This window comes from Musca vetustissima, unplaced genomic scaffold (assembly GCF_032173495.1).
Source record: "Musca vetustissima isolate MV318-11 ecotype Yass unplaced genomic scaffold, APGP_CSIRO_Mvet_v1 utg20051, whole genome shotgun sequence".
In the NCBI taxonomy this organism is placed as follows: Eukaryota; Metazoa; Arthropoda; class Insecta; order Diptera; family Muscidae; genus Musca; species Musca vetustissima.
In genome coordinates, this window is record NW_026879680.1 from 54306 (window position 1) to 189033 (window position 134728).

Sequence of the window (134728 nt, forward strand, 5' to 3'; positions counted from 1 at the left end):
GTTTTTTAAATTCCTTCAATTAAAATAGGGGTTTAGTATGGAGTGCAGTCGAGTTCAGCGTTGATTTTTGTTTTATTTTTCTTGTGTGTCTGTCTAGAACATCATACTAAATTTTTTCCTGCGACTTCCTGCGATTCTCGGATTTATGGCAATTTTTTGAAAAAATGTCAATTTGGTGTAGGAACCTTTTTTAAGGTTTTGTTCAAATAAAATTAAAAATTTGTGAATTTTTTTGATATAATTCATCAAATATGACTTGGAATAGATCACAGCATAGCAGATAAGAAAAAAACAAGTTCAAAATGTCCATCCTAAGGTTCCAGAGTACTGGGTGTGAGTATGAAAATGAGGGTATTTAAGTAAGCTGCTCCAAACGTTGATTTTAAACTCATGCACTGAATATACATTTATTCCAAATGTATTTCTAAATAAAAATTTAAATTACAACGAAATCGGTTGTAAGAGTCTTCTAAAATACCGCAGGTAAAGGGTCCACTTTATGAACCCTGAAAAAATATCATCTACCCAATCATGTGGAATTTGCGGTGCAAGACCAAAAGTAATAAATGATTACAACAAAATTTCGTCATTAACACCAAACATCAACTTATACGAATACGGTCTGTCTACATTACATGCAAGGATTCGATGTTTAGAATGTACATTGCACATTTCATACCGACTGGTTTTGAAAAAGTGGAAAATTAATAGCTCCGATCGACCACTTTTCGAAGAAAGGAAGGCGCGTATCATTAACGATTTGAAGGAAGAAATGCACATTATTGTTGACACACCTAAGTCAGTATCCGGAACAACAAACGATGACAATACTGCTAGGCGTTTTTTAGCCAACCTGGCTTGGCATCGTCGATAACTGGTGTTGATGAAAAATTAAATAAAAATTTTAGTATCATCCTTTCAAGCATGGCCTGTGGATATGCTATTAGCGCAGAGTCTTTTAAAAAACTTACTGAGGAAACATTTATTCTTTTCGTGGAATTATATTCTTGGTTCTATATGTCTTCAAGCATACACAAAATATTAGTGCATGCAGCTGATATTATTAAATGTGCAGCTTTGCCCATAGGAATGTTGTCTGAAGATGCCATGGAATCCAGAAATAAGGACTTTCGGAACTACAGGGAACTGTACACCAGAAAAATTAATCGTGAGGAAACAATGAGGGATCTTTTCAATACGTTGCTATTTTCTTCTGATCCAAAAATATCAAGTTTGTCTCGTAGTACATCTCTTAACCATCGATATAGTGAGCCACTGTCTGAAGAAGTCCTTAAACTACTGGAGGATCCAATGCTACCAACTAATTCAGATCAAAACTCGGATTCTGAATGTGATTATGTAATATTAACAATGTGTGATATGTAATATTAACAATACTAAAGATATATATATAATAACAATAGTGTTTGCCATTAACCCACTTTTTACCCTCCAAATGTTTCGGAATTTTTAAAAGAAGCTCCCATTTCAGGAATACTATTAGTCATAACGAAAAATGTTGCTTATTATAAAATATTTGAAATGCTTCAAAATAGTAATTTTCACCTAAAAATATAAGTTTTTTCTAAAAAAAATTGGCGCTTAATGGGTTAATAAAAAAATTGTCAAATTGTCCATCTAAATCTATTCTTATCCAAAATATCGATAAACATACAGTAAAACATCTACTTTTATTTTCTGCGCGCTAGATCTGCATTTTTTCCCACTGTGCACAGGAGCGTTATGGTCATATGATACCGACATTTCTGCCTGTTATTGAAGAACACGACTTGGAGAATATGTGTTTTCGACAAGATGATGCCACATGTCACACAGCTCGAGCGAATATGGCTTTATCGCAAGAGACGTTTCCTGGCCGCGTAATTTCTCGTCTTGGCGATGTCAAGTGGCCACCAAGATAATGTAATTTGCCACCATTAGGCTTTTTTACGGGACTCCACGAAATAGCGTGCTTATTCAGATAAACGTTCTATTCTTGATCACATAAACACTAATATTCGTGAAGTTATGGCTGAGATAGCGCCCAGTATGTGCCAAAGAGTCGAAAATTAGCTCTAACGAATCAATGCTTGCAACAGTTTGCATGGAGGTCATTTAAATGATATTGTGCTTCCCACATAAAGTCAAAGTTCAAATTTTATAATAAAAATATATATCATGAAAAAAATTGTTATATTTATTTTAATTCGCCCCATTTAGTAAGATATGTGTTGTCTAGACTCAATTTTGGTTTCAAAAACAGCCTACAGTAAAAGTGAGACCTCAGAATATTAAACCTTAGGAAATCGTAATTCATTTTTTGGAAAAATATACTGAATATACAAATATGTTAATGGTAAATATTTAAAATACAATTCCATTAATTATTTGAGTAACGCCTACGGAAATGAATCATTTTTCATTTGTTTATTTATTTGTTTTTTCTCTTAGCATTTATTACAAGTAACAACATTTTGACAATTGAATGGGGACATCATAGTTGGATTTTTAAACTAAAACATTTATATAAAAATTATGGGTTTATTAACATTAAAATGCTCAAAATATAAAACATAAAATATTTTATTGTATTCTGAAAAAATGCCAACAAAAGTTTACAAAAAATAAATTTTGAATTTATTTTTTCATCAAATTCTATTTATCACAATATTACGCTTGGCCAGTGAACAATAATGGTGGACAAAATGAAATTCTGCAAATTATTTATGTTGGAACGAACACACACACACACATATGTACATAAATACGTTCATGTCTCTTTTGTAGTGGTATTTGTGCACTGATCATCATAAAATACGCAAATTCATATCATTTACTGATGATCTAATTTAAACACGCAATGAAAATTATTTGTAATTTTCATGGAAATCTCATATCATCGTCAGGCATAATCATTGTTGGCCATGGAACAAAATAACAACAGAATATAAAATATGAAAAGGGATCAATGAACTTTTGGACTTCTAATGCTATTTTATGCGATCATAACCATATCCCAGTTGAATGGTAAGTAATGATAGAGGTCGTGTTCGGGAGTTCATCGACGTTTATTTACTGGAATGTCAAAGTTCAAACTTCAAAAAATTTTATTTATTTTCGATTGGTCCAATTATGAATACCAATCCAGTAAGGAATTTCTTTCACCTATCATAAATGAAAAATCCGCACGGAATGCCATTTTTAAGGCTATCCATAGACAACCTGAGACTTATATTATCAGCTGCTTTCCGTTGTCAAGTCCACATTAGAAACCCTGATATTTCAGACTAATTAAATTTCCCTTACGTTAAGCTTTCTGCATAATGTGTTTAGGTTTCCTTCGTTTGCATAGGAGTTCGTTTTAACATCCTCTTTGAAATTCTTTTGAAATGAAAATACCCTAGAAATAATTAAATACCAGGCAATTCGGATTCCCACCTTATATTATCTAAATAGATTATTTCCATTGCTCTAGGAAATAAGAATACATCCTCATCTTAATCCCAATTAAATGACACAATGTTCACAAAGGCTGGCCAATTCAAATACCCACTCTGTACTTCGAAAAAAATGCAAGAAAAAAAGAATCAAATGTATTTAAGCTATACAAGTTCAAGATTCCACTCCACAAGACACCATGTTACTTGAACTGATTTAAGACCAGCCACAACAACAACAACAGCAGCTGAATCAAACCAACAAAAAATCGCTTCACATACCGGTGCGTTTCTTCTCAATCCCATTTTGTTTGCCATACAAAGCAATTGAACTTGGTTAAGCAGCAACATTTTTTTCTGCCTTTGTTCTTCTTCAAATACTTCTAAGCATCGAAGGCTTACCTTTATTTTCAAATTGCCATGTTACCGCTCGCTGCTGATTGCCGATCGCATATATTTGATATGCAACCAATAGTCGTGTGTACTCTGGTGAGTTGGTGTTGTTTTGCTGGCTTTGTCGGCTGGCTGATCGCTGTCGTCCTCCTCATCATCATCATCGCCGTTGTCGGATTCGGACAACAACTAGGCGAATTAGATAATGCCAAAGATATGTACATTACATCAATGATGTTGTGGCATTCTTACTGATACACAAACACATATATACAGACACACACTATGATTGTGCATTACAAACGCATATTCGTAACCATGAGGAAGATCAAGGTTACGTTGGAACGAACGTCTTTCTGCTTCCGCCATATATATTTTTAGTTAGCCAGCTACAGTTCTTCCCTACAACTGCCCCAAAGAATTTTTGTCTGTTTGTTTGGTTGCTTCGATGGTTTTATAATTGGTTTTATAGTCATCAACACTTGTTGCCATTAGCCATAATGGGTGTTAACTTAAATTCCTTAAAAAAGTGGCAGGAAAAAAAGGTTTAATTAAAAAAGCGATCGAAGTAACATTTTTTAATTGGAAATTGGTTTAATTGAAGAATCTGCAGAATTCAGAGAAATGTTGAGGGTATCGGGCAATAAATATAAATTTCTATCAGAGCATTTAATAAAGGAGTTTCCAATATGGATTTGACAACTGAAATTCTACATAACAAGTTCGGCTCTCTAGAACGCCGAACAATTGACTATTTTTGGTCATTTGGCAAATATCCCAATTAAATCGTATTATATCTTGTGGCACCCTGTATCAGAACAATGTAATGTTTTCACTTTATTTATTGTGTGTTTGTTTGTGGTTTTTAATGGAGCCTCTATTCCCATGTCTGGTAATTATTCACTTAATAAAAGATTTATTGCTGCTTAGACAAAAAACAACAACAACACTACCGAACAGCAGAACAACAAAAGAAAATCAAATGAAATGCATTCTCAAGTACCATCGCATAAGAGGCAAATGAACGTGAACACACAAGGCATGCTTTTGTATGCCACAGCTATTCTCTAGTCAGCCATCCAGAGCAGCTATATTCACTGGGCATTGCAATTCCAGCAAGGAAGTGTAATTTCAACACAGTGGTTAAGGTTAAATAAAACTATAGAGACTCTGGGTCTTTATAAATACCAATTGGTCTCTATAGAGACCACCGGTCTTTATAAATACCAATTGGTCTGTATGGAGACCACAGGACTTTATATACACCAATTGGTCTGTATAATAATCACATGTCTTCATATAGACCAATTGGTCTGTATAATAATCACATGTCTTCATATAGACCAATTGGTCTGTATAGAGACCACAGGTCTTTACAAAGACCAATTGGTCTGCATATAAAGACCCGGGGTCTCTATACAGACCAATTGGTCTATATAAATGCCTGTTGTCTCTGTACAGACCATTTGGTCTATATATAGACCTGTTGTCTCTATACAGATAAAGACCTGTGGTCTCTGTACAGACCAATTGGTCTATATAAAGACCTGTTGTCTCTATACAGACCAATTGGTCTATATAAAGACCTGTTGTCTCTATACAGACCAATTGGTCTATATAAAGACCTATGGTCTCTATACAGACCTATGGTCTCTATACAGACCAATTGGTCTATATAAAGACCTATGGTCTCTATACAGACCAATTGGTCTATATAAAGACCTATGGTCTCTATACAGACCAATTGGTCTATATAAAGACCTATGGTCTCTATACAGACCAATTGGTCTATATAAAGACCTATGGTCTCTATACAGACCAATTGGTCTATATAAAGACCGATGGTCTCTATACAGACCAATTGGTCTATATAAAGACCTATGGTCTCTATACAGACCAATTGGTCTATATAAAGACCTATGGTCTCTATACAGACCAATTGGTCTATATAAAGACCTATGGTCTCTATACAGACCAATTGGTCTATATAAAGACCTATGGTCTCTATACAGACCAATTGGTCTATATAAAGACCTGTGGTCTCTATACAGACCAATTAGTCTATATAAAGACATGTGGTCTCTATACAGACCAATTGGTCTATATAAAGACCTGTGGTCTCTATACAGACCAATTGTATCTATATAAAGACCTGTGGTCTCTATACAGACCAATTGTGTCTATATAAAGACCTGTGGTCTCTATACAGACCAATTGTGTCTATATAAAGACCTGTGGTCTCTATACAGACCAATTGTGTCTATATAAAGGCCTGTGGTCTCTGTACAGACCAATTGTGTCTATATAAAGACCTGTGGTCTCTATACAGACCAATTGTGTCTATATAAAGACCTGTCTATATAAAGACCTGTGGTTTCTATACAGACCAATTGTATCTATATAAAGACCTGTGGTCTCTATACAGACCAATTGTGTCTATATAAAGACCTGTGGTCTCTATACAGACCAATTGTGTCTATATAAAGACCTGTGGTCTCTATACAGACCAATTGTGTCTATATAAAGACCTGTGGTCTATATACAGACCAATTGGTCTATATAAAGACCTGTGGTCTATATACAGACCAATTGGTCTATATAAAGACCTGTGGTCTATATACAGACCAATTGGTCTATATAAAGACCTGTGGTCTCTATACAGACCAATTGGTCTATATAAAGACCTGTGGTCTCTATACAGACCAATTGGTCTATATAAAGACCTGTGGTCTCTATACAGACCAATTGGTCTATATAAAGACCTGTGGTCTCCTCTATATAAAGACCTGTGGTCTCTATACAGACCAATTGGTCTATATAAATACCTGTGGTCTCTATTTATCACCAATTTTTTTAGTTTAAAAAAACAATCACAAAAGAACTCATAATTTCCGGAAATTTATTACAATATGTTTTATGGTCTCAAGGTCAAATTCGTAATTACATGTTTTCTTATCTCCGTTACACTGTGATTCTAAGTGAAACAAAGGAAAAAAATCATTTGCTAATTTTTTTACAATTTTTTTCAGTTCATATTCTCTTATTCTTTAAATTGGCTTTTATGAACGATGTCAAAATTCATGATGATGACAGATGACAAAAGGTGACAACATGGTCCGACAGCATGCAAAATAATAAATAAACACAAAAGATGCCGGCAGAACCTAAAAATAATAATAATAACAACAATAATAAACTATAAAACAAATGCGACAATTGTTACACAAAACTTAAATTGTTCCGCAAAACGAGTACACACCAATCTGCCTACATATTGCCTTACATACCGTGGACAAAATTCTCAAATGGAAAACCACAAAATTTAAGGCGGATGAACAGAATGGTCAAGGTTTTGTTAAGTCAAGCGATAATTTATTAAAAAACTATTTTTTTTCTGTTGTAGTTTGACAATAAAAATGCGTACAATCGTTAAAACATTAATTTATAATAATAATTCATGCACAAAGAACGACGACAACAACAATGGAGATAATTGGCCAAAAATCAAATACCAAAAAATAAATAAATATCATTTGAAATGTAATGCTCTAAAAATGCAAATAATATCTGTAATCAAATTAAATTACAATAAAATCTACCACCGGCATAGAAATTAGATTTATAGAATATCATTAAAAAACTATAATTTTTTGTTTTGCACTCTTTTTTAAGTCATAAACTATTTTTGTATTCGTTGTTAATTATGGTCATTAAAATGACGTTTCAGTGTTTTGGTTTTTCGAAACAAATCCCTTATTCAAATAAAAACCAAATTAGGTTAAAGATTTTAACAATAATGTATTGCATTTTTTGGAACTAATAGAATAAAGTTAACCGTTTGAGCTCCGAACTTTCTTCCTTGTCAATACAACTATTTATAATATAAAGAATTGTTCCAATCTTATGAATAGGTTATAAAAAGTTGAAAGTTGGTTTTTAATTTGGCACAGGTTACATAATAACCTTCAGATATCTAATCAACGAAGTACATAATACGAAGATGTGCTATGGATATAAGCTTCCAAAACATTTGGTTGGCCGTGGCAACATTGGTGCTAAACGGGTTAAAGTCAAGTAAAAAATGTCCATATGGATTATTAAAATAAAGAGACCACAGGTCTTTATAAAGACCAATTGGACTGTATAGAGACCACAGGTCTTTATAAAAACCCATATCTCTGTATAGAGACTCTGAATCTTTATAAAGACAAATTTGTTTGTATAGAAGCCACAGTTATTTATAAAGATCAATTGATCTGTATAGAGGCCACAGGTCTGTATAGAGACCACAGGACTTTATAAAAAGCCAAAGGTTTATAGTCATGTAAAAACCAGTAAGGAAAGTAGTAAAGTCGGACGGGGCCGACTATATGATACCCTTCACCACTTTTGGTATATTCAACAGATGAATATTAACAGACGTCGCATTTTTGAAGGATCAGTAAAATGAAATTGGACCAATAAACATGTCATTCTGCAACCAAACTAAATTTTTCATTTGGTCAGATATAGAGTAGCTTCTTACAATGGGACAAAACAAACCCGTTGATTATTTGGATACATATCTGAAAAAAAATATTTATAAAAGCTATATCGAAATCTAAGAAATCAAGAAGTTACGCAAAATTTTGTGCCAATCGGACCCACGTATCTAATTCGGTGCAGCATTTATATCTAATTTCTAGATTATACTAAGTTCAGTACGAAAGATATATGTGGACTTTGGTGCACCATTTACATTAAATCGAACAAAATGTATATGGGAACTATATCCAAACCTGGACCGATTTTGAGGAAACTTAACACACATCATTCTAAACCCAATTCATTACGCTATGCCAAATTTCGTATAAATCAGAAAAGATATATTGGTGCACCATTTACATTAAGGGGACCCCCCCCCATTCTCGGGGTCAAAATCTTTGTTGATATAATTTGAATCTACACTGATTAAAGAATGTCTCTACAAAATTTCAAGTGAAAATCTCAAGAACTCTTGAAGATATATCCGATTTATTGTGTCAGCATCAAGTGACGGCTGAAGGGCTTCTCAAACTTTAAACGCGTTGTTCTCTAAACATTTTTTTGCTAATGGCGGGCACTATAACTCAAAAACTAATAATCCAATCAGTTTCAAATTTTGCAACGTTTCTCTGGGAGTGTATAGCTCTCGTATGAACTAGGATAAAGCCAATCGGTGAAGATCTTCCTTATTTTTTAACTTGGTTTTTGGTAAAAAATCGGTGATTTCCACAAATATTTTTTCAAAGGTCCACAATTTTGTTAATTTTAGAGCGAATCCTAGTTCATACGATAATCCTAGTTCATACGAGAGCCAGACATGTACTCTTTCTAACACCGTTGGAATTTTCGGATTCCGATGTTCCAGTGAGGAGTTATCATGCCCGCCATCAAAAATAAGGACTTTTCTTTAATTACAAAAAACAACAACAAAACAATAACAAAAATTTTTTGTAAATTATTTTTCTTCTTTTTTAAATCTTCAATTATATATGTGCAAAGTTGCAAACCTTAACAAGCATCGGTATTGATTTACCAGCCCATTGAAAATCTTGAAAAATTAAAATCGAGGGTTCGTCCTTGGGCCAAATAAGTGAACTGTGCCAAATTTCATCCAAATCGGATCATAAATACGACCTGTACTTTGTTAACAAAAATACATGGACGGACGGACAGACGGACATGCATAAATCGACTTAAAAAGTGATTCTATGCGTATTCTCAAAAGGAACCATGTGTCTATCTCGTTTCCTTTTGCCTGTTACAAACATATGCACAAAGACATAATACCCTGTACCACAGTGTGTTGAAGGTTATAAATAGTCAACAATGTCCGACAAGGTTTAAAATTTGCAGCACCGTTTTCAGTAATTTTTTTACAAACTAGGACTTTGAAATACCAATAAGTCAACTCGATTTGAAAATGTACCTGAAATCGCTAACACTGTTTTCATTTTGTGTCGGAAAGTTTTGCCCTATAGAGTCCATCTCCAGATCTGATTTAGGCTCCTTAATATTACACCTATGAATTTTTGTATTTTGCAGAATGCTGACTGGAATTTGGTATATCAGTTTCAGGCTTTGGTGGTGGTAACACCTTTAATTTGAATTTTGAAATTTGCGTAGTAAAACTTGGGTTGTGATAATAGATAATGAGAGCATATACACGATGATACGACGAATATTTGCCTCATCGAAATAAATTACTTGAAAAAAATCGTTTTTTGTTGAGCCATGAGTTAGGTAAGGAAACGATTGTTTTCGAAATATATTATCCAGCATAAATTAACCAGTAACAAGTTTGGAAAATATAAATCCTTTCTGGTTATATTCAACAGGTACATCCTAACAGCGTCGAACCATTAACATGAAATTGGATGAACTAAAATATGTGATCATCATCTAAATGTGAACCGACATAGATGAATCCATAAACATGTTATTCTCCCACCTATACTAAATAAGTCCGAAAGGCTTCGGTTCAGGCACATCTTCCTGAAGAAGGAAACCTGGTAACAGATACAGACAGTGTGTTGAGGATTTGGAAGGATCATTTAGAAAACCTTCTGGTATCAAATAGTATCGGCGAAGAAGATACCCCAAAACCAATAAGGGATAGAGAGTATACCACCTAGCCAAGATGAGGTCAGAATAGCAATCAAACAGCTGAATAGTATTAAAGCAGCAGGAGCCGATGGATTACCAGCCGAATTTTTCAAGACCGGTTGTCAGGAGCATGCACCAACTGATTAAAGGAATGCATGCCCAATGTTTGGAACTTTAGCATACTGTGTCCCGTGCGCAAAAAGGAGGCAAGACGATATGTGCCAACTATAAAGAAATTGAGCTTCTCCCCAGCGCATATAAAGTGCTATCCAGTTTGCTGTGTAAACGACTGAAGCCAAACGATCTGGCAAATCCACCATTGACCGATGTTTCATTCTGCGCCTAATCCTGGAAAAGAGCCACGAAAAACATTTCGACACATTCCACTTATTCGTCGACTATAAAGCGGCATTGAACAGCTTTATCCGTTCAGAGGTATTTAAAGCCATGTCTGCGTTCGGCATTCCTGCAAAATTAATACGGCTATTAACTTGCACAAGGTCAGCAGTTAAAGTCGGAAAGGACCTATCGGTCCGGATCCGGAACAAGGATTCGGTCCTTTCCGAACAAGGATTCAGATTCAGGTGACTGTTTGTCGTGTGATCTTTTCAACATCCTGCTGGAAGAGATCATACGAGACGCAAAGGTGAACAGAAATGGCACTCTGTACACCAAACAACACATGTTACCCGTCTACGCCGATGACATTGCGAGCGATACCAGCCACATTTGAACAAATTGAGAAGTAGTCTGTAAAAGTGGGTCTGGCAGTAAATGGCGAGAAGACTAAGCTGATGGTATCAGCGCGCAAGACGTCCAATAGACTCGGACCAACTGTGGATCTTGAGAAGTACAGCTTCGAGGTAGATACCGTCATAAATAAAACTAATGGCATCAGTTTTGAAATTCAGAGAAGGATAGTGCTGTTTAACAGATGCTACTATGGTCTAAGATGTACGGGTCGACCTGCGTCGAATTAACCACGATTTTTACAATTTATACATATTCAGTCGTATCGAGCTTCTACGACTACGGTGGCCATGTTGTGCGAATGGATGTTAATGCCCTAGCTCAAAAGGCATATAAAATCGAACATACTGATGGTTCACGCATAAGGAAAAGGCCACGAATTAGATGGAAAGATCAAGTCGAAGACAATATCTCGGAACATGGTCTTTCAAAATGGATGAGATTCCCACAAGACCGACGCGCTTGGAAATCTTTTTTACAGGATGTTTCAAAGGAAGTTTCTTCATTTACATTCTGTCATACGATGTGTTATGCAACTATGGCTATAAACCATATAATGAGGTTAAGGGGTCTATGGGGCTAATTAAACCTCTGATCTATATAGCAATTTTTCCACAAAAAACTAAGTTTTACCCGCCAACATTCCGAATTACCGCCTGTACAATGGGAAAATGCGGCTATGTGGGTCTATGTCAAAACATGGACCCATATTGAATGTGCGTTAAGTTTTCAATTTTATTCAGAATGAAACGTGAAATTAGTATGGGTGCTATTCGATATCGTGTAATATATATATATATATATATATATATTTTATTTGTATAATGATTATGAAAAACCAGAACTGATTTTGTAGCACAAAGCCGAACATTAAGGCTACGGCATCGATTGCACTGTCCCTAAAAATCAGAGTGTTTCAGCAGGTATGTTTAGCATTGAATTTCGATGACACTCACCAGATCTACACACCCCACCAATTAATCCCACACCTTCGGACAACTCTTGGCAACTGCCCATTCATTGGCGATGGCAAACCAAATGTCAATCCTCATAACTGATTACTGAATGGCATGACAGACGCAGTGCATCCCAATTGTCATTTTTATATGTCAAACAAAGCGGAACTAGACAACAAATAATGTTAATAGATAATGGCTAATATATGGAAGCAACAACAACAACGACAAGAACAACATTAAATGACGTGAATTATTTGTAAAGAATGCCGAAGAGAATTAAATGCAGGTAATTTTATTATTAACTAATTGACTGATGGCTGAATGGATGCTAAAGACTTACCTTCCATTTTGTTGTTGTTATTTGTTTTTGTAGTTTCAATAATACCGTTTATTTTGATATCGTGTTGGAACTGCTGTTATTGGGAGGTCTATGGATGCGGAAGTACATTTAACTTGGGTTGGGTCAATTACCGTAATGTATCACGTTGGAATAGCATAGGTTGTTGCAACATACCAACAAATGTGTCCATCGAGCACATAAAAGAAAATGTCCACTGAACAAATTATTCCGATTTATTGTGAGAAAAAAAATGTTTTGAAAATCAAAACAAATTAGGGAAGTTGAGTCCTACTGATTTCTGTTTTATACAAATGGGACTTCAGTGAATTAAGGTCTTCTTCCTTTTTAAACAACACGATATATACCCCGGAGACACGGTATCTATATGCTTAATCCGAATAAAATTCTATGTCGATTCAGCAATATCCTGTCTGTTGAAATCACAGTAGAGCTCACAATATTTAAGATAGAACATAGGATTTAACGGTACCGTGCCAATTTCAGTATTTTGTGGTCTTACTAACATTTTCTAAGCGAAGTGACTTGGAGTGTGAAAAATATATTCGCAGAAACTTGTCCATAGACCATATTTTGAAATAGACCCCGCTTTGGTGTTTGTCGAATATTCCTGACGAAGTGGCTGTAATGTTGAAAGTTTCAACCACATTTTCCCAGCGAAGTGGCTGTATTATGGCATTCCGTGTTTTCATATAAAGGTCGTGTCCCTTTTTCAGTCAGTCAGTTTCAGTCGCATTTTCTTATTAGATATGAAAAAAGGACAAGAGAAAAAGCGTTAAGCTCGGCCGGGCCGAACTTTGGATACCCTCCACCATAGATATACTGACAGGTACTAGAAATGAAAATATAGGGAATATACAAAAAAGTGGACCTATACCGACATTTATAAAAAACCGATTATGTAAACCATAATACAAATTTCAGAAAATTTTAATGGATAATTATACCCGCAGCCTTATGGCTAATGAAATATTGATTCTAGACCCCATGTTTCTTTGGACCAAATACGTTTCAGGAAATTTAGATTTCATCCAAATTTTGCCCATCTTATTATTTCTTCCAAACTTAGTTCAAATTCGAAGATGTGGAGGGTATAAAAAAATATTCGATATAGATCAATTTTTACATATAAGACCCGCCCCATTTTTGGTAATTTGAAGGTTGAGAATGCAACTATCCTATAAGTTTTACCCTCTAAAAAATTTCAGAGAAATTTCTATTTAGAACCATTTTTTAGTCAAGTCCCCTTTAAATGTCCCGCTCAATATTTGAAACTGAGTCTGTGAGATTAATTTCTATAGGAAACAATGTTTTCACCAAAAAGGAAATCTTCCAGATTCCAAGGTTTTTCTTTAGAACAAAAGCCCTAAGATGAACTGGTGGTCTCAGATCAGTTCAGAAATCGGACGCCTACGATCAACTGAGGACATTTTTTATAGGAAAAATCTTCAGTTGATCTTTTTTATAGAAAAAATTCGGAGAAATAAGGACATTTTTCTCCCTATTCGGAACTGAGGTTTTCGAGATTTTTTCCTATAGAAAATAAATACCTTCAATTGAACTGAGATCTTCGATTTTTTTCCTATAGAAAAAATTACCTCTGTTGTATTGAGGTCTTCGAGTTTTTTTCCTATAGGAAAAAAATGTCTTCAGTTTAGTTAAGGCACTCGGAATTTTTTCTTATAGAAAAAATGTCTCAATTTAACTGAGGTCTTCGAGATTTTTTCCTACAGAAACAATGCCTCAGATACACGAGATCTTCCAGATTCTTTCCTATAGACAAAATGCCCTCTATAAAAAATATTATGCCTGCAAAGATATTTTCCTATTAAAAATGTCTTCTAAGTTTATCGGAGAATATATAGGGAAAATGTACTCACTTCGATTTTAGTTCCAATCTTCGTAATTATTTTTATAGACAAAAAAATAAAATAAAAATCTCTTTGCAACAGGAAAAATGTCCATACATTAACTGTGTTCTTTCTCAGTAATACTGATTTTCTCTGTTGAAGTTAAGTGTCCAATTTTGAGTTTGAATACAACCCAAAAACCAGCACTCCCTCAAAAAACAATTCAGAAGATCGACCCCAACGGTATCCATTCTCCGACGACAGCACTTGTCCATGAATAATTTTAACAAAACATTTGCTTCAAACTTTTTAACAACAATAAAAACATACAAGCAACAACAACAATGCCGAACAATAAACACAAAATATAAATTCATTCAAATGTAACCAACTTTAACTTTAGCCACAATTCAATGATTATTTTGTTCTTGTTGTTGTTCTTTTTTTATAGTTTTATGCTCGGCATTTATTAAGGCTAGTAACTACTCTCTCCACCGTCCCATTAGCTACCGTATACAGCGAGAGATAAAAATATCTAATAAAAGCGCACGCCAAGCATAAATGATCAACGCTAACAGCGACTGCCACCGACAAACGCATGATAGTGGCGCTGCGTCATTTCACATGGCCTGATCAGGTGCCAAATGGGGGGACGTTTTATATTGACAATTATTCAACGGCAAACGGCGGCAGTTAGCCAATTCTATGCGAACAATAATCAGAGCGACCACCACCGACGCAATTAAAAAGATTACACATACACACACAGACATATCGTACGATTTGTTGTTCTGCGTCTGTAAGCAGTGTTGTTGGAATTTCTAAAGTAATCGGGTCTGATATGGAATAAAACAATTATAATAGTAATATACAAAATTACTTCGAATACCACAAACATCCGATATGACGTCTAACATGATATTTGGGATTGACTCATTCTTTATGAACCTATTTATTTCTTCATAGATCCCGCACAATTTGACAATCACTCAAGGTCAAATTTATCTCTTCACGATTTTTCATATATATATTAGCACTCATACATCGAGATAGCTTTTTCAAATACAGTTTTCGCTAATATTGATAGGGATTTTTCCACTTGAAAAACTGCCAATTCGACCTTATGACATGTGAGGGAATATACACTTTGATATAGCAACAAATATGCCAAATCAAAATATTGCCATAAGACCCCATGTTTCTTTGGACAAAATCCATTTCAGATAATTTGGAGTCGACTTACAAGTCTGGCTGACTGGTTCGCATGTACCTCTCGAAGGAAGTAACAGATTTCATTCCAACCTTGCACATCATAATATTTCTTCTAAACTTAAATGAAATTTTTTTTCTGAAAATTATTTTTATTATATCATACAAACGGACTATCCGATTTGAATCAAACTCTGGAAAACCTATTATTTTTATCAAGCCTAGATCCTGCCCCAAGATTTTAAATTTTATATGTAAAGAACGGATTATCCAAACTTTGCTCATTGTAATATTTTTACCTACCCTCTATCGAAATCGAAGATGAGAGCCATCGGACTTATGGGTCTACTCCTTCTAGTACCTCTCCCCCAAAGGGTTGAAAACTAGTTAATCGCATATGGAGCTAGCGGCATATCCAATTACATCCAAAATTTGCACATGGTAATATAGTTACCGTAATTATACCAATTCAATATTAACATAATAGAGTGTCGATTTTGATCCGCATGACGTCCCCGTGAGTACTAGAAACGAGTGCATAGGCATTTGCTCCCGCCACCTACTCTATCATACAATTCTCATTTACGTTGTGACTCCGCAAACTGAAGTATTTCACTTTCATATACTGAGGACGGCTTGTCATTGCATAGGCTTGCTATTTTGTGTTGTGGATGTTCATTGCACTTACGATCATTCACAATTCTTTTGGGTGGCGGCTACATAAATACATCCACACAGAGGCTTCGGCTTACTGTTCCACACAGAGACTTCGGTCTACTGTTCCACACAGAGGCTTCGGCTTACTGTTCCACACAGAGACTTCGGCTTACTGTTCCACATAGAGACTTCGGTCTAGTGTTCCACACAGAGGTTCGGCTTACTGTTCCACACAGAGACTTCGGTCTACTGTTCGTAGTTAGATATAGTAGATTGTACGAGAATGTAGTCAGTAAGGAACTACTAACATCGTTCCCGACCACCGTTAAATCATCGTTGCCGATCATCGTGCTGATACCCGACCACCGTTAACTCGTCGTTGCCGATCATCGTACTGACACCCGACTGTGATCATTCCCGATCACCGTCAAGTCGTCGTTGCCGATCCTCGTACTGACACCCGAAAACCATCATTCTCGACCACCGTTTAATCATGGTGTTGATACCCGACCACCGTTAACTCGTCGTTGCCGATCATCGTACTGACACCCGAAAACCATCATTCCCGACCACCGTTAAATCATCGTGTTGATATCCGACCACCGTTAACTCGTCGTTGCCGCTTCCGACATTCACCACTCCTGACCACCGGTGAATCATCATTGCCGATCATCGATTCCGACTCCCGACAACCATCATTCCAAATCACCATTAAATCGTCGTAGTCGCTCCCGATAATCGCCGGCATATTAAACCACCCGAAATCAATCATTTGTATCGCATTTATATATAAACACACTAGTATTAAAATCAATAAACATCAGATTTTAACCCCAAAAGGGAGACACTAGTCTTTTCAATCAGTAAGGTTTTGTGCCGACGAGAAAATCACGTTACAAGCGCCCATTCCACACATTTATGACGTTGAGAATGCTCAACTGGTATCAGTTTTTGCGTGAGCTGCACTTTATATGATGTTTATTATTGGCCTGAAGAGCTAGTAACAAACAATTGGATATATCGGATCAAGATTTGGTTCACCTCCCATATACAATAAAATCCCGTTAATTCGTAACCCCGCAAATTTGTAAACCCCGCTTATTCGTACCAAAACCTCAGTCCCTTGAAAATATGGGATAATCGTAGTAAGCAGTGGCGAAAAAATTGTTATGACAAATTGCTATCAAATCGATCCATCTGCCCTCACATATATTCTTCAAAAGAGGGTGGTCATCATGAGAATTCCCCGCCGCAGTACTGCAAAGAAGTAAAAAACGGAGTTAAATTCAAGGAGCTTGAGCAATCACTTATCGCACGGTTTCACCAAAGTCAAATGATTGTGCCAATTGGAGGACGGACAAACGTATATATTGTAAACGTATATATTCGGATCATAAATGCCACCTGTACTTTGTTCACAATTTAAAATGGACAGACAGACAGACGGACGGACGTTTCCATTGGCCTGTTACAAACATATGCACAAAGACATAATACCCCGTACCACAGTGTGGTGAAGGGTATACAAATAAATACCGAGGAAAAGGAAACAGGTTATCTAAATTTTTGAATCGGATTTTCAGATAATAAAACCGGTAATAGTCCGGATCAATAAATTTAGAACGGTAGTTCTGGTTTATCTGGTTTATTTATTATGTGTATTACTTTGATAAACCAGAACTACATGGTTGCAAACATAATCGCTTCTGATTTACGTTACCTTTTGTGGAATGTATAATACAAATCCCATAGACAGGTCTTTCATATAATCAAAGTGGGTCTTGATAGCACTGGCGAAGACCATGCAAGGAACGATGAAATAATATGCAAAAAATTATCCTTCACCAATAGTGTCATGTATTCCTTCGTACAAATAATTATGTAGCAAAAGTGACCTTCATTCTATAGACTATAGGGTTCATTTAAAATGATGTGGTTTTAACTATAACGTCACAAAAAATATTCGAACTTTTTACAAAAACTCTCCGCATGTTAAGCTCTTCTTAGCGAGAGAAAAAACCTCCCTCAATTTATGCGCACAATACCATTCATGTCTATTACCATTACTGACTGACCGACCACTTTTTTGTTACCATTGTTACGACGCATTGTATTTACGAACATGCTCGGCTCTGCTGTTACGATCAATTGCCACTTTACATAGTAAATGGGAGAAGCTTTGACGATGGGTGGATGGGTGGGTGCTGCCTGGGGTGGAGGTGACAATGACAAAATATCTATTGGAGTTGAAAGGGCTTTTGATTAAATTCTAGTTGAGCAGCAGCACATGCCACAAAGAGTGAGTATGAGTGCGTGTGTGTGTGTATGTGTGTGGTGTTCCACCATAGATTATGGTTGTCATGGAGTGACAGAGCGCTTGTTCGTTGGTCATATCAGTTGTGATCGCCAATTGTTTATGTGAATGGATACTGTCGTCCATGGTTTGGGATGGATGTTGAGCACTTGCAAGCATGCATGAGGTTTGTTGTTGTTCGGTTGGACTGATGGTGATGCCAATGCTGTGCTGATGTTCTTCTATACAATTCTTTTGTTGTTTTTTTTCGTTGTTACTGTCGCCGTTATTGTTATTGTTGTCGCACCATATGTTCTGCTGTGCTGTAGGTTATTCTGTAGTTTACCTGGAAATGGTAATGGAAGTTGAGTTGGAGTTGATGTTCTCTTGATGATGATGGCGATGGCGGTAGTATTAGTGCAGCTTATTGCCATTGTTAGTTGCTGTTTTGTTTTTGTAATTTTTTTGTTTAGTTGGCGGCAATAATTTTGATTATGGATTTTTCCTCCATTATGTAGATTGGTTCCATTGGAGTTTATTAACATTGTTGATGGACAATAATTTCAGTTCAACGCGAAATTCCCTAACGATCAGTCGAGTTTTACTCCGCCAAAAGTTCGGGCTTTTCAGACAGTTGGGAAAATTAACAAAAAAACTTTTTTTTTATAAATTAATTTTTAAATCAGTGAAAGGATATTCGATATATCCTTGGTAAACATATAAAATACTATTAATTTATATACGTAATAATATAATAGAAATAGAATAAAGATATCGCAACATAATAGTAAACCAAAATTACAAAAACAAACCAAGTGAAAATTATAAAAAAGTTATACAAAATACATATCTGTGTAAGTGCTCACAATTTATTGAATAAATCCAACAGGATTTACAAATGTAAAAAAAAACGAAATATAAACGTGATTGATTTATGTACAACTAGTTACAAATTTATATGTACAAATTTGCATATTAAACAATTATAATAAAAAATCTATTTTTCTGAATCGTATAACCTGAGCTGAGAATACAATTTTGAAAATAAATAAAAATATTATTGAAGCAAGAAACAATATCATAAACTTACATTTAAAAATACTGGGTAAGTATGTACGTGCCTATGTGAAGTGTACAGGCAAAATAAAGCAACAACAACAAAGTTCAATGTTCGAGCCTGTCTTGTATTTCGTATGTTCGTTTACTATGTCGACACATATCTAACGAAATCTTATGCAACAGATTTAATACAGGATTATATCAAAAAGTTTACCCACGACATTTTATCAAACTTGTTAAAGAATAACTGAGAGAAATCAATAGAACGGCTTCTATATAATCAGTAATTATAACTCCAACATTGTATGAAATACTGATACCAGATAGACCATAGTGTATTGGCGAAAACCTAGCATAAATATCACCAAAACCTAGCATAAAATGTTACATTGAGAGATCGATGTAAATAGGGAAAATGCGTCATTTTACAGCGTCTATCAATTTAAAAGAAACCAGTAAGGAAAGTAGTGAAGTCGGACGGGGCAGACTATATGATACCCTTCAACACTTTGGATGGCGTCCTAACAGACGTCGCATTTTTGAAGAACCATTAACATGAAATTGGATCCATAAACATGTCAATCTGCAAACCATACAAAATTTTCATTTTGTCAGATATAGAGTTGCTTCCTTCAATGGGACAAAATTATGTAAATCAATGTAAAGCAAATATCATTCGGACACCCGTTGATTTTTTTGATAAAAATCTTAAAACATGAGGAGTTTGGTGCACCATTTACTTAAAATCGGACGAAAATATATAAAAAAGCTATATCGAAATCTAAACCGATTTTATGGAAATTTGTCACAGGTTAGGTTAGTATGTTTTGTGCATATCGGTCACATTTTGTGTTATTTGTGCAACATTTACTTAAAATTGGTGTATCATTTACTTAAAATTGGTTCGAAGTCTAAACCAATTTCCAAAAAAAAAATTCCACACGCTAGGTTATTTTAACTTCAGTACGTTGTGTAAAATTTTGTGTTAATCGTCCTAAATTTGGTTCTTTCGTGCACCACTTATTAAAAATCGGACGAAATTATATATTGAACGAAAATATGTATGGGAGCTATATCTAAATCTGAACCGATTTTCATGAAACTTAAAACACATCTTTCTAGGCTTAATTCAGTACGCCGTGCCAAATTTAGTGCAAATCGAAAGATATTGGTGCACCATTTATATTAAATCGGACGAAAATATATATGGGAGCTATATCTAAATCTGAACCGATTTTCACAAAACTTAGCACACATCATTCTAGGCTTAATCCAGTACCCTGTGCCAAATTTCGGGTAAATCGAAAAATATATAGGGACTTTGGTGCACAATTTACCTTAAATCGGACGAAAATATATATGGGAGCTATATCTAAATTGGAGCCGATTTTCCGGAAATTTGACACACATCATTTTATCCCTAATTCAGTACGCTGTGCCAAATTTCGTGCACTTTGGTGCACCAAGTAAATATATATGGGAGCTATATCTAAATCTCAACCGAATTTTCACAGAACTTGGCATACGTCATTCAAGACTCAATTTAGTACGCTATGCTAAATTTCGTGCAAATCCAAGGATATATAGGGACTACGGTGCACAATTTACATTAAATCGGACGAAAATATATATGGGAGATATATATAAATCTAAACCGATTTTCAGGAAACTTAGCCCACATCATTCTGTACGCTGTGCCAAATTTCGTGCAAATCGAAAGACATTTATAGACTTTGCTGCACCATTTACCATAAATGCTAAATTTTTTGGATTATCAAGGTTTTAAATTTGTATTGATTTAGTGATATTTTAAAAAATTGTATGTTTTTATTAACACAAAATAAAGTTAACTATTGTTAAATTTCTTCCAATTCGGATCATAATTTGACTTTACCTGTACTTTGTTTACAATTTAACATGGACAGACAGATAGACGGACATGCCTAAATCACATAGAATTTTATTCTGATGAAGAATATGTATACTTTGTGGGGTCTGCGGTCAATAGTTTGACGTGTTGCAATCGGAATGCCAAATTTGTGGTGGAGGGTATAAAATAGACAATATTTAAGAGAAAGCTCTGAAATTTTGCAGAGACATTGATATTACTCCTAGGATGGTTGGTATTTCAAATGGCATATATAGGTCCACGTTTAGGTGTAGTCCCCACATAACAGTACCTCCCAATAGTCGGTATTTTACAGATTTTGGAAACGTTTGGAGGATATAAAAATTTTGGCCGGGCCTAATAGTGCATTTACATTATACCGGATTTCATTAACCCAGTGGGTTTAAATTATAAACTCCATTGTATATATGTCAAATATATGAGGGCTATAACAGCCAAAATATCATATCAAAATTTTCATTATAGGTTCGGTATGAGGTATACGTTGTTAAGTTCGGCCTGGCCGAATTTTTTATTCTCTCGCAATGAGGTAATTGGTTTGGACCTTGATAAATTAAGAGTACATTTTTTTGTAGAAAGATTTGCCTGCCAATGAGAACCAAATTTCCAAAAATTCCAAAAATACAAAATATTTGAGTGTACTACTATATGGGCGCTATCGTAAAAAAGTAGGGCAATATTGATACTTTTGGTTTTGCGGATTTTAGTTTCGTTTTAATTGTTGTCATTTGGTACTTTGGAATCTTATTTGCTTGCAAATCTACCACAAATTATTACGATTTGCCCATTTTCGGGTGTGGGCCCAATATAACCCCTTTTGAAACCCTCTGCCTTATGGCTAATGAGAATTGAAAATGTATTTGATCGAAATACTGGTTATAGACCCAATGTTTCATTGGACCAATTTCTTTGCCTGCAATTAGGAATCGATTTACAAATCTTCGTCCAGCTGAATGTTGCACACGATAAACTCTCTTATTCAAATTTTGCACATCGTAATATCTCTTCCAAACTTAGATCATGTTCGAAGATGGTAGATATCAACCTACTACTTTTGGTATCTCACCCACAAAATGGTCAAAAGTTTGCTGAAACATTATTAGGCGAACGAACTATCCGATTTGAACCAATCTTTTGTAACATAATATTTTAACCATGCCTTTGTGATGTTGGGAGATGGAACTTATCGATCCAATCCTTCTTGTGCATCTCCCCTACAAAGGTCAAAATTTTGAAAATTTTTAACATATCATATGAAGCGAACGGAAAATTTGATTCTATCGTATTATTTTTGCCTTACCTTAATTAATTAAGTTTGAAGATGGGTCCGTCGGTCCACCTCTTCTGCAAACTCACCACAAATTGTCAAAATTTTGAAAATTTATTAATTCAATACAAAGCGAATAGAATGTCCTCCTTCTTGTATCTCCCCCCACAAAATGGTCAATGGAAATTAATTTTATAATATGCGAACAAACATTGCACAACATAACCATGCCTATATAATGTTCAATGATGAGATTTATCGACCCACTCCTTCTAGAACCCCTGCAAAGAGTCAAAATGTTGTATATTTGTAAATGCCATATGAAGAGGACTGAATATCCAAATTTCATTTAAACTTTGCGCATCTTAAAATATGTCTAATAAGTCAAGATCAAGTCTACATCAAGCCTAGATCATGAGAACCATCGGTCCACACGGTAATGGATCAAATTAAAATGTTGACCATTTACCGTTATATTTTACAAAACCGACATTAAATCCAAACATTGAATTTAAAGGCTACCTCATCTGGTACCTTCTCTCAGATAGTGAACTCTTTGAAAAAACATATACCTTATACAAATGGAATAATATAATGTTTATGTAATTTCGTATTCCCCATAGGCTGAGGGTATATGAGTCGTTTATTTTAAAAGTGTTTTAAGTCCATTTTTTCTTATGTTGAAATATTTAAAGGACTGGCTTTGATTTGTTTCCAATATATTTGTTAAGAGGTATTAATTGGGTTTGTGGCTTTGTGCCCTTAAACGTTGCCTCTTTATATCCTACAAGGTACGCAATTCTAAAGCGATGTAGGCATGTCCATCGGTCTGTACATCTGTTTTACATTCAGTACAGTCCGTCTGCATTTAGGCCCATATAATCATATTATAATATGGTTTGAAATATAAAGATGTATGATTAATCTTCATATTTCAAATCGAACCATTATTCTACCACCTTCAGGTATAACCTCATATAACTCTGCCCTCTTAATTGCGGTACTCTGCGAGTTTTAGACCTATGTTCCACCCCACCAAGATTTATTAATATCAGTCCACATTTTGGGATTATGAGATTTTAATAAACATTCTATTAAAAATTTATGATATATAGATTTTTTGCTCCGGTGGATTACAAAATCCGCTTAGAACAAAATTTACTTTTTGGTATATCCCCTACGTAATGATCTCGCCCATTATTCATAACATCGGAAGTTGCGGTATTCTAATGTAGTGGGGTCGAAATTTCATTACAAACACAAGTCAATATTTTTTGGTGGAAATTACAAAAAAAAAAATCACCATCAAATATGAGTTCCAAGATATCTTTGGAAAGCTTTGTAGGCATAAGTGACAGTATTTGTAATACCTACCTCCACACCACATTGAAAATAGTATCTAGTAATCATTACTCACTAGCACATTTTTTCGTACATACTATGTTAGCTTTCCAAAAATTGTAAATTTGTCTGGAATTTCTACCTCATTCAGTGAAGTCCATTGAATATTTATACCCCTCGCCACGCTGTGGTACAGGGTATTATGTCTTTGTGATATTTTTAGCAGGTAAATGGAATCGACATAGACCCATGGTCTTTTTGAGAATATGCATAGAATCACTTTCTGAGTCCGTCCACCCGCCTGTACGTCTGTTGATGTTAAATTGTAAGTAAAGTACAGGTCGAATTTATAATCCTATTTGAATAACATTTGGTACAGCTCATTTATTTGGCCAAAGGACTAACTGAAATTGCTAAAAATCGGTTCAGATATATATATATATATATATATTATATATAGCTCCCATATATTTTCGTCCGATTTTATATAAATAGTGCACCAAGGTTCCATATATCTTTGGATTTGCACAAAATTTGGCACAACGCATACAATTTGGTTCAAAAGTTTCGTTCAGATTTAGATATAGATCCCGTATATATTATCGTCCGATTTTGTGTTAATGGAGCACCAAAGCCCCTATATTTCTTTCGATTTGCAAGAATTTCAATATAACCTACTGAATGAAGTCAATAATGATGTGTGCTAAGTTTCGTGAAAATCGGTTCAGATTTACATATAGCTCCCATATATATTTTCGTCCGATTTAGTGTAAATAGTGCACCAAAGTCCCAATATATCTTTCGATTTCCACGAATTTTGGGCATAGATTACTCAATTGTATCTGAACTGATGTGTGTTTAGTTTCATGAAAAGTCCCTATATACCTCTAATTTTGCACGAAATTTGGCATAGGGTAATGAATTGGGTCTAAGCTTCGTGAAACTCTGTTTTAGATACAGCTCCGATATGTAATTTCTACCGATTTAATGTAAATTGTGCATTAAAGACCGAAGCTTTGGCCGATTGGCACAACATACTGAAGTTAATATAAATTAATCTATAGCAAGTTTCCTTGAAATCGGTTCAGATTTAGATATACCATATATAATTTCGACCAATTCATGTTGATTGTACACCAAACAATCTATGGGTGTGAAATTGAGATTAAATTTAAAACAGTGTAGCATATCGAATAGCGCGTGTCAAGTTTGCTTTAAATCGATTTAAACATATTTTAGTTCGTTCAATTTCATGTCAATATTCCTTTGAAAAGGCGACGTCTGTTTGGATACATATGTAGAATATACACAAAGTGGTGAAGGGTGTCATATAGTCGTCTTTTCGACTTTACTTCTTTCTTTACTGGTTTTATTTGAATTTACCAATTGGATATTCTTAAAAATAAAATAAACAACAAATAAAATCTAAAACTAATAACAGTGTAGGATTCTATATTTCCGAAACACGAAAATCCATCGAAGGACGAAGTATGTACCTAGACAACCAACCACGTTTCTAATATTCAAATTGATTTTATGAAAATTTAGCAGCAACAAAATCGGTTTTCCCAAACTATTCTATTATAACGTAAACTAGGTTTACTGAATTACCCGAAACGTTAATTATATGCACCCTAATATATTTTTGAAAATTGTTAAAATCTTCCGCCGTAATGTGTCCAGAATTTAGTCACCACATGCAAACTGAAAACCGCAATAAAACAAAAATAACAAAAACAACAAACTTGGAAAAAAAACAAATAAATAATTTTAATAACAATTAAAACGAATACTTAATGAGATACAAAAACAACAATAACAACCACAACAGCAACAATAAAAAAATTAAGCAGAGAGAAAAGAGAATAGTTTTAATTATTTGTTAAATGGAAATCGAAATGAAACGAATGCCAATGCCAGCCAGACTTCAAAACTACAAAAATTTTCTGAAAATAAAAAAAATGCAAAACAGATTGAAATTAGTTTTAGTTACTGGGATTTAGAACAGTTTAGAACACAAGTCTGGAGGAAAGTTTAGTGGTGGCGATTAAATTTGAAAATAGAAAAAACAGAAATTAATGTTTTAAAAACAAACACAACAACTAAAAAACATTTTGGTCAAAACCATAAAAACTTCGACAAAACTACCAACCAGTGACAACGGGTGACAAAGAACCGGAAATAACATCCGGTGTTGAAATCAGATTTTGCGTTAATAATTTGCCACCCCCACCCTCTTCTAGCACTCAACAACAGGTGTGTATGTCTATATGTGTGCGTGCAGAGTGTTGTGGTAAAATCATATGTAAATTAAGACCAACAACAACAACTCCAGCCAGTGGCAGGCTTTTGTTTTTGGTCCAACAAGTAACATTTGAAGGTGGTAGTGGCTTATCTGAATGTGTTGCCTTAATCAAACTCCCAATAACTAACCGAAAAACTACAACAACAACAAAATAATAGTTTGTCACAATTCAACGACCGACCGCACTTTACGCATCGCCACATTTTATGAACTTCATTTCAAATTCCAATTTGAATTTGAAAAAAAAAATAGCCAACGTTAGAATTATTTTTTCGGCGGAGTTGTGGGGTAAAACCCCCCCAAACCTCAAATATTAAGGTCAATGGAATTGAAGCGTTATAGTATAGCTTTGACGAACAAAAAAAATCACAATCAAATAACATCAATTATTTCTGCCGAATTGACATGGAATTATGGCTGATGGTTTTAATCATATCTTTGAAAAATCCCTAATTAATGGTGAAATACCAAAATTATATATATATATTTTTTTTTTTGTACAGATTGGCTTGAATTGAAAATAAGTGGAAATTATTGTGGTTTGTGAGCACATCTACAATTCAGGATTCGTTTGAATTTGTCTCCACCTAAAATGTTTGAGATAGAAAGCCGAAGGTCATATTCGCCCAGTTTTGATATTTTAAGTTTCTACTAATGTTCCTGTATTTCAAATAGCAAATAAAATAAACTGAGTACCTGAACTAAAAAATACGTGGTGGTTTATAATCCACTACGTATCAGTTGAGAGGACACCTTGGCTAGTAGATTAAGAAAGCGATATTTTCCCATTTTCGTAACCCCGTTAATTCGTAAACCCCGCTTATTCGTAAAAAATGCCGGTTTCTGGTAAAACCGCCATAATTCGTAAAAATCCCATACATTTCGGTCCCCTCGATAATTCGTAATTATACCCTTCACCACACTGTGGTACAGGGTATTATGTCTTTGTGCATATGTTTGTAACAGGCAAAAGGAATCAAGATAGACCCATGGTTCCTTTTGAGAATATGCATATAATCACTTTTTAAGTCGATTTATGCATGTCCGTCCGTCCGTCTGTCTGTCCATGTTAAATTGTAAACAAAGTACAGGTCGCATTTATTATCCGAATTGGAAGAAATTTGGCATACTTCACTTATTTGGCCCAAGGACGAACCCTACCCTATTATCGGCCCCGTCCGACTTTACCACTTTCCTTACTGGTTTTTTTTCCAACGAAATGCCTAAATACCTGTTATAATTCGTAATTTGTTTCGTAAACCTCGATAATTCGTAAACTTAAAATGGTTTATTTATCTCTTTCTCTTCGTTCGTGCATTTTAAAGTATCCGGTGCCGCATTCTTTGTAGGAACCCCAGTTTTTTGAGCTCATCGTGCGACATTAACGGGAAACCATTGACTAGTGATTCTCTGCTCTGAAGTGACAATACATTTGTTTTTGCGTGTGCCTTTCTCTAACTTTTATTATTTTAATTTTTCTGCAGCTCAGTTAATTTAATTCAAATGTCACAAAACGATAACAGTACTAAGCGCTATCTATTCGCACAATCCTCGAATCCTTAATGAGTGAAAAAATGTATGTAGAGAGTCGCTACCACATTTCGCAAAAAAGGAGGCGAATTCGTGGAGCTTAAGGATTGACTTCTCGTATGGTTTACGTACCTAAATACGTATGTATACTCACGATCGAATAAAAACCTCGTTAATTCGTATTTTTTCTTGCTTCCTACCGCTAATTCGAAAACCTCGTTAATTCGTATAAAACCGTCGGTCCCTTGACATTACGAATTATCGGGATTTTACTGTATATATACAAGTTCGTTTAAATGAGCACCACCATGTGTAGTAGTAATCGAAACATCAACCGGGAAATACTCTGCCAATATATGTTTAAGCTCCACGAGTCCGGAATGCCAGATTGCAGTCACACTAAAATCGTAAATGTGCATAAAATGGGGTGGAACCGTTCTATGGAGACTATGTCACAACATGGACCCACATTGAAAATTGTCTGAAAATATGTTTTTCATCATCCAAGAACTAGAAATAATTAAGTATAGTCACTTCGGAACCAAAATGTGGCTAAAAGTCTTAAACATCTTAAACATTTCGAAAAAGAGACGGTTCATGGACCTATATTGAAACACTAGCATATTTCCGCTACTTCGTTAGTAAATGCGGGAAATATTTAAATATTTTTTAACATACTATGTTGATTTCATAGAAGAGCTAATTAACCCACACACCAATATCGAACATAATTAAAATTTGAGTACCATTTAATACCATTTTTCCCTTATAGTAGATATCTCTACACTGACCACAATAGAAATGTAGCTCTATGCTGCAATTTTCAGGTTTCCAGCTCAATCGGTTCACCAAAAATTCAAATTATAAAAAATTGTTGTACCCTTTAGCACACATAAGTCCGAACATCCAAAACTACTCCCATACCTCAATACTACACTCCAACAGTAATCTTAATTCCAAATTTCAGGATTCCAGCTCTGTAGGTTCACCCAAATCCAAATTGTACCAAATATAGTACCATATAGTACTTTTCGTACACATAAGTACAAATTTCGAAAAGTTCCGACATATTCCAATCATACACTCAGGATTCCAGCTCCATCCGTTCCTTCAAACTCAAGTTGTACCAAAATTACACTAAATACACACTTTCAAAACCACCAAGGCTTCCCAGCTTTGGGATTGAATGTCACAGTTAGCTCTCTCCGCACATTTGATTATTAAAACCTGATCCAGAAGCTCCATCTGGTCCAGAAGTTTTATAGGATTGAAAATTGTTAATCGCCCATACCAGTTTGGGATAAATTATTAGGTCTTCTATCAGAGGATCATGTGCCTAGGTAAAGTAACATATGTTCATCCGTACCCAAGCTTCTACTCTCTGGAAAATGGATGTCGGATAAAAGGTCTAGGGTCTCTATACAAGAGTTAGACAACGTTCCATTTTTTCTTTTAATACTACCGCACGGATTAAAAAAATCTAGGGTCTCTAAACCACATTAGTCAAGGTTCCATCATTTTTTTAAATAATACCTCACTGATTTAGGGTCCTTCGATATTATTCACCGATGTATTGTAGCTTCATTAACTCCTTTTATGGACTCAATAAAGCTTAATATCATTTTTTAACCTATTGAAATGCTTCTTACTGGCCTTGTGTTGGTTCATAGAGACGCAAGGTCCATCGTCAACCAATCTGGCTGTTACTTTTTTTCTCGGGGTAGGTGATTGGGCAAGACCCATAGCATCTTAGAAGAGTGTTGATGACATCATTCATTATTATTCCCGCTACTGTTTTAGCATTGATTTTGTTCCAATTCATCGTCCTAGGATTCCTATAAGACTTATTTTTCACTCCGAAATTGGAAATTTGGAAAAATGTCCGAGAAGGAGCATCTGAAGAGTGATACATTTTTCAGTTAACAAATTTACTAACTTACTTAGCTGGCGTATGATAGAACATTTTTTTCCATAAGCTGAGCTTAAAAAGGTTTACAGCGCGTCGGACTTTTGCACAGCTCTTCCAATTTGAAGGACCATGTTCCTTCAAATGTTGTCTTCCACTTGATCTTTCCATCGAATTCGTGGCCTTCCCCTTTGCTTTTATATGCCTTTTGAGCTGTGGCATCCTCATCCCAGCCAACGTAGTCGCTACGTCTAACTATGTCGATGTGCGAGAATAAATGGTTCATTAGACGGCGATATTCACCGTCAACGCAGATCGGCCCATAGATCTTCCAGAGAATTTTTCTCTCAAACACTCCAAGAGCTGCATGGCATGAGGTGGCCTTGCTTTTGAGTTGTTCACTCAGATCATAGTAGCATCTGTTGGCCAACACTGTTCTCCTCCGAATTCCATAGCTGATGTTATTAGTTTTGAGCTCAGAGAGGTCCTTTCCGACTTTAATTGTTGATATTTTGCCAGTTAAAGTTATCCTGCATAGCCGTATCATATTACAGAAATCAGAGAGTGTCAATGTGTTTCTCGTGGGTCTTTTCCAGGATTTGGCGCAATATGAATATCTGGTCTGTGATAGATTTACCAGGATCTGAAGCTGGATAGCAACTCGACAATTCTATTTTTTTTTTTTTTAATTTCTAGTCCCTCTGGAGGCCACAATTATATCCCGAGCATCAAGAAATTTTATGTGGAGAAGGGAAGTCGGCAACAAGAAAGCTAGGCTTTTAATGGCGGACTAATGGACTAAGACTTTTGTATGTAGTACTTGAGTAGGGTATGATATGATCAGCATTGTCCATACATATACCTTCTTTTGCTAAACAAATACAATGTTTTATTGAACTTAATCGAATAACATCTAATACAAATTTTGCGGTGATCCAATTTCCCTACTATCGGCAGCAATCAAAATTGGAACAACTGGAAAAAAAGCCACAAAAATTCGTTCGAAAATTTGCTGCAATTGCATGAATATTGTTTTTCCTTGGCACACAATTTTTCCATCTATAATTTGATAACCTACAAAAGGAAATGCAATTATTTATTTATCAAAAATTGATTTCATTGCAGCGGAGGCAGCAGCGGTAGCAACTGATCAGACCAGATTGCTGGAAAAAAAGGCAACGTAACTGCGATTACCAAAAAAACAAATCATGTTTTTGCGATAACAACCCGCAGACATACAGATCGAGCAGAAATTCCTATCCAGCAGATACATCGAAAGGCTGGATCAAAAGTAAGGCACAACGACAATACGACTCATTTGAAATTCAATAATCTCCCTCTCCATCCATCCCGCTTTACATTAGGAATTCAAGATAAGGAGTAACAGCAACAACAATCCGAATACGAGAATAGCCACATTATCCGACACAATGTTGATGATGACGCTAACACTGACCATGAAACCAAAAACGAAACCCAGCATAATTCTATTAGTTGTAGCCATATTTAGTTTAAGCTTCCAAGAGATTTATGGTGAGTAATGGCAGCCAGGCATTTATCATCGCCACCAAGAGCATACCCCCCTTCTCGCGATTCACAAAAAATGATGATGTATTAATAATAATGTTGTTGTGGCTTTTGTTATTGCAGCACAAACCACTTGCAAGAATGGCCTGGGACGTGTTCTCTACGAACGCCTGCCAAATCAACAGCTACAAGGCTACGATGATGATGTGGTACGCGACACGGCTCCACCTTTTCGCGTTCTAGAGAAATGTCAGGATTTATGTTTGCGTGATCGTACTGGCACCAATAATTTGGTGCGTACCTGCACCAGTTTCGATTTTCAACCGGGCAGTCGGATAACAGCATTTGGCGGCAACATGGAATACGAAGAGTCACTCTGTTATTTGACATCCGAACAGGCTGGGCCAGAAGGTATTGGCAGCTTGATGCTGGTGCCGAACAGTGTACACTTCAATGAGATTTGTTTGACATGTAAGTCGGAATGGAGCAGTTTAATTTCTAGTGGTGAATCGCCAGCTGGAATGCTATGGATTTAAGTGTTGTTTGTTTTTGTAATTTCTATATTTATACATTTTTTCTTTATTTTTTGCTTCATTTCAAATACAGCTAGCCGTCCCGAGCGTGAATGTCCCAGTCGCCGTTATGTTTTTGAGCGTCATCCTCGCAAAAAACTTAAATTGCCTATATCGGACATTAAAGAGGTTGGTATTGTGGTATTTGTTGTTATTATTATACATTGGCAATGACGTTGGAGCGACCAGCAGCTTCGTCTTGGGAAATTATCTTTGATGCTTAATCTACACCTATGATGAATGTTTTGATAATGTTGATTTCTTTCCACATTTTTGGAATTGATAATGGGTTTGGGTTTCTGATTTAAGTTCTTGACTTTAGATTGATTTATAACATGGTGCTGTGGGACAGGCGTAGATAATCGTACACAATAATCATCTAAAAATTTATGTAATTTTTTGTTTTGTATGGAATAGATCTTTGTGATTTATATTATATTTCGATTTAATGAGGGTATTGGGTTCCGTGTTGCCATACATATGGCATAAACACAAATAGAGAGACGCCAATCACGTCAAAAACTAGATTGGCAATACTACTCTCAACGCCAACCACTAAACATTTGCTCTGTTGCAGAACCTGCAAGAATCTTCTATTAAGGGGACCCCCATTCTCGGGGTCAGAAATTTTTTTGTTTTAATTCGAATCTACACTAATTCAAGAATGCCCCTACAAAATTTCAAGTGAAAATCTCAAGAACTCTTGAAGATATAGCTGATTTATTGTGTCAGCATCAAGTGACGGCTAAAGGGCTTCTCAAGCTTTAAACGCGTTTTTCTCTTTTGCGATGGCGGGCACGATAACTCAAAAACTAATAACCCAAATTTTTACACGTTTCTCTGTGAGCGAATAGCTATCGTATGAACTAAGATAAAGCCAATCGGTGAAGATGTTCCTTATTTTTTAACTTGGTTTTTGGTCAAAATTCGGCGATTTTCCAAAAATATTTTTTCAAAGGTTCGCCATTTTGTTAATTTTGGAGCTAAGTCAATAATCCTAGTTCATACGAGAGCCAGACAATCGTGAATGGGGGGGGGGGGGGTCCCTTAATCGATTTTCTTTCATTTAACCTTCACAACCTTCACATATGTTTGTAACAGGCAAAAGGAAACGAGATAGACACAAGGTTCCTTTTGAGAATATGCATAGAATCACTTTTTAAATCGATTTATGCATGTCCGTCCGTCTGTCTGTCCATGTTAAATTGTAAACCAGTAAGGAAAGCAGTAAATTCGGACGGGGCCGACTATATGATACCCTTCACCACTATGAGTATATTAAACAGGACCATAAGCATGAAACTGGATGAAATGAAATATGTGATATTTATCTAAATGTGAATCTATCTAGATCTATCCATAAAGTATGTAAATCGACTTCAAACAAATATAAATAGGTCATCCGTTGGGCTATGTCTGTACTTCTAGAAAACGCAACTATATGAAATTTGGCAGACATCATTCTAGGCTCAATTCAGTACGTTATGCCAAATTTCGTGCAAATCGAAAGATATATAGGGACTTTGGGGCACTATATACATGAAATCGGACGAAATTATATATGGGAGCTATATCTAAATCTGGACCGATTTTCTCGAAACTTGGCACACATCACTCTAGGCTTAATTCAGTACGTTATGCCAAATTTCGTGCAAATCAAAAGATATATAGGGACTTTGGGGCACCATTTACATGAAATCGGACGAAACTATATATGGGAGCTATATCTAAACCTGAACCGATTTTCTCGAAACTTGGCAGACATCATTCTAGGCCCAATTAAGTAAGTTATGCCAAATTTGGTGCAAATCGAAAGATATATAGGGACTTTGGGGCACCATTTACATGAAATCGGACGAAACTATATATGGAAGCTATATCTAAATCTGAACCGATTTTCTCGAAACTTGGCAGATATCACTCTAGGCTTAATTCAGTACGTTATGCCAAATTTCGTGCAAATCAAAAGATATATAGGGACTTTGGGGCACCATTTACATGAAATCGGACGAAACTATATATGGGAGCTATATCTAAATCTGGACCGATTTTCTCGAAAGTTGGCAAACATCATTCTAGGCTCAATTCAGTACGTTATGCCAAATTCCGTGCAAATCGAAAGATATATAGGGACTTTGGGGCACCATTTAAATGAAATCGGACGAAACTATATATGGGAGCTATATATAAATCTGGACCGATTTTCTCGAAACTTGGCAGGCATCATTCTAGACCTAAATGATTAGGCTGTACCAAATTTCGTGCAAATCGAAAGATATATAGGGATCGTTTACATAAAATCGGTTAAATATATATATGGGAGCTATATCTAAATCTGAACCGATTTTTCCCAATTTCAATAGGGTTTGTCCTTGGGCCGAATAAGTGAACTATGCCAAATTTCATCCAATTCGGATCATAAATGCGACCTGTACTTTGTTTACAATTTAACATGGACAGACAGACGGACGGACATGCATAAATCGACGTAGAAAGTGATTCTATGCATATTCTCAAAAGGAACCATGGGTCCATCTCGATTATATTTGCCTGTTACAAACATATGCACAAAGACATAATACCCTGTACCACAGTGTGGTGAAGGGTATAACAAAGTACAGGTCGCATTTATGATCCGAATTGCATGAAATTTGGCATAGGTCACTTATTTGGCCCATGGACGAATCCTATTGAAATTGGGAAAAATCGGTTCAGATTTAGATATAGCTCCCATATACATTTACGTCCGATTTAATGTAAATGGTGTACCAAAATCCCTATACATCTTTCGATTTGCACGAAATTTTGCACAGCGTACTGAATTAGGTCTAGAGTGATGTGTGCAAAGTTTCGTGAAAATCGGTTTCGATTTAGATATAGCTCCCATATATATTTTCGTCCGATTTAAGGTGAATGGTGTACCAAAGTCGATATATATCTTTCGATTTGGACGAAATTTGGCATAGCGTATATATATATAATTCGATTTGCACGAAATTTGACACAGCGTAAAGAATTAGGTCTAGAATGATGTGTGTTAGGTTTCCAGGAAATCAGTCCAGATTTAGATATAGCTCCTATATATATTTTGTCCGATTTAATGTAAATGGTGTACCAAAGTCCCTATATATAATTCGACTTGCACAAAATTTGGCATAGCGTAATGAATTATGTCTAGAATGATGTGTGAAAAGTTTCCTGAAAATCGGTCCAGATTTAGATATAGCTCTCATATATATTTTCGTCGGATTTTATGTAAATGTTTTACCAAAGTCCCTATATATCTTTCGATTTGCACGAAATTTGACACAGCGTAATGAATTAGGTCTAGAATGAGGTGTGTTAAGTTTCCTGAAAATCGGTCCAGATATAGATATAGCTCACATATATATTTTCGTCCGATAGATAAATGGTTCATCCAAGACCCCAAGGTAGGCCGATTGACAAAAAATTTGGCACAACGTACTGAAGTTAATATAACCTAGCTTGAAGCAACCCTGTATCTGACCAAATGAAAAATTTATTATACGTTGCAGGATGACATGTTAATGGATCCACTTTCATGTTAATGGTCCTTCAAAAATTCGACGTCTGTTAGGATTCATATGTTGAATATACCCACAGTGGTGAAGGGTATCATATAGACGGCCCGTCCGACTTTACTACTTTCCTTACTGGTTTAAAGTTGTCCTCGGAATTACAGGTTTCACATATTGCTGATGGAGCCGCTTTCTTTCTCTCCAGTGTAGCTTTACAAAAAGCTTGATTTGTCAGGATTCTATTGATTTGTTTTATTTCGCTTGGGTTGGCTGAGGATTTATGGAACCATGGCCGCTTACGGCGTCAGGAAAGATCGCAAAGAAGTGAGAGGAACTGGACATGCCACGATCTTTATATTCTAAAGAACACGCAGACCAGAGAGCCTGTGAAATCTGGGCAACTTCGTCGGAAATAGTGTTCCAAGTTCTTCGGATCTTTTTGGCGCTTGGTCTGTTATTTAATTTAAAGCTATACCCGCATGACCCGGTATATTGTGCAGTTCAACCTCATCATTCAAATCATTAGACAACCGTATTAATTTTTCAATCAAAAAATTACCTTTTACATTATATTTTATTGCTAGAAATCCGCTTAGACTATCTGTTAGCATTGAAATTTTCGAGATATTATTATTATGTTTGTAGTCTTTGTTAAGTTTTGTTTTGCCAAGTTCTATTAATAAGGTCATCCAGCAAGAGAGAGTCAGCTGTTTTTTCTCAAGCCTAAATTCAAGTGAATGGGTAGTCCATTTAGCGCAGCTGATGTCTTGATTAACTGTCAAAGTGGGTAATTTCTACTTGAATTCGATGTGCAGTGTTGCCAACCATTTGAAATATTATTTGACAGATAATCGAGACAAACCAAAGGTTTTTGTTTTTATATATCACCTTATTATTGCATCATGTACCCGACTATCTGTCAAATTTTATCTTCAAATATTGCACATGGTTGGCAACATTACACATCGAATTCAAGTAGAAACTATGCACTTTGACAGTTAATCGAATCGTCAGCTACGCAAAATGGACTACCTATATTTTGTGCCATTCTCTGTTCCAGAACCTATAAGAATATTCTATTTATCGAAATTGTTATCGATTTCCCTATATAATTTTGAAATGTTTCAACACTTTTCGAGTACCGGAAAAGACCACAAATGAACACGGTGAAAGTGATGCCAGCCATTTCGAAAGTTAAGCTTTTTGAAGAACCTGTAAAAATATTCTATTAATCGAAATTGTTATCGATTTCCCTATATAATTTAGAAATGTTTCAACACTTTTCGAGTACCGGAAAAGACCATAAATAAACACGGTGAAAGTGATGCCAGCCATTTCGAAAGTTAAGCTTTTTGAAGAACCTGTAAAAATATTCTATTAATCGAAATTGTTATCGATTTCCCTATATAATTTAGAAATGTTTCAACACTTTTCGAGTACCGGAAAAGACCACAAATAAACACGGTGAAAGTGATGCCAGCCATTTCGAAAGTTAAGCTTTTTGCCAACACAAAACTTAGAACCAACATGGAATTATATTTGTCCTTACGGAAATACATCTTTGATTCAAAAGACTTGCTGAATAGATAATAAAAGCGGAAAAGGATTACATTATTTAACCCAAAAAGGGTAAGCCAAGCCTATCCTTCCACTGAAGAAAACAATCTCTTTTTAAATCCAATTACTTCAATTCTTTTTATTTGAACATTTCCCTAGAGTTACGTAGTTGCGGGAAAAACTACTTGACATGGACAATTCCGCAAAAGGAACGATCGGTACTAGGCCCGGTTATTTCATTCATCTAGTTCTACCTAGTTATTTTCAATCCCATGCCAATCCATCCATCACTGAAAAAAATCATTCTTATCGGTTTCATATGCAACTCTTTTTAAATCTAGTGAAATCCCTAGTGTTACTTCGGTCCGGAAAGAATTATTTCGCAAAAGCAACGATCGATACTAGATCTGGTTATTTCGTTCATTTATATCTTCTTGTTCATTGAACGATTTCACTGACATGCACTAATAAACGATTGAACTAAATTAATGATCTAGTTCCTTTTGTAAAATGAACCGAAAAAGGTCGAACCGCTTCAGGAACGAAATTGAGAATGAAGAAATGTTGAACTCAAGAAATCCCTGCTCCAACTCTTCATCCTTCAACTGAAGAATTAACTAATGAATGATCTAGTTCCTTTTGTGAAAGGAACCGAAGAAGATCTAACCACTTCAGGAACGAGATTGAGAATGCAGAAATACTTCCTCTTCTGTTGACGAAAATCGTTGACCACTTTTATAATAAAAATAAGTCATCGGGAGTCAGGTATAATTGGTTAATGTAGTTCACGAAGAGGATCAATCTTTCTCGTTCATTTTTTAAAAGGAACTAGTTCCTTAATATAGTTTGGACGAATGAACAAATAAAGAATATGGGAATAAAGGAACGAGATCAGTAAAAGGACCGGAATGAAATAAAGCAACGAGATCAGAAAAAGGAACTAAAGAGCTGGATCTTTGACAAAATAGTTCCAATGAACTCGTTCATTCCGGAACTACCCAATCTAATATAATCGAGTCCAGTTCGTCTTCGGACGGCTCACAAGAAAGACGCATTTAATGAGTTAATCACGCCATAAAAAATTACAAAATGACGCTGTGTTAAGTGTTCGCTTAAGGGAACCCCCCTTAAGCCCTTTAAATGGGCTGGTAAATGAAAACCAATGCTTGTTAAGGTTTGTAACTTGGCACATATATATTTGAAGATTTAAAAAGGAAGAAAAATAATTTACCAAAATTTGTTGTCGTTGTTGTTTTTTGTGTTCAAAGATAAGTCCATATTTTCGATGGCGGCCATTATAACTTCTTACGGGAACATCGGAATCCGAAAATTCAAACGGCGTTAGAAAGAGGACATGCCTGGCTCTCGTATGAGCTAGGATTATTGACTTCGCACAACAATTAACAAAATGGCGGAACTTTGAATTTTTTTTGGAAAATCGCCTATTTTTTACCACAAACTATGTTAAAAAATAAGGAAGATCTTCACCGACTGGCTTTATCCTAGTTCATACGAGAGCTACACACTCCCAGAGAAACGTGTCAAAATTTGAAACCGATTGGATTATTAGTTTTTGAGTTATCGTGCCCGCCATTCGTTTTGAGAAAAACGCGTTTAAAGTTTGAGAAGCCCTTTAGCCGTCATTTGATGCTGGCACAATAAATCGGCTATATCTTCAAGAGTTCTTGAGATTTTCACTTGAAATTTTGTGGGAACATTCTAGAATTAGAGTAGATTCGAATTAAATCAAAAATTTTTTTGACACCGAGAAGTGTTCGCCTAACTTGCCACGTGTTTTATCGAACTAAACGAAAAATATTAAGAAAATCTCGTTCATATGGTGTATGGTCCTATACCTTCTATTCTAATAGAAAGTGGACTAGCTGGAGGATGGCCTGTCTCCAGTTTTTAAAGAACCAATAATATATCGAGTTCCTAATCTCATCGTTCACTGGTCGATTTCGTTGGACTAAAAGGAACTTTGGAACTAATTGAATGATCTGGAAGAGAACCGAACAAGATTGAAACGCGTTATTGACAGGATTGTTTAACTCTACAAATCCCCTCTCCATCTCTCCCTCTTAAGATTTGGATTTTTGAAATATACTACAGATATTATATATCAATCCAATAATGAAAATGCGAATGGTTTCATTAATTTCCGAAGTATTCTCTACCATGATTTATAAATTGTTTTATGAGTTTAAATCAATTGTGAAAGAATTTTTCCACTCCGATTGTTCGTTTTTCGAATTTCCCCTATGATTTAAGGCAAAAGACCTCGAAAGGCACTTCTTTCGTAAACAAAAGACACTTGAAGGCTTTTATCGTCGAAAAAAGGCCTGTAATGGCCTCTAAAGTATTCAGTGTGAATGCTTTCAAGATATTTCCTTAAAAATAACATTTATTTTATCCTATTTAGATAACCGCTGCGAATCGTTCCGATTGTGAAGATAAATGTCTCAATGAATTCTCCTTCGTTTGTCGTTCGGCAAATTTTGATTCCACCATGAGGTCATGTACACTCAGTAGGTAAGTTATTATCAAAAGACCCCTTTGCATTTTTTTTATTTAAAATCCGATCATTTTCTTTTTAGATTCACCCGTCGCACCCATCCCGAACTATTGGAAGATGATCCCAATTCAGATTATTTGGAAAATACATGCCTCAACGCCGAACGTCGTTGTGATGGCTTGGCTGTATTCGTCAAGGAGGAAAATAAACGTTTGGGTGGACCATTCGAAGTGGATATTTTTAATAATATGACCTTGGAGGAGTGTCAAACTATGTGTTTGAGAGCTGAAAAGTAAGTCAAAGGAGAATGTACAATTTAAGGAGAAAAATATTTTTTAATTATTATATTTATTTTTTTTTAATTGCAGATACTTTTGCCGTTCCGTGGAATTTGATGATCAAACCAAACAATGTATTCTATCGGAAGAGGATTCCATATCGCAAAAAGATGACATCAGCATAAGTTCAAGTCCCACACATCATTTTTATGATTTAGTTTGTCTGGATAATCGTAAGTAAAGAAATGCAAACTCCCTTTAATATTTATATAAAAGGTATACAGAAGAACTTGTATAAAGTCTAGTGGATCCTTAACTAATTTTTACAAAGTAATGTGACCTAAACCTATTCAAAAAAGTTATATTCATTTGCCTTTGCCTAAAAATTTGATTTTTTGTATGAGTTGTTTTTGGGCAATTTGGGTTTTGTGATAATATACCAAGTATTTATGAAGAAATAAACAAAAGTACTTCGACTTTTTGAAGAAAATACAAAAAGTCGATTAAAAGTGGCTTAACGATTTCCTCAAAAAAAGTCGACCACAGCTTCAATCGAAAAGATACTTAAATTTGTTAAAGGTGTAGTCGAGGAATTAACGTTGATCCATCGTCAAAAGACGGTTTAAAGGCTCATATCGTCGAAGAGAGGCTTTGATGATGTGACTCCTGATCTCATCACGAAGTGTGACGGGAGAAACTATGGGGAAATACGAACGTTGTTGATGCTTCCGTGTTTCGAGGTGAACTCATTTTATTCAAAATATCTTCTTAACTCTAAACCTACATATTAATACATAAAACTAAACATGCATTTGAAATACATACATTGGACATGGAAATAGATTTGGCTTAGGACACATTAGTGATCTTTATTTATGACAAGGAATAGTCTAAAATGTATACTTATGATTTCCTTAATTGACACGCAGTGTTTGCGGCAACACAACGCACTGCTTAACTAAAGCGCGCACACACTGTGTGAAGATCATAAATCACATATTTTATAATCCACATTAAAATATAAATTTTTAGAACACAAATATTTTCATTACCCTACTTGACTTCAAAGAATACCTTTAAAGACTTCTGTCATCGATAAAAGGCCTTTAGAGACTTCTATCGTCGGAAAAACGCATCTATAGTCGAAAGAGACCTTGAGAAGTTTCTGTCGTCGAAAGAAGACATATAAAGGCTTCTACCGTCGATTCAATCGTCAAAAAAGGCTTCTATCATCGAAAAAAAACCTATGGAGGGTATAGTAAAAAACACAAAAAATGATTTTAAAGGCTTCTGTCACCGAAAAATGCCTTAAAAGTATTCTACCGTCGAAAAAAAACGATCATTAAAGGCTTCTATCATCGAAAAAGGCCTTTAAAGATTTCTATCGTCAAAAAGGGCCTTAAAAAGCGTCTATCGTTGATGAAAAGCATTGAGGCTTCTATCGTCGCAAAAAAGGCCTTGAAAGGCTTCTATCGTGGAAAAAAGACATCTATCGTCGAATACAGGCTATTCTTCTATCATCGGAAAAAGGCCTTTAGAAACTTCTATCGTGGAAAAAAAGACTTATGTCCTCAAAAAATGCTTTTAAAGGCTTCTATCGTCGGAAAAAAATCTTTTAAAAGCTTCTATAGTCCAAAAAACGAAAAACTTATTAGCCTCGCAGATTTCAAAAAGTTACCGTTAGCATTCAGTGGTACTCCCCTAGGCAGGCAAATACAATGGAGGCATTTGCCTGTCCCTTCTTCAGTTTTGCGTGGTTTCCGATATATCATTGGACAATGCGAACCAAAAAAAGCCTCAATTCCAAAATGTTTGAAGATGTGGAGAAGGTCACCTTCAGATCGCCACTCATATGTGGAATTTAGAAAGAAGAGGTCGCAACTAAATCTATATCCACACTTTTCACCTCATCGACATCTGGAAATAAGCTTCTATTACGAATACTGGTCCTAGATTTCAAATTCCGACACCCTAAGATATTTAGATGTAAGTCATTTCTGGCAACGATTTACGATGAAATGTAGAAACTTATTCAAGTCAATTGTTGTAGCGGTAGAGAGCATAAAATCCGTTCATTCTGATATGTTTTCGATACGTATACTGGTCCTAGATTTGAAATGTAGAAACAAGATGTCAGAAATTGGTAGAAACAAGATTCAGAAATTGTTGGTTAAGCGGTAGAGAGACCATAAAATACGTTCATTCGTACAACAATATGTTTTCGGTACTGAACCTGGTTGAATGCTATCGTGCGTTTCCAGGTCTATGTAATATAGGAAGAGACAGGAACAAGTGTCAGGCCTTTCATATGTTGAAAATTCTACTTTCTGGCACTAAATCTACAGCCCTGTTCACATGAACGGTTAAAATAAGGCTCTGGATCATAGAGATCAAATTCGGACCATCCTAGAAATTTCAAGTTATCTGAGCACGTTACGGATATCTGTCATAAGTTTAGAAGTATGATACAGGGAGCAGAGAGAACATGTTGAGTTTTAGATATCAATTCCGACCGTCCTATGATTTTCAAGTTATCTGAGCACGTCACTGATATCTGCCATAAGTTTAGAAGCATGAATCAGGTAGCAGAGAGAAGATCTTGACCTCTTATAGGCCGATTAATGGTATGATATGTGAGGTCAGTCAAAAAGCGAATGTAAATAATACCCAGTGAAGGAATATTCAGACCTTTTAAAATACTGTCCCGGGTGTGCCTTTATGATACCAGTGGACCATTTAATGAGAAGGTGAATATAGTAACCGTACATCAACACAACAAAAAGTTTTCGGTGCAGGACTTGAAAATTCATAAACATTTTTTCTGTGTCTGTCTGTGCCCTTAGAATGCGTACATGTCAGCAGAATAACACCAGATATAAAAGTATTGCCCACATAAAATCAGGATAGTTACCTCAATTATTACTGTTTACGAATTTATGGCACGACACATAAAGCATTTCATCATGACACGACTGTGTTTTGTTTTGCTATCGTCCTCCGTATCTTCCCTCATTCGTTGGCTGTTAGTTTTGCAACCGATTATTTGTCTGCTGTTTATCTTGTTTACAACCGTCGTCTCTCCACTCACACGATTGTGGCTAGTTTTGCAATCCATTGTTTGACACTGTTACCAACCTCTGCATTAGTGTTATAAAATTCGCATGTGTATTTTCCAAATTATTTCGATATACTAAATGCCAAAACGATATAATAAATAAGTGTTAAGACGAGCAACAAACCCAACCGAAAGATTAACATTGTATAGAATGAAGTAAGTTAGAAAAATTGAGACAAAATAGAAAACATTATATGTCAAATAGTTCTATGCCACCAAACACAAGTCCAAAGTTGTTTTTTCGCTCTCTTTCTCTCCCTCTCTCTGATAACTGCATTCAAAAAATCCAGAAATCCGAATATTGGAAACACTTTCTTTTCTGTCTACCATTTTGTTACATCGACAATGCTTTTAGTTTTATTTAAAGAATTTTGAAATTAAAGATCATAAAAAAGATCATAACCTCAATTATCCAATCTTAAAATTTTGTATTGCCTTGTCTTACCTTATTTTCCATATTTAGAACGCGCCACCGATTACCCCGACAATTCCGTGACATCACATCTCTTTTCGGGTGGACGACGACCGGATACAGCTTTTCAACGTTATCGCAATTCACGTCTGGGTGGAGAATTTCATTCGGAGATAACTGGTAGATCGTTGAGTGAATGTCTGGATGAGTGTCTAAGACAAACAAGTTTCCAATGCAGGTGAGACACTTTGCTTATTATTAGCATTTAATGGAAGCCAAATTATTACTATTGTGGCCTGGTTTGTTTGGTTTTTTAGATCTGCCGTCTACAGTGATCGTTTTCGTACATGTCGCCTAAGTCGTTACAATCAAAAGGATGGCATGCGAATTATTTATGATGCCGATTATGATTATTATGAGAATTTAATGCGTAAGTTGTTGTTGGTGATGAGGTCCGGACCATTAAATATTTCTATTTCAAACTCTTTCCGTGTCTTTTCTAATTTTTAGTTAATGTGGTTGGTGGTAGTGGTGATAGTGATGGCCATTCAGGTGCTGGTGGCTCAGGGGCTGGAAGCCACAGACCGTCAGATCGACCTGGAGTTGATAACCCCTGGCGCAATCCCAGCAAAGATGATGACCGTTATGGCAGTGGTAATCGTTATGGACAGGGCAGTGGTACAGGTGTTGGCGGTGGCAGTAGATTGCCTGGAGATTCAGCTGGTGGGGATTATGGCCGTCCACCCTATGATCGTTATCCTGGAGAACCAGGCGGCCTAGATTATGGTAATTATTGTTGTTCGTTGTTATTTCGATTTCGTTTTGCTAATACAACTAATTTTTTTCAAAACACCGAATTTGAAACCAAAAAATGATTTCTCACAATAAAAATGCAACCTAACCTCACTAAAATAAAATAATAACAAAACAATGTTAACTCACTAACCCTGCAGACCGTTATCCGGGTTCAAGACCTGGTGCTAGTGGTCCAGGTGGAGTTAGACCTGGTGGTGCAGGGGGCCGTTTCCCCGATGATTATGATGATCGCGATCGCCACAGAGATCGCGACCGTTATCCAAGTGGTGGTCCTGCCAGTGGTTATTACGACGATGATCGTTATCCCTTGGATGCTGATCGTAATCGTTTGCCTGGAGATCGTGATCGTTTGCCAGGAGATCGGGATCGTATACCACCTTTGGATCGAGATCGTTTGCCAGGAGATCGGGATCGTATACCACCTCTGGATCGGGATCGTTTGCCTGGAGATAGGGATCGTATACCACCGCTGGATCGTGATCGCTTACCGCTAGATCGTGATCGCAATCGTTTGCCAGGTGATCGTTATCCAGATGATCCCGAACGTTACCCCGAAGATCGTGATCGTGGTCGAGATCCCTATGCCCCTGCCAATCGTGACCGTTATCCTGGTGATCGTGATCGGTATCCCCTAACCGACCGAGATAGACCCTATATGAATCGTTATCCCGGCCCACCTGGACGTTATCCTTATGATGAACAGTTGCCACCACCCAAGGACAGATATGCTGGCCGTTACCCAGAATCAGATCGTTATGGTGATCGTTATCCCGATTCGGATAGATATATACCCAGAGATCGTTATACACCCATACGCCGGCCATTGGGTGGACGTTATCCACTGATCGAGGATAATACCCTGCCACCAGATATGCCACATACCCGACCATATCCACCCGATGATGATGTACCCTATAGACCCTATTTACCAGGACATCGTTATCCTGAAGATCGTTATGCTGGTCGGTATCCTTCACGGTATCCCAATATGAGAGAACCCATTGGTGGCTATACCGGACGTGATGATCCTGAAGGTATTTTCCCTGATCGTCGTTTTAGACCTTCATCATATGATTCACGTTATCCTGATGATTTGCGTCCTGGCTCGGGAGGCAGGTATGGACCAGATGCCCGTTATCCTGGAGATGATATAGTACATGGAGCTCGTCGACCCGAACCTGATTCAGCAAAACGTTATCCACCAGCACCAATAGTACCTCCCGTGGGAGGTGGTAAATATCCACCTCCTCCTACCTCACCCAATCGTTTTCCGGTAGGTAATGACCGTTATCCCATAGATATTTACAAATATGGCAATCGTTATGAAGGCAGTGCGGCGGCGGGAGGCTTTAGAGCAGGTAAGGCGGGGGGTAGTGTTATACTAAACCATTAATAAACTAATATAACTCATCTCCGATCATGAAGAGGGGGTAGATTTCACGAAATTAAATTTTGTACGATTTTTAATAGGTTACAATCGCCCACCTCCTCCTCCACCATATTACGATATGGACTATGAGGAACGTTATGGTGATCGCTTTGGTCCCTATGATCGCGATTTTGATAGACCAGCTGGCCGTCGTCCCATAGCAAATTCTGGAGGTTATACCTATGATATGCCCTATAATCGCCCCTACCATGGACCCGGTGGAGCTGGAGGTCCTGGTAGTGGTTCGCTGACACCTTTACCCAATGATCATCCAATACCGGGAGCTTTGCCACCACCCTTGGCACCAGCATCATATGGTGGTGGTGGACCGGGAGGTCCTGGCGGTCCGGCCGGCATTCCCAGACCACCAATAACACGCTGTGAGGAAAGTGATAATTTTAAGCAAGTAGCAGCACGCCACAAAATGAGAAGACATTTCATACGTCGCGCAATAATTGTACCCTCGCTGATACAGTGTGAGCGGGAATGTGTGGAGACTAGGGATTTCATATGTCGTAGTTTCAATTATCGGTGAGTAGGGATGGAATTTCGGGGGGATTTTTAAAACTGGAATTGAATATTTTTGTTGTAGCGACACCGCGGTAAGCAATTACGATGAGCGTGACATACCCAATTGCGAGCTGAGTGATCGTGATTCTCGTGAGTTGGATGTACACGATCCCAGCTTATTCGATGCAGCCAATTACGATTTCTATGAGAGAAGCAGTGCCGGCAGAAGTGATGGAGAGTGTATGGACGGTAGGTCAACTCAGGTTGTCTGATATAAACATTTTATTTGAGTTATGAATTTCCTCTTGTAGTTACCCAAACATGCAATGAAGAGGGCATGGAATTCACCATTCGAACACCTGAAGGTTTTGTGGGACGCATTTATACCTATGGCTATTATGATCGGTAGGCTCAATGGGGATTTTCCATTTGATTTGATAACTAATACTTTCCATCACTTTTTTTTCCTATTATCATTTTCCTTTTTGTCATTACAGCTGCTTCTTCCGTGGCAATGGTGGCACAGTGAATGTCCTACGCATCAGCGGTCCTCAGGGTTATCCCGACTGTGGCACCCAACGTTATGGTGACACTCTAACCAACATCGTTGTTGTCCAATTCTCCGATAATGTCCAGACCAGTCGTGACAAACGTTATAATTTAACTTGTGTCTTCCGTGGTCCTGGTGAGGCTGTTGTCACCTCAGGTTATATTGGAGCTGGGTATGTTAATGGTTTGGCAAAATGTGTAGAACTTTGTTGAAGAAGAAGAATTTGTTTTTGGTTATATATTTTTGCATGAAAATAAAATAGTATTTTTGTGTTGTTATTATGAGAGAAAGGTATATCTAGGAAAAGAGGAAGAAGAAGCATGAAATCCTGCGTTGATCAATACAAACAGCTTAATAACTTACAAGCGTGGGAAGTTCTACCTATCCTCAAATACAAATACTGCCCCATTTAAGTGATTCAGCCGAATATTCCAATCTAAAAGGCTGTAATACGGCATTCCTGATTTTTAGAGGGTAAAAACATCTCTAGAGAACATTTTTAATATAGGCACATTTTTTACATTGCCCGAAGATCCTGTCCAATTTTAGGGCAAAATAATTACAATCTGGTATTCCGAGTTCCATGTACATACACCTTTATAGCCTCCATATAAAGGTGTATAGAAAACTCCAAGCAGATAAAAAACTAATAAACGGTTCCTGGTCGATTTGACGTATTTTGTAAATCCATATCATGTCAAAGTGAAACGCCACACAATAGATATGGTAATTTTTGGTCGGAATTCTACTCTATATCGAATTAATCAAATCTGTATGTCCGTCTGTTGGTCTTTGAAATCCGAGTACCAATATTTGAAGATAGAGCTATGAAAGCTTGTGCTTTCTTTCATACTACTCCTAGTATATTTGATATTGAAATCCGTTATAACCGGTCCTTATTTCGGTCTAGCCCCCAATGGTCAATGACATTATTGTAGCATACCAATCCGGCATCAGACCTGGCAAATCCACCATAGACCAGATTTTCACTCTGCGCCAATTACTGAAAAAGAACCATGAAAAACACATCGACATATTCCACTTATTCGTCGACTATAAGGTCGTATACGGCTATGCAGGATAACTTCAATTGGCACAAGGTCAGTAGTCGGAAAGGATATCTCGGAGCCCTTCAATACCGAGGATACAGACAAGGTGACAGTTTGTCGTGTGACCTGTTTAACATTCTGCTATAAAAGGTCATACTAGATGCAAATGTGAAAAGAAATGGCGAATGGACAAGGGTGTCCCAGCTCAAAAGGATGTTCCAGCTTAAAAGTGGAAGGCCTTGAATTCGATGAAAAAAATCAAGTGGAGGATGACATATCAAAGCATGGTATTTGAAATTAGAAAACTATCCACGAGACCAACGCGATTGGAACAAATGTATGGATCAAATGTTCTGTCTCGAGCCAGTTAAGGAAGTTCTGTTCGAATTATTTCAAACGATTTGGCTATAATTCGCCATTCCAAGTTGCTGGAGGATAAAAAACATGCACGGGGTTGCATAATCCTTTGCGCTATCCCAGTAAATATGATGACTGTAATGGCAGTGCCAACCTTTATGGATCGGACTGGGGCACAATTTTTCGCGGTGGTAGATTGCCTATTGATTCAATGTTGAGGATTATGGACATCCACCCCATGATCGCTATCCAGGTGAACCAGAATTTTTTTATTCGCATTTTGCAAGCGAATGGATTGACATTTAACATGCCGGTTTATTAAAGAGGTGAAGAATATATTTGCAATATCCAGAGGCTGTATTTGGATACTCCAGGGACTTAAATTGTGAAATTTTCCGCAAAAGTTTAGTGTAGGTCCATGTTGTCTTTTTGGCGTGAACTTACAAGTGTTCTGCCCCATTTTCTATTTTTTTAAGGTTCTAAATGATTTTTCAAACAAATAAATTAGCATTCCGCTTTTTTGCTGGGTACAAAAATACTTCCCACATTATCGATATGTTGAAGATCCTAGCCGAATTTCTCAACCTAAGTATCCTTCATTTACTTGCATCTCTATGGAGGTCCTAATCGATTTTATATGTTTTAAATTGCCATGTCATTGTGGAGAAAAATTCTCATATCCATATATGGATATAGGCCCCATGCCCCGTCCCATTTTTGATATTTTGGTGGTAATATTATCGAAATTTCCATACCTGATTGTCTATAATTTTGTTGCATCCATAAGAGGTCCCAAACGATTATGTATGTTTTGAATGACCACCTCATTTTGGAGGATTTAACAATTTCGGCAGAACTTATCGATGTTTTCCTTTGAAATCCAAGAAAAGGAAAGGGACCCTGATCAGCAGAATACGGTTATTGCGGAAACAGTTCAAAGCCCCATTTATTGATTTTCTCTATCGTTTCCCCTGCCATTGCAATGTCATGGTGAAGCAACGAAAAATTTCTACAAAAAAATTATGAAAGCCATGGGGCTCATATTTTTTCTATAGAAATAGGACCCTATAGAATAGGACCCTGATCATCAGAATACGGTTATTGCGGAAACAGTTCAAAGCCCCATTTATTGATTGAGCACGCCACAAAATGAGAAGAAATTTCATACGTCGCGCAATAATTGTACCCTCACTGATACAGTGTGAGCGGGAATGTGGGGAGACTAGGGATTTCATATGTCGTAGTTTCAATTATCGGTGAGTAGGGATGGAATTTCGGTGGGTTTTTTTAAACTGGTATTGAATATCTTTGTTGTAGCGACACCGCGGTAAGCAATTACGATGAGCGTGACATACCCAACTGCGAGCTGAGTGATCGTTATTCTCGTGAGTTGGATGTTCACGATCCCATTTATTGATTTTCTCTATCGTTTCCCCTGCCATTGCAATATCATGGGACTCAGGTTTTTTCAGTAGGAAAAATTGTCAGACCCTTGGGTCTCATATTTTTCCTATAGAAAAAATTGTGAGACCTCGGTAACTTACAGCCCATTTCGGCTGTTCCGTCCTTCAATAGGGCTATAGTCTTTATTTTTTAAAGGCACTCAATGAATGCATTTTCAGGCGCATTCAAAATACTCACTAAAGATGACCGTCTGGATTTCCATGCTAAATTAAGGAGCCATGTTCAATCCATTATCACACAAAGTCGTAAATAAATAATGGTCTGTGTTTTCAAGAAGTCTAGAGTTGCCACCAAAAAACCATCACGCCATAATTCTAAAACTTGGTCTATGTAGAATTTGTCCTTCTGGTTTCTTAATATACTCACCAATGGCTTTTATGCCCTTTAAGAATTTTCCACCCTCATTTGTATCACCCCTAGATTTTGTAACATAAAGAAAGTGGATTTCTGAAAAAACTTGTTTTAGTTATAATCTGATTATTATTCCAAACCATAGATCCTACCCCCCGAGACTCTGACTTATCAATATCCAACAAATATTTTCCTAAAATAACTAAAAAATTTTCCATTTATCGCAATTAAATGGACAAAACAAAAGCATTTAACAACCCTTCTCTCTGTGTAGCTGCAATGCCTTATTCTAAAGCATACTTTTTGGCGCTATGTACTAAATCAATTGCTTCCATTCTAGTTGAGCCAGCAACCTAGGCTTTAGCAAGTAGTTCTCTTTTCAAACGCTTTAAGTAGTCATTGTGTATTTTTAGAGTTGCCAACCTCTTTAATTTGAGTAAAAATATTTAAATTAATTTTGTAATTGAAATGAAATAATGCATGACAATTTTGAAAATCTGTTGATCTATTAAAAAACTAGAGAATTAATTTTAAGTAGATTATTAACTAATCCCCACGTATTTAGCTACCAGCAAAAGCAAACAAAATGCATTTTGAAATCATTTTTGTATCTTCGAGTGAAAACGATTTCAAAACGAAAACATTTTGTTGCAATTCCAAACAATACGATGTTGTATAAAGTCTTTCTGATCCCAACAGTTCCGGCAGTCCAATACCCATTGAATATTTACCAGCCGAAAATACGCTCAGTTCAAAGGTACGTTTGAGTATTTTGTATCAGGGTAGGCCGACAACAACAATAGCTGTGGGCGATCCGCTGACATTCCGTTTAGAGGCCTTGGATGGTTATAATCATGCCACAGATATATTTGCCACAAATGTTGTGGCTCGTGATCCATACTCGGGCAGGAGTATACAACTGATTGATCGATTTGGGTAAGTTTTACGATTGCTGAATTCTTTTTCGATGGAAATTCGAATATCGAATGACGCATTTTCATGGAACAAGAATTGATCCATAGGACGGGAATACAATTTAATATTTAAAACTTTAATTTCTGTGCTTCTCTTTAGCTGTCCTGTGGATCCTTATGTCTTCCCCGAATTGGATAAATTACGTGATGGCGACACCTTGGAAGCTCGCTTTAATGCCTTCAAAATTCCCGAATCAAATTTCTTGGTATTTGAGGCAACTGTACGTACTTGTCGTGATGGTTGTCAGCCGGCTTATTGTCCAGGACCAGCGGGTAGGCAAGAGCCATCATTTGGACGGAGGCGTAGATCTTTAAATGACACCGAAACATTAAGCGAGGAAATTGTCACAAGTACAGAAGATTCGTTGGAACCGGTGGCAGAACGTTTGGTTGATGAGCTAACGGAAGTGAATAGTACCACTGTGACCAGTACCCTGGGTGAGGGTAATAAAAGTGAGCTAAATCTTAACAGAGAAGAAAAGAAAATATAATTTTTCAATATTTTTCTAGATAATACGACAGAGGCAGAAAATGAAGAACCCGAACAAGTTAGGGAAATGATAGAGGTATATCCTACTCCTTCACTTTATCGATTATTTTTTTTATAATCTCTCCAATATTTATCTTATTTATTACCCTTGCAGGTCTTCGAAAGTCGTGAAGAAATCGAAAATGAATCTTACCCCCGAAAATTGGTGGCACCAGTGGAAACGGTTTGCCTTACACCATCCGAATATCACGGGTTAATTACGGCGATTATTTTACTCATGATTTTACTGTTGAGCATAACCCTAGTTTCCGGTCTGGCTTATCGTCGCTATTGGAAGACAATGTCAAAAAATCGTATTGCCGATCGTCATTCACCCATTCATTCGTTGGGCCACTCTTCATCGATACGCACTCATGAACGTTTCAGTGAAATCGGTCATATGCCAAATGGTTCGAGTAGTGGTGGCGGTTCGAATGTCACCACCGCCAATCGTTCTGCAAATGCCTTCCGTTCGAATGTCTCGATGTTTGGCGGTTCCCTGCACAAGACATTTGCCACTGGGTGGGTAATTATGGTTTGATATTATTTTATTAATATAAATTATTTGGGTATTAATACTTTGGGTATATTCAACAGATGAATCTTAACAGACGTCACATTTTTGAAGGATCAGTAAAATGAAATTGGACCCATAAACATATCTTCCTGCAACCTATACTAAATTTTTCATTTGGTCAGATATAGAGTTGCTTCTTACAATGGGACAAAACTATGTAAATCAATTTAAAACATATATCAGTCGGATACCCGTTGATTTTTTAGATACATATCTTATAAACATGAGGAGTTTGGTGCACCATTTACTTCAAATCGGACAAAATATTTATAAAAGCTATATCGAAATCTAAGCCGATTTCATCGAAACTTGTCACAGAATATCGGCCACATTTTGAGTTATTGATGCATCATTTAGATAAAATCGGGAAAAAATGTGGTAGCTCTATCCAAATTTCAACCGATTACTTAAAATCTGACGAAACTATATATAGGAACTATATCTAAATCTGAACTAAATTCAACAAAACTTGCCACACGTTATCTCATAATAACTTCTATAAGTGGTGCAAAATTCTGTGCCAATCGGACGCACCTGGGGAATTCGGTGCATCATTTATATATCTAACTTATAGGTTATACCAAGTTCATTACGAAAGATATATAGGGACTCTGGTGCACCAGTTACCTAAAATCGGACGAAAATATATATTGGATCTAAATCTTAACCGATTTTCACGAAACTTAACACACATTATTGTAGACTTTATTCAGTACGCTGTACTAAATTTCATGGAAATCGAAAGATATATAGGGACTTTGGTACACAATTTTCATTAAATCGGACGAAAATATATATATATATATATCTAAAACCGATTTTCAGGAAACTAAACACACGTCATTCTAGACCCAATTCATTATGCTGTGCCAAATTTCGTACAAATCAAAAGATATATAGGGACTCTGGTGCACCATTTACCTAAAATCGGAGGAAAATATATATGGGAGCTATATCTAAATCAGAACCGATTTTGACGAAACTTAACACACATCATTCTAAACTATGTTCAGTACGCTACACCAAATGCCAAATTTCGTACAAATCGAAAGATATTTAGGGACATTGGTGCACCATTTATCGGACGAAAATATATATGGGAGCTATATATAAATCTGAACCGATTTTCATGAAACTTAGCACACACCACACACCTTAATTCAATACTTTGTGCCAAATTTCGTGCAAATCGAAAGATATTTAGGGACTTTGGTGCACCATTTACCTTAAATCGGACGAAAATTTATATGGGAAAATATATCTGAACCGATTTTTCCCTTAAAAAGTGATTCTATGCATATTCTCAAAAGGAACCATGTGTCTATCTCGTTTCCTTTTGCATGTTACAAACATATGCACAAAGGCATAATACCCTGTACCACAGTGTGGTGAAGGGAATAATAATGACCACAGATGCTCCCCTCGTAGTGATAAACATTTTAAATTTCAGCAATTTTTTATTAGATACTCATTAACATATTTTGTTTTTTTTTCTCCTTTCAGAAATTTAGCACGAATGTGTCAGCTGCCCGTAATAAATCCAATGCGTAATGCCAATTTAGGACCCAATCAATTCGAGGATCCCAGTGAACCCATTTATACCGATCCATCGCTATTCGAACGTTCCAGGTTTGTATTCCATAGCACAGCAGCAACAACAACAGCGGCACAAATCAATGCAACAAATACACAACAACAACAACAACAAGAAAATGCTCAGCTAAATAAGCGAATAGATTTAGCTTAGAAAATATAAACGATAGGACAAACGAAGTAAGCCAAACCAAAAATAAAAATCGGAGAGAGGAGTAAAAACCACAAAGAAAAAAACACAAAACCAAAACAATACAAAAATATGTATGAATGAAAGAAAGTGAACACCAAAGAAAAAAGGTCAGATTTCACAAAAAAAAAAATTAATTATTTATTTATTTTGAAATTAATAACAATAACAAAACACACATATACATATACATATAGATTGATACACTGACAAATATACTAACACCAGACAATGAGTAGTGCATATAACATTACGCTTCTAATTTAATCGCCTTGGCATGCAGGTTTTTATTTTCTTTCTGAATGACTGACTGACTGTCTGTCTGTCATTCCTATAATGGACGACAATTGCACATTCTCCTTTTGTCACAGCGACCATCACGTCCACCCAATAGTTGACATTCAAGCGTACACCAATCTGCGCCTTTTTGTTCGCATAAATTGGGCAATACCAGTTGTGTCATAACTATGTGAAACATTTTGCAGAGTCAGGCCCAAGGTGAGGTCGGGTGCAGAGAAAAAAAGAAGGAAAAAAAGCATACGTCAATTATAACCTTGAAAATACATTTTATTGTTGTTTTTGTTTTTTTTAAGAAATTCCAAAATTATGAAATAATGCCATGGAAATTTCTGTTATTTTCTTTGTTTTCCATTTCAACTCACCCCCACCATAACCATCACGAGCCGGACCGGCGATATTGTGCAATTGAAAATTAGCTAACAAACTAATTATGATCAGTAGCTTGGTGAATAATTGCATGATTTTTTTTTAGTTTTTTTTTTTATTATTATTTTTTTTTTTTCTTTTTGGAATTTGTTGTATAAAATAACGTATGGAATTCAAAGAACCAAATCGAACGCGTTGTGGTATTGAAATAAATATAATCGTACATTTCTCAGCTCAATTTGTTCATCTTCGTCGTTATCTGTATTGATTATGACTAATGTGAGAATATCAAATGCATGGCACAGTGGGGGACTTTTATTTACAAGAAAGTCGTAATGTTTTTCAACCAAATGAACTGGAATTTTATATTTCGGATTCTCATTGATAAAATATTTTTTTTGACAATTTAAATCAGATTGTTTTTATACCCTCCACCATAGTATGGAGGGTGTATATTAGTTTTGTCATTCCGTTTGTAACTCATCGAAATATTCATTTCCGACACTATATAAAAAAAAATATATATATATATATATATATATATTCTTGATTAGGGTAAAATTCTAAGACGATCTAGCCATGTCCGTCTGTCTGTCCGTCAGTCTGTTGTAATCACGCTTTCTTCTGCAGGAATTGAGATAGATCGCCACAATGTTGCACAGAGTCGTTTTTTGTCTGCAGGCAGGTAAAGTTCGAAGATGGGCCATATCGGTCCACGGTTAGGCATAGCCTCCATATAAGGGTACCGCCCAATTTTCGATACTTTTTGGTTCTTGAGCGCGCTTTTCAACCGAATTCGCTGAAATCTGGTACATTGGGTTATTTTGGGGCATCAAATGTCTCCACTAGAAATTATAAATATCGGTCCATTTTTGGTTAGCCCTAATTTTCGATATTTTTGGATTCCTTAGTGTCTTCCGTCTTTTGTCTGAAGGCAGGTAAAGTTCGAAGATGGGCTATATCGGTCCACGGTTAGGCATAGCCCCCATATAAGAGTACCGCCCAATTTTCGATCCTTTTTGGTTCTTGAGCGCGCTTTTCAACCGAGTTTGCTGAAATTTGGTACATTGGGTTCTTTTTGGGCCTCAAATGTCTCCACTAGAAATTATAAATATCGGTCCATTATTGGGTAGCCCCAATTTTCGGTATTTTTGGATTCATTAGCGCGTTTTTTCAACCAAATTCTCTGAAATTTGGTACATTAGGTTGTTTATGGGTGCCAAATGTATCCATTACAAATTATAAATATCGGTGCACTTTTTCTGGTAGCCTCCATATAACGGTACCCCCCGCCCCAATTTACGGTATTCTGTGGGGTTTAAGCGTATTTTTAAACCGAATTCGCTGAAATTTGGTGCAATGGGTTCTTATTGGGTACCAAATTTCTTCAGTAAAAATTATAAATATTGGCCCATTTTTTCGGGTAGCCAACATATAAGACACCCTCAATTTTCGGTATTTTAGGGTTCTTGAGCCAATTCGCTGTAATTTGGTATTTTGTAGTCGCATATGGTAACCAAATCTTCCTACCAAAAATTATTAATATTCGCCACCTTTTAGGGGTAGTTCCCCTTCTTATATTAAAATAGTTAGCTGATTAGTTCCGTGTGTAGAGGTTATCTTACACATACTTTACATACTTTAATCGTTACTCGAAATAGTGAGTTTTACCCTACAAATTATGGAATTCTAAGACAATTTAGCTATTGGTTGTAGTCGTTCCGCTTTCTAAGGAAATCTTGATAAAGAAAACTCGAACCTGACGATAATGAAATATATATATATATATCTAAATCATTACGCTATGCCACATTTCGTGCAAATCGAAGCGACTTAGTTGCACCATTTACATAAACACGGACGAAAATATATGTGGGAGCTATATCTAAATCTGAACCAATTTTTCTCAATTTCAATAGGGTTCGTCCTTGGACCAAATATGTGATCTATGCCAAATGTCATCCAATTCGGATCATAAATGCGACCTGTACTTTGTTTACAATTTAACATGGACAGACGGACGGACATGCGTAAATCGACTTAGAAGGTGATTCTATGCATATTCTAAAAATGAACCATGTGTCTATCTCGTTTCCTTTTGCTGTTACAAACATATGCACAAAGACATAATGCACTGTACCACAGGTGATGGAACTTTTAAAAAATGTCTTTTCACAGATGTTAATTAGGCGTGGATTATTTAAAAATGTTTTTTTATACCCTCCACCATAGTATAGAGGGTATACTACTTTTGTTTTTCCGTTTGTAACGCATCGAAATAATCATTTCCGACCCTATAAAGTATATATATATATATATATATATTCTTGATCAGCGTAAAATTCTATGACGATCTAAGCATGTCCGTCTTTTCGTCTGTCTGTTGTAATCACTCTAGCGTCTAAACGAATTGAGATAGAGCGTCAAAATTTTGCATAGAGTCGTCTTTTGTCTGCAGGCAGGTCAAGTTCGAAGATGGACTTTATCGGTCCACGTTTAGGCATAGCTCTCAAGAACCCCAAAATAACTCAATTTTCGGTATTTTGGGGTTCTTGAGCGCGTTTTTCAGTCAGATTCGCTGAAATTTGGTAAAATGGGTTCTTTTCGGATACCCAATTTCTCCACCAAAAATTATAAATATAGGTCCACTTTTTCTGGTAGCCCCCATATAACGGTACCTCCCAATTTTCAGTTTTTGGGGGATTTTGACCGGATTTTTCACCGAATTGGATGTAATTTAGTACTTTGAGTTCTTATTGGGTATCAAATATCTCCACAAAAAATTATAAATATAGGTCCATTTTTTCGGGTAGCACTCATATATGGGTACCCCAATTTTCGGTATTATGGGGTTCTTGAGCCCGTTTATCAACCGAATTCGCTGAAATATGGAAATTTGAGTTCTTATTGCGTAGCAAATCTCTCCACTAAAAATTATAAATATAGGTCATTTTTTCGGGTAGCACTCATATAAGGGTACCCCCAATTTTCGGTATTTTGGGGTTCTTGAGCCCGTTTATCAACCGAAGTCGCTGAAATTTGGAAATTTGAGTTCTTATTGCGTAGCAAATCTCTCCACTAAAAATTATAAATATAGGTCAATTTTTTTCGGGTAGCCCCCATATAAGAGTACCCTCCAATTTTCGGTATTTTGGGGTTCTTGAGCCAATTTGCTGTAAGTTGGTATTTTGTTGTTGTTAACCCCCTTTATAACCCCCTTTTTTATTTTAAAATAGTTTTTTCCCTGTGTTGGGGTTATCCCATGTAGCTGTATTCCACCATAGTAGGGGGGTTATTCGGTAGACGAATTTTTCAGTTCATACCCCACATAGTATGGAATTCTAAATCGATTTAGTCGATTTAGCCATATGTTGTAATCATTTTTCTCTCGGAGCATATCGACATGAAAACTAAAACGTGAGGTTTGAGAATGAACTGTATCGACCCGCATTTGGGACCAGGTCCTATTAAAACATCGTACCTATTTAATATTTAGCGTGGAACTTGAGTTACATCGGCCCTTAATTAGGCCTATCCCCTTATATAATGAAAACACCAAGTAGTTCCCAATGTTGTCAATATTGGTCCCGCTTTAGTATGCCTCATATATAATATTGCCCTTTCAATTGGAGTATTTTCAGGATTTTATACACATGTTTTACCGTACCATGCGTAAATAATATATGTCAAAATTTTAAGGTTTTGAGATTTTTAGAAAACCCCAATTAAAATTGCTCAATTTTACAATTACCGTTATATGTATCTTCCCTATGTTTTCATTTCAAAAAATTGTCAGTATTTCTATGGTGGAGGGTATCCAAAGTTCGGCCCGGCCGAACTTAACGCATTTTTACTTGTTAGAAACTACAATCAGGCGTGATTTTTTAGATTTATTTATGGACTATAATCAGGCGTGCATAAGTATTTTATGTATAGAAGAAATCTCCTTTTTACAAAACAGATCTTCTATCTGATCTAATAGAAGATCTATTCCATATTTTTTTTTAACAAACTTAAATACAAACCGTATAGGTAAACGTAACGACATCTTTATTTAGTAGAGTATGGAAAATGGATTACACGCTCTCAGTCGAAAATGTCACAACAACAACCATCGACAATTGCAATTTGATACGGCTTTACTTATGTATTTTCATTCATTCATAACAAAAAGTGATATACGATAAAAGCATCATGGGAAACCCTATATCTCCCCCTGTACGTCATTCGCTTATCAATTAATTTTAAATAAATCGTGTTTTTTGCTTAAAATGGCAAAAAATGCAATCAAAATTCTGAAAACTAGACCAAAAAGTGTTGGTCAAAAATTAAAAGAAAAAAGTTGAGATATTTACATGCAAATTTGCTAACCATCATCATTTCGTAATATCATCATAATTCACACAGCCATGAACGTGACCCATATCGTGATAGGTGGCTTCTAATATTTACGGAAATTATTGTCTAACGACATTCGACATTGTCATTCATTAGAAAATTCTGTTTTCCCTTTTACCTAATTCTTATAAATGAAAATAACAGAAAAAAAATTATCAAATGTAAAAAAACATGAGGTTCTAAGACATTTTTAATAATAAAATTAAAACCAGTAAGGAAAGTAGTAAAGTCGGACGGGGCCGACTATATGATACCCTTCACCACTATGGGTATATTAAACAGGACTATTAAAATGAAATTGGATGAAATAAAATATGTGATATTTATCTAAATGTGAAACGACCTAGATCTATCCATAAACATGTCATTCGTTTCTTACAATGGGACAAAAGTATGTAAATCGACTTCAAAAAATATCAATAGTTAATCCATTGGGCTATGTCTGTACTTCTAGAAAACCCAACTACGTTATTCTATGCTCAATTTTGTACGTTGTGCAAAATTTGATGTCAATCTAACAAATATGAGGAGTTTGATGCACAATTTACTTATATATGGATGCTAAAATGAACCTATTTCAACGAAACTTGGTACAGGTTAGGTTATACTAATTTCAGTACGTTTTGTTCCTATCAGCCATATATTGGTTCCTTGGTGCGTCAATTACTTAAAATCAATCTATAATATAAGGGAGCTATATATAAATCTATACCGATTTCCTCGAAACTTGGCAGACATAATTCTAGGCTTAATTCAGTACGTAATGCCAAATTTAGTGCAAATCGAAAGATATGTAGGGACTTTGGTGCACCATTTACAAGAAATCGGACGAAACTATAAATGGGAGCTATATCTTAATCTGGACCGATTTTCATAAAACTTGGCAGAACTCACTCTAGGCTCAATTCAGTACGTTATGCCAAATTTCGTGCAAATCGAAAGATATATAGGGACTTTGGTGCACAATTTACATAAAATCGGACGAAACTATATATGGGAGCTATATCTAAATCTGGACCGATTTTCACAAAACATACCAGACATAATTTTATGCTCAATTCAGCACGTTATGCCAAATTTCGTGCAAATCGAAAGATATATAGGGACATTGGTGCACCATTTACATGAAATCGGACGGAACTATATATGGAGCTATATCTAAATCTGGACCGATTTTCACGAAACATACCAGACATAATTTTATGCTCAATTCAGTACGTTATGCCAAATTTCGTGCAAATCGAAAGATATATAGGGACATTGGTGCACCTATATATCTAAATCTTGACCGATTTTATCGAAACTTGGCAGACATCACTCTAGGCCCAATTCAGTACGTTATACCAAATTTCGTGCAGATCGCAAGATATATAGGGACTTTGGTACATCATTTATATTAAATCGGACGAAAATATATATGGGAGCTATATCTACATCTGTACCGATTTCCTCGAAACTTGGCAGACATCATTCTAGACTCAAGTCAGTACGTTATGCCGAATTTCGTGCTAATCGAAAGATATATAGGGATTTTGGTGCACCATTTACATAAAATCGAACGAATCTATATATGGGAGCTATATCTAAATTAGGACCGATTTTCTCGAAACTTGGCAGACATCACTCTAGGCTCAATTCAGTACGTTATGCCAAATTTCGTGCAAATCGAAGGATATATAGTGACTTTGATGCACCATTTATATGAAATCGGGCGAAACTATATATGGGAGCTATATCTAAATCTGGACCGATATTCTCGAAACTTGGCAGACATCACTCTAGGCTTAATTCAATACGTTATGCCAAATTTCGTGCAAATCGAAAGATATATAGGGACCGTTTACATTAAATCGGTTAAATATATATATGGGAGCTATATCTAAATCTGAACCGATTTTTTCCAATTTCAATAGGGTTCGTCCTTGGGCCAAACAAATGAGCTGTGCCAAATTTCATCCAATTCGGATCATAAATGCGACCTGTACTTTGCTCACAAAAATACATGGACAGACAGACGGACGGACGGACATGCATAAATCGACTTAGAAAGTGATTCTATGCATATTCTCAAAAGGAACCATGTGTCTATCTCGTTTCCTTTTGCCTGTTACAAACATATGCACAAAGACATAATACCCTGTACCACAGTGTGGTGAAGGGTATAATAAAACCAGTAAGGAAAGTAGTAAAGTCGGACGGGGCCGACTATATGATACCCTTCACCACTTGGGTATATTCAACCGATGAATCATAACAGACGTCGAATTTTTGAAGGACCACTAACATGAAAATCGATCCATAAATATGCCATTCTGCAATCTATACTAAATTTTTCATTTGGTCAGATATAGAAGCTATATCTAAATCTGAACCGATTTCAGGAAACTTAACACACATCTAGACCTAATTCATTACGCTGTGCCAAATTTAGTGCAAACCGAAAGATATTAAGGGACTTTGGTGCACCATTTACATTAAATCGGACGAAAATATATATGGGAGCTATATATAAATCTGAACCGATTTTCAGGAAACTTAACACACACCATTCTAGACCTTATTTTGTTACGCTGTGCCAAACTATGGGTCTATCTCGTTTCCTTTTGCCTGTTACAAACATATGCACTACGACATAATACCCTGTACCACAGTGTGGTGAATGGTATAAAAAGACTTTGGTTGAAGAACCTCAAAATACCGAAAATTGGGGGGTACCCTTATATGAGGGCTACCAGAAAAAATTGACCAATATTTATAATTTATAGTGGAGAGATTTGCTACCTAATAAGAACTCGACGTACTAAATTACAGTCTATTCGGTCGAAAAATAAGATCAGAACCCCCAAAATACCAAAAATTTTGGGGTACCGTTATATGGGGACTACCAGTAAAACTGGACCTATATTTATAATTTTTAGTGGAGTAATTTGGTACCCTATAAGAACCCAATGTACAAAATTTCAGAGAATTCAGTTATAAAACAAGCCCATGAACCCGAAAATACCGAAAATTGAGGGTACCCTTATATGGGGGCTCTCCGAAAAAATGGACCTATATTTATAATTTTTGGTAAGGAGATTTGCTACCCAATAAGAACTCAAAGTACAAAATTTCAGCGAAATCGGTTAACAAACGCGCTCAGGAACCTCAAAATACGGAAAATTTGGGGGTACCCTTATATGGGAGCTATGCCTATACGTGGACCGATCAATAGGTTCGTCCTTGGGCCAATTAAGTGACCTGTGCCAAATTTCATCCAATTCGGATCATAAATGCGACCTGTACTTTGTTTACAATTTAACATGGACAGACGGACGGACGGACGGACAGACGGACATGCGTAAATCGACTCAGAAAGTGATTCTATGCATATTCTCAAAAGGAACCATGGGTCTATCTCGATTATTTTTGCCTGTTACAAACATATGAACAAAGACATAATACCCTGTACCACAGTGTGGTGAAGGGTATAAATATGAGTTAATATGTAAATATGTATTACCTAGCAAAGTGTCCACTACTTCGTATGCGGAAAGGGAAAAAATTAAATGGAAATCGTAAATACTGTATAATTTGTTGTACTATAGTTCAACCTCTTTTCCTACATCTAATATCAAGTTTATTACAATTAAGTACTCTTCATACACATCAGCACTATTTTCCGAAATGTCTTTCTTATTTCCATTACATAGATTAAAAAAAAAATAGATCAGAATTTCAATGAAATACTTTTGCAGAAACGTACAGGTTCCACATTCAGTTCCATTTAGACCTTTTCGAACATATAAGTACACATTTTCATGACAACCTCCATGCCATCACTACCACTAAATTTAGTACCACTTAGTACCTAAACCCCTTTGGCCCTTCTTTCTAACTCTCTGTCACTGACATGCCAAATTTTAGGTTTCCAGCCTCTATAGATCAATAGTAATCTGAATTCTAAATCTCAAGGATTATACAAACCCAAATCGTTTCCAATTTAGTACCATTTAGTACTTTTGTCAGAATTCAGAATTTCAGACTTTCAGAAGAAATTCAGAATTTGTAAAACTAAAACATCGATCCTACACTCTAACAGTAATCTTAATTCCACCAAATTAATTCCACCAAATGCAAATTTAAGAATTTCATCTCTGTCTGTTCATTAAAGACCAAATTATACCATACCATTTGATACCATTCTCTACTTTTCGTATTCATATTCCAAACATATCTCAATATTTCAAACCTGCTTTCATATAGTAATCGTAAGTCCAAATTTAAGAATTCCTGCTCTATCTGTTCACTAAATTGTATCAGATTTGGTACCATTCTGTATTTTTCCTACACTCCCACAGTAACCTAAGTTGCAACTTTCAGGATTCAAGTTCTACCCGTTCACCAAAGTCCAAATTGTACCAAATTTTGTGCTTTTCGTACCCAAAGTACGAATTTCCAAAACTACCTCAGTCATGCACTCCAATAATAACCTTAACCATTTAAAGATCCCAGCTCTATCCGTTCACCAAAATCCAAGTTGTACCAAATTTAGTAACCTTTTGTTTCTATAATTAAGAATTTCCAAAACTACCTCAATCCTACACTCCAACAGGAATTTTAATTTCAAAATTCTGGAGTCCAGCTCTATCCGTTCTCAAATACTCAAGTTGTACCAAATATAGGACCATTTAGTACACATAAGTACTATGGTTCCATATCTCAATTCTATATTCCAACAGCAACCATTATTCCAAATTTTAGGTTTCCAGCTCTCTCCGCTCACCCAAATCCTAATTGCACCAAATCTAGTGCCGTTTAGTACTTTTCTTACACATAAATACGAATTTGCAAAGATGTCTCTATAGCTCAATCTTCCACAGTAATCCTAATTTCAAATTTCAGGATTTCAGCTCAAATTCCAAATTGTACTAAATTTGGTACCATATAGTACTTTTCGTACCAATAAGTAACTACTTCAATCCTACACTCCAACAGTCATTTTTTTCACAATTTGAAGACTCCAGCTCTATCTGTTCACCTAAATCCAACTTACACCAATTTTAGTACTATTTAGTACATTTCGTACACATAAGTACGATTTTTTAAAGCTACTTCAATCTTGTGCTCCAATAGTAGTCCTGATTCCGATTTTCCGGATTCCATCTCTATACACTCAACTTAATTCAAATAGTACAAAATTTAGTACCATTTTGTACTTTTTATACACATAAGTACGAATTTCTTAAAGCATTTCCATACATCAACACCCCTTCCCAACCTGTACTCCATATAAAATTTCAATATACTAGCTATATATGTTCAAATGTTCAATATATATACAATTAGAACTAAATTTAGTAATTTTTAGTACTTTTAGTACACTTATCCAAAAACCCTTTTGTACATCTTTCTAACTTTCCATCAGTGACCCACATTCCAAATTTATAATTCTAATTCTAGCTCTTCGCGTTCGCCTAATACAAAGGCTACCATACGTTTCGTATCCTTCTAGTTCGAATTTCCAAAAACCCAGCCTTATCTCACGCCTACACACCAACTCCGAACTCCGATATGGGACTTTATTATGGTGCATTATTTCCTTTGGGTCTTCTACAGCTGATTTCAAAACCGTCCCCAACACGAGACTAATGCCGTCATTCGAATTACAATCGATATTAACGTTTCTTTTCCGCCATATTCTTCATCGTCATGTTTTCTATGAAGAATATCTGGCTAACAAAATCAACACTTGTTTGTATCAGAAAAAAAACTCTGCACACTTTATGCACCTGATTTTACTGTTGTTGCTAATCGTCAAAGTTAATGTTAGTTAAAAATATATAAATTTCCGCATTCACGACTCAATGCCTTGTTTTATTATTTGATAGTAATTTTCTCTATTATCGAAACTAAGTTTTCTGAACCAAAGAAGAAATGAGTCAAAGATTTCTCTGCATAGAAGATTTATTCTGTAAAAAAAATATTTTTATGGGCTTTAATAAAGTATGGATTTTTTTTAAATATTTTATCACAAACTATAAACTTCAGTAGTGTTGGCGGGTTATTTGGGATACCAGTTTGTTGTTTTATAAAAAAACAACCATTTATTAGTGGGGGATGTATGACATTATTCACCGAGGGGTAAGGCAGGGAAGACTATAGTTTCGGATCTCGCCACTGACTGTAAACAAATATGATTTTGTTTTAAATATTTCTTTCTTTGATTATAAAAACGCGTGATTTTTTTTAAACAATGTTTTTTTATTTGTTGTGTATTTTTTTAAATGTTAGGGTAGATTTTCTAAAAAAAACCCAGTAAGGAAAGTAGTAAAGTCGGACGGGCCGACTATATGATACCATTCACCACTATGGGTATATTATACAGGGCTATCATCATAAAATTGTATGAAATAAAATATGTGATATTTATCTAAATGTGAAACGACTTAGATCTATCCATAAAAATGCCATTCGTTTGTTACAATGGGGCAAAGTATGTAAATCGAAAGATAAATACGGACTTTGGTGTACCATTTACATGAAATCGGACGAAACTATATATGGGAGCTATATCTGAATCTGAACAGATTTTCACGAAACTTAACACACATCATTCTAGATTAATTCAGTACACTATACAAAATTTCGTGCAGATGGAAAGATATATAGGGACTTTGGTACACCAATTACATGAAATCGGACGAAACTATATATGGGAGCTATATAAATATGAACCGATTTTCACGAAATTTAACACACATCGTTCTTGACTTAATTCAGTACGCTATGCCAAATTTCATGCAAATCGAAGGATATATAGGGACTTTGGTGCACTATTTACCTTATATAGGACGAAAATATATATGGGAGCTATATCTAAATCTGGACCGATTTTCTCGAAACTTGGCAGACATCACTCTCGGCTCAATTCAGTACGTTATGCCAAATTTCATGCAAATCGAAGGATATATAGGGACTTTGGTGCACCATTTACATGAAATCGGTCGAAACTATATAAACTATAAATCTGGACCGATTTTCTCGAAACTTGGCAGACATTACTTTCGGCTCAACTCAGTACGTTATGCCAAATTTCATGCAAATTGAAGGCTATATAGGGACTTTGGTGCACCATTTACATGAAATCGGTCGAAACTATATAAACTATAAATCTGGACCGATTTTCTCGAAACTTGGCAGACATCACTTTCGGCTCAACTCAGTACGTTATGCCAAATTTCATGCAAATTGAAGGCTATATAGGGACTTTGGTGCACCATTTACATGAAATCGGTCGAAACTATATATGGGAGCTATATATAAATATGAACTGATTTTCTCGAAATTTGGCAGACATCACTTTCGGCTCAACTCAGTACGTTATGCCAAATTTCATGCAAATTGAAGGCTATATGGGGACTTTGGTGCACCATTTACCTGAAATCGGTCGAAACTATATATGGGAGCTAAATATAAATATGAACTGATTTTCACGAAATTTGACACACATCGTTCTAGACTTAATTCAGTATACTATGACAAATTTCGTGCAAATCGAAGGATATATAGGGACTTTAGTGCACTATTTTCCATAATCTTAATCTGGACCGATTTTCACTAAACTTTTCAGACATCATTCTAGGATTTAGATATAGCTCCCATATATTTTCGTACGATTTAATGTAAATGGTACACCAAAGTCTCTATTTATTATTAGTCTTTATTTATATTTATCTATTCGGATGTGGGGGTTACACATAAATATATACAGGTGCTTACGTATTCAGATATTATTTAGTAACCCATTGCCACATTAGAGGGCGGAAATATAGCGCTGATCGCTTTGAAATTTTCCATGAGGTTCAAGTTATGGTCACCGACAACGCCTATAATTTTGGTGATGATCAGAATAAAATTTTGGGATGAAGTGGACTGAAAACTTAATTTCTTTGTGTATTTTCTAGTCGAATACAAGCCTAACATCACATCATGAAGGAAATCTGGACAAGTAAGTAAAAGGGCTGTACTAAATATTTGTAAAATTCGGAACATGTAAGGAAGATTTGCTGTTAACCTCTAATCGGGCAAGTCGGTGCAAATATCACGAAATATTGCCCAGGCTCGGAATAAACATCCGAGTTCCGTGGTAGTTGTGAAGGGTATCGTATGGTGGGCCCTTTCCAACTATACTGCTCCGCTCACTGGTTTTTTAATATTTTTCATGGATCTGAATAATAGTGATTGTTTAAAAAATATGTGATTATGGACCTGAATAAGCGTGGATTATTTTAAATAGTTTTAGTAAGCCTAATAAACGAGGATTTTTTCAACAAAAAAATCTTACTTACTTAGCTGGCTTGTGACAGAACTTTCGTTTCATAAGCCGAGCTTAAAAAAGATTTCTAGTTGTGTCGGTCTTGTGCGCACCTCATCCAATTTGAAAGGGCATATTCCGTGATGTTGTCTTTTCGAATCAGCTAATGGCTCTGCGTGAGCCATCAGCTAATTCGCTTTTATATGCCTTTTGAGCTGGGACATCTTCATCCATTCTCACAACATGATTTGGCCAACGTAGCCGCTGCAGCTCGATGCGTCTAACAATGCCGATGCCCGAGAATATTTGGTACAACTCATGGTTCATTCGACGGCGATATTCACCGTTAACGCAGATCGGCCCATAGATCTTTCGGAAAATATTTTCTCTCAAAGACTTCAAGAGCTTCATCATCTGCTTGCGTAAGTACCCATGCTTCCGATCCATATAACAGCACGTTATCAAGGTATATAAAATCATTGACTACATCGAAGCTGTAGTTCTCAAGTTTCACAGTTGGTCGGAGTCTACTGGACGTCTTGCGCATTGATATCATCAGTTTGGTCTTCTCGCCGTTTACTGCCAGACCCCCTTCTGCAGATTCCTTCCTTCCTTCTCAATTTGTTCAAACGTAACTGTTACCGCTCTCAATTTTCGACCCATTATGTCGATGTCATTGGCGTAGGCGAGTAACATGTGTTGTTTGGTATACAGAGTGTCATTTTTGCCTCTCGTATGACCTTTCCCAACAGGATGTTAAAAAGGTCACACGACAATACATAAATATATAAATAAAACCCTCGCCTTGTCTGAATCCTCGTTCGGTATTAAAGTACTCCGAGCTCCTGTGCCAGTTAAAGTTATTCTGCATAGCCGTATTAATTTTGCAGGAATGTCAAAAGCAGACATGGCTTTACACACCACTGAATGGATAGGGCTGTTGAATGCGGCTTTGTAGTCGACGAATAGGTAGAATGTGTCGATGTGTTTTTTGAGAGTCTTTCCAGGATTTGGCGCTGTGTGAAAATCAGGTCAATGGTGGATTTGCGGGTTTGAAGCCGCTTTGGTATGGTCCAATAATGTCATTGACCATTGGCTTCAGTCGTTCGCACAGCACGCTGGATAGCACTTTATATGGGATGGGAAGGAGATTTATTCCTCTATAGTTGGCACGTATCGTCTTGTCTTCTTTTTGTACATGGGACACAGCATGCTGAGGTTCCTATCATTGGACATATTATTAGCCAAATTGTACTAATCTGGTGCATGTCTTCTTCAGCATGCTACTATTTTTGATACCAGAAGCTGCTTTACTAAGACGATTGCTATTCTGATCCATCAGTAGGTGGCTCTACCGTCATCTGTTATTGGTTTTTGTCTTCTTCATCTCTACATTTGATACCTGCACCAAAGCCTTCGGTTTGGTGTTTTACTCGTTGGTAAAATTTCCGGACTTCGTTCTGACACCTGTACATCTCGAGTTGCTCCCGTTTTTCCTGTTCTTTCTTCTTTTTCCGAAAATACGTTTCTCATCTCTCCTTTTCCACCGATAATTCTCCATCACATTACATGTTGCTACTGTCTGCAGGGTCGCCATATACCACGTGTATCTTGATGGTGGTCTTTGGCACCCAAGTGTTGCTTTTGCTGCAGTTTGTAGGGAGTGGGCAAATCATTGACATTGTGCTTCTATAATATTATCGGGACATGGGGTGCTTTCGTCATGCAGGTGGGTAAGTTGAGCGGAGTACGCTACTTCTACCTGTTATGTTTCCAGCTTTTCGACGTCTAGTTTCCGTGTTGTGTTAGATCGCACCTTTGCTGCTACATTAAGACGAGTGCCAATCTTGGCTGCAACAAGGTAGTGGTCCGAATCGATATTCGCTCCTGGGATCGATCGAACGCCTAAAACACTGAATGAATTCCTTCCGTCTATCACAAAATGATCGATTTGATTTCTAGTTGTTCGATCGGGAGAAATTCAGGTGGCCTTGTGTATATCGAGATGCTTGGATCTGGTGCTGCTAGGTCCCCTGTTTTAAAAATAATGGTTTCATTAAAAATGGTTTGTCAAAATTGATGCGATGTTTTGCATAGGTTCTAATTTATATACAGCTCCCATACATAATTTTCGCAGATTTTTTATGACATTTTGCCCGAAATTCTGTCCTATCGTAATCTTCATGGAGGAACATTTTTAATACTTGGTTCAAATTGGCATTATATACACATATAATGCTGTAACTTATGATACAAACCATATTAGCACCTATTTTATATACCCAAAGGGGTGTACAATATCAAATTGTGAAACCCGTCCGACTTTTGTTCTGAAACACCGCATTTGAGAGAACTTCGTGTGGCTCAACACATCATGTAGGTATGTATGTCTATATGTACACATTGGCTTTTGAGATGCATCATCATCATCGGCGCTGAAGACAAAAAACGATGTATTCTCGTTAAAGATTTCCGCATTTTGTTGCTATAATCGTTTTATCAAGATTTCGAACACGTACTAAACGATGGAATCGCTGTTTGTGAAAAAAACTATATTTACGTTTTTTTTTTAGTTTTCCATATTTTTTGCAATTCCAAAGAATTGTTGACAATTCCACCCAAAAAAAAACCATGACCAATTCTAATCTTTAATATTGTTTTTTTTCTATTGAAATAAAATTTATTAGAGTATCACCCATACCTACCCACCACGATCACCGCTGGGTTTTGAACATTTGCAGTTGCATTTGACAAAAAATTTTGTTTTGAAATTTGATCTCTCTGCAAAAAAATGTGTTAGCCCACTGACACATATCTATCGCAAGTGATATTATCTAATCAAGAGCAGATAATCGATGATTCGTTGGGGAACACCATCGGTATGTGGGTTGTATATAATGCGAATAAAACATTATCTTCAATGATTGTAAATGAAAAAATTGGATTTTTCTATATATTTTTTGAACATCCAATAATGGAGTGCATTTTTTAAAAATATATTTTTGAACATGAAATGACGGCTTGATATTTTTAAAAACCAAATATAGCGTGGATTTTTAAAAATATTTTTTATATAGGTAAATAAAGCGTGGATTTTTTAAAAATATTTTTTTAATAGAAAGTAAAGTGTTGATTTAAAAAAACTTTTTTTTTTGAATAGCGAAATAAGTCGTGGATTTATTATTATTTATTTTTATTTATTTATTATTATTTTATTTATTATTATTATTTTTTTTTTTTTTTTTTTTTGAGTAGCCATTAAAGGTTTGGATTTTTATACCCTACACAACTATGTTGTCAGGGTATTATAGCTTTGTGTAGCCCCAAGAGTTTGTAACCCCGCGAAATATTGGTCCTAGAGCCACCTTTGAGTATACCGATCGTCATATCTCGACTAGTGAGTCGATCTAGACATGTGTGTCCGTCCGTCTGTCCATTATAATTTGTAAACACGATACAGGCCACAGTTATGGACTAATCTTCACGAAATATTGCATGTAGGAAGACCCCTATTGTTTTTGGTAAAGATGGTTCAATATTTAGGGGATGAAATGGACCAAATAGTTAATTTTTGTCGGTTTTTCTGGTCGCTCCATAGGCCGCAATTATGGCCCAAACATCTCGAATTTTTACATGGAGAAGGGGATTGGGCCAAAAAATAAGCATGCCTGTTTTGATAAAGATCGGTCAATATTTAGCTGGACCCTGACTTTTGTGTGGAAAATAACAAAATTAGTATTCTATATTGTATATATTTTCTCCTGAAGGACATAGATCCGAGAAGTTGATAGTATATACAAGAGCAGTGGCCTTTAAATTGATATCAATTATATTTTCCTATGTATTCGGATGTGGGAATTACACGTAAATATTTACAGGTGCTTACGTGTTCAGATATTTAATAAACCATTACCACACTAGAGGGTGGAAATATAGCGCTGATCGCTTTGAAATGTTCCGCGAGGTTCCAGTTATGGTCAAGGACAATGCCTATAATTTTCGGTGATGACCAGATAATGATATTGGGATGAAGTGGACCGAAAACTTAATTTTTTGTGTTTTTTCGAGTAGATAGACCCAAGGTGAAGGGAATCTGGGCAAGTTATTTGAAGGACTGTAGTGAATATTAGTAATATTTGTTGACCTCTAGTCGGTCAAGAGTGTACAAATATCGCGGTTAATGTTACAAATATCACAGAAAGTTAGATTTTCGTGGGAGTTGTGTAGGGTATCATATGGTCGGCCCCGTTCGACTATACTGCTCCGCTCACTGGTTTTAAAATATTTGTTTAACATACATTTGCATACAGGGTATTATGTCTTTGTGCATATGTTTGTAACAGGCGAAAATAATCGAGATAGAACCATGGTTCCTTTTGAGAATATGCCTAGAATCACTTTCTATATCGATTTATGCATGTCCGTCCATTTGTCTGTCCATGTAAAATTGTAAACAAAGTACAGCTCGCCATTATGATCCGAATTGGATGACATTTGGCATAGGTCAATTATTTGGCCCAAGGACGAACCCTATTGAAATTCGGAAAAATCGGTTCAGATTTAGATGTAGCTCCATATATATTTTCGTCCGATTTAATGTAAATGGTGTACAAAAGTCCCTATATATCCTTCGATTAACAAGAAATTTGGCAGAGCGTACTGAATTAAGTCCAGAGTGATGTGTGTAAAGTTTTGTGAAAATCGGTTCAGATTTATATATAGCTCCCACATATATTTTCGTTCGATTTTAGGTAAATGGTGCACTAAAGTCCCTATATATTCTTCGATTTGCACGAAATTTGGCACAGCATACTGAATAAAGTCTAGAACGATGTGCGTTTACTTTCGCGAAAATCGGTTCATATTTGTATATAGCTCCCACATATATTTTCATCCGATTTAATGTAAATGGTGTACCAAAGTCCCTATATATCTTCCGATTTGCACGAAATTTGGCATAGCATACCAAATTAAGTCTAGAGTGATATGTGTAAAGTTTCGTGAAAATCGGTCAGATTTAGATATAACTCCCATATATATATATATATATATATATATTTTTTCGTCCGATTTTAGGTAAACAGTACACCAAAATCCCTACGTATCCTTCGGTTTGCACGAAATTTGGAATATCGTACTGATTAAAGTCTAGAGTGATGTGTGTTAAGTTTCGGGAAAATCGGTTCAGATTTTGATATAAATCCAATATATATTTTCGTCCGATTTAATTTAAATGGTGTACCAAAGTCCCTATATATCTTTCGATTTGCACGAAATTTGACGTAGCGTAATGAATTAGGTCTAGAATGATGTGTGGCAAGTTTCCTGAAAATCGGTCCAGATTTAGATAGAGCTACCACATATGCATAAGTATTCGTTCGATTTTACATAAATGATGCACCAAACTCCTAATGTTTGTCCGATTAACACGAAATTTTGCACAACGTATCAAATTGAGACTTGAATGACGTCATTGAGTTTTATTGATATTGTTGCAAATGTAGCCATAGCTTCCATATGTATTTCGAAAGGGTGCCTGAATGAAATTTGTCCCATGGCAAGCAGACGACTCTAAATTTATCATAGGTTGCATAAAGTCATCAGATATTTTTAAAAAATCCACGCCTTTATTGGATGTTCAAAAAATTAAAATTAAAAAATTAAGATAACCTAATTATTTATATTTTTAATCTCAAATAAGTAGCAGAGAAATTTAATTTCGCTAAAACAACTAATATACTGGCTAATCTAAACTCTATTAGAAAAAGAAAACAACTCACACTAACTGCACGCTGAAAAAAAAAATAATTTGAATATAATTAATAATATATGTTTCTGTTCCTCTATCTAGATCCCTGCGTAGCCTAAATGTGGACGGTGGAGAAGGAGGCGACAACAATGACACCGATCAGCATCATCAAGTTTAAATCAAATTCTATTATTTGTGCATTTCTTCGAAAACCCATGGACTTTTTCATTTTTTTTTTTATTTTTTTTTTACTTTTTTTAATATGATGAACCAAAAAAAAAAAAACAAAACAATTATAACAACTAAAAATATAATTAATTAATGAAAATACTTTATAATAACATCATACAACTCAATAGCATTTATTTTTTGTAACTGCCCCCTAATTTTCAATTTTTTTATAACTAATTCTCAAAAAAAATATTTCGTGTTCATTTACATATCTAGCAATATTATTTGGTAAGCCAAAATAATTTTATATAAAAGCTCATACAGTTTAAATCTGTGATTATTATAACACCAAAAAAAATTTTTTTTGTAATGAAAAAAAATCACAAAAAATAATTTAAAACCAAAAAGAAAAGTTTATAATAATTTCAAATATGATGCAATATACACCAAAAAAGAAAACCCTGCAATATGGAAATAATGAAATTTGAAAAAAAATCAAATTTATAAATTAAATAATTTAGTAATATAAGTTTATTTTTAACAATGGACACACTAACAATTTCCGTAATAAATATAAACAAATATAATGAATATAGATTTTTTTATATATATCATTAATTTTGAATGTGTTTAATATGCAAATATTAGTTAAAAGCAGTGAGCGGAGCAGTATAGTCGGACGGGGCCGACCATACGATACCCTACACAACTACCACGGAACTCAAACTTTCAGCGAATATTTATTCCGAGCGTGGGCAATATTTCGTGATAGTTCAACCCTCTTGTCCGATTAGAGGTCAACAGCACCTCTTCCTTACACTGACATATTTTCCGAATATTACCAATATTCAGTACAGCCCTTCTAATTACTTGACCAGATTACCTTCACCGTGGGTTGTGTTGTGATGTTTGGCTTTCAATTGTGGCCTATAGATCGACTCGAAAAAAAACACAAAAAATATGTTTTTCGGCCCACTTCATCCCAAAATTATTATCTGATCATCACCTAAATTTATAAGCGTTGTCCTTGCCCATAACTGGAAACCTCATGGAAAATTTCAAAGAGAATAGCCCTATATTTCCGCCCTCTATTGTGGTAATGGGTTACTAAATAATATCTCAGTACGTAAGCACCTGTAAATATTTAAGTGTAACTCCTACATCTGAGTACATACGACCATATAATTGGTATCAATTTAAAGGTCAACCACTCCTCTTGGATATGCTATCAACTTCTCGGATCTTTTTTCTTCAGGGGTAAATATATACGCTATAGAATACAAATTTTGTAATTTTTCTCACAAAAGTCAAGGTCCATTTGACCCACTAAATATTGACCAATCTTGATCAAAGCAGGCATGCTTATTCTTTGGGCCGATCCCCTTCTTCATGCAGAATTTCACGATTTTCGGGCCATTATTGCGGGCTCTGGAGCGACCAGAAAATCCGAATAAAAAATTAGTGTTTGGTCCATTTCATCCCCTAAATATTAACCGATCTTTCCCAAAAACAATAGGGGTCTTCATTGGCCAGAACCCATCCTACATGTAAAATTTCGTGAAGATTGATCCATAACTGTGTCCTGTATCGTGTTTACAAAGTATAATGGACAGACGGACGGACGGACACATATGTCTAGATCGACTCAGCTAGTCGAGATATGACGATCGGTATACTTAAAGGTGGGTCTAGGACCAATATTTCGCGGCGTTACAAACTTTTGGGGCTGCCCAAAGCTATAATACCCTGATAACATAGTTGTGTAGGGTATAAATACGTAAGCACTTGTAAATATTTAGGTGTAACTCCCACATCTGAGTACATACGACCATATAATTGGTATCAATTTAAAGGTAAACCACTCCTCTTGGATATGCTATCAACTTCTCGGATCTTTTTTCATCAGGGTTAAATATATACGCTATAGAATACAAATTTTGTCATTTTTCACACAAAAGTCAAGGTCCATTTGACCCACTAAATATTGACCAATCTTCATCAAAACAGGCATGCTTATTCTTTGGGCCGATCCCCTTCTCCATGTTCGGGCCATTATTGCGGGCTCTGGAGCGACCAGAAAATCCGACAAAAATTTAGTGTTTGGTCCATTTCATCCCCTAAATATTAACCGATCGTTCGTGAAGATTGGTCCATAACTGGGCCCTGTATCGTGTTTACAAATTATAATGGACATACGGACGGACGGACACACATGTCTAGATCGACTCAGCTAGTCGAGATATGACGATCGGTATACTTAAAGGTGGGTCTAGGACCAATATTTTGCGGCGTTACAAACATTTGGGGTTGCACAAAGCTATAATACCCTGACAACATAGTTGTGTAGGGTATAAATACAGCGTAGCCTAAGGCAACACATACATAATTTTACGAATTTTACTGTATTATACCCAAGGTAAACCTATACCCCTATCCGACTTATACTGCTAGTATTAATGGTGAAATTGATGTCCATAAAAAAATTAGACAACTATTACTGTACTATAAAAAAAATTCCATATTTTCGACATATAGTGTCGCAAAGACACCTTTAAATTTTTATCATACCTCCCATATCCGACCTCTTACATCAATAGTTAATATGACGCCATTGTACAATTATTTGCATTCCTAAGATATCTATGCAGAAGGGGAATTCATCGAATCCGATGGAAAGATCAAGTAGAAGAGAACATCTCGGAAAATGGTCTTTCAAATTGGATGAGATGCGCACAAGACCGACGCGCCTGGAAATCTTCTTCGAAACTATGTATTGAAGCTATATCTAAATGTGAACCGATTTTCACGAAACTTAGCACACGTCATTCTAGACCAAATTCAGTAGGCTGTATCAAATTTCGTGCAAATCGAAAAATATATGTAGGGACTTTGGTACCCCATTTACCTTAAATCAGACGAAAATATATATGGGAGCTATATCTAAATGTGAACCGATTTTCACGAAACTTAGCACACGTTATTCTAGACTTAATTCAATACGCTACACCAAATTTCGTGCAAATCGAAAGATATATAGGGACTTATGTACCCCATTTACCTAAATCGGACGAAAATATATACGGGAGCTATATCTAAATGTGAACCGATTTTCACGAAACTTAGCACACCTCATTCTAGACTTAATTCAATACGCTATGCCAAAATTCGTGCAAATCAAATGATTTTCAGGGACATTGGTGCACCATTTACCTTAAATCGGGCGAAACTATATATGGGAGCTATATCTAAATCTGAACCGATTTTCACGAAACTTAGCACACAGCATTCTAGACCTAATTCAATAGGCTGTACCAAATTTCGTGCAAATCGAAAGATATATAGGCACTTTAGTACCCCATTTACCTTAAATCGGACGAAAATATATATGGGAGCTATATCTAAATGTGAACCAATTTTTCCCAATTTCAATAGAGTTCGTCCTTGGGCCAAACTAATAATCTGTGCCAAATTTCATCCAATTCGCATCATAAATGCGACCTGTACTTTGTTTACAATTTAACATGGACAGACGGACGGCATGCATTAATCGACTCAGAAAGTGATTCTATGAATATTCTCAAAAGGACCATGGGTCTATCTCGATTATTTTTGCCTGTTACAAACATATGCACAAAGACTTAATACCCTGTACGACAGTGTGGTGAAGGGTATAAAAATCAAGGTAGAGCCTATTTGGTTGAAAAACGGGCTCAAACCCCCCAAAATAACGAATAGTTTACGGTACCATTACATCGAGGCTTTCCGAAAACTTGGGTCAATAAAAATATTTTTTTTTTTGGGAAATTTTCTACTCAACGAGAATTCCTAATAACAAATGTTCCAGGTATGTTCCAGTACTTTTTTAATAGTAAATCTAGTAAAAGGGAAACATTTCAAAATTGCTCTCAGAGTACAAAATAATTTGAAAAGTTCGAAAACGCAAATCTAGTAAATATGCCAAAATTAGATGGCAATACTTCAAAATCAACATAACAGCCAATCAGAAGCAGGCATTCCTGTTTACCATTTTTACTCGACCAAATTTCTCGAGAAAAAAGTTTACAAAGAGAACTCCATTTTGTTTTGTGCTCTCTTAAATTTGAGTCAATGTCTTACCAGTTTTGTGGGTCTTGTAATTTTGGCTGAACGTCGCTCTTAATCCGAAGCCTGGGTTTTTGGAAATTCGTACAAGAACGGCACGAAAATTGCCAAGAAGAAGTATTTGTATTTGACGAACTAGTGTAACTAGAACTCTTAAATTTAAAAAGAGGATCACTGACGGAGAATTTTTTTTGAAAATTCGAACTAAATGTATCCAAAAAGTACTAAGATGTACAAAAGTTGGTACAATTTCGTGGCATGTGAACGGATGGATCTAAAAATTTGGAGTGCGAATTAAGGTTGAAAAGTAGGGTCGATATAAAGAGGTGGTTAGTATGTAGAAAGATTTGAAGGTTATACAAATGTGTGTTGAATGGTACTAAATTTGGTACAATTTAAATTTTGGGCGTACCGATAGAGCAGGAATCCTGATATTTGGAGTTAGGATCACTGTTGGGGTATATAGTTATGGAAATTTATACTAATGTGTACTAAATGATACCAAATTTGCATTTGGGTGAACCGATAGAGCTGGAACATTGAAATTAAGAATACTTTTGGTGTGTAGTCTTGCTGTATGTAAGTTTTGGAAATTCGTACTAATGTGTTCTAAGTGGCACTAAATTTGCTACAATTATATTTGTGTGAAGCGATCGGGCTGGAATCCTGAAATATTTCTATGGGATTTATATAAACGTGTACTAAATTTGGTATAATTAATTATAATTCGAATCATGAAATTTGGAATACTTACTTAGCTGGCTTATGACAGAACTTTTCCAACTTAAAAAAGATTTCCAGGAGCGTCGATCTTGTCCGCATTTATCCAATTTGAAAGACCCTTTTTCGAGATGTTGACTTTTACGTGATCTTTCCATCGAATTCGTTACCTTCCCCTTCTACGTGAAACATCAGTTGGCTCACTTTTATATGTCTTTAAGTTGGGGCATCCTCTTCCATTCTCACAACATGACCTAGCCATCGTTGTCGCTGCAGCTCGATCTGTCTGACTATATCAATGTCCGAGAATAGATGGTACAACTTATGGTTCATTCGCCGACAATATTCGACGTCGACGCATAGCAGTCCATAGATCTTTCGGAGAATTTTTCTCACAAAGACTCCAAGAGCTGTCTCATCTGCTTCAGATCCATAGCACAGCAGGGGTGGTATCCGCGTCTTGTAGAGTGTGAGTTGGGTCTGGCGAGAGGTGGCCTAGTTTCTAAACTGCTTACTTAGACCCTAGTAGCATTACTATCCTTCTCCGAATTCCAAAACTGATGTCATTAGTTTTATTTATGGCGGTACCAAGGTATATAAAATATTTGACTACCTCGAAGCTGTAGTTCTCATGTTCGACAGTTGGTGCGGGTCTACTGGACATCTTGCGCGTTGATACCATCAGCTTGGTCTTCTCGTCATTTACTGCCGGAACCACTTTGGCAGACTTCTTCTCAATTTGATAAAAGGTGGTTGTTACCGCTCGCAATGTTCGACCCATTATAACGATGTCATCGATGTAGCCGAGTAACGCTCTTGTTTGGTGTACAGAGTGCTTTATCGGTTCACCTTTGAGTCGCGTATGATCTTTTCCAGGGGGATGTTAACAAGATCACATGACAAACTGTCACCTTGTATTAAAGGGCTGCGAGATGCCCCTTCAGACTTTAACTGCTGACCTTGTGCCACTCAAAGTTGAACGGGTAGGGCTGTTGAATGCGGCTTTATAGTCGACGAATAGATGGAATAAGTCGATGTGCTTTTCGTGGGTCTTTTCCAGGATTTGGCGCTGAGTAAAAATCTGGTCTATGGTGGATTTGCCAGGTCTGAAGCCGCATTGGTATGGTCCAATAATGTCATCGACCACTTCAGTCGTTCACACAGCATGCTGGATAGCACTTTATATACGATTTGAAGGATACTTATTCCTCTATAGTTGATACATATCGCGTTGTCTCCTTTTTGTGCACGGACCACTCTATACCCTCATTTCATATTGGTTTTATGGTATCTTCTTCACCGCCATTATTTGATACAAGAAGCTTTTTAAAATGTCCCTTCCAGATCCTAAACATGCTGTCTGAATTTGTCGCCAGGTTTCCTTCTTTATTCCTACAGGAGGATATTCCAGCACCAAAGCCTGCGGTTTGATGTTTTAGTCGTTGATAAAATTTCCGTACTTCGTTCTGACTCCTGTACATCTCGATTTGCTCCCGATCACGTTTTTCTTGTTCTTCCTACTATTTTCTAAAAGTACGTTTCTTCTCTCTCCTTTCCTCCTTATAATTCGGAAGGGTTGCTCTATATGCTGCATTTTTCATATTAGTAGTAGTACGACACTCTTGATCGTACCACGGGTTTCTTGACGGTGATCTTTGGTACGCAAGTGTTGCTTTTGTGCAGTTTGCAGGGAGTGGGCAATGCTTTGCTATTGTGAGACCAGGGATAGTTAAGTTGCAACCTATTCGGCACCAACCTTCAAAATTCTGAAAATAAGGCGGGATCCTTATATAGATATATATCATAACATAGGCATGTTTAATGCTTTCTTCTTCAAAATAGTGACCGTTTGGTGGGAAATGGTATCAGAAGGATTATGGGAATTATACATTGACATACAAATCGTTATATTGCAGCTATGCTTAAACGTGGTTCAATTGTGTTTGGAGTTCGGCATTATTTACAAAGAGCCACAATAAACCGCATACGGCGACAACAAGTTCCCTTGTTGTGTAAGCCCTTTAAATCCTTCGAATATTAGTGTAAACATTCCGATATTTTGTAAACGGAAATATGAAATTCCCATTCTCAATGTCGAGAAAATTTGAACTATTTCTTTACACACACACACACCAATTAACAACAATTTCTCAGTGATGTGATGTATAAAACATACCAGTGAGCGGAGCAGTATAGTCGAACGGGGCCGACCATATGATACCCTACACAACTTCCACGAAAATCTAATTTTCTATGGTTCGATATTTTGAGCTTGGGCAATATTTGTACCCCCTTCACCGACTACACGTCTACAAATATTACTAATACTCAGTACAGCTCTTCTAATTACTTGTCCAGATCCCCTTCACCGTGGGTTGTGTTGTGAATACAAATTTTGTCATTCTCCACTCAAAAGTCTGGATCCATTTGAACAGCTAAATATTGACCAATCTTTATCAAAATAGGCATGCTTATTATTTGGCCCGATCCCCTTCTCCATGCAAAAATTCGCGGTGTTTGGGTCATAATTGCGGCCTCTGGAGCGACCAGAAAAATCGACAAAAATAAAGTTTTTGGTCCATTTCATCCCCTAAATATTAACCGATCTTTTCCAAAAGCAATAGGGGTCTTCATTAGCCAGAACCTATCCTACATGCAAAATTTCGTGAAGATTGGTCCATAACTGTGGCCTGTATCGTGTTTACAAATATAATGGACAGACGGACGGACGGACACACATGTCTAGATCGACTCAGCTAGTCGAGATATGACGATCGGTATACTTAAAGGTGGGTCTAGGACCAATATTTCGCGGCGTTACAAACTTTTGGGGCTGCACAAAGCTATAATACCCTGACAACATAGTTGTGTAGGGTATAATAAATTATAAAACAATAATTTAATAATTAATTTAACTAAAGCAAAGTGACTAATTTATTCGTTTTTGTTGCTACATTCGCTTACGTCGTACGTGTGTATTCGAGAATAACTCCCCCATCGTAAAAAACTACGACAATTCCATATTGAAAAAAAAACAGTAATAACTTTGCGTTCCGCAGTTGTATTTGGAGACAATTTTTTATAGATGTTCATATATATTTTTTCACCCGTTAATGTGTCTACGAACTTAAGCAGGTGTCATCTTGTGTGACCTTGAATATGTGAAAAAAAGTAACTCTTTTTCACAGACCAATGGCATCAATTGAAGTAAGCCAAAACAGAAATAATTTCATATTACCAAATCTTATTGTAATTGTAGGCATGCGTAATTGTGTGGGGCTTGTATTTTTTCTTTCTTTTTTTGTTGTTTTGTTTTCTACTTTCATATCTGTTTTTTTTTCTGAAAGCACTTACGGAAGATAAACATACCGGTGTAGTTTTTTTTATTTCCGGCTACTTCCGCAAAAAGCGAATGAAGAAAATTGGAAATAAAATACTTTTTTTACTTTTTTTTACGTCTGTACATTTGTATGTGCATATATGTATATACATATGATACATAGAACTCTAGACTATTGTTATCTCATTTTTAATCATCATTTTGACCTTAATACGAAAAATAAAAAAAAATCTCATAAAATAGGCAGTTGAATAATTTTCACGTTTAAAAATTTGTCACATTTTTATACCCTTCACCACACTGTGGTACAGGGTATTATGTCTTTGTGCATATGTTTGTAACAGGCAAAAATAATCGAGATAGACCCATGGTTCCTTTTGAGAATATACATAGAATCACTTTCTAAGTCGATTTATGCATGTCCGTCCGTCCGTCCGTCCGTCTGTCCGTCTGTCCGTCTGTCCGTCTGTCTGTCCATGTTAAATTGTAAACAAAGTACAGGTCGCATTTATGATCCGAATTGGATGAAATTTGGCACAGGTCACATATTCGGCCCAAGGACGAACCCTATTGAAATTGGGAAAAATCGGTTCAGATTTGGATATAGCTCCCATATATATATTTAACCGATTTAATGTAAACGGTCCCTATATATCTTTCGATTTGCACGAAATTTTGTACAGCCTAATCATTTAGGTCTAGAATGATGTCTGCCAAGTTTCGTAAAAATCGGTCCAGATTTAGATATAGCTCCCATATATAGTTTCGTCCGATTTCATGTAAATGGTGCACCAAAGTCCCTATATATCTTTCGATTTGCACAAAATTTGGTACAGCCTAAGCACTTAGGTCTAGAATGATGTCTGCCAAGTTTCGAGGAAATCGGTCCAGATTTAGATATAGCTCCCATATATAGTTTTGTCCAATTTCATGTAAATGGTGCCCCAAAGTCCCTATATATCTTTTGATTTGCACGAAATTTGGTATAACGTACTGAATTGAGCCTAGAATGTTGTCTGCCAACTTTCGAGAAAATCGGTCCAGATTTAGATATAGCTCCCATATATAGTTTCGTCCGATTTCATGTAAATGGTGCACCAAAGTCCCTATATATCTTTTGATTTGCACGAAATTTGGTATAACGTACTGAATTGAGCCTAGAATGTTGTCTGCCAACTTTCGAGAAAATCGGTGAAGATTTAGATATAGCTCCCATATATAGTTTCGTCCGATTTCATGTAAATGGTGCACCAAAGTCCCTATATATCTTTCGATTTGCACGAAATTTGGCATAACGTACTGAATTGAGCCTTGAAAGATGTCTGCCAAATTTCGAGAAAATCGGTCCAGATTTCTATATAGCTCCCATATATAGTTTCGTCCGATTTCATGTAAATGATGCACCAAAGTCCCTATATATGTTTCGATTTGCACGAAATTTGGCATAGCGTACTGAATTAGTTTCAGAATAATGTGTGCCAATTTTCGAGAAAATCGGTTCAGATTTAGATATAGCTCCCATATATAGTTTCGTCCGATTTCATGTAAATGATGCACGATTTGCACGAAATTTGGCATAACGTACTGAAAATCGGTCCATATTTAGATATAGCTCCCTTTTATTATAGATTGATTATAAGTAATTGACGCACCAAGGATCCAATAGGCTGATAGGAACAAAACGTTCTGAAATTAGTATAACCTAACCTGTGACAAGTTTGTTTGAATTCGCTTAATATTTGGATAGAGCTTCCATATATATTTTCGCCCGTAAAGTGGGCATCAAACTCCTCATGTTAGTCAGATTGACATCAAAGTTTGCACAACGTACAAAATTGAGCATAGATTTACGTAGTTGCGTTTTCTAGAAGTACAGACATAGCCCAACCGATGACGTATTTATATTTGTTTGAAGTCGATTTACATACTTTATGGATAGATCTACATAGATTCACATTTAGATAAAAATCACATATTTTATTTCATCCAATTTCATGTTAATCGTCCTGTTTAATATACCCATAGTGGTGAAGGGTATCATATAGTCGGCCCCGTCCGACTTTACTACTTTCCTTACTGGTTTAATGTAGCATCTGATCCGATTTGCATCAATTTTGACCAGTGTTCATCTTGGAATTGGAAACATGATGAAATACAAGTTCTGATAAAATAAGTTAAGTGTAGCGTTATATTGGGGCTACCCTGAAACTTAGGTCAGTATTAATAATGTTTAGTATGGATATGTGTTATGTTATGAGAACCCAAAATACAAAATGTAGATGTTATTTGTGGAGGGGGAGGGGTGGGGTCCCATCTTCGGACTTAATCTAGACTTCGTAAAGATAATGGGTTGTGCAAAGTTAGGTTCAAATAGGATATTCCATTTGCTTATTCCCTTGTATCGAATGACATATGTATGGATTAATGTTAGTCGGTTCAAATATAGATATAGATCGCATAGATACATCTCGACCTAGTCAGACTTTACTATTTTACTGGTTGTTATTCATGTTGTTGTTTTCAGCATTTGCAAGAATTCCGTTGTAATTGGTAAGCGATTGCCAGAAATGATTTCAACCACAAACGCAACGGGCTAAGCAGAATTTTCCATTGTGCGTTTTTATACCCTTCACCACACTGTGGTGCAGGGTATTATGTCTTTGTGCATATGTTTGTAACAGGCAAAAGGAATCGAGATGGACACATGGTTCCTTTTGAGAATATGCATAGAATCACTTTCTGAGTCGATTTATGTCCGTCCGTCCGTCTGTCCGTCTATAGATGTTAAATTGTAAACAAAGTACAGGTCGCATTTATGATCCGATTTGGATGAAATTTGGCACAAGTCACTTATTTGGCTCAAGGATGAACCCTATTGAAATTGGGAAAGATCGGTTCAGATTTATATATAGTTTCGTCCGATTTAAGGTAAATGGTGCACCAATGTCCCTCTATATCTTTCGATTTGCACGAAATTTGGCATAGAGTACTGAAATAGGTGCAGAATGATGTGTGCTAAGTTTCGAAAAAATCGGTTCAGATTTAGATATAGCTCCCATAAATAGTTTCGTCCGATTTTAGGTAAATGGTGCACCAAAGTCCCTATATATCTTTCGATTTGCAAGAAATTTGGCACAGCGTAATGAATTAGGCCTAGAATGATGTGTGTTAAGTTTCCTGAAAATCGGTTCAGATTTAAATATAGCTCCCATATAAGGTAAATGTTGTACCAAAGTCCCTTAGTATCTATCGGATTGCACGAAATTTGGTACAGCGTAATGAATTGCAGAATGACATATTTATGGATCCAATTTCAATTTACTGGTCCTTTAAAAATGCGATGTCTGTTAGGATTCATCTATTGAATATACTCAAAGTGGTGAAGGGTATCATATAGTCGGCTCCGACCGACTTTACTACTTTCCCTATTGGTTTGTTATCGCATTAACGCACGCAAAAAGTTTACATATATTTAACTCCGAAGCGCAACGCACATCAACTTCAAGCGTTAGTGTTATCGTTTCCTTGTTGTTGTTGTATTTTCGATAGCACATAACACGACGGATGGCTCAACGCGAACATTCTGCTTGGTCTTTCACTCAGTGGACAATGGTCTGGGGAGTACGGTGACTGTACGCAAGGAACTGCACATAAGGGATATGAGTACTAATAGTACAAATAATAAATACAAAAGAAAAATAAATTCGATGTGGTTGTTACATACAACAGATGTTAGTATCTACATTATTCTGTAGATAGAACAGACATAGAATCTTTGGAGGACAATTGAGATGGAATCGGGAATCAAACAGGCAGACTTGGATTTTTTGATTTGTATGAAATCGAGTAAAATTATGTATGGGAGCTATATATAAATACATGGACCTAATTGAGAAACCGTTTTACATAAAATCGAACGAAAATATATATATATATATATATATAAGACCTATATCAAAATCTGAACCGATTTCAACAAACCTTATCACACATCAGTTTTTCCTCAATTGCATTCGCTATGCAAAAGTTTGCTCAATCGAATAAATATTAGTAGTTTGGTGTATCATTCACAAAAAATCGGACGAAACTATATATGGGAGCTGTATCTAAATCTGAGCCGATTTTAATAAAACTTCGCAGACATCAGTCTGGACCCATTTCAGTACTCTGTACAAAATTTTGTCCCAATCGGACAAATATTTGGAGCTTGGTGTATCATTCACAAAATATCGCACGAAACTATATATAAGAGCTATATCTAAATCTGAACCGATTTTCTCCAATTTCAATTTCATCCAAATCGAAAGTGATTCTATGCATATTCTCAAAAGGAATCGATTTCTTTTTCCTGCTACAAACATATGCACAAAGACATAATACCCTGTACCACAGTGTGGTGAAGGGTATAAATACAATGACATTGCACTTTCCGCACCATGAAATCGGCTTCAAAATTACTATTTGTCTTCTTTGTAAATTTGTGACTTTTTTTACAAAAAATGGTTACGGCCTCGATTGATTAAAAAATTGAATTTATCATAGAAGCAACGGAAGCACTTGTTATATTATTTTAATTTAAATATGACATCATTACAAGCAGAGCTTTTTTCATTACACAAAGTATGAAAAAATGCAAGTCGAGCATTTCAGGTCTGACTAAGTAATCTTGAACTTGAACTTCATTGCATTAAATAAACAAAACAAGCTGTAAGGGGTTCAACGACTGTTAGGCGTTGCAAGACACCTAAAAGAAATTCGAAAAATTGTATTTTCTAAAATACTCGATTTATACACTGAAACTAGATCTATGTTCTACCGATGCTTTCTATTGCCACTGATGATCGTGACATTTGCCTTAAAGTAATTTAACTCAAAACATAAGAACACAGCTGGCTCAAAATGCCAAAATGAAAACGAGCCAAAAACGTTATGCAAGAAACAATGTTCAAAACAGAATCGCGAAATTTGAGTTAAGAGAGTAGTTACGCTTTAGAGCTGGGGCTGCAAAATGCATTTAAACACCCGCCACATAGCGGAAACAAAGCAAACGTGAGCTAAAGCTTTGTGGGTTAAGACCTGACGACGACGACGACGACATTGAACTCGAAACGAAAATTGAGAATTAAATCACGGAATTATAGACATTTTTTGTGGAATAAGAAAATATTATTATTAGTGATTTAAGGAAATAACACAGAATATTGAGAAAAAGGAAAATATCTAAATAAAATAAGAAAATGATCCTGTTCAATGTGTAAAAATGTAAACAAAGAGAAATACCAAAAAAAATATAATTTTATAAAATTTAAGAATAATAAATATTATAAAAATAAATTAATTCAAATATATCGAAGTTGAAAACGAAAATATTCAAACCTGAAAACGTTGTGAAAAGTGCTGAGAAAATGTTTAAACTACTACTGCTGTCAGCTGTTCTCATCATCAGCTGTTGTTCTTCCAGCCATGGCCGTTATTTGGGTCATTCTCTGTATAGACCCCAACCATATAATCCATATCATGATTATGGTTATCCTCCTCCTCATCCTCCCTCAACCTCAATAGGTTTTCCCCATCAAGTACCAACCAGTTATTATCCAGCTGGAACATATTTTGATCAACGACGTGGAATATTGCGACCATTTCCCGGTGGTGGTGTACCCATTATAGTGGATTATGTGAGTGAAAGTTAATTTAATCGATATGGTTGATTTAAATAATAAAGGAATGTTTTAAAAATAACGAATGCCAAAAAAAAAATATGAGGACGTGGACGTCATGTTACAAAAATAGCGTATTTTGGACTTTTCGATTATCAGTGCTTAAGATACTTAAAAAAAAATTGTTCAATAATTTTCATCACTATAAATCGAAAGTGGCATGGAGATAAAAAGTTGTTTCGACTATCGTAATAATATGCAGTCGGAAATCCTGTCCGAAATCGAATTTTCAAATGCAACACTGTTTATACCCTTCACCACACTGTGGTACAGGGTATTATGTCTCTGAGCATATGTTTGTAACAGGCAAAACGAGATAGACACATGCTTCCCCTTGTGAATATGCATAGAATCACTTTCTAAGTCGATTTATGCATGTGCGTCCGTCTGTCCATGTTAATTTGTAAACAAAGTTCAGGTCGCATTTATGATCCGAATTGGATGGAATTTGGCATAGCTCATCTATTTGGCCCAACGACGAACCCTATAGAAATTGGGAAAAATCGGTCCAGATTTAGATATAGCTCCCATATATATTTTCACCCGATTTAATGTAAATTGTGTACCAAAGTTCCTGAAAATCATTCGATTTTCACGAAATTTTGCATAGCATACTGGATTGAGTCTAGAATGATGTGTGTAAAATTTCTTAAAAATCGGTTCAGATTTAGATATAGTTCCCGTATATAGTTTCACCCGATTTTAAGTAAATGGTGCACCAAAGTTCCTGAAAATCATTCAATTTGCAAGAATGTTGGCATAGCGTACTGAACTAAGTCTAGAATGACGTGTGCTAAGTTTCGTGAAAATCGTTTATACCCTTCACCACACTGTGGTACAGGGTATTATGTCTCTGAGCATATGTTTGTAACAGGCAAAACGAGATAGACACATGCTTCCCCTTGTGAATATGCATAGAATCACTTTCTAAGTCGATTTATGCATGTGCGTCCGTCTGTCCATGTTAATTTGTAAACAAAGTTCAGGTCGCATTTATGATCCGAATTGGATGGAATTTGGCATAGCTCATCTATTTGGCCCAACGACGAACCCTATAGAAATTGGGAAAAATCGGTCCAGATTTAGATATAGCTATATATTTTCACCCGATTTAATGTAAATTGTGTACCAAAGTTCCTGAAAATCATTCGATTTTCACGAAATTTTGCATAGCATACTGGATTGAGTCTAGAATGATGTGTGTAAAATTTCTTAAAAATCGGTTCAGATTTAGATATAGTTCCCGTATATAGTTTCACCCGATTTTAAGTAAATGGTGCACCAAAGTTCCTGAAAATCATTCAATTTGCAAGAATGTTGGCATAGCGTACTGAACTAAGTCTAGAATGACGTGTGCTAAGTTTCGTGAAAATCGGTTTGGATTTAGATATAGCTCCCATATATTTTGCTCGATTTTAGGTAAATGATGTGCCAAAGTCCCTATATACATTCCGATTTGCACAAATTTTGGCATAGCGTACTGAATTGAGTCTAGAATGATGTGTGTAAAAGTTCTTGAAAATGGGTTCAGATTTGGATATAGATCCTGTATATTTTTTCGGCCGATTTAATGTAAATGGTTCACCAAAATCCCTATATACATCCTTCGCTTTTCATGAAATTTGGCATAGCGTACTGAATTGAGTCTAGAATGATGTGTATAAAATTCCTTGAAAATCGATTCAGATTAGAATATAGCTCCCGATATAATGAAAATGGTATACCAAAGACCCTATATATCTTTCGATTTGCACGAAATTTGGCATAGCATACTGGATTGAGTCTAGAATAATGTGTGTAAAATTTCTTGAAAATCGGTTCAGATTAGTATATAGCTCCCGATATAATGTAAATGGTATACCAAAGACCCTATATATCTTTCGATTTGCACGAAATTTGGCATAGCATACTGGATTGAGTCTAGAATGATGTGTGAAAAATTTCTTGAAAATCGGTTCAGATTTAAATATAGATCTCATATATATTTTAAGTAGGACCCAAAATATGGTCATTAGGAATAAAAGCTGCTGAAATTAGTGTAACCTAACCTGTGACAAGTTTTGTTGAAATCGGTTCATATTTGGATATAGCTTCCATATCTATTTTCATCCGATTTTAAGTAAATGGTGAAATTTTGCACAACGTACAAAATTGAGCATTTTTATATTTTTGATATTTGCTTTAAATCGATTTACATAATTTTGTCCCATTGTAACAAACAAATGACATGTTTACGGATTGATCTAAGTCGGTTCACATTTAGATAAAGATCGAAATGGTTTGATCTATGGATTGATCTAAGTCGGTTCACATTTAGATAAAGATCACATAGTTTAGTTAATGGCCCTTCTGTTAGGATACATTCGTTTAATATACCCATAGTGGTGAAGGGTAACATATAGTCGGCTCAGTCCGACTTCACTATTTTCTTACTGGTTTTGCAATGTAAATGTCAACGTATATAAACAAATATCAGCTGACTGATACCTTTGTATAATTTTAAAAATTGTCTTTAGTTCCTACTAGAATTTATGTCCTCGTTTTTATAAATCGAGACGATTTAGAATGCATAGCCTAAGCGAGCTTAAAAAATCCCTATAAAGGCGTGTTTACACCATAACTTTTATAGTGATAATCTCGATTTAATCGATAAATGATGCAGAATTTACCTCGATTTTTCATTTTAGTTTGTTCGAAATCCTATGCTAAGTCGAAATAATACCTCAGAGTATGCATCGCTTCTACCATACATTCTTGAGCTATTCCTATTAGAATTATGAAAATATTTATTGAAAAAATTGTCACAGCAATTATCAAACCAAGTGTTGCCATTTTTATACCGTTCATCACACAGTGGTATTATGTCTTTGTGCATATGTTTGTTACATGCAAAATGAAACGAGATAGACCCATGGTTCCGTCTGTCCGCCCATGTATTCTTGTGTACAAAGCACGGGTCACATTATTGATACGAATTTGTTGAAATTTGACAAAGATCTTATTGGTCCCAAAGACGAACCCTATTAAAATTGGTGAGAATCGATTCATAGATATAGCTCCCATATATATTTTCGTCCGATTTTACCCACTAAAAACCCAAAGTTTAACCAAAAGTTAGTATAACCTAACCTCTGGCAAGTTTTGTTAAAACCTGTTCAGATTTAGATATAGTTCCATATACACTGGTGGCCAAAACATAATCAACTAAAATTAAATTATTAAAATTAACTTTTAAAAATAAACTTATAGTGAAAGGTTTTTCAGAAATTAATAGGTAATTTATTAACTTAAAAGAAAAACATAAAACTTGTTTTGAAATAACAAATAATCACGGATAATAAACTATTTGCTTTTTTTATTTTAATTAAGTAAATTTACCTTGTAATCGTAACCATTATTTTTTATTACTGCGGCAAAACTACAAGGAATTGTATCTATAAGACGCTCAATTTGATCCATGGATATACTATTCCTATCATCCTGAACCTTTGGGTAGAGATTAAGTTTGTTTGCTCCTGAATCTGTTTCCATTTTGCTATCTATGATAATTCACAGATTTTTGCATAGGGTGAAGATCCGATAATTGTGTTGGCCATTATTAAATCCCGATTTTTGACTCCTGCAACCAATTTTTGATATGTTGCGGTGTATGTTTGAGGCTATTGTCAAGTTGAAACACCCAGATAAGTGGTAAATTCACATCAGAACTAAAACGTTTTTTCAACACATTTGTACATATAATCAATCCGATCCATTGCTTCATAAATCTCGTAAATAGATTGAATTCCATAAAAAGGAAAATAACTCGATGCAATTATTTAACCACCTCCATGGTGCCCAGTACCCTTGCAATACTGAGGCTTCAGCTTTTAATTTTTTTACCTTTTAACGATATTGAGGACATAATATTTATCCACTGAGTTAGATTTCAATGAATCGATTCGAATCGATTTGTATACCCTTCACCACACTGTGGTACAGGGTATTATGTCTTTGTGCATATGTTTGTAACAGGCAAAATGAAACGGGATATACACATGGTTCCTTTTGAGAATATGCATAGAATCACTTTCTAAGTCGATTTATGCATGTCCGTCCGTCTGTTGATGTTAAATTGTAAACAAAGTACAGGTCGCATTTATAATCCGATTAGGATGAAATTTGGTACAGCTTACTTATTTGGCACCAGGACGAACCCAATTAAAATTGAAGAAAATCGGTTGAGATTTAGATATAGCTCCCGTATATAGTTTCACCCGATTTAAGGTTAATTGGGCACCAAAGTCCCTATATATAATTCGATTTGCACGAAATTTGGCATAGCGTACTGAATTGAGTCTAGAGCGATGTGTGTTAAATTTCGTGAAAATCGGTTTAGATTTAGATATAGCTCCCATATATATTTTCGTCCGATTGTATGTAAATGATGCACCAAAGTCCTTATATATCCTTCGATTTGCACGAAATTTGTCATAGCGTACTGAATTAAATGTAGAACTATGTGCGTTAGTTTTCGTGAAAATCGGTTCAGATATAGATATAGCTCCCATATATATTTTCGTCCGATTTTATGTAAATGGTGCACCAAAGTCCCTATATTTGCACGATTCGCACGAAATTTGGCATAGCGTACTGAATTAAATATAGAACGATGTGCGTTAAATTTCGTGAAAATCGGTTCAGATTTAGATATAGCTCCCATATATATTTTCGTCCGATTTTAGGTAAATGATGCACCAAAGTCCCTATATATCCTTCGATTTGCACGAAATTTGGCATAGCGTACTGAATTAAGCCTAGAACGAAGAGTGCTAAATTTTGTGAAAATCGGTTGAAATGAGATATAGCTCCACATATATATTTTTCGTCCGGTTTTATATAAATGGTGCACCAAAGACCTTATATAACTTTCGATTTGCACGAAATTTTTTTGCATAGTGTGCTGAATTGACTCTACAATGAAGTGTGTCAAGTTTCAAGAAAATCGGGTAAGATTTAGATATAGCTCCCATATATATTTTCGTCCAATTTCATGTAAATTGTGCACTAAATAGCCATAGCTAGGCCGATTGACACAACATACTGAAATTAATATAAATTAATCTCTGCAAGTTCCCTTTAAATCGGTTCAGATTTAGATATAGCATAGCTTACATATAATTTCGACCTTGTACACCAAATAATCAATGAGTGTCTTTGCAGTATACCGAATAGCGTGTGTCAAGTTTGCTTTAAATCGGTTTACAAAATTTAGCATATGTTGCAGAATGACATGTGTAGGGATTAATGTTAGTCGGTTCAGATATAGATAAAGATCACATATTTAAGTTCGTTCAATTTCATGTCAATTTTCCTTCGAAAAATCGACGTCTTTTAGGATACATATGTTGAATATACCCAAAGTGGTGAAGGGTATCATATAGTCGGCCCATAATGAATTTTGCAATAATACGTTTACATTTAACCGGATTTCTTTAACCCCGTGGGTTTCAATTGTCAATTCCTTTGCATAAATATCAAATAAATCCTCATAGAGTAGGTTAACCCGGTAAAAAGTTCTAATGTATATGCCGTTTAATGCTTTTGTTTAGTTTTTAGTGAATAATGTACCCGATTTAAAACAGGAAAAAACAACAAGATATCATTATTATTGAAGTTGAGTTCAATTAGTCCATACCAATTAGCCTTCAGATGGAAATATGAAAGCAATAATTGACCGAAACTTCTTTAAGAACACTTTTGATGCTTCAGAAATAAAAGTTTGTAAAAGATACCCTATTAATTGCACTTTATCATTTTTAATTTCAGCACAAACGTTGTTCGGGTAATTATATCGGTTTGAAACCCCATCCAGATGAGCGTCAATACTATTACGTTTGTAAGCCGGATGCTGTGATATTTGGAAGATGTCAAAGATTTCAGGTAAGTGGTTATATATAATGTGTGTATATCAGATGTTCGATTTGACATAAACTTAAGCCATAGGCGAAAATCAATAGTTCTTAATTCTATTTTAAATTTCATATTTAAAAATGTGGCGCCCAATTGTAATAATTTAGAGGTATTTTTATACCCTGCATAGAATCACTTTCTGAGTCGATTTATGCATGTCCGTCCGTCCGTCTGTGGATGTTAAGTTGGAAACAAAGTACAGGTCGCATCACACAGCTTACAGCTTATTTATTTGGCCCAAGGAAGAACCCTATTGAAATTGGGAAAAATCGGTTAAGATTTAGATATAGCTCCGATATATATTTTTGTCCGATTTACGGACTTTAGTCCCTGCAAATCATTCGATTTGCACGAAATTTTGCATAGCCTACTGAATTAAGTCAAGAATGATGTGTGCTAAGTTTCGTGAAAATCGGTTCAGATTTAGATATAGCCCCCATATATAGTTTCGCCCGATTTTTTGGTAAATGGTGAACCAAAGTCCCTCAAAATCTTTCGATTTACACGAATTTTGGCATAGCGTACTGAATTTAGTCTAGAATGATGTGTGCTAAGTTTCGTGAAAATCGGTTCAGATTCAGATATAGCTCTTATATATAGTTTCGCCCGATTTTTGGTAAATGGTGCACCAAAGTCCCTGAGAATCTTTCAATTTGCACAAATTTTGGCATAGCGAACTGAATTAGGTCTAGAATGATGTGTGCTAAGTTTTGTAAAAATCTGTTCAGATTCAGATATAGCTCCTATATATAGTTTCGCCCGATTTTATGTAAATAGTGTACCAAAGTCCGCATATATCTTTGGATTTTGGGATAAGGTGCTGAATTAAATCTAGAATGATGTGTGCAAAGTTTCGTGAAAATCGGTTCAGATTTACATACACCTCTATATATATTCCCGTCCGATTTTAAGTAAATGGTGCACTAAAGATCCATAGCTAGGCCGATTGAAACAACGTACTGAAGTTAATACAGTATTTTTCGGTTAATTGAACCTACGGTTAATTGGTTTCCACGCTTAATTGAACCACATGATGGGTCAAAAATATTTCATTTCAAAGTAAGCGGGTTCGGATAATTGGTTCCTCGGTTAATTGAACAAAAATTTGTGCAAATTTTGATGTGCAATTAACCGAAAAATACTGTATAAATGAATCTCTGATAAGTTTCCTTGAAATCAGTTCTGATGTAGATAGATATGTTGAATATACCCAAAGTATTTAAACATAGCCACCATAAAATGCTCCGGCCCAGTCCGACTTTACTACTTTCCTTACTGGTTTAAAATGTGTTGGCCCAAACATTTCGTTGCATGTCTATCATTTGACATATCTCCCATATAAAGAGGGACAAGCTTCATTTTTTCGTGTTTGATTTTTCATTTTCCCACATAAACAACATAATAGCACCCTATTTTCAGTGAAATAATTACCATATGAAGTACCCACCCTGTTTGAGAAATAAAAATATTTTACAGGCCTACTAGCTTCTTTAAAAATTGTCGATCTTATAATTTATAAAGTGGGTCTGAAAGGTTTAAACCTATTAAATATCGCCATTTCAAATTCCTTCGCCTTTCAGCAATTCAATACCACATGCGGTCAATGCGTTCAGATCAAACCCACCGAATATGAACCAAAATGTACGGCCGAGGGACGTTTCCCCATACATTCCGATTGTCATCTCTATTATAAATGTGATAAAACATTGCAGCCACAAATCTACTCCTGTCCACACAATATGATATTCTCGCAGCAGACAAGTAAATGTATACCCGGCAATAGATGTATACCCACCCAGATTATTACCGATAATGATAGTGTACCAGAATATTGTGAAAATAAATATCCAGCATGTCAACAAAATGGTGTATTCCGATCACCATCGGATTGTTCGCTTTACTATACATGTGAACTGCAAGAGAATCGTGTATTTTATCAAACGAGATTTAAGTGAGTATTCGGAAATAAAGAGAGATGGAGAGATAAGATGATACAATTTTGATTCCATATATCTTTTTCAGATGCCCCGGGGAAACCTTCTATGACTTACAGACAAATTGCTGTCGCCCCAAGGACCAAGTGCCATGCGATTGTATAACTCTGGCCGAATTAGTTTATCCCACAAGTCACCTCCGACCATATCATCCCTTTCAACAACATCCCATGATTCATCCAAGTGAATTTGATTTGGATTCCCTTGAAAATATTGAACATGCAACTGAGTCATCTTCAGAGGAGGAGTTGGAAGAACCAAGACAAACAGAATTCGAAGATTCCGAATCCAATTCATTGGAGGAAGAAGTTATTGAGAACACAGATGATTCTGAGGAAAGTGTAAAGAATGCAGCAGATGCAGCCGTGACACCCATCCGCGATGTTACAACTGAATCTTCAGCCGAAATGTCTGTAGAGTCTCTTGCAGATGTGGCTGCTGCTACTTCGACAGTTGTTCCGGCAATAACAACAGAAATAGCTACCGAAGCACCAGAAGAAACTACGGTACCTACAGAAGCTGTTCCAGAGGCAACTACAGAGGTTGTTGTCTCAACTGAAGTCCCAGAGGCTAATACAGAAGAACCTGCCACAACAGATGATGATGAGAATGATAAAATTGAAGTTCTGGGTAGTGATGTTGATTTTGGTGATCGCTTCGTTTTACAAGATGACAAAACCTGGAATAATGGTAAGATATCTTATCGGATATAATAATGAAATTCGAACAACCATGAGGTTTTCTTCGGAAGATGCAAAATTCTTCCATTCTCCTGGCTTTATTTGAAGGTGGTTGTATATTTACATTTTCATAAAAATACCATTTAAAATCATTTAATTTTTACAAATGTAAGGCTCTTCGAGAGGGATGAGCGACAGGAAGGGAGACCGCCAGCTATGTAAGGGTCCAATGTTTTTTGAATTCATGTGATAACCAAATGAGACTAGTATCGTATTCCCCTTTGACATGGAACTACGCCGATAGTTTTATATTTCAATATAAAACCGTTTAATTCAATGAACTAGTTCAGATAAACTTGTTCATTTAGTTCAATATGTGAACATTATCTATTCAACAGGGAAAATATCAGTTCATAGGATATTGGACTGAGGTGATAACAAAATATAGTCTCATTGTTCCTTTAGTTAGGTTAGGTTGAAAAGGGGGTGGATAATACCACATGTCCAACAAAGCAAGGACAAACTCATAAGTCAGTTGAGGCCTATTGTGAGCTCAAAAAATGCAGAGAAAGTTAGAATTAGCGGAAGTTTAGATTAAACATTATGGGTTTTATCCCTCTATGAATTCTGTATTTTTTGAGAACTCCTTCAGTCTTCTCCATTCACATCCCCAGATGGGTTAGTCCGTCAATAGTGTCATTTCCCACATGCCTTACATGCCCACAGGCTCTGCGCCTGCTGCTACCTTCGATCCAATCTTGATTAGATGTGCCTTCAGTCTAAGGTGTCTCGTATTAATACCCTCAATCGGCTTGTTTCGGTAGCTTTTTCTTCGATAAAAAGTCGCAGTCCAGTTTTTGCTCCTAGTTGAGAGTCATCTGTGTAACAAAATTTACCATCAATAAAAAGTCCCAGTCCAGTTTTTGCTCCCAGTTGAGTGCCATCTGTGTAACAAAAGTTACCATCAGGCATCTGAACTAGTGTTCCGCTATTCCATTGTTCTCTATCTGGTATTATAGTTTCATAGTCTTAAAGCTGTGAAAATAACTTTAAATATCGATCGATTTTCAAACGAACTATGGCAATTTAAGGATTCACTAAAGGGATCAAGTGAACTAGTTTAATTGAAGTTGAGTTCTATTCAAATAGATCGACAAAGTTTTGGTGCCATTGGACGTTAAAAACCACTTCTTTACGTATCTAAAAACTTGTTTAAATAATGTTCCGAATTTTAAACCTTCACCATAATATGATGGCTATATTAAGTTGGTGTTTCCGTATATCGATAGGGAAATGTAAAGTTGAGTCGTTTCAAAAGGAACTAGTTGAAAATACTTCTTGCGCAAAAGGAACGCTCGGTACTAGTTCCAATTTTTTAATTTATCTAGTTTCGTATGTTGCTGTCGTTCAATTTGACCCAATCGTCCATCTAGATCTTTCCGGTCATTGTCGAATTAACAGACGTGTACCAATGAACTATGGAACTAAACGAATGGCAGAAGTGATTATCAAACTTTAAACCGGTTTAAACCGTAGCGGACACGATAAATCAAAAACTAATTATCCAATCCGTGTATTTTCAGCTTTGTATGCTCCCAAGAATTTTAGTTTGTGAATTTGTAAACATGATTCAGGCCGCAGTCACGACATTTTGCGTGTAGGATGGGTTCTGGCCAAAGAAGACCCCTATGGTTTTTATATGTCTCGGTTCTTCGGGTCGCCGTCTAGAGGCCACAATAATGACCCGAACACCATGAAGGGAATCTGGCAAAAGAACAAGCATGACTTTTTAATGAACTCGGTCAATATTTAGCGGGCGAAGACTTTTGTGTTTGAAATATTACAACATTTGTATTCTGGAGCGTATATATTTACTCCCGAAGAACATAGACCCGAGAAATTGATATTATATCCCAGAGTATCGGTTGTGGGAGTTATACATAAAGATATAATGGTGCTTTGTGTTATTATATTGTTTTGTATTACTTCTACCCCACTAGATGGCGGAATTGTCGGGCTGATCGCTTTGAAATTTTACATGATATTGTCATGATATTTAGGTGATGTTGAGTTCAGATGATATTTATGGGGTGCAATGAACGGATTATTTTTTTCAGATTTTCTAATCGTTCTATAGGTTATTATATGTGAAGAGTATCTGGTCAATTACCTAGAACGGCTGCTTAAACGATAATCGGTCAATATTCCGAGGGTCATATCAACCAAAACCTAAAGGACCAAATTTTTATTTTATAGCGTAAATATTCTCCTCGGGAAAAACAAGATTTGGAAAATATGCCAAGGTTAGAAAGTAGAGCTGTTGACCTAAAATCGGTCAAGAGTGTGTATAAAGCACGCAGAAAGTTAAATTTTCGTGGTATTTGTGTACAGTATCATATGGTCGGTCCTGTTCGAATATAGTGCTCCACTCACTGGTTTTCTTACTCTGTTTGTGGTTGAAAATTAAATTTCATATGCCCGCCATTTCTTTTAATTTTTGTGCGATGTTAATAATCCTAGCTCGTACCAGAGCCAAACATGTACTTTTCGAATGCCGTTGGAATTTTTGGAATCGGAAGTTCTTGTATCGGAAATTATGCCGGCCGTCGAAAGGAAGGACTGTTCGTTAATTACAAAACAACAATAACAAAATTATGTCATTTTTCAAATTTTTATATACAAAGATATTTTTTTTAATTTTTGGCATATAGAGGATTTTATAGATTTTACGATGTTTAGGTTAGGTTAAAAAGAGGGGTGATTTACACCACCACATATCCAATAACAAGATATCCATTTAAGCCAGTAAAAAGCCTGTTGTGCGCATAACAAACGAAAGAGAGTTTGGAAGAAAATCATCACAATATAATTAGGAAATCGATGTTTTGAAGTCCTTTAGACTTTTCTATACATGTCGGTTAATTCGTGGATAGTGTCATTTCCCAAGATTTTTGTACGAAGTCCTTCAAAGGCTTCAAAGGAAATGTTTCAGCATTTCGCTATCTTCCCCACACGCTCTATACCTGCTGCTTCCCTCGCACTCAATCTTGTGTAAATGTGCCAGCAGGCTGATATGCCTTGGGAAAAAATGGGTATAATTTCCTAATACTGGTGACCGTAGTATTAAACAATATCCTTGGAATATATTATCGGTATAGAACATTTTGTAATATATCTCCTCACGATATTTTCGTTTTTACAGATTTTCCAATAATTATCGACAATTTTAAGATTTAATTAATTGGTCGCCATTAATTGTCCATATGAAACACTTTCGTCCGAAGTTCTCTGCGAAAAGAGATGTTCCACAAAATTGTACTGAAAACTACAAAATAGGCAAAACTTTTTATGTGTTTCAAGAATCCAGACTAAAATAGTATTTCTTCCCTTTTAATCACGAGTGTTCAAATATCCACATTGGGCGCCATTCTGGCATCCCGCAAAATGTAAAACTGCATTTCGATGACTTCTAAAAGAAAACACAAATCCACATACAACAATTCCGATTTCTAGCCAGCTAATCGGACAATACCGATACTAGTATATTTAATATTATATTTAATAATGGGTTATCAAACACACCTATTATTAATGACTTATTAATTAATTCGAAACTAATGACTTCCATTAAAGTATTGAGAAAAATCGAATTAGCAATAAATAAGCTGATCGAATCGAAAAAGTCAACGACATGAATTAGTTCACATTATTGAGAGTTCACTGTTTTGGAAGTTCACATTATCGAGAGTTCACTATATTGATTTTTCTTAACTCCTTTGTAACTTATTAGGAAAACTTTTTTAAATGCCTTACGTTATATTATAAATTTTCTCATATGTTCTTCAGATGGCCCTGGAAAAACAATATTTCTGGGAATAAAATCACCATCAGATTCAGATTCTGACGAACATGACAAACATCATGATCACCACCATGATCACTCGCATCATGGCTCACATGAAAACACAAGTGAATCCAGCCACGAAGCAAATAATTCACACATTGAAACCGATGAAGAGAAAGATGAAAATAAAACCGATGAACATGGTTCCGAAGAAGCTAGTCATGGATCTGGAGAAAACAGTCATGGAGCGGGAGAAGACAGTCATGGATCTGGAGAAAACAATCATGAATCGGGAGAAAATAATCACGGATCTGGAGAAAATAATCATGGAACTGGAGAAAACAGTCAGGGGTCAGGTGAAGGCAATCATGGATCTGGAGAAAACGGTCATGGTTCCGGAGAAGGTAGTCACGGTTCTGGAGAAAATGGCCATGGATCGGAAGAAAATGGTCATAAATCCGAAGAAGGCAGTCATGATTCGTCAGAAGGCAACAATGAAGAAGAAAATGAAACAACTGAACCCCCTGTTTCGCAATCAACTGATGCAACTACAACTACAGATATTGATAGCGCCACAAATGCCCCGGAAAGCTCTGAAAATGGACAGAAACCATGTAATGATATTGCAACAGGTAAGTGGAAATATAAATTTTAAATTAAAAGGCGCTTGAGAAAAAGTATATATCGAAGAAAATATCGAATATTTACTACGACTTTCGCCAGTTTTTTATACCGTACACAACAATGTTGTTGTATAGCTTTGTGAAGGCCCAAGAGTTTGTTTAATTGTTTAACCGATCGTCATATCTCGACTAGCTGAGTCGATACAGACATATGTGTCCGCCCTCCCGTCCGTCAATCCATTATAATTTGTAAACGCGATACAGGCCACAGTTATGGACCATCGACACGAAATTTTTCATGTAGCACGGGTTCTGGTGAAAAAATACCCCTATTGTTTTTGGTAATGATCCGTTAATATAATAACCTGTTTTTCTGAATGCACTAGATGCCGCAATTATGACCCGAGCACCATGAAATTTTACATCAGGAAGGGAATCTGGCCAAAGAATAAGCATGACTGTTTTAGCGGATCAAATGGAACCAAACTTTTGTGTTTAAAATGACGAAATTGGTATTTTAGGGCGTATATATTTACTCCAGAAGAACTGAGACCCAAGAAGTTAATAGTATCTCCAAGAGGAGTGGTTGACCTTTAATACCCATTATATTGTTTACAGGAGTCCTTGAATTATGATATGGTTTAGTATTACAATTAATCCACTAGAGGGCGCTAACGTTGCTTTAAAATTGTACATGATGTTCGGTTTGTGGTCAAGGACGACGCCAATAATTTCCGCTTATGTTGAAATGATATTTAGGGGGTGAAATGAACCGAAAACTTTTTTTTGTCAGATTTTCTAGTCACTCTAGAGGCCATTATTATATGCAGAACATCACATATTTTGCGCGGTGAAAGGGGATCTGACCAAATACTTTGAACGATGATGATCGGTCAATATTCCGTGGGTCAAATCAACCAAAACCTAAAGTGACAAAATTTTTATTTTATGGCGTAAATATTCACATCAGGAAAACAAGATTTGGAAAATATGCCAGGGTTAGAAAGTGCAACTGTTGACCTATAATCGGTAAAGAGGGTGCAAATATCGCGAAATATTGCCCAGGCTCAGAATATATACGCTCCGCTCACTGGTTTTTAATTTAATTGATTCACACTAAGTTGTCTGCAAAAAGAGATGTTCCCTCGAGACACACAATCTTTTGAGAAATTGGAGCTATTTTCACCATTATTCATCATCTTTTATGTACAGCCATAAGCCATATTGCTTAATTGGGCGCCATCGTCATAATATTAAATTCGAGAAAATTGAACTTGGAAGTGTAAATGCACCCGAGAAAAAGTTCGCTACTGCATTGCTTAATTGGGCGCCATCGTCATAATGTTAAATTCGAGAAAATTGAACTTGGAAGTGTAAATGTATCCGAAAAGAAGTTATCTAATGCATTGCTTAATTGGGCTCGATAATATTAAAAGATTGAACATAGAGGTGTAAATGCACCCGAGAAGAAGTTCGCTACTGCATTGCTTAATTGGGCGCCATCGTGTTAATGTTAGATCCGAGAAAAATTAAGCTTGGAAGTGTAAATGCACCCGAGAAAAAGTTCACTACTGCATTGCTTAATTGAACGCCATCGTCATAATGTTAGATTCGCGAAAGTTTGGGCTTGGGTGTGAAAATGTACCCGAGAAGAAGTTTGCTACTTGGGCGCCATAATATTAGAAAGATTGAACATAGAGGTGTAAATGCACCCGAGAAAAAGATCGCTACTGCAGTGCTTAGTTGAGCGCCATCGTCATAATGTTAGATTCGAGGAGGATTTAGCTTGGATGTGAAAATGCACCCGAGAAAAAGTTCGCTGCTGCATCGCCTAATTGGGCCCCATTGTGATAATGTTACTTATACACATATTCTGATAACACATTCAATAGCAGAGAAATAACAGAACATTAAATGGTTTCAAGTCGCTTCTTTACTTTTCGAACCATTTCGGCTGATGTTGCCGTTTTCTTCCGTCCATTTCCTTGACGTCGGGCTACGCTACCAGTATCACGGTAACGAGCGGTGGTACGAGACACAAAAGATTTATTTACATTTAAATGCTGCCACTTGTGGTTTTCCAGCCAATTTCTAATAATATAATTCCTCTATAGTTTTCACATATCACCTTGTCTCTCTTTTCGTGCACGGAACACAGGATACTGAGGTTCCAATCAGTGGACATGTATTCATCTAGCCAAATTGTACTAATCGGTTGGAGCATGCTCCTGACCAGCGTCTGAGTACCGCTCTTGAATAGTACGGCTAGCAATCCATCGGCATCTGCAGCTTTATTTTTCTTCAGCCGATTGATTGATATTCTGACCTCATTTTGGCTATGTGGTATACACCCTATACCGTCATGTCTTCTTCACCGTTACTATTTGATACCAGAAGCTTTTCAAAATGCTCCTTCCATATCCTCAACACGCTATATGTTTGTGTCACCCGTTTCCATATTCATCTCTACAGGAGGATGTGCCTGCACCAAAGCTTTCGGTTTGATGTTTTACACGTTGGTAAAATTTGCGGACTTCCAGACTGACTGCTATACATTTCGATTTGCTCTCGCCCACGTTTTTCTTGTTTCTTCTTTTTTCTGAAAATACCTTTCTTCTCTCTCCCTTTCTCATGATAATTCTCTCTCGCATTGCGTGTTGCTACTGTTTGCAGGGTTGCCCTATACGCTGCGTTTTTCGCCTCATTAGCATTACGACACTCCTGATCGTACTATGGGTTTCTTGATGGTGGTCTTTGGTACCCAAGTGTTGCGTTTGCTGCAATTTGTATGGAGTGGGCAATTCTTTGTCATTGTGCTCTTATATTATTATCGGGACGAGGAGGGCTTTCGTCGAGCAGGTGGGTAAGTTGAGCGGTGTAGGTTTCTGCTACGTCTAGTTTCCGTGTTACATTAGATCGCACCTTTGCTGCTACATTAAGATGGGTGTGAACCTTGGCTGCCAGAATGTAATAGTCCGAATCGATATTCTCGTATTGATCGAACGTCTGAAGCACTGGGTTGATTCCTTCCGTCTATCACAACATGATCAATTTGATTTCACGTAGTTTGTTCATGAGAAGTCCAGGAGGCCTTGTATATATCGAGATGCTTGAATCTGGTGCTGCTAACTGCCAGGTTTTTTGCTGTCGCGAAACATCCGTTGTCGGATGTTTCTTCATGAAGGCTGAATATTCCGACGGTGGGGCCAAAAATATTTTCCCTTCCGATTTTTTGCATAAACATTTCATAGCAGATTTATAATGTCATGGCCAGGACAGCGGTCATATGCCGTTTCTAGGCACTCAATTAAGATATTTTTTAGAGAAGTTTGTATGTATCTAATATATTTCCTTTAAGCTATATATTTTTCTTATAACAACAAATATAAAGAAAACTTTAAAACATTTCACTTGATACTTCACAGATACACAAACGAAATTACACACCCAAAAACACTGTTCCACTGCAACACAACAGAATAGTCGAACAGCGACACTTGTTGATAAAACCACAAACGATGTTATCGTGAATGCCAGAGAACTCTCCACACTACATCCCAACACAACACCAACAACACATCGTGATCCAACGATTAATGATGTTATCGATCCGAGATTACACCATGCTAATCAAACACCCAGTACCACAAGCACACGAAACACAACTCCAACACCAAAGAAGTCTTTCGAAATAACCACAGGCGACAATTTTACACAAAAACCCAAAACAACTCCCAGATTTTTCGATCCAACCACAAATGATGTTATTGACATCGATACACAAAAAACTAGTACATGGAGCACTCCAACAACACTCCACCTTACCGATAAAACCACAAACGATGTAATATCGACGGAAAACATCGTTTCTACACAAAGAACCATAACTACACCTTCAGATCGTGATTCCACCATCAAAGGTGTAATTGATCAGTTTGATTCGTTTTTACATCACAGTAAAACCGCTTTTACACCAAGTACCTTACAATCGGATAACACTACACCCATGTCGACTTCTACACATCGCGATCCAACCATCGGTGATGTTCGTAATGATGAATCGAGTACATTAAGTACTCCTGTTCATAAAACCACAAAAGATTGGTTACAAGAATTTGAATTAGTGTTTGGGGCAAAACAAGGTCCAAAAACACCTACACCAATAGAAGGTGAATTCCTACCATTAGATAAATCAGAAGACCTCTTAAAACACTCCAAAGAGCATAAGGATTCTATAACTGAAGAACCAACGGCCGTAACTTCCTCTAAAACTGATTTCAAATCGGTTGCATCCGCAACAGAATCTGAGGGTATCAAATTGCCAATTGGTGGCACAGAACAGCCGGTGACCAAAAGTTTTATTCAAGGGGGCCACGATGATCTCTTTGATGATGACGAAGATGAGGAACCTTCTGTCCTATCCGATGAAATTGTAATACCTGATAGTGGCACTGAAGAACCTGAAACCGCTGCCACACCTGCAAGACCAAGTGTTTCCGAAGAACAAGTTTCCAAACATGAGGATAAGGGTTTGATACCTGAATGTATAAAAGTATCGAATAGTGGCACTGATGTCCCGAATCTCAATGAAGTCACGTCTGAACTGTCTTCCGCAAAATTCTCTCATCCAGACCATGATGATATTTTCGATGATGATAATGCTGATGACGAACCCTCAGTTCTCTCCGACGAAATTGTAATACCCGATAGTGGCACGGAAGCTCCAACATCACATAATATTCCTTCCGCAACAGATAAACCGAAATTGGCTATTCCAAAATTACATACAGATCCTTTGACAAATGCTATACAAATTCCAATCACTGGCACCGAGGAACCGATCTTCCATAACTCAGATAGTTTCACAACAATTGACCCAGATTTAGTTACTTCGCAAAAACCACCTTCTGCCAGGTTGTTCGATCAAGATCATGATGACGTTTTCGGGGATGATGAGCCTTCGGTGCTGTCAGATGAAATAATAATACCAGATAGCGGAACAGAAGATCCGGAATCTAATGAGAAGCTTCATACAACTGTCAGGCCAAAATCAAGCATTCCCGGTCATTTTAGTTTCACACATAAAACGACCCATACTTCGGTTAGATCAGATGCTATAAAACTACCAATTACTGGTACCGAAGAACCGAACTTCAATGATTCTGATCGGGAATCCATAATCACTTCCCCAAAATCTATTGCAGCTGAAAGACATCCCTCACCGAAATTAATCGATCCCGGCCATAACGAGGATATATTTGATGACGATGAACCTTCGGTATTATCAGATGAAATTGTCATACCAGATAGTGGTACAGAAGACCCTAATTCAAGTAAAACTCTTCAGACAACAGCCAAACCTAAGACAAAGGAACATACGACCCCGAAACAGAATAGTACGAAGCATGAAGATGATGAAAAATCCAATTTGTCAGACGTTATAAAAATTCCCCTGAGTGGTACTGAGGAACCCAGCTTCACTGATGCGGATAGTTTTACTACGACACCTGGACCTGAAGTAGTTTTTCCTAAGAAACTTCCTTCGGCAAAATTATTCGATCCCGAACATGATGATATATTCGAGGACGATGAACCTGTGGTGCTTTCCGAAGAAATAATTATACCAGATAGTGGCACCGAGGAACCTGTTGCTAATGAAACCACTACACCAACAAAATCCGTAACATCTAATCAAACTATATCCTCTGGGACAAAGGATATACAAATCCCCAATGGTGGCACTGAGGATCCGACCGTCATTAATTTCGAAGGTGGTGCAACAACATTCGAACCTGAATTATTTAAACCTATGAAACTTCTTTCACCAAAATTGATTGACCCACAGCACGATGACATCTTCGATGATGATGATGATGAGGATCCCTCAGTCCTATCAGACGAAATTATTATACCAGATAGTGGCACCGAAGAGCCTTTAACTGTCACAACTTCTAGACCCAAATCAGCAGGTTCAATTGAACAGCATTCTCATGAAGATAGCGATACTACTGTCCTGCCGTCCGATATAAAAATACCGATTAGTGGAACCGAGCAGCCATCCTTTAATGATTTTGATGGTTCGGCTACAACATCGGCACCTGGACCAACTCTAAATAAAAAAATACCTTCTGCAAAACTAATTGATCCCGATCATGATGATATATTTGATGACGATGATGATGAACCCTCTGTTCTATCCGATGAAATAATAATACCGGATAGCGGCACAGAGCAGCCTAGTTCTAAAGAAATCCTTTCACCAAGTCATCGTAATGATGATATAAAACTTCCGATTAGTGGAACTGAAGAACCGGACTTCAATGAATCTGTTGGCGCCACTACGCCTACCGACCCTGATTTAGTTAATCCTAAGAAACATCCTGTTCCAAAGTTATTGGACCCTGATCATGATGATATCTTTGATGACGACGAACCTTCTGTCCTCTCCGATGAAATAATAATACCAAATAGTGGAACCGAAGCACCAGATTCTGATGAAACAACTCTTAGACCAAAAACAAGCAACTCCAAAAAACCTCAGGAGGACGATGATACCTTTGTTGATTCGGACGACCTAAAAATTCCGGTATCTGGTACCGAGACACCAGATACCCTATTGACACCTGTTCCCATACGAAAATCACCTCCCAAGTTAATTGATCCCGATCATGAATCGGAATTTGAGAACGATTTTGAAGGTTCTGGATTTTCCGATGACATAAAAATACCAATTGGTGTTACGGAAGAACCCAATTTCAATCCATCTTCGTCGTTAGACCCAGATTATGACCTTGAAAATGATGATGCATCGGTTCTTTCAGATGATATTAACATTCCCCTTAGTGGAACAGAGGAGCCAGAATCAAAGGCTCATCCTACCACATTATTAGATCCTGATTATGAGCACGATGAAGAAGAAACTGATGACAATGAATCTGTATTTTCGAACATCAGTCATCTACCCTCCTTTTGGGGAACAGAGGACACCGTAGCTTTTACAACCATCTCCCCTCATGCCACAAACATTTTTGATCCCGATTATGTCTTCGACGATGAAAGTGATATAAAAATACCAATAAGTGGAACCGATGGACCAAACGAAACTACCACACCATCCAGCCACAGTTCTGAAGAGGAAGATGAAACAAACGTCTTATCAGATGAAATAGTCATACCCATACATACAACAGATACACCGCACACGACTTCAACACCATCACCTCCGACAACAACTCCTTCCTCGATAGAACCACCAATAACACATTCCAGATCCACCGAAGTTCAAACCACACCCACACCTACCCCCAAATATTTGGATACTAAACAAACGCAAACAAATAATAATCGTAGTGAATTTTCATTACACTTTAGACAGGAGGATGGTTGCCCCTCGGAATCCTTAGTCAAGCCATCCGAACAGAATAATATTTATATAAGTCTTTTAAATTTAGATACAAACAAACCAGTGAATAATACTAATTCTACAAATATTCCTACTACTACTAATCTTAATCAAACTGCAGTTAAGCCGCCGCCATGTGAACCGAAAAAGGCCAGTCTGCCACGTTTGGAGATATTCGTTGAGCGGCCAATGGATGTGCGTTTCGTCATCTGCCCCAAGACCTGTACAAAGGATCATAAACATAATTATGGTGAGTAAAAACAGTTTTACGTGTTACGCCCTTTTCAAAAAGCGCTCTTTATCGTTCGACTATTTCGATTGATCTTTTAATTTTACGTCAAATTAATCGCGTGGCTTCGATAAACATTCTTAATTAATTCACATTACTTTTTTTCCACCACTTTAAATTTTCATTTGCAGACGAAAAAGACAACCGTGCTGTCCACTTAAAATGGTATCCCAATCGATCCAATCAAACTTTGGCCCTTGAAACTTCGAATCGTTTGAAAATCGACGGATGAGTTGTTAAATTAGTCGTATTTTAATTCTAGTGATATTATTTTATTAAATTAAATGAAATCCTTAGTTTAAGTTAATGAATCTACAAAAAAATACATAGTAATTTAAATAATAAACAACTAAATATAGTTACTGCATAATTTGGAAGGTGGTTTTATTTTCAAAAAAAAAAATAATAATAATAATAAAATAGATGCGCAAAAATACAAATAAATATTCGAAAAAAAACTATAACTAAAATATATATGCGATATATATAAATTTGATACATTGAGTTCTTATTGGGTACTAAATGTCTCCACAAAAAATTAGAAATATAAGTCCACTTTTTCTGGTAGGTCCATATAACGGTACCTCCTAATTTTCAGTATTTGGAGGATCTTGGTCGTATTTTTTCATTGAATTGGTTGTAATTTAGTTTTTTGAGTTCTTAACAGATACCAAATCTCTCCACAAAAAGTTATAAATATAGGTCATTTTTTCGGATACCAGAGGAGAGTGGACCGACATTCTTCATGTTCGAACTTGAACTAACTTTGGAAGAAATAATAAGACGGCAAAGTTTGGGTGGAATCAAAATATTTTGTAACAAATTTGGTCCAAAGTAACATGGGGTCTAGGACCAATATTTAGAACCATAATCGGTTTGTAGAAATATCGGTATAGGTACACTTTTTGGTATATTTCCTATATTTTTATTTCGAGTACCTGTAATAATATATATATATATATATGGTGTAGGGAGGGTGGAGGGCCGAACTTAACGCTTTTCCACTTGTTGTTATTTTTATTATAATAAAATATTTGATATACTTTAGTTACTATAAATTACTTTTCTATCATTCACAAAATTTTCAGAACACACATCAGAGCTATATATAAAATATTGTCTTCCCAAATGTACGATTTAGTATCATCCATGTTATAATTTCGGGCCTTAACTGTTTGGCTGTTTAAGGATAATACAAGGTCGGATTGTAATATAAAATACTAAATAAACTCCTTATTTGATTGGCTTTAACAAAAGTTCGGTTTGCTACAAATTATTTTGTGGCATGGCTTGTTAGCATCTTGTGAAAGTCGCTCAAAAGGTATTGCCCTTTGCATATCCCATGACACGAAGTAATATTTTTCTGTATGAACTTTCCACAAAGGTAATTCATGTGCGACCTCTATATTTAGATTATAGAATTATGTCTCAAATAATCTGATAAATAAGTATAATCTTCAAATTGACTGAAAATATATTTAAAACATATATTTTAAAACCAATTCTCCCATATCTCCGCATCGAATAACATTTTTACCACGTAATTGCAAATTTTATGCAAAATATTGTATGATAACTATGTTCTGAATCCATCGTGTCCTTCCTATTTGGCCCTCAATAACTTATTTAATTTTATACATAACATATTGGACCATTCGCTTCTAACCATTTCTTGAATATGCCATATCTTTCATAAGGTGGTTACCAAAAAAGTTAAATAACTCTTAGAACCGTAGGTCTCCGCAGCTAATTTTTTTTTTATTCCTTAGAGGGACCCCCCCCCCCCATTCTCGGGGTCAAAAATTTTTTTGACTTAATTCGAATCTACACTAATTCAAGAATGTCCCTACAAAATTTCAAGTGAAAATCTAAAGAACTCTTGAAGATATAGCCGATTTATTGTGTCAGCATCAAATGACGGCTGAAGGGCTTCTCAAACTTTAAACGCGTTTTTCTCTTTTTTCCGAATGGCGGGCACGATAACTCAAAAACTAATAACCCAATCTATGAGTGTATAGCTATCGTATGAACTAGGATAAAGCCAATCGGTGAAGATCATCCTTATTTTTATACCCTACACAACTATGTTGTCAGGGTATTATAGCTTTGTGCAGCCCTAAATGTTTGTAACGCCGCGAAATATTGGTCCTAGACCCACCTTTAAGTATACCGATCGTCATATCTCGACTAGCTGAGTCGATCTAGACATGTGTGTCCGTCCGTCCGTCCGTCCGTCTGTCCATTATAATTTGTAAACACGATACAGGCCACAGTTATGGACCAATCTTCACGAAATTTTGCATGTAGGATGGGTTCTGGCCAATGAAGACCCCTATTGTTTTTGGAAAAGATCAGTTAATATTTAGGGGATGAAATGGACCAAATACTAAATTTTTGTCGGTTTTTCTGGTCGCTCCAGAGGCCGCAATTATGGCCCAAACACCGCGAATTTTTGCATGGAGAAGGGGATCGGGCCAGAGAATAAGCATGCATGTTTTGATAAAGATCGGTCAATATTTAGCGGGGCAAATGGACCCTGACTTTTGTGTGAAAAATGACAAAATTTGTAGTCTATGGCATATATATTTACTCCTGGAGAATGTAGACCCCAGGAGTTGATAGCATATCCAAGAGGAGTGGTTGGCCTTTAAATTGATACCAAATATAGTGATGTATCTACTCAGATGTGGGAGTTACAGTCAAATATTTACAGGTGCTTACGTATTCAGATATTATTTAGTAACCCATTACCACATTAGAGGGAGAAATATCGCGCTGATGGCTTTGAAATTTTTCACGAAGTTCCAGTTATGGTCAAGAACAACGCCTACAATTTTCGGTGATGATCAGATTAAAATTTTGGGATGAAATGGACCGAAAACATAATTTTTTGTGTGTTTTCAAGTAGAGTATAATCCGAAAATCACAACACAACCCACCGTGAAGGTAATCTGGACAAGTAATTAGAAGGACTGTACTGAATATTCGAAAAAAGTAAGGAGGAGGTGTTGTTAACCTCTAATCGGACAAGAGGGGGCAAATATCACGAAATATTACTCCGACTCGGAATAAACATCCTCAGAAACTTAGAGTTCGTGGTAGTTGTGTAGGGTATCGTATGGTCGGCCCCGTCCGACTATACTGCTCCGCTCACTGGTTTAATTTGGTTTTTGGTCAAAAATCGGCGATTTTCCAAAAATATTTTTTTCAGAGGTCCGCCATTTTATTAATTTTAGAGCGAAGTCAATAATCTTAGTTCATACGAGAGCCAGACATGTACTCTTTTCGGATTCCGATGTTCCAGTGAGGAGTTATCATGCCCGCCATCAAAAATACGGACTTCTCTTTAATTACAAAAAACAACAACAAAACAATAACAAAAATTTTTTGTAAATTATTTTTCTTCTCTTTTAAATCTTCAAATATATATGTGCAAAGTTACAAACCTTAACAAGCATTGGTATTGATTTACCAGCCCATTGAAAATCTTGAAAAATTAAAATCGAGAATGGGGGGGTTCCCTTAAAAGCGATGCTTAACGCCGTTTCAGCCTTCCTGCATAGTAAGTTAGAGTTCTTTCCCCTTAGAAGTATTATAACGTCGTCTGCATAACAGACTGGTTCAAAACCATCCTCGGTTAAGTTCCTTAAGAGACTACTGATAGTGGTGACCCACAGGAGTGGTGACAGTATCCCTCCCTGCGGTGTCCCTTGTCCTACTTTGTCCCTTAAAGTTATTTCTTGTAGGCTACAGTTTATCCATCTATTCCTTAGCATATGGTTGACCCAGTCTATAATTGCCTGGTCAACACTAAAGGCTTCTAAGGATTGGATAAGTGTTTCGGTGCTGACATTATTAAAGGCTCCTTCGATGTCAATACAGACTGCTATAGTGTACATTTTCTTATCGAAAGTTCCTTCAATGTGGTGTACTACCTCATGTAAAGCGGTTTCCACTGATCTCCCCTTTACGTACGCATGTTGTTTATATTTCAGCATGTCATTGGGGATGCTGCTCTTTAACATGGTGTCGATTGTCCGTTCCAAGGTTTTGAGTAAAAATGAAGTAAGGCTAATTGGCCGGTAGGCTTTTGGTGTTGCGTAGTTTGCCTTGCCGGGCTTGGGTATGAAGACTACCCTGGCTTCCTGCCAATGATCTATCTAAATCTCATGATTTATAATTCTTTTTTTAAATGGATTAGAATGCGACATTATTATATTTCTAATGTGTTTACCATGACATAATTATTAATGTAGGTCTCATTTACTAAAACGATGGTAACAACACCAGCAACTCTCTATTTGATAATTTTAAAATAAAATTTGGATTTGAACCCGTAAATATTTACGTACAACGAATGACATATTTGAACATATTGAAATAAATTATATTATTATATAATAATTTATTTCAACATGTATATAAAGGCTTATCCTATACAGTTTCTTTCTTTATATAAGCTTACTATCTGTCCCTTTCTAGATTTTCAATGACTAAATCTCGAAGCATTATGGTTAATGTTGTTTATTAACGATAAAAACTGTTTTTGTATAACGTGATAACTATAGGTATGAACACCTATAGCTAGCTTAACATATAAAGGCAATAAGTCCATATTTTACGGGAGAAACAAAAATAACCGAAATAAAATTCGCCTTTACTCATCACTACAAAACCAAAGCAACAAATGAGATAATTGTAGATTTTTTTATTAAATCGATGTATTTTTATACCCTCCACCAATGTATGGAGGGTATATTAATTATGTCATTCCTTTTGTAACTCATCGAAATATTCATTTCCGACCCTATAAAGTATATACATTCTTGATCAGGGTAAAATTCTAAGACGATCACGCTATCTTCTGAAGGAATTGATATAGGGTGCTGAAATTATGTATAGGTTTGTCTTATGTCTGCAGGCAGGTCAAGTTCGACCGTCTGTTGTAATCACGCTATCTTCTGAAGGAATTGATATAGGGTGCTGAAATTATGTATAGGTTTGTATTATGTCTGCAGGCAGGTCAAGTTCGAAGATGGGATATATCGGTCCAAGTTTAGGCATAGCTCCCATATAACAGTATCCCCCAATTTTCGGCATTTTGGGGTTCTTGAGCGCGTTTTTCAACCGAAATTTGGTACATTGGGTTCTTATTGTCTACTAAATGTCTCCACAAAAAAATTATAGATATAGGTCCACTTTTTTTGATAGACCCCATATTACGATACCCTCTAATTTTAAGTATTTTGGAGGTTTTGATCGTATTTTTCCACTGAATTGGCTGTAATTTAGTATTTTGAGTTCCTAATAGGTACCAAATCTCTCCACAAAAAATTATAAATATATGTCCATTTTTTCGGATAGCCCCATATAAGAATACCCCCAATTTGCGGTATTTTGGGGTTCTTAAGCGTATTTTCAACCGAATTCGCTGCAATTTGGTATTTTGCATGGTAAAAAATCTCCCTACCAAAAATGTTTATTATTCGCCCCCTTTTTGGGGTCATCCCCATATAACCCACTATTTAAACCATACACAACTATGTTGTCAGGGTATTATAGCTTTGTGCAGCCCCAAAAGTTTTTAACGCCGCGAAATATTGGTCCCAGACCCACCTTTAAGTATACCGATCGTCATATCTCGTCAGTCTATCCATTATAATTTGTAAACACGATACAGGCCACAGTTATGGACCAATCTTCACAAAATTTTGCATGCAGGATGGGTTCTGGCCAATGAAGTCCCCTATTTGGGAAATATCGCCTAATATTTAGGGGATGAAATGGACTAAGTACTAAATTTTTGTTGGGTTTTCTGGTCGCTCCAGAGGCCGCAATAATGGCCCGAACATCGTGAAATTTTCCATGGAGAAGGGGAACAGGCCAAAGAATAAGCATTCCTGTTTTCATAAAGATCGGCCAATATTTAGCGGGTCAAATGGACCTTGACTTTTGTGTGAAAAATGACAAAATTTGTATTCTATAGCGTATATAATTACCCCTGAAGGACATAGGCCCGAGAAGTTTATATTATATCCAAGATGAGTGGTTGACCTTTAAATTAATACGAATTATATTGTTGTATGTGCTCGAATGTGGGAGTTACACCTAAATATTTACAGGTATATCCGTATTCGTATATTATTTAGTAACCCATTATCACTCTATAGAGCGGAACTATAGCGCTGATCGCTTTTGAAATGTTCCATGAGGTTCCAGTTATGGTCAAGGACAACGTCTATAATTTTCGGTGATGATCAGATAATAATTTTGGAATGAAGTGGACCGAAAACTTAATTTTTTGTGATATTTTCGAGTCGATCTATAGACCACAAATGGAAGCCGAACATCACAACACAACCCACGATGAAGGGAATCTGGACAATAGCTGTACTGAATACTCGTAATATTCAGCAAAATATGTCAGTGTGATGAAGAGGTGCTGTTTACCTGTAATCGGGCAAGTGGGTGCAAATAATACGAAATATTGCCCAGTCGAAAAAAATTGAGTTCCGTAGTAGTTGTGTAGGGTATCGTATGATCGGCCCCGTCCGACTATACTGCTCCGCTCACTGGTTTGTATTAAAATAGTTATATGATTTGTTCCGTGTTTGGATTTGGTTCTAAGACTCTGTTGTAATCATTTCATATGCGGAAGATACGAAAAAAAAACATAACATAAGTCTTGATAATTTACATTATATATATTCATGTATATGAAGTGTAACCCGCATTTAGGCCTAGCCCCTGTGTGGGAGGTATCAGAAGGAGTGGACCGATATTCCCCATGTTCGAACTTGAAGTAATTTTGGAAAAAGTAATAAGTTTAGATGAAGTCAAAAATTTTTGAAAAAAAATTAGGCCAAAGAACCCCATGTTTCTAGGACCAATACTTAGAACCATAATCGGTTTGTAGGAATGTCGGTATAGGTACACATTTTGGTATGTTTCCTATATTTTTATTTCAAGTACCTGTCAGTATATCTATGGTGGAGGGTATCCAAAGTTCGGCCCGTCCGAACTCAACGCCTTTTCACTTGTTACTTATTGAACATTTCTGTATCAAAATCTCAACATCCAGAAGAAGTGTACTTATTGACTTTTCACGTTAAGCCAGTGATATATGATTCCGGATATGTAAATCGTGTCATTAGCATAATCCACAACTACGATTAGGTCATGGACGGTTGTCCCTCCTAATTCATAAATGGTTCCAAGCCTAATCTGTCTTAGGTCTATGTTTGCTGTCAAATTCGAAGATGGACTTTATAAATACCAAAGCGCCATATAATTAATTTTCCGGTTTTCGATCTTTAGAAATTTTTCAAAGCATGAATAGCTTGTTATTTTGCCATCAGCGGTAAGTATATAACTAAGGAGGAAATAAAAAAGTATACATTTTTCATAATGAAGGGACAGCAAGAACAAATGTTGAACATGTGATAACAGGCATATGATAAATTATGAACATATGATAAATTATGATAAATTTTTCGTTTTAATTTTTAGCAAGGTTTGTTTATAAGGATAACAGGCAGGCGAATTCATGCCTTAAAGCGGATTTACATATAAAATTTAATCATGATTAAAACCTGAATCAGGGGTTATTTTCTTAATCAGGCTGAATTTTCCACGATTTATCATACAAATTTAAATCATTGTGTGGCAGGGTTTATTATAAATCATGATCGAAATCATGATACTAATGAGATGCAACGCAGTTCTTGTACGAAAAAATACAACTCTCTCACAACTTTGGTGCACCATTCATCTTAAATCGAACGATAATATATCTAAATCTTAACCGATTTTCACGAAAATTAGCACACATAATTCTAAGCTTAATTCAGTAGGCTGTGCCAAATTTCGTGCAAATCGAAAAATATTTAGGGACTTTGGTGCACCGTTTACCTTAAATCGGACGAAATTATATATGGGAGCTATATCTAAATACTAATTCGATTATACTTTGATGTTTTTGTTAATATTGAGTTAATATTGTTTTTGTGAAAGACAGACGAACCTGGCCGAGGGTTAAAATGAAAATTGCTATTTTTTCTAAATTCTGTGCCTTTATATGATCTTAAATACAAAAATTTAGATTTTTATTCCGACAATTTTTTTTTTTTTTTTTTGACACCGAAAGGTTTAACTTCTTCTAACTATTTCTAGAATATGTCATATTTATAATATGGTAGTCACTTTTACACGTTGAAGAACACTCTTTTCATAACTCAAATAAAAATAATTAGGACGAAACCTTTTTAAACTCTTTTGTTCTACTCCACTAATTTCAAAATTTGCTTTACAAATTATATGAACTAAGTACTACAGGCATGGATAGGTGTAAACTCCATATTGTCTCTATTTACATAAAAACAGAAGTGAATCCTACTTTTTAACATCCCAAGCAGCCAAATTAAACACTTTTATAATAAACGTTAATTTAAACATTTAAAGATTTTAGCATCAGAAAAATTTACCCATTTTTCGACAAAAAAAAAATATGAAAAAGCAGTTTACCAACAATTATCAGAATTGAACTACTATATAGAAAACTACTTGACGTATCAATACCAAATTTCATATTTATTCTACTTGTTTTCTATCAATTCTCATCAATAAATTTGTCCTCCGAGGAAGTTGGTTTTGAAAATTTTTGCCGCGGTCGTGACACTGTGTGCAGTCATCGTACATAACCTGACGGCAGACAAAAACAAATATATGCAAACTACAGCAGCTTATGTCAATTCCTTTGCAATTTTAACCAGATCAAGAATGTTTATACTTTATAGGATCCTAAGTGAATACTTCGATGACAAAATTAATATACCCTCGATGCAACTGTGGAGGGTGTAAAAAGTACGACAAACTGTACTCCTTTGTGTGATATGTCATCATTAACTCATTTGGCACCTCCGTCCTTTAAAAAAAAAGACCAAAAATGACAACAAACAACCGTATCACAGTGAATTTCTATAAACAATTTTATGTTATTCTTGTATATTTTTCTATGCCAAATCTAAATTTTATTCAAAAATTTTTATTTAAAAAAATTAATTTTAATATCATTTTAATATTATATTTAAGATTTTGAAGCACAAATCTGTGGCGTTATCAGGGTTAAACACAAAAATAAAATTTAGCTATTCGACCTATTTTTTTAATTTATACGCAACATTTTTTTACAATATCATTTTTTTATTTATAATATGTCTATACTTTTCTTTTCTATCATTCAATCTCCATTTTTGGTTATGCAAAACTCCAACAAGCCAAAATCCTAAAAAAGTCTTCTGAGAAAACAAAACATGCTAAAAAAAACACCATCATCTAATTGCTAAAAAAGCATCCCCCAATTTCATAAAAAAAAAATCTGCAACCATTTCAAATATCCACTCAATACAAATGTTTTCACTCAATTCATCCACTTGCTTTAGCAGGCACACTTTGCACTCAACATAAACATTCCCAACACTGGCAATCATTAAATCGTGATTAGTCAACCCTGAACAATTGTGACGGCAACTCCACGACTGCAGCCAACTTCGGACAACGGGTTTGTTTTGGTTTTTTTTTGTACGGGGCCACCAAAAAAATCGTCGAAAAAAACAATTAGCACCTTAGTGGAAAGAAAAAGAAAAGCGCCACAAGTAAATTAGGTGGAATGTTCAATTGAAAGCTATTAAATTCATGTGAATAAATCTCAGATTATGTGTTTAAACTCGAGCAGTGATGTGTGTTTGTGTGTGGAAATGACCAGAGGAAGCCGTAAATGTATCAAAATGCCGCCTTTGTAACCCGTATATTTTTTGTGTGTTGTACAAGCAGCAGCAAGATTGATTCTTTCGTCGGTCGTATGTTGTCTTCTGTGTCGTCACATAACTTGCTAATTAAATTAATTAAACTTTAATTACATGATGAAAAAGGAATTTTTATGAAAAAACTTTGTGTAACTCACTCGATCTCTCCGTGTGAAAAGTAGTGATTTAAATTAAAATTACAATCCACGAACTGAAAAACAGGAGCCCCAAACAGCTACAGCAGAAGTTATTTGGTATTGTGTCTTGCCCCTGGTGTTTGTTTTCTCCTCTCCAGTAGCGCGCGCCTTTGTATGTAACTTAACAATGGATGAACAATTAATCGATGAAGTAGCTTTACATGCGGTTATATACAATCGTCAGAAATATTACCTCAATGGCAGTGTAAATGGTCAAAATCCCAATGGCAATAAATATGAGACAAAAGATGAAGCCTGGCAGGCTATAGCATTAAAGTTACGAAGTGATGGTAAGTGTTGTTGTAATTTTAATTAAATTAATTCTATGTTCAATTTTAATTATTTCCTCAATTCTAGGTAAGGTGTTTTGTATATTTCTCCAAATGAAAAGAAAACATATTCCAATTGATGTATTTTGTAATCAGCATGATCTTATTAGATATTGAAACTCAATTCCTAACACGAATCAACATATTATCAACAAAAATCACCCTTCTTTCAATTGTTCATAAAAAATTGGAAATTGAGTGCTATGTATTGAGAATATTTTACTCTGAAGAGTTATAAGCCAAAGTTGCTTTAACATGGCAAATTGAATTGAATGCAAATGCCTGAAAAATAATGTATCAAGAATGCAGAGACAATGCTCATTTTTGATTAATGATAAATTTAAACGAGTGAAAAAAGCGTTAAGTTCTGCCAGCCGAGTCCAAAGTTATATGAGGCTATGCCCAAGGGGGACCAATATTGATTACATAGTGTACGAAGTAGCAAATATTTGGGGTTATCATTTAATGAAGGCTATGTCTACTTAATGACCGATATATGTCAATTTCGAACCCAATATGTTAGTTTTGTATCTCAATTCTTTCCTTGAGGAGGTATCATTATATCGATATATTTCATTACCTTCAGGTTCGACTTTTTTATCACAATATCTTTAGAAGGCAGAATGATTACAACAGATGACTAAATCGTCTTAGAATTCCACACTTTAACCTACAAAGTGTGGAATTCACTATTCCGAGTAAAGACTATCCTCCATACTATTGTTGAATATGCCTATATGGGGACAACTCAAACACACGGAACAAATCAGCTAACTATTTTAATATTAGAAAGAGGATTAGATGAAGACTACCCCAAAAAGGGGGTGAGTATTAATAATTTTTGGTAGGGAGATTTGTTATCATATACGACAACAAAATACCAAATTACAGCGAATTCGGTTGAAAAACGCGCTCAAGAACTTCAAAATACAGAAAATTCGGGGGTACCCTTATATGGGGACTACCAGAAAAAATGTGGAGAGATTTGCTACCCAATAAAAACTCAATGTACTAAATTACAGCCAATTCGTTTCGAAAAATGCGATCAAAACCCCCAAAATACTGAAAATTAGGGACCCCGTTACGTGGGGGGTACCAGAAAAAATGGGCCGATATTTATAATTTTTAGTGGAGATACCTAGTACCCAATATGAACATAATGTTCCAAATTTTAGCGAATTCTGTTGAAAAAAGCGCTCAAGAACCCCAAAATACCGATACCCTTATATGGGAGCCATACCTAAACGTGAACCGATATAGCCCATCTTCGAACTTGCCCTGCCTGCAGACAAAAGACGACTGTATGCAAAATTTTGGCGATCTATCTCAATTCCTTTGTGATCTATCTCAATTCCTTTATTTGGAAGGCAGCGAATTTGATAAAAAGTCTGGATGCAGAGATCGTTGAACCGGTGACTATCTTTGACTATTATTATTCATCGCCTTTTAGGGGTACTGCCCACATAACCCCATTTTTTTATATTAAAATAGTTAACTGATTTGTCTCCATATAGTCATATTGCACGATAGTAGGGGGAATATTCTGTATTTTAAAGTATGGAATTCTAAGACGATTTGGCCCATTTATCCACTGTTGTTGTAATTATTCTACCTTCAGTGGATATCGTGATAAAAAAACTAGAGCGTCAGGATCGAGAATGAACTATTTCGGCCCGCATTTAGGCTTAACCATCGGTAATTCCTAATTCCCTTTTTTTTTGCAATGAAAGTTTTCATATGTTCCCTTTTTTATTTGAAGAAACTATAGGTATATTTATCGAATTACTTATTCTTGGGCGCCTTCGGGGAGCAGAGCTGAATACTAATGGACGCGTCCACAGGTTGCGGATAGTCATTGGGTAGCTGTGAATAACAAATAAACAGTCGCGGACAATCAGCGGGCTCAGGGGGAGAGTCTCGGAGGAAATGACCAAGTGCCTATGATCCCTGGGCTTACGAGGCGAGAATGGCGCCCCTAAATAACCATCTCAAAGGTTTGGGTCATTACCTTTCAAAGTGACCCGCCTAACGCGGGGGTGTCATGCGACCTCGTACCAAACAGCGTACTACGGTTTGCAGTCAGGGTCCCGACTGTATTAGAACGGAGCCTTGTTGATACCTGGGCGCCTCAACAAGCTTATTCAGGCTTAGCTGCCAAGTCCTTGCCATGGTAAGAGGCTATGCCATGGTCGACCTCAATCCCTCACATACAGCACATTCTATGGAGCCATCACGGGAAAGGAGCTCCTTTTAATCAGGAGGAACCTTAAATTCATCCGGAAGTTCTCCAGGATCTATCCGAATGATATTGAGAGGGATTTCTTGATTGAAAGATCCCCACAGTAGTCCATTCAAAGAAGGAGAAACCTGTCGGAGGTTCTAATACACCTAGAAAGCTCGGCCCGGCCGAACTTAACGCCGTTTCCACTTGTTAGCTGTTTCTCAGTGATAACAATGAGATAGATCTGCGTCGTGAAAACTCCGACCAGATGGATTTTAATGTTCTGCATTTAGGCTGCTCAAGCCATCAAATGCCTGTCTTCTCGTTGTTGACCTTGTGAACTTGTCAATTCAATAGCCATTTGGTGATCCAACAGAATCCACAATCTGCAGATCGGATGAATTATTTAGAGATAATTTTTGACAGTAAAAAACTGTACCATTACCGTAGAATTAACTGTATTTGGCTTCTAAAAAGAGTTTCAAACCAACAACATATTAACCGGGTAAAGGAAATTTAGTTTAGAGGCTCCGCATTTCAAATCTTCAATAAATAGATCAGTGGAACAGGGTAATTTCAGAATCTTCTGATAATTCCAAAAATTGTTAATTTTGAATGCCCTCAGAAATAATCGGTTTTAAGTCAATGTTACAATGACCCTTTCAAGAAAGTTTTTTTTAGCAAATTTTATTAAAAATATTATAATTTAAATTTTACAATAAATAATTTAATTCGATTATATTTTATAACAAAATATCTTTGTGGCAATAAAGGTAATGATATACCAATACTGCAGAAATACAAAATTTGCACTCTTTCAAATTATCATCAAACTAAAAAGTGAATAAAAAATGGTTTCATAATTTATCCATACACAATAGCTGATAATAACTAACCACTACCACAAGGAAGATAAAAGTTATGAAAAAACACCCCTCTCTCTTTATCCATGAGATATTTGTACATAAAAAACAAGGGTCCTTTTTCAAAAAAACACTCAATTCATTCATAACAAAAAAATAATAATTGCCATTCATAATTATTCCTCTTCAGAAAGATTTTGAGTTTGTTTCGTTGAAAAAAATTTCACTCATACTTTACGCCTCAAGAGCAGGAAATATTATTGAACTCAATTAAAACCAAAATAAAACAAAAACTGTGGGTGCCTTGTCTGTCGGTAATGAATTCATAACTGAACAAAAAACCACCACCATACACCACACAGGTTTTTTGAAATCTGGCACATGTTGTGCCAATAAAAAAACTCACTAAAGCAAAACGTTTGTGCCCGGCCTGGCCTGCCTGCTTTTACATAAAAAATATGCAACCCCATAACGTTTTTTTCGTTCATTACATTCTTCTTCTACTCCTGTCTCATAAATACCCCAGAGATTTTGCAAATAACCACTCACATAAAAAATGCTTTAATTACTGCTTCCTCCCCCTGCAGCAGCCTGTAACGAAAAAAGGGATGGGGGGAAACCTAAAGCCTGTGTTTTATTCCTATACCGAATATACATATTACAAAAACAAAAAACAAAAGAGGTTTTCCATAACCCTGTGATTTAGTTTGCTAGCTCCTGCCGCAGGGGAGGAATGAGAAGAAAATAAAAAAAACTAAACTTCATTTTTTGTTTTGTATTTGCTGTAAATGTGGGTGACTTTCAGCACTTGCAAAAAACCCCCAAAAAAAAAGAAGTGTGGAAAAAATTTGCAAAATCCACAGTATTGGATTAACAGTTTCCCAGCTACAACCCTTTTTTGGTGTTCAGAAAAAAGAAAAATTCGTTACCTCTAAATGTGAAAAGTGAATTTTGAATTTAAAAATTTTCGTTATAAACATATTTGAAAAGACATTGGAAAAATGCTGGAGAAACAAATAAAAGATAATATCATATTCAAAACACCATATTTGGAATTGTTTTATTGTAAGATTTATTTAAATAGAAAATTTAAAAAAAATATATAATTGTAAAATTTGAAATGAACGGATCCGAGTGAATTAGTACAAATCATAGGTTTTCTCTAACAAAATAATAAAATAGTTTTGAAATTAAAAAAATAAATGTTTTATTTATGATTTAAGTAGATTTTAGTAATTAGTTAAATTAAATTAAGTTTTGAAATTAGAAAAATAAATAAATAAATTATTTGTTTCTGTAAAATTTGAAATGAACGAATTTGTTCGCTGTAGAAAAAATAATAAATTAAACAGTTTTGAAACCCATAGTGTTTGTTCCTTGAATTCGTATTTTTTTCAAATTTTGCATATAATTCCTTATTTTGTATAAATAATTTTTAATTTTTTATTGAATAATAATATTAGAAAAAAAAAATAACTTTTCCCTATCATTCTTTTGTTTTCCAGTGGAAACGTGTAAAAAACGATGGAAATATTTACGTGAACGTTATGTCAGCCAACGTAAACAAGGCGATCCACCCGTTTACGAACATCTCTCGAGGCCATATTTGGAAAAAATGAAATTTCTCGATCAACATATACAGCCCCGCAAATCATATCGAAATGTGCCGAATTTCCTCACTTCTCCCCATTCGACGAACGGTTCTAGTTTCAATGATTACAATATGGACTCAAAATCGAATAGTTCCCTTAAAAATATTGGTCATTTTGGTCAACATCATCATTTTCAGGATCAACAACATGCCATGAACGCGTTAAGTACAGCAGCGGCTGCTGCCTCCGCCTTGGAGGGTGATAGTCGTGTTAAAATCGAAGCCGATCAAGTATTTCGTGATTTTGCTGCCGCCGTAGCCTCACAACATGGCCAACTAACACCCATGCTACAAACATACAATGAACATTTTCGTGATGCTGCCACCAGTGCTTTATCGGCTGTGGTGGCCAATACGGCCACAACGAATGGTAACAATGGTGGTCTGCACTCGTCATCGTCATCTATGAAATCACCGCTTTCCTCACCATTGGGAGCAACACAAAATGGTTCAAACAGTGCTGGTCACTCGACATCTACACCCAATCATCATACCGCCTCCTCTGCCTCCGCAAATAACCTCAATAATTCAGGAGCCTCATCGACGGCTGCCGGTGGTGGCAGTGACCTTGGCAATGGCAATCACTTCAATGGACAGCATTTCAATGACTCTCAACATGAGGATATGGATTCATCGAGTAGTAGTAATTATACGAAAAAACCTAGAGTACAATTAAACAACTCGTCCACGGAAAATGCCCTTCATCACAATGGCAGTATACATCACAATAGTTTAGCCCATAATAATAATCATCATCATCAGCTTAACAACTCCAACAATTCACAATTTGGTGGCACCAATGGTATAACAGGCAATGGCGAAGAATCTGATGAAGATTCCGATGAAAACAGTGCATCCATGATGCAACCCCAAAGTATACTTACGGATACCGCCAATGCCGAAAATCCCTTCAATAGCATACCACCAGCAGCATCACCGGCACCCTCAAATGCCTCCTCCACCAACGCTTTACAACGTTCCAATTCAACACACCTCAATACAAATACACCAAATGGTGTCAATCAACCGACGGCCGCCATGTTTCCAACAAATGCAGACTTCCTTTTCCAACTGTATCAACAATTACCGCAACATCAAAATAATCTGCAGCAACAACAACAGCAGCACCAGCAACAACATCAACAATTTGGTAAATTTCAAGTGCCACAAACACCACCGCCAACACCGACGGTCCAACGTAGTTCGGAACAGTTGTTGGGTGAGCTGGTGACCACCGAACTATTGAAAATGTCCAAGGAGAGGCGTAAAAGTGTACAAAAGCGAATATTGGAAATATTATTTTTTGATGATTAAATGAAGATAGTACCACGCGAAAAGAATGAGAAGGAGAGACAAGTTGGAATGGTAGGTGATAACGAATTTGGCAAGATTTGAAATGCTATTCACATATTTTGAGGTTAATGACAAATCGCTTCCATTGGCGGCCTATTTTAAAAATGTGGTTTCTAAACCCCAGGGGCATCGAATTCTAATCGGTGAAGTATTGTCAACACAGTTAAATTTTGAATTTTCAATAATAGCTTCAGCTAAAACCCTACCCCCCATTCATAACTCCACCCAAGATGATGAATCCAATTCAATTTATTTCATAAACGAGAACCTAGCTCAAAGGGCCATGAGGATTCGAAAAACTTTTTTACATGGACTACTCCAAAAGAATTGGAAACTGTTTCATTTAAAAAATCTTTTTTTGAATCTGTCAGTTTTTAAAAATAGTTTAGTCCTTAAAAACTAGTTTCCAAAAAAATATCTGGTAGTTCTATTAGCAGTAGTAATCCTGTTAGTCCATGAAAAATTTTTAAAATCCAAGTCATGTGGTCCTTGTAAACCAATTTAAAAGAAGTGGAAATGCCTTAAGTTCGGCCGGGTCGAACTTTAGGTATACCGATAGTTACTTGAAATATAAATATAGGAAACATACCAAAAGCTATAACTATACCAATAATTGTACCAAGCGATTGTTGTAAACCTATTTTTTTAATGGAGATTTTTCCTAAAATCGCAAAACTATACTACAATTTAGAGGGAAAAATTATATGAGGCCATCGATAACGTGCACAGGATTTCATTTGGGTGGCGTCGGAGCTGCTGGTTCAATATAAAAATTTTAATTCTAGCAAAAAAAAATTTGTATGCGTACGTCCCTGGAGGACATCCAGGGCCAATATTGATAATATCGTGTGGGAATTACCGAACATTTCGAGTTATCATTATATGAGGACCGATATAATTGAGGAGGATATAACACAATTTCGAACCAAACATTTTTGAATCACCATACCTACTCTGTTCCTCTAGACTATGGTCTATAGCACTAAAGGTTAAAAACCAATGTTTTAAATACAAACGATTTTAGGCTAATAGGTCTACAATCAATAGGAACAGTTATGACTAGTAGTCCTTGGTATTATAGCATAAATAATCCTAAAGAAAATTCCTTTATTAAAACCAAATTTTACCTAATCTATTCCAACTTGTTTCACACACACGCAGAGAATATCTAAAGACTCATAATAAATTTTATTTACTTATATACATTTTACCTAGGTCCTAACATATCCATAATTTACTCAAAATCCTCGCCCAAGATTTATCTTTTAAAACAAACCATATATTTATATATAAATAGAACTTATACACATTACTATTAATAATAAGATTATTTTAGTGAATAAGTTTGAAAAAAAAGTAATCAACCTCCCCCAAAACTATTTATTTGTTTTTCTAAAAAAAAATTTCCAAACTAAAATAAATACCATCATTCCACTTTAAAACAAATACCATAAATATATATAACAAAATATATTTATAATTGCGTTTAGCAAAATATATATACAATTCTAAAATAATAATAAACAACAACAAGAAAAATCGAAAACATTTAAAAAATCCCACCTATTTTTAAGTAAAAATTGTGTTTTTATAATTTCGCTCGATACAAAAAGACGAAAATCTATTGATTTTTGTTTTGTTCTACCACCACCAACAACACCACAACTACTACTACTTCCTAACTTCTAGTCAGTATATAAATATTGTATTTTATTCTGTATATTTTATATTATTAATTTCTGTATTTCTTTAATTATATTATTGTTTTTTATTTAATTATTTCTATTTCTGTATACATATATATAAATATTTTTACATTATATGTCAACAAGAATTTTCCTTAAATGTGTATTTACATTACCGTAAGCTAAGCTTTAACGTTTTACGTTATATACATATATACAACAAATTATTTAAGAAAAAAATACAATCTGAAAACTAAATTAGTAATTACTAGCAAAGTACCCGCTACTTCGTATGCGGAAAGGGAATAAAAAAATATTTCATATGGAAATCGTGAATGCCGTATAATTAGTTGTACTATAGTTCTGAATTCCAAATCTGTTCCTACATTTAATATCAAGTTTATTACCATTAAGTACTCTTCATACACATAAGCACTATTTTCCGAAATCCACACTTTAGCAAAAACGTACAGGTTCCACATGTAATTCCATTTAGAACTTTTCGAACACATAATTATACATTTTCAAGAGTACCTCTATACCGTCACCTCCACTAAATTTAGTACCAAAAACCCTTTGGTCCTTCTTTCTAACTCTCTGTCAATGAGCAACATTCTAAATTTTAGGTTTCCAGATCTCTCCGTTACCCAAATTCAAATTATTCCAAATTTAGTGAATTTTCTTCCACCATAGTCCAAATTGTTCCAAATTTAGTGATTTTCGTACTCATAAGTACAAATTTCCAAATGTACCTCAATCCTTCTTTCAAATAGTCCAAATTTAAGAATTTCAGCTCTGTGTGAAACCATTCCGCACTTTTCGTACCCATATACCAAACCAATCTCAATATTCCAAACCTGCTTTCAATCGTAAGTCCAAATTTAAGAATTTCAGCTCTATTTGTTCACTAAACTGTACCATATTTGGTACCATTCTGTACTTTTCCTACACTCCCAGAGTAACCTAAGTTGCAACATTCAGGAATCGAGTTCTACCCGTTCACCGAAGTCCAAATTGTACCAAATTTTTTGGTTGTCGTACCCAAAGTACAAATTTCCAAAAATACCTCAGTCATGCACTCCAATAACAACCTTAGGTCCACATTTAAAGATTCCAGCTCTATCACCAACATCCAAATTGTACCATTTATTACTATTCGTAGACGTAAGTATGAGTTTCTAAAACTGCCTCAATTTCCCACTGAAACAGTAATTTTATTCATTAATTTCAGGATAACAGCAATATCTCTTCACATAGATCCAAATTGTACCATATTTAGTACTTTTCGTACTCATGAGTTCGAATTTCCAACACTGTCTCAATCCTTTGCTATAAGAGTAATTTTATTTTCAAATCCATCCATATCTATCCTTTCACTCAAATCTAAATTGCATTAACTTAGCACCATTTAGTACAGATATTTACGTATTTTTAAAACTACCTCATCCTACACTCCAACCTTATTTTTAAGTCCAAATATTAGGATTCCCGCTCACACAAAACGAATTTTACCATATTTAGTACCAATTAGGTCTTCTCGTATCCATAAGTACGAAATTCCAATACTTCCTTAATCTTGTAATTTTAATTCCAAATTTACGTTTACTATCTCTATCCGTTAACTCGAATCAAAATTGTACCAAATTTTTTTACCATTTACCATAATGAAGAATTTTAAAAAATTGCCGACATATCTCAATTCTGCACTCAAACTGTAATATTAATTCAAAATTTCAGAATACAGCCCTATTCGTTCACACAGTTGTAAGTTTTTCGGTACCATTTAGTAATTTTTGTTTCTATAATTAAACATTTCCTAAACTATGTCAATCCTACACTCCAACAGTAATTTTAATTAAAAAATTCGGGAGTCCAGCTCTATCCGTTCACATGTAATCAAGTTGTACCAAATATAGTACTATTTAGTAGTTGGTAGGTGATATGCTTCCATATCTCAATTTTATATTCAAACATCAACCATTAGTCCAAATTATTGGTTCACCCAAATCCATCTAGTGCCGTTTAGTACTTTCCGTACACATGAATACGAGTTTCCAAAGATGTCTCTATAGCTCAATCCTCAACAGAAATCTTAATTCCAAATTTCAGGGTTTCAGTTCTATCTTTTCAACAAAATAAATTCAGTAAAGTTTAGTACCTTTAGTACACTTATAGGTCGAATTTCCAAAAACCCTTTTGCACATCTTTCTAACATTCCATCAGTGACCAACATTCCAAATTTCAGAATTCTAGCTCTTCCCGTTCGCTAATAAAAAGGGTACCATATTTGGTACATTTTAGTACTTTTCGTACCCTTCTACCTCCAACAAAACTTCCTTCATACCCCGATCCTACACCCCCATAATGATTCCAAATTCAAATTTAAATGTACTAAATTTAGTACACAGTAGTACGAATTTCCAATACTTCTTACTAAACCCACACCCCCACAGTTATCCTAAATCCAAGTTTCAGAATTCCAACTCTATCGGTTCACACACAATCCAAATTGTACCAAATTTCGTACACAGTAGTATGAATTTCCAAAACCTGCTACTTACCCTAACCCTACAACCCCACAGTGACCCTAAATCCAAGTTTCAGGATTACAACTCTATCGGTTCACTCACAATTCAATTTGTACCAAATTTAGTACACTGCAGTACGAATTTCCAAAACTTCCTACAGACCCCAATCCTACACCCTCACAATGATCCTAAATCCAAGTTTCAGGATTCCAACTCTATCGGTTCACCCACAATTCAAATTGAACCAAATTTAGTACATAGTTGTACCAATTTCCAAAACTTCCTAAATATCCCAATCCTACACCCCCACACTGATCCTAAATCCAAGTTTCAGGATTACAACTTTATCGGTTCACTCACAATTCAATTTGTACCAAATTTAGTACACTGCAGTACGAATTTTCAAAACTTCCTACAGACCCCAATCCTACACCCTCACAGTGATCCTAAATCCAAGTTTCAGGATTCCAACTCTATCGGTTCACCCTCAATTCAAATTGTACCAAATTTAGTACATAGTTATACCAATTTCCAAAACTTCCTAAATATCCCAATCCTACACCCCCACAGTGATTCTAAATCCAAGTTTCAGGATTCCAACTCTATCGGTTCACCTACAGTTCAAATTGTGCGATATTAAGTACACAGTAGTACGAATTTCGAAAACTTCTTACTTACCCCAAAAATAGATGCTAAATCCAAGTTTCAGGATTACAACTCTTTCGGTTCACTCACAATTCAAATTGTACCAAATTTAGTACACAGTAGTACGAATTTCCAAAACGTCCCACTTAACTCAAACTTTCACCCCCAGAGTGATCCTAAATCCAAGATTTAGGATTCCAACTCTATCGGTTCACCCACAATTCAAATTGTACCAAATTTAGTACACATTAGCAAAAATTTTTAAAACTTCCTACATATCTCGATCTTACACCCCAACAGTGATCCTGACTCCAAATTTCATGATTCTAGCTCTATTGGTTTGCATAAAATTCAAATTGTACCAAATTTAGTACCATTTAGTACCCATGAATAAAAATTACGGAAACTGGGTAAAAAAAATCCAAAATTACGTACATTCCCAATCCTACACTCCGACGGTAATGTTAATTTCAAATTTCAGGATTCCAGCTCGATTTTTATCTCCAAATTAAATTTGTACCAAATATAGTATCATATAGTACTTTTTGTACACATGAGTACACGCTTCCAAAACCATCTCCTTCAATGGACTCTACATCTCATCCCTAATTCGCATTCCAAATTTCAAGATTTTAGCTCTATCAATTCACATGGTACGAAATTGTACAAAATTAAGTACATTTTAGTACTTTTCGGATATTTATAGTTCGAATTTCCAAAAACCCGTTGATACATATATCCTACACTCAGCGACCACCAATGCAAATTTCAGAGTTCTAGCTCGTCAGGTTCGTCAAATACAAATGGTATCACATTTAGTACTTTTTAGTACTTTTCGTACCGTTCTAGTACGAATTTCCAAAAACGCTTTTGTACATCTTCCTAACTTTACATCAGTGATCCACATTCCAAATTTCAGAATTCTAGCTCTTCCCGTTCGCCTAATACAAAAGGGTGCCATATTTGGTACATTTTAGTACTTTTCGTACCCTTCTAGTTCGAATTTCCAAAAACCCAGCCTTATCTCACGCCTACACACCAACACCAACCCACACTCAAAATTTCAAGCTTCTACCTTTAGCCGTTTCGTCTGGGCGATGATCTGTCAGTCACTCACTAACTAATTGTTTCAAATTTAAGGTTTCCAGCTCTCCCCGTTCACCCAAATCCAAATTGTACCAAATATAGTACCGTTTAGTACTTTTCGTACACATAAATACGAATTTCCAAATATGTCTCTCGGTATAGCTCAATCATTAACATAAATATTAATTCCAAATTTGATGTTTTCACATCTTTTCGTTCAAGCAAAATGCAAATAGTACTAAATTTAGTACAATTTAGTACTTTTAGTACCAATAATTACCCATTTCTTAAACACCTCAATCCTACACTCCAACAGTCAATTTGAAGACTCTATGTTCACGTAAATCCAACTTGCACCAAATTTAGTACCATTTGGTACTTTTCGTACACATATATACAATTTTTTAAAGCTACCTCATTCGTGTACTCCAATAGTAGTCCTAATTGATATTTTCAGGATTCCATCTATATACACTCAACTAAATGCAAATAGTACCAAATTTAGTACCATTTAGTACTTTTTAAAAAAACATACGTACGAAAATCTTAAACCATTTCCATACATCAACACCACTTCCCAACCTCTATTCCATATAAAATTTCAAGATTTGAGCTATATATGTTCAATATATATAAAAATAGAACTAAATTTAGTACTTTTAGTACACTTATAGGTCGAATTTCCAAAAATCCTTTTGTACATCTTCCTAACTTTACATCAGTGACCCGCATTCCAAATTTCAGAATTCTAGCTCTTCCCGTTCGCCTAATACAAAGGGTACCATATTTGGTACATTTTAGTACTTTTCGTACCCTTCTAGTTCGAATTTCCAAAAACCCAGCCTTATCTCACGCCTACACACCAACACCAACCCACACTCAAAATTTCAAGCTTCTAGCTTTAGCCGTTTCGTCTGGGCGATGATCTGTCAGTCACTCACTCACTCACTCACTTAACACTAAGCTCTTTTATATATATAGATAATTACAGTAAATAAAACAAAGATATATATAAAAGAATATGTGGGTTTCTTTTAATATGATAATATTAAATTATCCCATTCATACTCGTGTAAGGCTCTGGACGTGATAGAATGTATTAAATGTTTCTAAAATGTATGCAAATACATTCCTAAAATAGATTTTGTCTAGAGTTATATTTAAATTCGATTTGTGCCCACATCGGTTGGATATCGCCTACACTAACGTTCGAGTTATTTGCTTGCTACTTGCACATAATCATTACCCCATTCATCCCAAAGAATCTTAGCCTTCTGATGGATTGCATCCGGCATTGGCCATAGTATTTCTAGAAGTGTTCCTTCATTGATTGCATTTTTGGCTGCCCTATCTACAATTTCATTGAATTTAATAGATGAATGACCTGGAATGTAATGTTGATAAAGGTATCAATCGGGTAATTACTACGTTTTTGATTATGCATAGCCTGAATGCCACTGTTTCCGGCATATTCCGCAACCATTAGAAAAGCAAGCAATTCAGAGGACATAGAACATAATTTTTTTTTTTCGACATAGAAAGAATTAATTGTTGTGAATTGAGATGGTAAAAAACAGCTCCCGTAATGTCTCCGGCCACTGATCCGTCTGTGAAGAAAAGTTCATAGCCTGTATTTTGAAGATGATTTATTTTTTCCATCGCCAGCTGCACTATCACTTATTGATTAGCTTTTGATTTTTTACTAGCAATTCCTTTAAAGAAAAGAACATCAGTACATATTTTATTTGTTAAAAAATAGGTTTCAAATTTAACCCATACCTTTGCATAGCTGGTGTTAATTTGTTGGTTATTTTTAATTAAAGATACACCTGGTACGTTGAACGCAACACATTAGATAATTGCTTGGCCGTAGCAAGTTGGAACCTCTAACTCGTAGGCAACTCCGATGCCAAGTTGTAAATAATGAGTATTGGACATGACATATGATAAAAAAAATTCGCCGCCAAACTGGAACAGGCTACAATCGTCCTATTCTGAACAAAATCAGGTACAATTTGCCTATGTCAGTGTTATCGTAAGCTTTTTCTATATAGTATATATTAGATCGTTAATGCACATTGTGGTGGACTTCTCAGCCATGTACGCATTCGAGCTTCCCGGTATCAAATTATTTTCCAAGTGTTCCTGAATACACTGCTTAAGAGCTGATTCTAGGATTTCCTGTGGTGGACACATCAAAGCTATCGGTCTATAGTTCGTAATTATTGTCGGATCCTTGTTCCTTGTAGGCACAGGAGCTATCTTTATAATCCTCCAATCCTCTGGAATGACACCACTGGTGGTTTTGAATCAAAACCTTTAAAAGCTTACTTTTTTCCAATACACTGAGGACATTTATCATGGAATATGAAATCCGATCAGTTCCAGGAGCTGATTCCTATTTCCTTTATTTTGAGAAAGAGTTCCATTGCAGATTGTTGTAATTCTGGCCTGTTGGCTAGTATTCTGCCGAAGACTACACGCGTGTGTTCAGAGCAGATCTGAGACGAGTCGGAGATGTGCTTTAAAAAGTTCTGGTCGTCATTAATTAATTACATGCTTTAGTTCAAGGTTTACTTTTTTGATTTAGATTGGTGCAATGGGCCAAAATGAACGATTTCCGTTGAAACTCACACTACTTTTGTATGATGACGACACTTGGATCTGATTATATGATTTATTGTAACAATAACTTTCTAAATGTCTTTAGTACATATGACGAGTGCAGTTTGGATTTATTTAATGGTTTTTAAAGTAACAAATTTTACTCTTTGTACTTCTCATTATGTAATTTCAATTATATTTATTAAAAATATATTCATATTTTGACTTAGATATTCAATATTCTTACAATTTAATAGTTACATATAAATCAAATACAAATACTGTAATAACTGCCATTGAGAAAACAGGTCGCAAACATAGACTCTGATGTACGGCAATGTCAACGGCGTTAACAAATTTACCTGAATGGCAACTATGTTTTGTGAATCAGTTTCAAGAGTTGCCATAGTAATAAACAATAATGGGGATAACTAAAGCTAAGGTCACACTACGCAAATATTTGATTCAAATATGTTTGAATTTGTTTGCCTAAAAAATGTAAAATTTGAACAATCGTGATTTTGTGTTCACATTACTCTCAGATATTTGACAAATTTTATTTTTTCAAACAGGCAATTAGTGTCAAATAACGTAATGGGAAAACATATTTGGTCACATTTGAAAATATATTCGCTTCAAAAAAATGATTGATTTAACATGCCAGAAAACATACATTTAAATTGCCAGAGCAAGTCCTATATAAGGTCGGCTGTAAGCGAATTAATTTAGCGGCAATATTTTTGCCGAGGCGAAAATTAATTGTTTCGCCTTTAAATAATGTTCTTTAAAATCTTGAAATAGACCAAATGTGCTTCACAAAGACGATAAAAATTAAAATATTATTGAATGTTGACAATATATGAATATTTCCGTTTTGACGTCTAACATAATTTTGTATGTATAGGTTTCAAAATATGATTTGACAGCAAACTTAATAATCAGCTGACCTTACTGTCCGAACTTATATAGGCCTTGTGCCAGAGTATATTGAGAAAACTTTTGGCCTACTTTGATTATATATTTTTTTTATTTCTGTTGTGTATTTTCTGAATTATTTCCAAGATATTGTTTTTATGTTTTGTGCGAGGAGATGTTCAATCCATCGATAAGCCCAAATGATAAACTGTGGTCAATTTTGGGGAAATGTGGCTGGAACTCTATAAATATCGTACATGGGACCGTCCATAGAATCTCCATTATCGAAATAAACATATTGTAAGAACAAAAAACACAGGGAGAGTGCTACCAGGAGAAAACGAAATATCAAGCAACCGGTTTGAAAAATGTAGGACCTTAAGCATGCTGAAAAAGCACCTGACGGTTGAAAAACAATTCTCACAATACCGAAAATTAAATAGGGCTGAAAGTCCTCTTACGTGTTTCCCTCTTTGGGTTTTCACATTTTGGACACTTTGCTCAAATTTGTGCTTGCTGTCAAATATTTTTGTTTTCCCAAAATCAGCTATTTTTGTATTTGCCATTGAAAAATGTTAGGTTGCGGAAAAAGAAATACATTAGGCCGGCCGTCGAAAATGTCGAAAAAATCGATTAAATTATTATCGCCCAGAAGCTAAAAATCGGCCATAACACTGTTTTAAACCATTTACACAAAACTGGATTCAAAAAGAAGCTCGATGTTTGAGTGACACACCAATTAACAGAAAAAATAGGATGGATCGAATGTTCATTTTCGAAGCCTTGGACAAACGGAATGAGATAGACTCATATCTTAAACGGATGGAGACTGGAGATGAGAAATGAATCACATACGATAACCCTGTGCCAAAACGATCGTGGTTAAAGAACCTCAAGCACCTCAAACGGTGGCCACACTAGGACTAACGGCCAGAAAGGTTCTGCTATGTATTTGGTGGACCGGAAGGGTATTATTTACTATGAGTTGCTTCCATATGGCCAAACGCTAAATTATGATCTCTACTGTCAACAACTGGGCCGTTTGAAGATAGCAGTTGACCAGAAACGGTCAGAATTGGCCAAAAGGAGAGATACTTGGATAATTTTCAGAAAAAGGGAATTGTTCTCCAATATCCCGGAACACTACAATAT

The 134728-nt window shown here is 35.9% G+C and overlaps 3 protein-coding genes across 3 annotated transcripts; all 3 read left to right on the forward strand.

Moving 5' to 3' along the window:
* The first annotated feature begins 31264 nt into the window (after positions 1-31264).
* On the forward strand, positions 31265-73105 carry LOC133324724 (uncharacterized). The gene is given in 19 exon segments (XM_061533562.1): positions 31265-31383; positions 31501-31848; positions 31984-32078; positions 39468-39577; positions 39643-39852; positions 39929-40071; positions 43417-43603; positions 43683-43795; positions 43876-44151; positions 44571-45539; positions 45652-46141; positions 46203-46369; positions 46432-46525; positions 46618-46842; positions 50591-50827; positions 50966-51431; positions 51510-51916; positions 53475-53600; positions 72966-73105. Coding segments are annotated over 19 exon segments (4842 nt in total). The 5' UTR covers positions 31265-31280; the 3' UTR covers positions 73042-73105.
* A 13495-nt stretch (positions 73106-86600) lies between these two features.
* On the forward strand, positions 86601-107936 carry LOC133324726 (mucin-2-like). Its single transcript, XM_061533565.1, has 7 exons — positions 86601-86870; positions 92721-92834; positions 94445-94815; positions 94887-95548; positions 99385-100014; positions 103431-107657; positions 107828-107936. Exons 1-7 carry the CDS (start codon positions 86601-86603, stop codon positions 107926-107928), a joined length of 6375 nt encoding a protein of 2124 aa, XP_061389549.1. The 3' UTR covers positions 107929-107936.
* Positions 107937-117823: 9887 nt separating this feature from the next.
* Positions 117824-124074, forward strand: LOC133324723 (transcription factor mef2A). The gene is made up of 3 exons (XM_061533561.1): positions 117824-117986; positions 122615-123286; positions 123356-124074. The coding sequence occupies exons 1-3, from the start codon at positions 117824-117826 to the stop codon at positions 124072-124074; spliced, it is 1554 nt and encodes a 517-aa protein (XP_061389545.1).
* Positions 124075-134728: the final 10654 nt, after the last annotated feature.

Excerpts from the sequence above, each read along its gene's own strand:
- LOC133324726 (XM_061533565.1), top strand. The coding sequence starts at position 86,601 with ATGTTTAAACTACTACTGCTGTCAGCTGTTCTCATCATCAGCTGTTGT. Across the intron at positions 86,871-92,720 it reads TACCCATTATAGTGGATTAT|CACAAACGTTGTTCGGGTAA; the intron begins GTGAGTGAAAGT and ends TTTTAATTTCAG. Across the intron at positions 92,835-94,444 it reads GAAGATGTCAAAGATTTCAG|CAATTCAATACCACATGCGG; the intron begins GTAAGTGGTTAT and ends TTCGCCTTTCAG.
- LOC133324723 (XM_061533561.1), top strand. The coding sequence starts at position 117,824 with ATGGATGAACAATTAATCGATGAAGTAGCTTTACATGCGGTTATATAC. Across the intron at positions 117,987-122,614 it reads ATTAAAGTTACGAAGTGATG|TGGAAACGTGTAAAAAACGA; the intron begins GTAAGTGTTGTT and ends TTTGTTTTCCAG. Across the intron at positions 123,287-123,355 it reads CTCCGCAAATAACCTCAATA|AGCATTTCAATGACTCTCAA; the intron begins ATTCAGGAGCCT and ends ACTTCAATGGAC.